Genomic DNA, 144,179 nt, shown 5'->3' with positions numbered 1-144,179 from the left:
TCCAGTGATGACACAAAGACCAAACCTGATGAGCAAAGGCACAGATAAAGAAGAGGTGATCCTGAGTTTCCACACTCTCATGACAAAAGACACATGTGAGACTCTCCCCGTTTGGAATGATGCCCCTTTTATGCAAATTTTCTTTAGTTTGTAGTCTACCCCAAAGCATTCTCCATCCAAAAGCCAACACATTAGATGGAGCTGTTACTTTCCACAGCAGCGTAAAAACATGGCTAGGCTCCTCCAACTCATAATCTTGTAAAACTGAAAAAGCTGACTTTACTGTGTAAGAGCCTTCATCACTCGCGGTCCACACCCATTTGTCCATTCGACCTTCTGTTAAGCTTACTTGGTTAATGAAGGACTGAAGTTCCTCCATTGCTCCTTCCTTTCTTGGTAGAATTTCCCTACGCCATGGGAATGACCATCTCCACATCCCATTCTCCCAATACCCCGAATCTGAGACAGATGCTTGTGGCTGCAAAGTTAGGTAAAATAGCCTCACAAACTTGACTTTGAGTTGCTCTTGCACCACCCAAGGATCATGCCAAAAACTCACCCTTCTTTCATCCCCTAATTTCAAAGAAAGGTTCAGATCATACCACGCACCTTCATCTCATCCAAAGCATGTTCTAATAATGTCCCTCCACCACAATGACATCTTACCCTCTAATCCCACTTGGTTATGAGGCACGGGGATGGTGTATTTTGCTCTCAATATACGAACCCACATACTTCCCATCTCATTTAATATTCTCCATCTCCATTTCCCTAGGAGGGCTTTGTTAAAAGCCTCCCAATCCCTCAATCCCAATCCTCCATGCTCCTTTGGTTTACAAACTGTCTTCCATTGAATCCAAGCCACTTTGCTTCCTCCCTCCGTTCCGCCCCACAAGAAACTCCTCATAATCTTATTACAAGTATGAATGAATCCTTGTGGCATCTTGTAGAAGGATAAGTAGAAGAGAGGGAGGGAAGATAAGACGCTCAAAATCAGGGTTACCCGGCCACCAAAAGATAATGATTTCTGCCTCCACTGTGATAACCGTCCTCTAAGCTTCGCTATCACCAGTTCCTAAAAGCTAATCCTTCTAGGATTACCTCCTACAGGAAATCCAAGATAAATAAAAGGTATCTTCATAATCCTACAGTTAAGAAAATCAGCTAGCCTCCTAGTCTCCCTCTCCGCCATCTCAATGTCTACTAGTTTGCTTTTGTGGAAGTTAATCTTTAGTCCCGACGCCAATTCAAAGCACCTGAGAGAACTCTTGATCGTCATCGCGTTCTGAATTGTGGCCTCTCCAAAGAATAGTGTGTCATCCGCGAATTGTACAATAGAGACCTCCACTTCATCTTCTGATCCAAACTTGTATCCCACATACTGTTCCCGGCGGATTGCTTGTTGAAAGAGGCCATTTAAGCCTTCTACCACTATGAGGAAGAGAAAAAGTGCCAACAGATCTCCTTGCCTCAAATCCCTCTCCATTTTAAACTCGTCGCTCGGGCTACCATTCACTAGAATTGAGATACTAGCCGAACTCACGCAGCTCTCAATCCACCTTATCCACTTGTTGCTAAAGTTCATGCGCCTCATCATGTAGGAAAGGTAGTCCCACCACACATAATCATAAGCTTTCTCAAAGTCTACCTTGAATATCATCAACTTCTTCTTTTTACATTTTGCCTCATGGATCAACTCATTTGCCACCACTATGCTGTCCATCATGTTTCTTCCTTCCAAGAAAGTTGATTGTTCTTCACCAATCACCTTAGGTAGAACCACTCTAAGTCTATTAGACAGGATCTTAGCTACTATTTTATACATGCACCCAACTAAGGAGATTGGTCTATAATCATTGAGGCCTTGTGGAGAGTCACCCTTCGAAACAAGGGTTATAAAAGAGGAGTTGCTTCCTCTTGGCCAAGCACAACGGCAAAATAACTCTTCAACAAATCGCAGGATATCATCTCTCAGTAAATGCCAAAAAGTCTTAAACAACTGAAAGTTGAACCCATATGGACCTGGGCTTTTATCCCCATCACAATCCCAAACTGCCATTCTGACTTCTTCTGAATCCATTGGCGCACATAACCACACATTGTCATCATCAGAGATAGACTTCAAAGGAACACCCTCAAATTTAACCCTTGGGCCTTCTACTTCCTTGAAGCGATTCTCGAAGAACTCCTTAACCACTCGCTTTACTACAAAAGGTCTTTCCTCCCAGCTCCCATTGATAGTAAGGCCCACCAAGTTATTTGTGCGTCTACGCAAATTTAGACAAGAATGAAAGAACTTTGTATTGTGGTCACCATCCTTTAGCCATTTGAAGCGTGACTTTTGGCGAAGAATGGATTCATTAACCCTAGAAACCTTCCAGAGGTCGCCAAGTAGCTCCTTTCTTTTCACACACTCCTCTTCAGTCAAACCCCTCTCCTCATTCCTTTTGTCAAGGTTAGCCATCTCTACCACTAGTGCCTCCTTTTTCTTTTTTGCATCTCCAAATACCTCCTTGTTCCACACCTTCAATTTAGCTTTCAATGTTTTCAGCTTCTCCTTCAGGACATAAGCACCCCACCCTTGAGCATCTAACTCCCCCCATTATCTTTCAATGAACCCTTTGAAGCTAGCTTCCATCAACCAACAGTTTAGAGTCTGAACCGGTTTAGGCCCCCAACCTTTAACCGAGCATCTCAAAAGAAGCGAACAATGATCAGAAAATTTCTTGTCTAACATATGTTGAGCACTTTCAGACCAACAATCAAGCCACTCATGTGAAATCAAGAATCGATCAAGGCGACTCATCGACTTTCCATTATGCCGAAACCAAGTAAAACGCTTCCCAAGGATGGGGATATCAATCAATTCCATTTGAGAAATGAATGAGTTAAACTCCTCAATATCCCTACGACCATAGTTCTGATTTGTCCCCACTCCCATCCTCTCTTCCTATGTTCTAACAGCATTAAAATCACCTCCAATGCACCAAGACATCACCGCACAGTTTTGTTTCAAATCAATAAGCTCCCTCCAAAGTACCCTCTTTGCTTCAATCTCACACGGTGCATAAATATTTACTATAGCACAACTATGTTGTCTCCCCCCCCCCCCACACACCCTCCATAAAAATGAAATTCGGGCCCACCACACAGTCTGAAGCAAGAAGGCATCTTTTCTCCAAATACAAAGAAGACCTCCAGCGTTATTTATTGTCGGGCTGAATCTCTACTCGCAATTGGAATCCCCCCAGAGGATGTTACAATGTCTTTGGTTTAGATCCTGGAGTTTTGTTTCATGCAGCAGCACCATCTCCACCCTCTCCCTTACTATCAATTCTCTAACAACCCTCCACTTCACCCTACTCCCCATACCGCGCACATTATGGCTCAATATCATCATTAAGCACCATTTACACTCCCTGCTGCAGCTGGCTTCTAATTTTCCAGAGCAAAATCTCTATTTTCCATGTCAACTAATCTTGTTACAACTTCCTCCTCATCCCCTTCACAAACCACTCCCAACTTCTTCCTTAATTCCCACATTGTTCTTGCTTCATTCTCAGAATTTTTAATCAAAAAACGACGGTTGCAAACATCTATTCCATTATCATATAGGGAATTAGAAAGATAGTGAGTCAAAGCTCTAACCTTATTCCTTTTGATCACAACTTCTCGTCTTTGTTCCTTTCGGCTTGGGTTAATTGATTTTCGCAGCCCTCCCCTTTTCCTCATCTTCTTCCTTCGCTGCTATGTAGTCCGCATTTGCGTTCCTCCTAGGTCCTCAACATCGTCGTTGCCACTATCTTCACTTGAGTAATCAGATGTTGCGTTTTTTCCAACACCGCTTGCTTCTGCGTTTTGAGTTTGTGCTTGGGAACATGGGACAACATTGAGGACTGGTAATTGATAAGGTGGTGGTGCCAGATTAGCCACTTGATTCACAAAAGAATTCTTCAAATTTGATTCTAAATTTTCACTTCCTACCCCCATTTCAACATCCCCTTGCTTATTATGGGCTCGCAGCTTAGGACAAATCAAAAGCGGGCCAGGAGATGGTTGAGGCACAATAGCATCGGCCACTACTTCAACTGAATTACCACCCACTTCACAAGCTAGGTTAGGATTAGCATCTCCTACCCCTTGGTTGACTCTCTCGTCTTTTCCTCCTGCAGCCTTCTGACTCAATCCCCCATCATGCCGACAACTTGTCTCAATCGAGGTCATCTCTCCTACCACCCCCAAGGTGTCCTTCTTTATCCCTTTCCAAACCACACAAACTGGTGATTTTGTGGCTCCCACATCTGAACCTGGTTTGTGACGGCAGCCTGCATCATCTGATGCGTGCCTCTCACCACCACACTCCACTATGCCTTTGGATTCCGACGGCGCCACCGTCAATCCACCGTAGGACCAAGCGGAGGAAGCATCCTCCTCCTCCCCCCAAGCGCTGGAACCTTCACCGTACCCTCTTCCCTCGTATCCCATCTCCTCCATCAACCTTATCCCAAGCCACACAACATTAATCTTCATCCTCTTGAACAAATTAATAAGTGTTGGGGTAGAGGTACGAATTCTTGCATGAGCGAATTTCAGATGGCTGAGATGCTCAATATCTTCATCGAATTCCAAGAGGCTACCTACCTCCTCCACGACTTTAGCAAGGAAACTCTTCGTCCAGAGATGGAGCGGTAGTCCCATGCACCGGAGCCACACCACCCTGCAAAGTGGCACTACCTCCGGGCTCCAAGGTTTGAGGGAAAAAAATATTTATATAAAGCCACTCACAACTGTGGATTGCCTCTGTTAGGTTCATGCCTTTTTCACTAGAGAAAAGCACAAGATCATCCCCTAAGGCCTTCACTTTTATGGCTTTCAACCCTTCGAGGAAGCAAGCATCCTGCAACTAATATGCAGCCTCTGGTTCTCGAGGTCTTCCGATCAGGCTACTCCTCAACCAATCCCCTAACTTCTCCTCTACAAAGAGGCCTTTATCCTGCCTCAGCTCCTTTCTATGGCTCTTCACCCATTGAGTGTTAGTAGTTTGGGTGCCATGACCTCCTTGCGTAGTGCTTCGCTGAGGGTTTAAAACAGCTTGGGCATAAGACATGCCCGTGGTGAGACCTTCTCTACGCTTCTTGCCTGTAGGGGGGCCATCCACCTTTTTCTCTGCCCAATGTCTCCTTTGGTCCGATTGCATCCTTTGCTCAGCTGTATACCTTGGAAGGTTCACGTTCAGTTTCATTCCTTCCAGTCGTAACTGATCCCGGTTCCCCACTAGAGCTTCCACGTCTGTGACATTTAGGAATCGGACGGAGCCAAATCTTCTCCCCCTTATGTCTCTCTTCTCCAGTAAGTAAATGTCCCATACCTTGCCCTGCTTTTGAAAAACCTCCCGCAACTGCAACTTCCTCCATCCCTCCGGAAAATGAGAGAAGAAAAGCGAAGTGATTTGCTCTCTCTCAGTTCTCAAGTCCCTGCTCCGAGGTCCTCTCCATGGCATCGCCTAAGTTCCACCCATGAAACCACCTCCTCTAGCAGTTTTGTCACTCCCTCTCTCTCTACTTTTCTCTCTCATCATATTAGTAATAAAATATTTGGCAAGCTCTTGAAATTTTAAGTGTCATGGTTGTTACTTGATGATGAACAATTACTCTATTCCTTAAATTATGGAAGAACAAGATTAGTGGCTTGGGCTGTGCTCTGCAGATGTTATCTTTGGCAAATAGGATTCCATATTAAGGTAAATATTAGCACATTGTTTGTTGATAGCAATTCCGCAAGTGTACGGATTGATCGAAATAATACAAAAGATATCGAACCACATAGATAGTTGTTTATCAAATTGTTCAAGGATTTTAGTGTTCAGAATTGTAAAGGGGAAAAACAATATATGTTTGAAGTTTGATTGTGTGAAAAACACTTGTGAGTAAAAGCTTAGAATTATAATTCAGAAAAGAAGTACCCTGGGCAAAGCTCCCCTTAGTCCAATCATGGTTCTCAAATCAAATTCTTATATGAAGTTCAGAATCCTTATCCATGATGTTATAGCCTCTACCTCTACTTGTTAATTCCTTAATCAAGTAAAACATTCAATTTCATTTGCCAAACCTAATTCCTTAGTGCCTAGTCATTTCAATTGAAGAATGAAGTTTTATAAGTTCAGGCCAACACAATAAGTTTCTACCCTTATTCCTAAGTGATAGCAAACAAATCAATCTAATCCCAAGTCCCTTAATCCTCACCAACTTCCGTTGTGCAAGAAGAAAGCAAAACACTTGTGTGCACTCAAGAGAATATTGATTCAGAGAAAAGATACATGGAAAAGAAACTTTATTCATATAAGAAAATAAGAAGTTTAAACCATAATCAGAACTAAGGTTCACTTCACCCAAAATACAAAGAGAAACTAGCCAAGCATGGCTATGAAATTCATAATGCAAATTAAAAGAGAAAAAAAAAACTAAATCAAGAGTGCCAAGAAGCCTCCCACAAGCTCCAAGAAACTAGAACTTAAGTTTTGCTCAGAAAATACAAAGATCCCTAAAAGAAATCACAAAATCCTAATTTATAGACTTTTGGGCGGCCCGCCACGCATGTGCGTGGCCTCCTCCACGCACATGCGTGGATCATCTGTTAAAAAAAATCTTCCAGGTCTGCTTACCACGCATGTGCGTGGCCAAAACGGCGCACATGCGTGGCCTTCACGTTCCTTTACTTTTTCCAGCAGAACCACCACGCATGTGCGTGGCATAAGCGGCGCACATGTGTGGTTCATCAGATTCTTCTCCGAATTTTGTAACTCCTTCTTCAACTATCATCATGGCTCATTACTTTGCCTTCAACCATCATCATTGGCCATCAAAATCACCTGAAACCTTCAAAGAATCTCAAAAACCATCATTTCCCCAATGTTACTCATGGAAACACTCATTTAATCACAATAATTCAGAAATCTTTCATTCAATTCATCAAATAAAACTTCTACTATGCAATCAACTCTCATATTCTCTCAAGACTCTAAATCAAACCTGACCTTAGGACTTAAACCTCAATAAAAACTAATTAAAAGATCATCTAAACAAATTAAAAACACCTAAACTACTCAGATGCAAATATGAACTAAAAATGGACTTAACTTGACTTAAAACTCAATAAAAGACTCAAAAAAGGAAGAAGAAAGAAACAAGAAGGACTCGACAAACATAGAATGAACGTCGGGTCATCATTTGTTACTCCATTAAGCCTTTTCACTTTTAAGTATTTGATCCTTCATAATTTTAGTGTCTTTATTTTATTGATCATAAGTTTATTCATATCTTCATGTTTAGAAGAGTGAAACACTGAAATGATATGGCAGTGATAGTGTAGATGTGCTTAGGGGATTGCATTGACAAGAAGTTTTATGATTCTGAATTCCATAGATATGCGACCATCGATCTTTGATCCAAGGCGTTTTACCTCAGATCTGCGATCCTTGACTTCAGATCTGTGACCCTTGGCCTCTTCACCACCACTAGGAATCACCCCCGCGCGATCGTGGGTCACCGCCTCCTTCCCCCGAGCCTGTGTTGTTGTGCTCTCCAGTGTTTTTTTACCCGCGCATTGCACGGGGAATATGTCTATTGTATTTGATACGTCAACTAATACCTTGATTATTAAAAATGTATTAAAGAACAAATGAAATACAAGAGTCAGAAAGACTTCAACATCAAGATGTCAATGGAGTTTTCATCACCCAAACTGGACCCATAAAATTTATTAAGAGAGAAAGCCCGTTTTAGAAGCTCATTAAGTCCCTTAACAATAACAAAATAAATAAAAAGGGACTGGAAGCAATTGGGCCCTCTTGACAAAGCTCCTTCCCCACACAAAACTCCTCACAAGAGCTACTATTAACTAGTAGAGACTCTTACTAATTCTCGGCTTCCTTTCACCCAGCTAATTAACCCATCTTTCATTATGACGTAACATATTAATTAGGAATTCCCACCACCTCACGAAATCATAAGCCTCCAACCTTGTTTTCATTTTCTTCTTCTTTGGACATCATGGACTAATTCATTTGTGATGACTATGCTCTCCATTTTGGACTAATCTTCTTAAGCCTATTTGCTAAGATCTTTGCAACAATAATTTTATACGTGCAACTATTTAATGCAATAGACATGTAGTCATTCAAGCTCTTAGGAGAATCTTTTTTAGGGTGGAAAACAATAAACGAAAAATTTCTCCCTCTAGGCTAGGCACCATGAGCATGGAGCTCATTAAGAACTCTTTGGACGTTTCATCAGCCGTTAATTTTAGGCCTTAATTTTATGGCACTCACTTTGAATTTGTTGTAGCAGCGGAAGTATCGTAGTGAAAAATATAGGAGAAGACTTTAACTTTTTATTTTTCTGATTTTCTTAATGAAGAACTTACAATGCTTCTCTATTAATACTAGTGAATAGAGAAGACAAAAGGATGTAACTTATGCAACTACATAAAAGACATTAACCTCTAACATTATTATGTTTGTAACAACTAAGCATTAATATGCTTGTAACCCCTAAGAAATGCATAAAGACACTTAAACAAAATGTAACCAACAATTACAAATTAACTTATCATTTAACACTCCCTCTTAATTTGTAATCATCATAGCATCCTTGAATTCTGAAGCTTCTCAAAAGACACTTGTTTGGTAAGAACATCTGCAAGTTGTTCTCCGGTATTGATAGAATCCAGGTAAATTTCCTTCTTTAGCACCATGTCACGAATGTAATTGTGACGCAACTCAATATGCTTTGACCTTCCATGAAAAACTGGGTTCTTTGACATTGTTATTGCATATTGGTTGTCACAAAAGATAGGAGTAGGATCTTCAACCATTTGCTGCAAGTCACACCAAATTCTTCTTAGCCAAATAGCCTCTCGAGTGGCTTCATTTTCTGAAATAAATTCAGCTTCAGCTGATGATAAAGCAATTGAGTTTTGCTTTTTAGAACTCCATGAGATAGGCTTAGAGCCAAGACAAAAAACATAGGATGATGCGCTCTTTCGGTCATCAAGACTTCCAGCCCAATCACTATCTGTATATCCAACAAGCTTTTTGTCTTCGTCTTTCACATATTTGATCCCAAGCTTCTTAGTTCCTCAAAGATAGCGAAGAATCCTCTTGGCTGCTGCAAAATGAAGCTTATTTGGTTCATTCATAAATCTAGAAACCAAACTAACTGAATGCACTATATCTGGCATTTTATTATGAGATAAATTAAGGAACCAACAAGACTTCTATAGATTTTGGGATCTGATTTTTCTGCACCATCATCCAGCTGAAGTTTCTCATTCAAGGCCATGGGAGTTGGAGCTGGATTAGAATTCTCCATTCTAAATGTTTTAAGCATGTCTGAAACATACTTCTCTTGAGTGATAACGATCTCCCCTTTTGATTGCTTCACTTGGATTCCAAGGAAATACTTCATCAATCCAAGATCTGTCATTTCATATTCTTTCATCATTGTCTCCTTAAAAGAGTCCACCATGTTAGCATTGGTCCCTACATAAATCAAGTCATCAACATAAAGACAAACCATTATAAAATCTTCTCCATTTTTCTTCACATAGAGAGATGGTTCAGATGGACTTCTCATGAATCCACTTCGCAAGAAATAAGCATCAATCTTGCTATTCCATGCTCTTGGCGCTTGTTTGAGGCCATAAAGTGCTTTCTTCAGTTTGTAAACCTTTTCTTCTTCCCCCTTGCTTCAAAACCTTGAGGTTGTTGAACATAGACTTCTTCTTCCAATTCTCCATTAAGGAAGGTTGATTTAACATCAAGCTGGAAAACTTGCAACTCCAATTGAGCTGCAATGGCAAGCACAGTTCTGATTGTTTCCATACGCGCCACAGGAGAAAACGTCTCATTAAAATCAACGTCGGGCAATTGAGAATAACCCTTTGCTACCAATCTTGCTTTGTATTTTTGCACACTGCCATCTTCATTGTATTTGGTCTTATAAACCCATTTCAAACCAATTGAATCTTTTCCTTTTGGAAGATCAACAGTTCTGATTGTTTGGTTCTTTTCAATGCTCCTCATTTCTTCATTCATAGCTTTCCTCCAAGCATCTTCTTTTACAGCTTCCTCAAAGAACTGTGGTTCACTTGCAAAAAAAGACATTTTGCAAGATTCATAAATTTCAGATAAAGAACGAAACTTTCTTGGAGGAGTTTCAGGATCTGAATCATCTTCATCAGTATCACTCCTTGATGGGCCAGCAACATCTTGAGGGGATTGTTCAAGAGGAGCAAGAGGCGCAAGTTCAACGAACCCATGATGAGCATCTTCATCTTCCCATTTCCATGCTGCACTTTCATCAAAAAATACATCTCTTGAAAGCATCAATTGATTAGTCATTGGATTATAAAGACGATAACCTTTTGGTTCATCACTATATCCAATGAAAATAAGTTTCTAACTTTTCTCATCAAATTTTTCTCTCTTTTGAGAAGGAATGAGAGAATAAGCAATACAACCAAAGACTTTAAGTTGACTTACAATTGGCTTTCTTCCATGCCATGCTTCAAAAGGTGTTTTGTTTTGGACCGCCTTTGTAGGAGATCTATTTAGGATATATGCAGCACTGCTAACAACTTCAACCCATAATTTGTTTGGAAGCTCCTTTCCTTTTAACATGCTCCTTGCCATTTCTACAATTGTGCGATTTTTTTCTTTCTGCCACGTCGTTTTGTTGTGGTGTGTACCTGATTGTAAGCTGCCTTTCAATGCCTTGTTCATTACAATAGTTAAGAAATGACTTATGAACAAATTCTTCTCCACGATCTGTTCGAAGAGTTTTTATCTCATAGCCACTTTGTTTCTCAGCAAAAGCTTTAAAGTGCAGGAACATAGTGAAAGCCTCAGATTTATGCTGAAGAAAATAAAGCCATATCATTCTGGTATAATCATCAACAAAGAGCAGAAAATACCTTTTGTTACCTCGTGAAATAGTTCTTACTGGACCACAAATATCTTTATGCACTAACTCAAGAGGAGCTTGTGCTCTCCAAGCTGTTTTTGGAAAAAGAAGACGATGCATTTTTCCAAAAGCACAGCCTTCACAAACTTTATCATTCTTCTGAATTTCTGGAAGACCAACAACCATATTCTTCTGTTTCAATAGTTGCAGACCTTTGACATTCAAATGACCATTTCTCAAGTGCCAAAGATAAGAGTCATTTGGACTTTCACTTTCGAAGGCAGCATATTGAAGGGAATTCATATTGAGAGGAAAAAGATTATTAAGAGTCTGCATCACAAGCAACTTGTTTTCCAGATATTTTATCAAAAATCTCACATTTATCATCATCAAAAATCAGCTTGTAACATTTTCTCATGATTTGTCCAACACTCAAAAGATTTTGAGAAATATTAGGAGAGTAATGAACATCATCAATAACTTTTTTGTTACCTTCACTTGTGTGGATTGCTATGGCACCTTTTCCTTCAATCTTCACTTCCTTCCCATCACCAAGTTTAACCACAGATGAGAAATGTTTATCCAAAATTTTAAATGCATTCTGGTTTCTAGTTACATGATTGCTGCAACCACTATCTAAATACCATTTCTCACCAGATTTTATATTATAAGTCACAGACAAGAACAACTTATATGTTTCATCTTCTGCAGAATAATTAATAGCATTTTTTTGCCATCATTTTCCCTTTTATGCCAACAATCCTGATAAGCGCATAATTGATACACTTTACGTGTGTCTTTCTAAGCTTCATTATATACATTTTTGTTCTTAATTGTTATGACTTAGCCATGTTTTGACAATTAGTGTTTATTTTGATTATTCATGGAAAAGAGCTTAATTCTACACTTTTAGTTTCTATGACTGTTTTGCTAGAACAGATTAAATATGGAGCTAGCAATATCGAAATAAGTCCCATAATATGTCGTTGGAAAGCTAACTCGAAGCCCTACAACTTTCATGTTCAGCAAAATTGAAGAACAAGCCTCTAACATGGTCAAAATGGCCTTGCAAAGTTGCTGTCGCTAATCCTGCGAGTCTGGAACAGTCTGCACTAAAATGATCATATCTTGGGCTACAGAACTCCGAATTAGGATCCGATTGAAGGCCCGCGAAGCTGACTTAAAGAGCTACAACTCTCATGTTTACCTCAATTGAAGATTCAGACTTATTATGGGACCCGCGAATGCCTGATTGTTCAGCAGTTTACTCCTTTATGTGGGCCCGATTTTGTGAAGATTTAGAAAAGATTTAGATAACAAAGATTGTTACTTGATGAACAAGTTTATTTATTAGTATAAATAAGTGAGTTTAGGCTTTTGTTAGACCTCACCACCTCACCACATCTCACCATCATCTCCTCCACCTTCTCCTAATATCTCTCTCCATCTTTTCTAGTATGAGTTGCTAAACTTTAGTCTTAGGATTTTTAATATTCTTGTGTTTGCAAACTTGAGGTTCTGTTCTTAATGCAAATTCCTTCTTTATTAATTCTCTTCATCTCTATTTCTGATCTAGGGTTTGTTTAATTCCGTAGTTTTAGAAATAAGAGTTGATGCATGTTCGCTTAGTTCATGTTAGTTCGTAACTGTTTCTTAATCGCTTAGTTTAGGAAACTGAGAATTGATTTTCGCTTAGTTAATCAACTCTCACGAATTAGGGAAACAATGAGGAAGAAATAATCTTTTGTAACCGATGAAGGTTTGTTGCACTTGAATGTTATAATCCGAGGACTAACACTTTCTTTTATCTGAATTAAATCTCTTTTAATTTCTGTTTGTGACCTTCTATCAAATCAATCAAAAAATCCCCTTTTTAATTGCTTTATTTTACTCTAATATCAATTAATAATTTATCAAGTCCTTGTGAGATCGATCTGGTGTTTATCACCTTGTACTGCATTCAAAGCAGAATACTTTGGCACGCATCGCGACAGTGCGTTCGTCAAATTAGCGTCGTTGCCGGGGACTTCGGTGATTATTGATTGTTTTAGAGTATTTTTTTTATTATATTAATTTTTGTTTCTATTGAAAAAAAAAACAAAAAAAAATACCGTATATACTATTAGATTAGATTTGATTTGATTTGATTTATTAGATTGTAGCTTGTGTTTTTATTTTGTATCTATATCTTATATATCTATCTCATATCTTTTATCTGTATCTCATATCTTCTAATTCTCTTTCCTATCTTCTAGTTTTATATCACTATCTTCTATTCTTATTTCTCTATCTTTTCCCTCTTTTATTTTATTTTGCTATCTTCTCTATTTTCTTTCCCTTCTTTATTATTCTTCTTCTTATTATTACTAGATTTTTTTTTGTTTTATTGTTTCAGGTTTCGTTCAATATTTTTTTTACCGACTCTTTTTTTTTTTTACTAACGTGTTTTTCTTTTTTCTTTCCACTAACATTTTTTTTTTGTTTTGTTTTTGTGGTGAAAAAAAAAACTAAACCAAGTGTTAATCTGTGGAGTTTTTACAGTGATGGAAGCTAAACTTGATAAGGTAGAAGCCAGACTGGACGAGCTAATATTTTTTGTTACACAAATGTTGCTAAAGAGCCATCAACAACAGTTTGAGTCACATCAATGTTATCCACAAGAGAATTTTGAAAATATTTGGTGTGACCCACCTTGCTATTATTCACAAGGGCAATTCCAGCAGTCTATTTATGCACCACCATGCTACTATCCGCAAGAGGATTTTCAATATCCTTTTTATGATCCACAATGCTACTATACACAAGAGGAATTCCATCAACAAGCAAACCCTGCACCATCATCTAAAGAGTCGTCGTTTGAAGAATTGGTGAAGCAGTTCGCGATCCAGAACATGCAATTCCAGCAAGAAACTAGATCGTCCATTCAAGAAACTAGGTCTTTCATTGAAAGAGAAGAGGTCTCCATTGAGAATTTAACCAACCAATTAGGACAGATGACTACCTCATTGAACACACTGCTAGTCGCACGCGCTCACAAATTGTAGCATGAAGTTGATGCGGAGATTGATGATGAAGTTAATCCTTGTGTTGATACTCATCTTGATGCTAGCATTGATGGTTCTTGTGATGTTAATGAGTTTGAAGTCAATGTTTCTTCTGATGCTAATTCTAATTTTGAAGACAACAAACAAGAAATACATCTCCCTCTTCCACATAGAACTTATGAGAGTGAGAAGATGTATCCTAGTGAAGAAGAAAATAAGTCGTTGGATGATTTCAAAAAGTGTTTTGCAGGGGATGAAGTTAAGAAGATGGATGTAGAATATGGATCTAAATTAGCAATTTTTCCACATAAGCCACTTTTAATTGATCTAGATATTTTTTAAAAAGTCGTGCTTATTCGAGAGTCCATTGATTAAAAGGAGCCAACCTCAATGGAGGAATACTTTTTGAAACCTCTACCGAAGCCTCCAGACAAAGAGTTGATTGTTGAATGCACTGATTTTTCATTTACTCTTATTTCAGGTGGTACACATGCTCAAACAAAGTTCTTACTCATACTGAACATTGTCATGAGTCATGCTGAAGGTGCTAGAAAACAGTTTGGGTTTGTTAAGATTGTTGCAGATGAGATCCCTCTAAAGCCACCTGACTTGTGGATTGTTGCTGTTGTGCCTCAAGACTATGAGTTTCCTCTTAATGCAAGGCCTCCACCGGACCCAGGTGATAGCAGATTCAGAGCATTACCAGGTTTCATGCCTCGCCAGCTCCCTTGATCCCTGGTTTTTCCTAACCTTTCTCTTTTATTACACTTGTCTAATTTATTTGATGATTTGTGCCTCACATTGAGGACAATGTGTGATTTAAGTGTGGGGGTGGGAATCTTATTTAGGAGTAGTAGAACCTCAGTTAGGATAGTTTGCAATTTCAATTTATTTTCTTTGTTTTTATTGTTTTCAATAAAAGAGTTCACACTTTTTCAATGAGTTTTAGAGATGCTGAGTTTGTGAGCAATGTAACCACTTTTCTGTTAAGTTTCATGTCTCTTTTGGATGAAGTTGCTTGCATTTTGAGTTCATCATGATTTGCATTGAGAACTGATTTGTTGGATTCATTGTGTTATATGCTTGTCATGTGAGACTATCTTGTGAGATTTTCGACCAAACACTTGAATGGTAATATCTTTGTCATGATTCTCTTCTTTCTTGTGTGATTTCCTCATGTTTATATGCACTGCAGAACTTGACTTGATTCTGACTCAAATTGTTGTTCATTTTCATACTTTGATGTGATAAGGCATTCTTTTTCAATAAGCTATTGGCCTAAAAATCTTACCTTGCATGTTTTAACCTTTGTTTTAACCCCTTTGAGCCTAATATCTCTATTCTTTTGTAGCTCATTACAATCCTAAGTGAAAAACAATGATGATACCTTACCTTAGGAAATGTAAGAGCTTTGCAATTGACTTGGGAATGAGTATTCAACAAGTGCGGGGGTGATTTATTTGAATGCATGGTCTAAGTTGCTCAAAAGAGGTGCCTTCCTTGAGGATAAATTGTAAGCAAGCTGAAAAGATGTTGAAAGAAAAAAAAAAGAAAAATATGCAAATGTCAAAAAAGAAAAAGAAAGAAAAAAAGAGAAGTTACAAAGTGAAGGAAGGTACTAAAGAAAGAAAAGGAAGTGGAAGTTGAAAAAATGAAGTTGTAAAAGGAAGAATGTGTTAATTCTTGGGGTTGTGAGTAAGTTTAATTTGAATTTTTCCCCATTGCTCTTATTTTTCCTAAGATTTTAACTCTGAATATCTTTCATAAATCCTTCCTTGACCTTAGCCTCATTACAACCTTCAAAAGTCCTTTGATCTTTGTATGCATTTGTTCAATTTAATTGGTGTGTTAGAATCTTGTCAAGCCTATGATAGATGCATGTTTTCATGAGATGATGAGAATTGTTTAAGCATGATTAAACACAAGCCCAAACACTTGAGAGTAGAGAGTATAACACTTGCATCCAACTTTGATGTTCAAATTGATTTCTTGTTGGCTTGGAATGTAGGTGATGGAATCTAATTTGTCTAATCTTTATGGAAAATGAAGTGGTTGTTTTCTTGCTCATAAATCTGAATTTCTACCTCTCAAAGATAAGTGTGAGCTGAGTTTTTATGTTTTAGGAAGTACTTGTTATCATAATTGATTTTCTGAATCTTCTTTGAAGTTAAGTTTTGCCCAGGAGTGCAAAAGGTTAAGTGTGGGGGTATTTGATAAGCGCATAATTGATACACTTTACGTGTGTCTTTTTAAGCTTCATTATATACATTTTTGCGCTTAATTGTTATGACTTAGCCATGTTTTGACCATTAGTGTTTATTTGGATTATTCATGGAAAAAGAGCTTAATTCTACACTTTTAGTTTCTATGACTGTTTTGCTAGAACAGATTGAATATGGAGCTAGAAATATCTAAATAAGGCTCATAATATGTCGTTGGAAAGCTAACTCGAAGCCCTACAACTTTCATGTTCAGCACAATTGAAGAACAAGCCTCTAACATGGTCAAAATGGTCTTGCAAAGTTGCTGTCGCTAATCCTGCGAGTCTGGAACAGTTTGCACTAAAATGATCATATCTTGGGTTACAGAACTCCGAATTAGGATCCGATTGAAGGCCCGCGAAGCTGACTTAAAGAGCTACAACTCTCATGTTTACCTCAATTGAAGATTCAGACTTCTTGTGGGACCCGCGAATGCCTGATTGTTCAGCAGCTTACTCCTTTATGTGGGCCCGATTTTGTGAAGATTTAGAAAAGATTTAGATAACAAAGATTGTTACTTGATGAACATGTTTATTTATTAGTATAAATAAGTGAGTTTAGGCTTTTGTTAGACCTCACCACCTCACCACATCTCACCATCACCTCCTCCACCTTCTCCTAATATCTCTCTCCATCTTTTCTAGTATGAGTTGCTAAACTCCATAGTTAGTCTTAGGATTTTTAATATTCTTGTGTTTGCAAACTTGAGTTTCTGTTCTTAAGGCAAATTCCTTCTTTATTAATTCTCTTCATCTCTATTTCTGATCTAGGGTTTGCTTAATTCCATAGTTTTAGAAATAAGAGTTGATGCATGTTCGCTTAGTTCATGTTAGATTGTAACTGTTTCTTAATCGCTTAGTTTAGGAAACTGAGAATTGATTTTCGCTTAGTTAATCAACTCTCACGAATTAGGGAAACAATGAGGAAGAATTAATCTTTTGTAACCGATGAAGGTTTGTTGTACTTGAATGTTATAATCCGAGGACTAACACTTTCTTTTATCTGAATTAAATCTCTTTTAATTTCTGTTTGTTACCTTCTATCAAATCAATCAAAAAATCCCCTTTTAATTGCTTTATTATACTCTAATATCAATTAATAATTTATCAAGTTCTTGTGAGATCGATCCTGGTGTTTATCACCTTGTACTGCATTCAAAGCAGAATACTTTGGCATGCATCGCAACAGTGTAGAATGATTAGGAATTTTGCACCCAGTGCATTTATAACGACAATTCTCAGATTCATGACCAGATTTCTTACAAACATAGCAGTAAGAATCATAGTTACCAGAAGGTCTTTGCTGCCATGAGGAATCTCTTTTTCCTCTTCCTCTGTTACTGCTTTCAGATTGTCTGCCACCACGACCTCTACTGGAAGGTTGTCCACTGTATGGACCTCCTTGCTGTGATTTGGAATTTTTGAAGTTCTGCTTTGCTTGAAAGACTTGCTCTGATGGCTGGTTGTTGTATTTGTTCACTCTTTGTTCATGAGCTTCTAAAGACCCCATGAGCTCATATTGAGTGAGCTTTGAGAGATCTTTTGTTTCTTCAATAACAGCAACAATGTGTTCAAATTTTTGAGGAAGACTCCGAAGAATCTTCTCAACCAGTTTCTTTTCAGATACATCATCTCCACAACTTTGTATTTGATTGGTTTTTTCAGCCAACTTTGAGAAATATTCATTGACTTTCTCACCTTCTTTCATTGTGAGATTTTCAAATTCACTCCACAAGTACTGCAACTTGATAGCAATCACCTTTGTTGATCCTTGAAATTCAGTCTTCAGTGTTTCCCATGCCACTTTGGCTTTTTTAATACCAAAGATCTTGGGATAAATGGCTTTGATTACTCCTTGTTGGATAATCCCCAATGCTGTAGCATTATTCTTCACATTCTCCTTGTATTCTTTCTCTTTGACATCAGTCCAGTCTGCTATTTTTTGGTCTGGGCGCTCTTCATACTTTTCTTCAACCACATCCCATAGATCTTGAGAAAGGAAGATGGTCTCCATTTGTGAACTCCAGTAACCATATTGTTCACCATTGAAAACTGGAATTTGACTTGTTGTATATGAGAAAACTGAATTTGTTGATGATGCCATAGTACTGAACCTGGAGCTCTGGTACCAAATTTGTTGGAGCAGCGGAAGTATAGTAGTGAAAAATATAGGAGAAGACTTGAAATTTTTATTTTTCTGATTTTCTTAATGAAAAACTTACAATGCTTTTCTATTAATACTAGTGTATAGAGAAGACAAAAGGATGTAACTTATGCAACTACATAAAAAACATTAACCTCTAACATTATTATGTTTGTAAGCACTAAGCATTAATATGCTTGTAACCCCTAAGAAATGCATAAAGACACTTAAACAAAATGTAACCAACAATTACAAATTAACTTATCATTTAACAGAATTGCTTATGTTTTAAATATTTTCAGTTTTTTTTTATGTTTACTATTTTTATTATCATCCTACTCGGGAATTCTTTTCGGAAAAAAAAAAGAATTGAAGGGAAGCTCGTTGGTGCTGGGTTTTGAAATGAGAATATAGGTAGCGTTTGGTAGACAGGTGGGAAGGGAACGGAACATGACACATGAGTTCCGTTCTATGTTTGTTCTGTTTTTAAGATGGAACAGAACGGGACATAAGGTTCCAGGAACGGAACACTTTGGTTCCCTGGAAAAGGGTGGAACGGAAGGGAACGGAACGGAACACTCTCTTAAAACTTTTGCAAATTCAAAAATACCCCTAATTTATGTTTGAAATTTTATGTATCTAAACAGTTTAAAATCACTTATAAAATCGAAAGCACTTATTATATTTGTAGACAAAGTTAAATAAAAATCTACTTTTCCAAAAAAATCACTTAAAATAAAATCAATTATTTTTTTCAAAAGTAAAATCACTTTTTATAAGCAATGATAAACGAGCCAATTAGAGTGCGTTTGATTCAACTTATTTTGGAAAAATCACTTTTTTAATCAAAAAATCACTTTTAAAATACTTATTTAATCAAAAAATCACTTTTAAAATAAAAAAAAAAATCACTTTTTTAATTAAATATCACTTTTTGTGTTTGTTTCAGCTGAAGCTGAAAACGGATTATTTGAAACAGTTACTTTAGCTTATCATGAAAACCTATGATGATAGATGAGAGGAGATAAAAAAAAGTGATTTTAATTAGAGTAATCAAACACGAATCAACTTAATTAAAATAAAATCAATTATTTTTTCAAAAGTAAAATCAGTTTTTGTTAGCAATGATAAACGAGCCAATTAGAATGCGTTTAATTCAACTTATTTTGGAAAAATCACTTTTTAATCAAAAAACTACTTTTTGTGTTTGTTTCGGCTGAAGCTGAAAACAAATTATTTGAAACAGTTACTTTAGCTTATAATGAAAATCTATGATGATAGATGAGGGGAGATAAAAAAAGTGATTTTAATTAGAGTAGTCGAACACGAATCAACTTATGTTTTTCTCAAAATCTCTTAAAAAAATTATAGTTAAAAATCAATATTTTTAATCTAAATAAACGCACTTAAAATAGCTTAAATAGATAATTAGATTTCTGCTTTTTTCAATAGCATATTGAAACAACTTAAACAATATATAAGTGATTATTTTAAAGAAATAAGTGATTATTTCATGAAGTAAGCAATAACAAACGGTTTCTATGCAAAATGTTCAATTGAGTTCAATTTGTTTTCCTCAATCAAATATTAAACATGTAGGGTTATATATGTAATTAAAATCATGGTTCTGTTCTATTGACTTGAAGTTACCAAATACAACACATAGAACATTATTGTCCTGTTCCATCCTATTCTGTCCTGTTCCGTTCTGTTCTGTCCTGTCCTGTTCCGTCACCAAACGCTACCATAATGACAAAATGAAACGGCTTTACCAATACATTCTCCAATTTTCCAGTAAACAGTTGCTTTCACACAACCAAGACACATCAGTCTCCACCATGAGAACCCAATCCATCTCCCATCTTTGCTCAGCACCAAACGAAAGGGCAGTGTTTGTGTTCGAAAGATTAGGAACTTATTTTATTACGTGTGAAGAGCTGGGCCGTATGACTTCGAAAAAAGAAAGAGAAAATGTTAGTTAGGAAGTAGTCTGGGTTAGCCTAGCTCGATGTACAGTTTATTATCATCCCTATTTCTTTTTTATATTTTAGTTTCAGATTTTTTTTAAATAAAAAATATATATAAATAATGTTGGAAAACAACCCTCAACATCGTTAAAAACTCAACCAACAAAAGCTAGTGCCAAATGAACAAAATAAACCAACAAAAACTAGTCACTAACTACAGCAAAATCCTTCCAAAACCTGTCAAAACCAACAATGATATATTCAGACCTCATTTTTCTTACACTTCATTTTCACCTATTTTTATTTCTATCTCTCTTTTCTTATCTTCTATCACATCTTATACTTTCTCTCTTACTTTTTCTTTTTTTCCTATCTCTCTTCTTCCACCTATTTCCACCTCATTTTTGAGGTGTGAACAAACTTGTTCTTGTAAAAACCTAACAAACAATGCAAAACCAAACCCCAGGAAGGTGATCAGGAAGGTAAGAAGTTGCTCCACCTGAATCGGAGATCAAATGAGAAGAAGGAGAAAGGCTTCTCCTTTCTACGAGACCAAGCCCCAGCCTCCTCACCAACCAAAAAGACACTATGAGCACGAATCTGAGCAGATCTGGCCTCAACATGAAAGCACTATGGCCTCAACACGAAAGCACTAAGTTTTTTTTTTTGTGAGTTAGTCAAAATGATGTATATGGTTCAGCCCGTTCATTCTTTGAATTTTGTATTTTTGTTTTTGTTTTGAAAACTTATAAAAGCAACTGCTTCTCACGTTGAACACCTATCAAATGCAAAGGGCCTCACATTTAAATTATTTTTAATTAGTACTTTTCTTGCTTCTCACCCGGGGGACTCACTCAATTGATGCTCTTGCAAGGTAAGTTTCTCTTCTATATTATTAACTAGATTTTTCACCCGTGTAACGCACGGGGGAGCATATATCAATTAATTCATACTTTATAAACAAATAAATAAGTATAAATCAGCACAATAATATGACGACGGCTTTTAAAAAGACATAAATTTACACCAATTGACCAAAATATTTAAACGGTTGCCATAAATAGAAGAACATACACCTGTATAGATTAAATCATGCACTGAATGATATAAAAATTGATAATAAACCATCAAATAAGAACAACTCCATTATGAAAAGAATTTGAGGTTCTACACAGTTTCGCAATGAATGATATAAAAAATTGATAATAAATCAGCAAAATGATGTCTAGTTGATCCAAGCTATTCTCAAGGAAAACTCCTCTATTTTTTCTTGGACCTGGGCATTGTAAATGGAAAGGAATTAATTACTCCAACTTACAATTAAAAATCAAACACATAAATCCCATTATATATTGTATAATAACATGAAATTCGATTTAAAAAAAGCATTTACTGAAGACGAAGATAGATGGACGTATTCAATCTACTACAGCAATTTAACAATTAAGTTTAAACCTGCAACTATAAATATTAAAATAATGATAAATTAGTTGCCTTCTAGATTTAAAATCAACAATAGGATAAAGAGGAGGAAAAAACTGACTTACCAATCAAATGTTATTGATGACCTCTTCATATACAACGTTCCGTGTACAGTTTGAAATTACGTTTAAATGACAGTTTATAGGTCCAACAATAAAATTCATTTCACCATTCCATGTTAAAATTATCATCAATATTATCTGGGGGATTATCAATCTTATAAACAACAATTATCAACTTAGAGTATCAATTCATTATGGGGGAGTTTCAATCTTACAAACTATATAAAATTGTAATTTATTTTTGGAGATCATGAACCGATAAAGAGTTGAACAGTAGATAAGATCAAAAGGGAAAAATATAACGAAAAAACTGTTATGGGCATAGTAAGCAACAAAACTTAGATATTAACAAAAAAAATAGGCGTCTAGAAGGTATTTAATTAAAAAAATAGAATTTAAAAAGATATAGATATAAAATTTCAGTTAAGTTCATCATTCTATTTTTTTTAGTTAAACATGCGTATTCTGTTCAATGGATAAGGGTTATGAATAACAATTTTTTGCAAAAAACAATTAATAATAATACAAACAGGGGAAAATGGAATTTGAGACTCAAAATAACTTCTTTCATTCAATTCATTTTTGTTCGGACCAAAAGACAACAAAACAGAGACCTGAATAAACTAATTTGTCATCCCAAAACATACTAATAATAGGCAGATTAAACATTAAGATTGAAATGAAACTGAAAAAATGGAAAACACCACACTGACGAACTAACTAACATCCAGGACTACAAAACAACACACTTAACAGCTTGAAAAGACAACCACAATAACAAAACATCAAAACAGCCAACACAACAAAAAACAGTCTTCAGATCTTCTCCTTTTTCATTGCTTTCAGGGGTTTCTTGCCAGCAACTGAGACTCCAACAACTTCGGCATCAGGGGGATGGACGCTTGGAAGGAGGGGAAATCTGGCTTTCAAAAGATACATCCACTTCAGACTCTTTAGCAGTTTCAGCAACTTGGATAGCTTTAGCAGATTCAACACCAACACTCTTCATCTATAATAAAAAGAGACATGATAACAATGCCATTATTTTGCTGTATATAAAGCCAGGAAAAAATTAAATAGAAAACAGAAATATCTTGTATAAACCTTTTCCTTAGACTTCAAATATGTTTTAGTAGATTTTTTAGTTGAACTAATGCAAGCAAGAGGAACAGCAGTAGCTCGAGGAGATTGCTCGCCACTGGAACCATCAGAATCAGCAGACTTATTGATGTCCAATTCACCAGCAGGTTCAATCTCTTTTAAGGTTATACCAAGTTTTGCAGACTTATCTCCAACAATCTAATATAGAATACATAAATATCAATTCACAAAAGAGAACTTAATAATAAACATAAATTTAAGAAGCATATTTATAACTTGGAAAAAATTTACTTTAACTTTTGGAGTTGGATCAGAAGGGACATGAGAGATTCGCTGAGTATCCGAACTCAAGTCAACAGCAGGAGAAATAGACGTAATATTTGAATTAGAAGAGCCTAACACCTTTCCAGTAGGTACAATAGAATTAATTAGGGGTGTATAGACCTGAGTGTCTTTGCGAAGATCAACAACTACTCGACAATAAATTCTTCATTCAGGTCCTACAAAGCAAAAGATATTATATTAACTAATCAAGGGATAAAAGAATTATAATGGGCTGTAAAAAGATGAACCATCAGACTGGGGGTTTCGCAGATAGACTTAAACTGGGCAATAATATTAGGATCTTTTAGTACCTTATAGGATGACTTGAACCTAGAATTGGAATCGTTGTCAACTTAAATCTCGAATAAGAACGTTTTGTCAATCAAATCTAGAATTTCAGGAGGCACCATTGGATCATATGGGTCCTGAAATAAAAAGAATAATCACGTTAATAACCATTAAAGAATAGTTGAATAATGCAAAATCAAGAAATACCTTGTGAGATTTGTCAACCAATTCAAAACAACCTGTAAAGAACAAACTCAAAGTCAGGTCTATTTCTAGTTAAAACAATAATAGTATATAGGAAACAATTAACCTTTTTCGCAGAGGGGAGGGGGAGAAGACGGGGACTGGGGCTCGGAGAGTGAAACGACATCGTTGTCGGCGGGGAGAAGAAGCCATGTGATAGGTTTTGGGAAGTAAAACCGTGATGAGGATAATGATGAGGAGCGTCGAATGGAGGGGGAGAGGATGAAAAATCCAGATATGGAGATGAGGAAGATTTATGATATGAGTGGAAGAGATAATTGGGGAAACATCTAGAGAAGAAATTTGATTGGTGCAGTGAAAGGTGGAAGGTTAATTAGAAACAAAATTAATAAATGCTCAAAATTTAAATTCAAAATGGCACTAAAGGAAGACAGAAGACGGATTGGGGTGCTAGTGGGAATGAACATTAGTTATTGGACAATGAGGGGGTTAACCAAATTGAAAAAAAAAGGGATACAAACCATCTGGAAAAAATTTGATGAGGTTGGGGGAGGAGAAAGAGAAAAAACATTAATGAGATAGTGGGACTGAGAGGATATGAGAGGATAGGAAGATGAAGGGAATAAAATATAATAAAATATTAGGGAGGGGGAATAAAATCTAATAAAATAATGGGTGGGAAATAAAATATTGTAGTTTATTCAGGGTGGGGGAATAAAATATTCTCAAATATTTGAGGAGCTGACACATCAGCTAATCACTTCTTGGAGTGATTCTGTTTTAATATAAGTGATGAAAGGATATTTAATGAAGAGGTTTTCCTCCACTAACTACTATCAAATCCCTTTCAAGACTCAATCGTAGTACAGTATCGGGTTTTGTCGTCTCCACAGGAATTGTGTTGCTACGTATTAATCTCACTAGCTAGATGTTGGATGATCGATTTAACAAGTGAAATGTGATTTTATGTAAATAAAAGAGAAAATATATTTAAAGCGATAAAAGAAGTTTCACGGAGGTAAACAAAGAAGAAAGTGTATTTGGAAAATGAGTTCACTTGATTTACTACTTATTATCAACCAATATACTCTTATAAGATGAAATTAACATTTAAGATGCCGATAAGAGCTATTCACCCACTAATTTCTTAGCTAAGTGAATCTACTAATTAAGAACCTAGCCTTAATTCCTTAAGCCCTAGTGATCATAAAAGGAGCATTATAGCTAGCACATACCTACTCGATAAGACATTCTCAAGCTCTGTTCCTAACCTAAGAAGTTCATGTCCTAGCGGATAGAATCTCTTACTGTCACTCAAGAAATTCCAATAGTTCCTACTAGATAATCATATCATAGAGAGGTGAGTATCCCGACTAGTCACTCGGTTTAGACCTCTTTTCAAACTCATGATATTCATACCTAAGAGTTAATGTCTCCTATTGTCACCTAGAAAACCTCAACCCTACCTAAGACATGTCTTTCTTAAGATGACTGATGCAAGAGTGGTTTCTCTCATTAACTAAACTCACACCAACTTTTCAATTGTCATGCAAATCTTAAAAATCATCATATTGGCAAAAGATACATGAACGCGCAAAGAGAATTAATAACCTAAGACATAGGAATTTTTCCCCTTTTATGAACTAAGCCTACATTAACCCATATCAATTTCCCAATCTATTTATGAATTAATATAAACTCTTTAGAACACCAATTAACCAATTGAAGCATTAATCATAAAGAGAAACACCAAATAATGAAAACTCATAATTATAATTGCATAAAAGTATATTGAACAAGAAAGAAAATCAAATAAGTCGTTCCAAATACCAAAAGAGAGTCAAAACAATAAAATAGGTAAAGAGAAAAACAAAACCCAAAATAGAACGGAGCCATGGATATCCGGAGAAGTTGTCACCTTCTCCATGGCCCTGACACCGGCCCTCAAGGGCCTAGCCTTCCTCTCCACCAAGAAATTGCCTCTAAGTCTCCCAAAGGTTTTTTATTTGGTTTAGGAGAAAAGAAAGATGAAAAAGATCCCAAAAAAATAGGTTTAAAACTGATTTTATAGTGATTTTCGTAATCTGGGCCTAGTTTGTCTTTTCTGGCGCAGAAAATGATTCAGTGCGAACGCGCCCATTGTAAAGCTGTGCACTCGCGCGATCCTGGGCTTTCATTTCCAGAGTCCGCCACGTGTCGCGATCTGAGGCGCAGGTTCATGGTAAGCTTGTGCACTTGCGCTGCGCATGATTCCAGCCTCCAGAATTCTTTTTTTAATTCCAAATTTTCAATGATTTCTTCTTTTTTCTCCAAATCTTCTCCTAAAATAAAGTAAATAAAAATAGATAAGATATAAAAATAAGATAGTATCTTAAAATAAACTTATCTAATCCTAAATTAAAGTAAATAAATCCTAATAATATATAGAAAATAATATAAAACATAGAAAAATACTAAAACCAAACAAAAATAATAAAATTCATGAAATAAGCCTAAAGTGACCTAAAATGACTAAAATATCTTAGATAATATATTAAAATGCATGTCAATAACCTAGGAAAATAGCCTTAAATCCCGGGTCATCAATAAGTATTGATTATAATTAAGGTACAAATTTATACCAAGAAAAAAAGGTACAGATAAAATTTGATTGATAAAAAAAATGCCATGAAAGGTTTTATCGAGAATGGGGGAGTAATTTTATGTTTTTTTGGAAACAAACAAAATAGTGGGAGAGAGAATGAGTTCTTAATAATGAAGGAAGATAGTGGGAGAGAGAATGGTGAGTGGAGCATGATAAAAAAACAGAAAAAAGAAGGAAATGTCACGTGTACAGTAAAAAGGAGATAAGAGCTTGTAGAATGCCATGTGGAATTCCACTAAGTCTAAGATTGCATGAGAGAGCATAATGCTTATGGTTGCGACACATCAGCATTTGGTCCTTTGAACCTTTGCTCTTTTAATAGTATTATTGATTTTCTGTTGTTTAACTCTCTGCTTCCTTTGCTGGAAATTTGTGTATTTCAAAAGTTTAAAACACACTTTACATGTGTTCACCGCGTCCAAAATAAAAGCTACCATCCAACCTAGATTATATCATCCTTATTTAGTGTGTTGCCGCCCTTTAATTAATGGCTTGCCGCCCATTATTTAATTGTCGTTGCCGCCCACATTTATGTTATCCACTATTTTGTTATTCATAAAGTCTTTGCCTATAAATGCCAAGTCTATTTCTCATATGGAGATACACATATCAGCTTTATTTCCTCACCATTCCTCTCCCCTCTACTTCCTCTACTTCTTGGGCATATTGAGAAATTGATCTCGCTAGTTCTGTGACCCGGTTTATTACCGGAAGGGGTTGTTTAATTCTGGGGGAGTGTTTGGGATAATACCCGAATAAAACTCTCAAGGACAGCGAGTTGATTTTCGTGACTCAACTTATTTTATTGCAGGTTCTGCTTCGTTCGTGCTATTGCTGTTTCTGTTCCACTAGGGTTACGTTTGTTTCGGTGTTCGTGTTGTTCATCCCAATTTTCCAACAATCTTCAGAGTTTTAATTGATGGACAACGCTGATGTCAATTCCGCAACCCCTTCCTTGTGTCACTGTTGTCTTACAACATCAGTCAAGGATTGTGGAATATCACCGGGTACCTTAGACAAGACGTGATGCCCAAATTATCACGGGATTCTAACGATATCATTCTATTGTTCTTTGATTATGAAATTGGCCTAGTTAGTTCAGGTATGATCTTCTCTTTCCATCTTATTTACTAGCTCAGCATGGATTGAAACCACAATGATCATGGCTCTATAATTTGTTTTTCTGAGTCATATAACTTTTGAGTATCATGGTATGTTCCCATCAACTAAGTCACTAAAGTTTACATAAACAACTATCGAATTAGTCCTTCAAGTATGAAAATTGTGTTCAAATTCACACTGTACATGCATATAATTAATTAATTGACTAAATCATTCATGAGTGTGTACTTTGTTAGTCAGACGATTATGGACTCATGATGCAATGATGCTAATTTTGTCATATTAGTTTTTACCCCACATAGTTTGCCCTGGATAAGTTTGCCCTGGATAAGAGGATTTTCAACCATCTGGAAACTGATTTCTAATTTATTACTTCATCCGTCCCTTATTATAAGTCACTCTTTTTGAGTTTTTCTAATCTCATAATATAAGTCACTTTACATTATCTATGGAGCATTAATTTTATTTTTCCATGTTTACCCTCATATTTAATACTCCACATTCAAAGAATTTTTATGTTCCCAAAATTTTGCTTGATTTCCAAGACCCTTATAGTTTAAAGGTAGTTGAATGTTAATATGGAGAGGGAATTTCATATGAGGGTGATTTTGGAAAATGTCTTTAAAAAACTACAAATTTATTGCTCTTAACAATTTTTCTTAATCCTAGAGAATTGGATAAAAGTGACTTTTAATAGGGGACGGAGGGAGTATATATATTATCTATTGATTCTTTATATAGGAATCAGAGACATATAAAGAATATTTGAAAAGAGTCCTTAACTTCTACATGCTATACTAATGAACATTTTGTGGGTGACTTTTATGACAGTTTAAAACAACAATAAATTCATGTGGCATGTTAACAGCAGTTGGGTAAAAACCGTCACAAATACGGTTGTGGCAAAAAATGGCTTTGTATATATATATTTGTATCTTTGTGGAAATATTTATAGTTTAGATCATTAAAAATACGTCCATTTTCGTGTTTATAAAAGGTGAATATATTGTAAAATATATTTCTTTTTTATAAAAACAATGGAAACTTTTCTTGAAATTCTATGTTTCACATATTTATAAAAGAAATTTTTACATTCTTTTAAATTTTCCATGTGCTGGCAGTATTTCTCATCTCAAATCATAAAAAAGTGATATTTAATTTGTTTGTTATTTTTTATGCTTAATTTTACTAATTATATCGGAAGCCCAAAATCAATTTTTTATTATTAAATGGAGAATTCGAGTTGATTCGACTATTAATAAATCATTAGTGTGTCCCAAGTATTTAATAGAAAAATATCTTTTAAAAAAAAGGCCATTCTGGAGGGGGAGTAGACGCTCCCAACTTAATATGTTACAAATTAGATTATATATCTTCTGCCTTCCGTTTTCACTAAGGATCCGTTTTTTATATTTTTATATTTGTACAACAAAATTTCATGATTCATTCCAGATAGAGTTACTTCGGTCATATTATTGGGTTTAAACTTGATTCTTGACCCCATCAATGGGCCATCTTCTTATTCTTATAATGTGTTTCAGATTCAAGCAAAGAGAGAATGAACTAGATTAGTATATACATCAAACATTTTGTATCCCTTTTACATTTGCACAATGGCTTCCTCAAAGTCTCAATGCCTTGGTCTGGGGGTTTTTGTTATTCTCTTTTCTCAAGTTTTCTCTCATACACTGGCTCAGGCTGAGGCAACTAATCCCGGTGAGCCATCCCCATTTATATCATTTAATTAGCACTATTTCTTTTTATAAGCCATTTAATTAGCACTATTAACTATTAGTACTAAATTCATTCATGATCTCTTGGTGTTTAATGTAATGCACACTCTTTTTAACTGATATATAATTTGACTAAAATACTACAGGTTAAAACGTGAGTTATGTTACCAGAAGTGAGTAAAGTTTAAGTCTTTAAAAGATAAAATAATTGTAATTAATGAATAATGGTGTTAATTAACTACAAATTAAAGGTATATGCACTGTTAGTGTAAATTTTATTAACTTTGTCTACATATATAAACATCTAATTGAATTTCATCATTTCATAAAACATTTTTTTATACATCGGAACATATAAAACATATTTTTATTTCAATTAAAATATAGGTTGAATATATTTTTAGTCCCTAAAAAATAATTAAAGGTTAATTGAATCGGGTCACTTTTAAAAAAATTCATAGCATTTAGTTTCTAACATTATTGTGCCAAATTTTGTCTATTAGCTAGCAATGATTTTTAACAGCTGCAAAATATTTATTTTGCGTTTTAGTTGATTTTTAACGGCTGCAAATTATTTATTTTGCGTTTTAGTCGGGTTTAAAACCACCACCAAATAAACTGAAAAACTAATTTCACTCGTTTTTAATATTGGGATGATAAAAAATGAATTATCTTTAAATGGATCAAATTCAATTTACTCATGTTATATAGGGACTAAATATATTTTAACCCTAAAATTTAAAACAAATGTTACTCAGTTACGGTTCCTCTTTATATGATATATTGTGATTTTTTGTACAAGAGGAAAACATGCATGACATATTGTGATCGGTTAAACTTGTTAATTACTTGATGTTTAGGGCCTGTTTGGTGACCAGGACAGGATAGGATAAGACAGGATAATAATCATATCCTGTTGTTATCTGTTGTTTGTTGCGCAGCAGGATATGATAACACTATCCTGTCTCCTATCCTATCCTGTCAGTCATGTGTAAAAGTTATCCTGAGGGGTGAGCTAGGATAGAGCAGGATAGGATACCAGTTATATATTTTCTTTCAGTATCCTAACTCCAAATTAATTTATTTTATTATTATATAATTTATAATTTATAATAATATTAATTAATAAATATAAAAATATTAATTTAACTAAAATAAAAAATAAATAAAATTATTATTCATAAATAGTAAAATAGACTACTCACTTACAAATATTGATTTATTAATAATAATAGACTAATTTAATATTTTCATCTCCTATTATTTAAAAATTATTTATCTACTTATATAAAAATTTAAATATAAAGTATTTTTAAAATAATAATATTTTTAATTTAGTTAATTTTTATTGTTTATCACGTGTCACAACTAAGTGAAAAACATTGATTATAAATATTGATTTTTTTAATAGTAAAAGATTAATTTTTTATTTTCATCTCCTATTATTTAAAACTACTTATCTACTTATATAATAATTTATAATTCAAATATAAAGTACTTTTGAAATAATAATATTCTTAATTAAGTTAACTTTTATTGTTAATTATCACGTCTCACAACTAAGTGAAAACCAATCGGTTAAATGCATAATTTTATTTGAAATATAGGGTATCTTCAAAACAATAAAATAGGCTAATTATTAAAATTTAAATTAATTTAATTTATAATAAAATATACTCATTCATGAAAATGTAAAGAAATTAAATTTAATAGAATGATCAATTTTAAATGTATTTTTTATTCAAATATAAATCTGATACATTTTTCCGTATCATATCCTGTCCTTATCATGTGCACCTCAAACACAGGATATGATAAGAGTCTATCCTGCTCTTATCATATCCTGTTGATATCATGTTCACATATCATATCCTATCATATCCTATCCTGACCACCAAACAGACCCTTAGTTAATTACCATAAATTGCCTCACTTCCTTATTCATGAAACTATATTTGATTATTGCAGCGGAAGTGGAATATTCTGACAAACTCATACTGAGGGGATTTACATTTTATGGTTTTCACGGATATGCTGAGGAAGAAAGGAAGCTGGGCCAGAAGTTCTTGGTAGATATAGATGCTTGGGTGGATCTCAAGCCAGCTGGCAAATCTGGCAACACATCTGATGCAGTTGATTATTTGAAAATATACAAGTCAGTAAGACGATCGGAAGTCATCAGATCAATTTCCTTAAGAATTTGAAATCACATTAATTAAGTAATTAAACATTTTTTGACAAATCATTCACTATACAAACCGTCTAGAATTAACCCTCAACTATAAATTTGAACTCATGAATATTATATTGTTTAATTAACATATGTATGTATGATGATATACGCAGGGTAGCTAAGGAAGTTCTTGAAGGGCCAGCATTCAACATTCTGGAGCATGTGGTCGAAAAAATTGCAACGACTGTTCTGACAAATCATAAAAAGATATCTGCTGTTCGTGTAAAGGTTGTAGAGCCTAATGTTGCGATTCAAGATCCAATTAAGTATATAGGCGTTGAGATTCTTAGACGCAGAAGTGATTTACTTGAATAAGTTGTGAGAATATGATCCTAAAAGATATCTGCTGTTCGTGTAAAGGTTGTAGAGCTTAATGTTGTAATTCTTGTTAGTTACGAAAATCCACCATATGCATTATGCAATAAAAGTCATTATGGGGTATAATAATTGTTTTTTTAACACAACATCATAATTATTTGAATTAAACAGGGTGTCGTACTTAATGATCAATTATATTTTTTTTGAGATATTTGACTTTCACTAAACTAAAATAGAAATTTTGAAAACCATTAGTACTGTAAAAGGGTTTACTACTTAGCAGGACAACTATGAAATATGGTAAAAAAAAACTTTTCACTCAATAAAACTAGGCCCCGTTTGGAATTGCTTATTGGAGCTTATCTGATAGCATAAACTCTTATGTCATTGTCAGTGTTTGGGAGAGCTTATGCAAACAACTTATGACCTACTCAAGATAACTTATGAAAAAGAGCTTATTTTTATAAGCTTATGCTTATATATAACTTATTTTTGATTTATTTTAATAAAATATTTAAAATTAGCGCTTATGATCATAAACGCTTAATTAAGCTGTTTTTCCAACACCCTTCTAAATCTTACACTCATACACTAATTTTAAACCGTTGATTTGATTTTAATCTAATGGATGTGATATGTTTTAATTAGTAGTCACGTGACTTGGCCTTACTCTCACCCAACAACGGCTCTTGCGTGAGCCTCGTTGTGAGTGGCGCCAAAGGTGTTGCGGGTGGAGACAACGTCCTTTTTATGCTCCTTGCAATGCAACGTCACTTTCTCGTTCACGATCTTGACTATTAGCATTTAGCAGGCTTGAGTACCAAAAGCAGTTCCACCATACGACATGAGGTTTCCATTTTGCAGATTTAGGGTTTCAACTGCATTGGGACTCTGGGATTTGAGTTTGGCTGGTTTGAGTGTTGGATTTTGATAGGCTTTCATTCTCCTTGCCCAATTCAGAAATGTCTGAAATGAACTTGTTACAGAAAAAAAAAGAATGATTTTGGATGTTTTTTCCCTTATAAAATTGAAATGTTTGAAATTCATATGAAATAGACATACTTTGATAGGCGTGGGATTTTCCCTTAGTATGTCTATATGGCCAATGTAGCTAGATAGGAAATAAAACAGCCATGGAAGACATCAACTTTTTTTGGTTACATGAGGAACAAAGAAGGGTATAAGTTGAGTACTCCTCAACTTTGTACTTACATATTTTAAATATTTTTTTCTCAAAATATCAATGTTTTTAAACCAAACCGATACTTAAATAGTTAAACTACCGATTTGAATGATTTAACCATGTTTGATTGAACCGACAATAATTAAAATTATTTAATACTATTTAAAAATCTATAAAGTTTATAAAAGAGAATCATTATGAGCCTTAATTAGTTGATGTGGCGCTCCATGGATACATAAAAGAAAAGACCACAGTTGCAGGCAAAAACATGGCACAAACATGTGCAAGCCAGAACTGGATCAAAGGGGAAGGAAAAAAGCGTTTTTGCTTGTTACTTGTATTCTTTCAATGAGTTGAAGTACCCCTTGTACTTCTTCAATACAATTTGCCTTACCTAAAAAAATGTGGCGCTCCATGGTTAATCTCGTTCCCCATCGCTCTCTCATACCCAAATATGCTCATTATCTAAGTAACCATTTTTTGCTCAAAAATATGTCGCACTATCATAAGAACGCTCGTAAGCAAAGGAACTCATAACACATGTGCTTACGGTGAAATTTGGTAAACAAACATTCTCCAATCTCGACTGGAAAAAGTTTAAAGTAAAGGGTTCTTTTGAGAAAACGTCTTGACAAAGTGTTGTGCACAAAGGAAGTTTTTCGACAATCCAAACAATTGAGTGAACTTGCAAAGAACTTAAAACTCAAATTTCATTAACTTGAAGAAAATTTGCAAAATACAGAAAAGGAAACTTAAAAGCGAAAATTACACCAAATAACAGAAATCGACAGGAATTCAAATACAAAGGCTTGCAAAGCATTAAACGCAGGAATCATAAACTGTTGGTTCTGCGACGTACTCCTTCATCATCACGTTAGGCTCTTGAGCTTTTTAGTGAGTTTTTTAGAGTCAAGTTGGGAACCCCTTTTCTGAATGATCTTCTCTTATTTATAGTACTCCATTGCTTCACATGTCCTTGGCGGCTTTTTCCTCTGCTGAGTAGGTTAGTGGGCTTGAGACCGAGTGCAATGCTTCATGATCTTTCACTTGTTCTGGAAGCTTCTCGCATCGTGGGGAAAGACATGCATTTTTAACCGCTTGCATACATCGTGGGTGACCTGCATCGTGGGTAGTGGTATGCACCCTTAATTGTTTTCTTTACATCGTGGATGAGGGTACGTGCTTTTAACTGCCCACTTCTTTAGTAACCGCTTCACACGCTTAGTTGCACTTCCTACTTGCGGTCGAGATCCTTGACTATGCCTTGCTGCCATCTAACTTAGCGTTTTTCATGGTTGCTTCTTTTGGCCACTTTCGACTTGTGTCGAGAAATTTGCCTTTAGCGAGGCAGTATCGATAACTTCCTCTTGGTGAAATTTTGAGCTAACAACATGAAATCATTATCCATACTTAGGGATGATAGGCCCTCTACATTGGCCAAGTGTTGACGAGGCTTTTCGCACTATAAGAAAGGTAATATTAGTTTCAAAAAAAAAAGGTAATATTAGTGGTTGCCGAACTATACCTATTATATGAACGAGGTAGATCTCATGAACACACTATGTATCCATCTTCAATATATTTATTTCTCATTCAACTTCAGCTAATTGGAGCGTTAAAGTGTTTAATTTGAAAGAACCCACCTGACCACAGGATACGAGAAAAATGAAACTTTTCACGTGGAGCATCCCAAAATACAAGTCACTACTCACTAACATTTATCTATGTCACATAAACAAGGTTCAGTAATATTTATACCTGAACACACTACAAAAAAAAAGCCATTTTGCGGCGCTTTTGGAAGCATTTTGCGGCGGTTTTAACCGCCGCAGAATGTATAATGGGGCATTTCCTCAAGCGCCGCAGTTACGAGCGTCGGGGGCCATTCTGCGGCGCTTATATCCAAGCGTTGGAATAACCGCCGCAGTATATAGCGGCGGTTAAAAGCGCCGCAGAACCTGTAATTCATTCCGCCTCTGTTTTGCGGCGGTTGCAGAACCTGTAATTCATTCCGCCTCTGTTTTGCGGCGGTTTATAACCGCCGCAAAGTTCTACATTGAGTTTTTTTTTGCTACAGGGAGTTTTAAAATAGTTTTTCAAATTTTTTTAATAGTCAAATTATATATTTAAAGGATTCATAAAAAGTAACTTACAAAATAGAAGTAAATATCACATACAACAATCTTGGAAATAAACAATACTCAATCACTTCAACTCTTTCTTAGTACAAGTTCAATTTATAGTCTGAATCAATCTGAAGTAAACATCACATACAACAATCTTGGAAATTTTTACTTATAAATTGGACTTGTACTTAACTCTACAAAATAGAAGTAAGGTCACATTAGCATTATCACCATAAATTGATCAACTTTTCCAGTGTCCAGTCACAAAGATAAGAGTGAAAGAGAAATAGAAAACAGTGAAGAGCTAGGGAAACATTGAAACAAGATGAACACACTTGAAATCTAAAGCTTCAATACCTGGTTAGGTGGCCCTTGACCTCCAAACTGTTGCATGAAAGAATTCATTCGTTCCTCTAAAGCTTGAAATTTCGCATTGCTCTCCTGCAATTCTGATTTCATGGCATTCCATTCAGCCAATGTGATGCCAGCAAATTGCGAGCTCATGCCTCTTCCTTGCAATGGTCTTTGTGCCAAGCGTGTGCGGTATAGTTTGTTTTTGTCTATTTAAGGCATTCGTTTCAGACATTTTCTACATTGTGAAGGAATAAAAAAATAACAAAATCAGTAGCTGATAACTATTATTAGAGAATTATCACACAAAAATATCTCATCTCTCTGCTTGAAAAGACCTTCAAGAAATGGGCTTTAGACATGACCTTTGGCCAGATGAAAATGGAACTTATCAGTGGAACACGAATAAAGTTAGTGGAGTCCTACCATTAGAATGCAATGTAGAAATAACAGAGCTATACAAAAGAACTATCCATATCACTTGATAAACTACCCGCACAAAATAAAGAAAAGCTCCATAAGAAGATGCTCGGTAGTGAAGCCTCAGCTACTTTTGATAAAGAAGAATTTAAAAGAGTTGATCATGGAAGCAAAACAAATTGCTCAAAATAAACAAAAAATAAGCAAAACTTTACTTGTAAATTTTATATTAAAATGAATCCTCTGCTACATTTCAATATATTCATGTTATACACATACGGGTCATGTGTACAAATACATATATTGCCTGAAAAGAACAACAAGTGCACAACATACTCTGCTTAAAACATCCATGGCCATGCCATGAAATTTTGAATTTGTATTTTTCATAGTCAATGTTGTTATGCTTTCTGCATAATATATTGTTTACACTAAAATGAAAGCCAATCACAGCACTAGCACCAGATGCTATTCACACTACATATTTTTTATTGCAATTGATCAGATTAACATAGTGGATAATTGAATTAATGACCCCCAATTCATGCATTATAAGCACTCAATAGTTTGAACATATCTTCTTAAAGGTTCTTGCTTTTCTCTCATTCTTACCCTCAACTCTTGTATTATAAGTTCATGCTTTGGTCCTTAATCTATCTCTGAAACGCTTTAGAGGAACACAGTGAGATGGGAAACAACATGGTTACCTATCACAAGTACAAAAGTTTCTTGTTCTTTATCAGAAAGTACAAGGTCACCGAGCTGGTTCCAACTGATCATAAAAGTTACTATGAATGTTAATACTTTCATGCACATCAAGTGAAAGAACAAGTTTGGAGGACTTTTCAAGTAAATCATCATCACATTATCATGTCTAAACACACTGGATTCTCAACAAGTTCACGTTGGATTTGTGATATGTATCACCCACAAGTCATAGCAGAAAACTACACTTTGAGCTGTGTATTAAGGTTTCTTATTAGCATTAGAAACACTATTTTGACAATTGAAGGCATATATATACTTGATTACACAAATATAAGCCATCCTAAATCCTTTCTACTCTTCTACAAAACACCTCTAGCTACTCTTTTATATCCCTTATCCAAATCCACAAGTCTGTATCACCCACAAGTCTCATTGACAATGTCATTCCATTGCTATAATCCCACTTTTGAAAAAAAAAATATCCAAACATAAATTACATTGCTATAATCCCACTTTTGACCAAAATCATGTTCAAAAATTAAGTTTCCAAACTCTAATTGGGTTCACTCAAAATCTGTTCAGTTTGTCTTCACACATTTTTGTTATCATTTTCTCCTACATACAAATAAAGCATTAATAAAAGATTCTAACACTCCATAATAGCATATCTTCAACAAACAGGGCAAAGGCAAACACTTTAAGGAGTCCAGCAGTATAAGACACTGGCACACGGCTACACAAGTAATGAGAAAATGGACTAATTGATAGCATTCCCTTATCTTCTGAGTGCAGTGTGCCACAAATATGAAGACGAACAACTTATATCTTTTAAAAATTATAGCAGAAAATAGCATTCACCTTCCAACAACTAGTTGAGATCTAATGGGTTTTCAGAAGCAAACACATTCTTTTACAAACATGCTTAACTGAAAGGGAAAAGAAAAACAGATAAGAAAGAATGGAAACAGCAAGAGAAAAGAGGTGACAAGTCTTGCTGGTTTCATCTATAGATTGCAAACTATCAGTTGGGGCCTGCAAAATTTCTACAGCTGAAATGGATTTATTGGCATCCACACAGTAAAATTTGACTCGGAAATATGCAGTCAACCAAAAGGTCTCATAAGCTGACAAAAACATGTAATAATATCGATTCTTGTCTCATCTCAGAAATGGAATACATAACTTTCACCTAATTAAACAGTTACTCCAATGAAAAGTAATTGATGTTTGTTAGAAGCACACACCTGTACACAGTACACACAACAAGGAATTGTAAAATGTGAATTTAGCTCCAAGTGCCTGAGCCCTGAAATGTAAAATGACCAAAAACTATCATAAACTGAAACCTCAATTTGTACATCAACAATACATGTCAGAAACCACATGAAGCATCAACTAAGGCAATTATTCTCAGAACTTGAAAGCTGAACAAGATTTCACAAAAAAATACCTTAAAATACGAAGTTTTGAGCTATAAATCTTTCAAAACAGGAACAAACAAGATTCAATGACCATTCCATCACGGAGATATCTACTTATATCAAAAATTGAAACCGAAATTGAAACCGAGAACTAGGTGCTTACCTTCAATCAAAGCTACCAGGAGAAGAAACTGAAACCCAATACGAGAATCTGAGTGAGAACCGAGGGCACAGCAGGTTCAAGAGAGAGAGAGATGAGAATGTGAATCTGAAATCTAAAAGCCCTAATTCCTAACCAAAACAAACAAATCCAAATCAGAAACCTGAAATCTAAAACCTAAAATCCCTAATTCCTGATCAAATCGCGAGATAAAACGAAGTGCTTACCTTCAATCCATGACTGAGCTTCAATCTGGAACGCGATTTGCGTGAGCTTTGCTTCTGAGAATGGAGTTCGCCATCGCTGAGAGAGGTTTCAATCCATCAAATCGCGATCTGAGAGAGGCTGAGAAGCAGTGAAGCAAAATCGAGATCTGAGAGAGGTTCAACGTGAAGTGAGGTAGAGGAGAGGAGAAAACTGAAAAACGCGATCTGAAAAACGCGAGATGAGGTGACGTGGGTTTAATTTCCGGTTTAATCATTCTGCGGCGCCTGGTTCAACCGCCTCTGGTTTAACCGCCGCAAGTGTTTAAAATACCGCCACTAGTTGACACAAACCGCCGCAATTTTTACGAAAACCGCGACGGCTGGCATAACCGCCTCAAAAAGCGCCTCAATATTACATTTTGCGGCGGTTTATGTGAACCGCCGCAAAATGACCGCCGCTAACTGTCTGTTTTCTTGTAGTGACAAGTCACTACTCACTAACATTCTTCCGTTTTCACTAATGATTTTTATGTTTCTATACTCATTACAGTGTTGCTTCAGCCACATTAATTATTGGATTTAAACTTGATTCTTGACCCCATCCACAGGCCATATATATCTTCTTGCTCTTATTTTTTTTTATAGGCAAATGTTAGTTGTTAGTAATGTTAGTAAATTAGTCCTCCTCAGGGTTCGAACCCTGTACCCTTCACCCTTTATCTCACCCAATCCTTATGTCCCTAACTCTTACCACCTGAGCTATCATTCGAGGACTCTTCCTCTTATAATGTGTGTCTCAAGACTCAAAGTCAAGACAAGAGAAAAAAGTAGATTACTATATATTTGTATCCATTTTGGCTTTGCATTAATTGTCATTGACAGAAGCAGTTGACATGGCTTCCTCACAGTCATATAATCTGTACCTTGGTCTGGAGCTTTTTGTCATTCTCTTTTCTCAAGTTTTTGCTCATGTACCGCCTGAGGCTGAGGCTACTATTCCAGGTGAGTCATCCTCATTTAGAAAGTAAATTGTAACAAATTCAATTCATTATTTGTTATGTGTCCTCCTAATTTAAAAAGTGAGTTCTAACAAATTGCATGAGACAATTTCCAGAAATTAAACATCAACTCTTAAAACTTTTATTTATTCCTTTGGAGCAGCAAAATCGATTTGTTTTCCCTTATTTACATATGTTGCTAATGCAGGGAGAAAGATGGTATTGGACGGGCGTATCAGTTTGGAAAAATTCGTGAGAGCCGTACATTTTCTAGAGAGTAGGATGAAGGGTACCATGATGATTCCCCCTCGTCTATATGGTGAGACAGACACCATGCCCATCATAACTTAAAATATATGAAAATGTTATTTGTACATACATTTTTCATGAACATAGACATACGACTTAGCCGTGGTTGTTAACCGTATGACTGCCAACTGTATGTACATATATAATCATCCTAGAATTAATGAGTACTTGATGTTTAATTAATTTCTGGAAATTGTCTCATGCAATTTGATTGTTGCAGCAGAAATGCCATCTGACAAACTGTTACTGAGTGGATTGTTATTTTTTGGTTTTCACGGAGCATTGGTCGAAGAAAGGAAGCAGGGCCAGAAGTTTTTGGTAGATATAGAGGCTTGGACTGATCTCAAGCCACCTGGCAAATCTGACAATTTGTCTGATTCAGTTGATTATACAAAAATATATGGGTTAGTGATTGAAGTCACCATCAAATTCATTTCATATTAGTTGCATTATGTGCATATTTGGATATATAGTTGTGAAGATAAAATTATGGACAAAAAAAACTAAGATAAGTACAGATGTTCATCGTGTTTTGACTCATTATGGTTTTCCACAATGTATATATAATAGACTAAGTGACGGTAATTTAATTAACATATGAAGAATTGGTGATATGCAGGATAGCCAAGGAAGTTCTTGAAGGGCCACCTTACTACCTTATGGAGTCTGTAGCCCAAAAAATTGCAATCACTGTTCTTACAAATTATCCACAGATATCTGATGTTCGTCTGAAGGTTGCAAAGCCTCATGTTGCAGTTCATGGTCAACTTGATTACATAGGCGTTGAGATCATTAGACACAGAAGTGATTTGCCTGTGTAGAACTTCCATATTTTACTACTGCTGGCTGCTGCAGCTTTTCTAAAAAGGGAAGGATGAAATGAATAGCATATTACCTATTAAGTGGGTGATTGGTTTCATTGGTAAAAACTAAGTCCAGCTAGAAAATGATGTTAAATCATAAAATACAATGTGTAGTGTTTGGAATAAAGTGTTTTGAAGTGTGTATCATTTGCACATTCAAACACATTGTTTTTCTGAGAACTCAAACTCACATTGTTGTTACAAGATGGTTGAGTTTGCTATACTTGTAATTTGCAATAGTTCACCATTTGAAAAAAAAGTCATCATTGGTTATAATAAAAAATATCAGATGAAAGTTTCATTATGGCACAAAGGAGCCCAGCCAAACATCACTTATAAAGTCAGGGTAGTCAAATTCTTATAAGGGAAATACAACATAGTATCACAAATTCACACTATAGCACAAGCTTGCTTGCTCTCACTATAAGAATAGATTGTTTGAAAATCCTAAGGTAGCGTCGATCCTAACGTCGAAGCTAATTTGGCTCGATAACGATACCTCAACCGGTACAAAGCGTACAAAAAAGAATCTAACTTAATTTTAACGTTGTTGTGACCCACACACCAATTAGCATCGACATTCTAACATTTAGTGTTATTAGTTTAGACGGGCGGTAAAATCACTGATCAACATGGTCCACCTATAATTAGCGACGGTTTAGGCTGACTTTACATTCACCGGTCAACATAGTGTATGATGAGACCAACACTAATATGACAGGGTACAATCCATTTTGTGGGGCTCGAGGGTTAGCCTTAGCTCAACCTACACTAATTTTCATTGATTTATATGCCCCATCTTCCTTAAAATCCCCTTCATTCCCTAATTTCTCAAACCCTTACACTCGCTCTCTCCCTCTGCCACCCTCACCATCACCGTCAGCCTCTTCCTCGTCCCTCTAGCGACCACACTCACTCTCACCCCTCCCTCCTCCTATGCCGCCCTCAATCTCATGCTTTCTATTCTTACACGGTCGCGAGCCCCCAAATCGGAGGGTTTATGGTTTAGGGTTCCGATCCGTAAACACAACAAATATTGATAGAAATGAGAACATGTATATTCAATGAAGTCTTTTGCCTTTTATAGTGAGGCTGTTACATTAACCCTAGTCTATTACATATGGGCCTCAACTATGTTTTTATGGGCCTGACTACTAGCCCAATACCTAACTGGGTCCATTTCCCACAATCGAGCACGTAAAGGTACACTCGCCATCCCGTGACCCTATGACAAAAGGACTCGCCCAAGACCTCTTTGACGAGTCCAGTCCACATGCCCACAAGATGTCGAGACCTTCCTCTGAAGGGTGAAGCGCATCTTTGACTAATTTTATCTTGCCCACAAACGTGTATGTCAACTCCTCTTAGGATCTTATCGCATGCCCACATGCCTCAGAGTCAAACCTACTCGCCACCTTTGTGTGGTAGTTGAGGACAGCTGTCTCCTTTTCTCTTTTTTCGAAAATCAAACATGTCCTTTCACCTTCGTCCCATCACATCTTCTGACAACCGTGCACTCCTTTACATTGTGGTAGTCTCACTGTTCCACACGCGCTCCCTTCCTCGAGGGAACGGAAAGTTTTCCCAAAAGATTAAAAAGTAAATTAATCAACGTAATGATTGTGTCCCTTGAATGTGCAGCCATCAATCAATGCACCGCCTCGTGAGCCAATCAGAAGCCGCGCGTGCAACCTGCGCGTCGATTCCCAACCGTTACCTTTTTTCCCTATAAATAGGCATCTTGATACAAAGTTTCAAACTTTCTTCCATTCTTCCAACTTTCTTCAAAAACTCCTCCGTCTTTCTCCATCACCCTTCTATGGCTTCCGAAGACCTCAACGCCGCCACTGCCGCAGCGCAAAGCTCTTCCATCAGCGCCTCTATTCCTCCCGGCGCCGCTCCGACATCCGGTAGTCGTGGCTCTGTGCCTCCCCCTTCTCACGGTAAGTCGTTAAAACCTCTGCTCTTCAAAATTTTTTATTTTCCATCCTTGGTGTTTTCAATCTTTCCATCTTTCCTCCTCCTTCATCGGTTCTCAGACCGGTTACTGAGGGTCTCTTCTCTTTCTTTTTATTTTTCTTTAATTTTCAACGACTCCCAATCTTTCTTTCTCCGGCCAACACTCTTGACTCAAACAACCCGTTTTTCCAGATTCCGGCGAGTCTCTAATCGTGACGCCTGAATGTGTCGATATTGGGTCTGACTCTGATCTTGAAGACTCGTCACCTCCTCTAAGACCCCCTTCTCCCCTCGAGAGGTCTCAACTCCTTGACATGTCACTTCCGGAACCACTCGATCCACTTTGGCGCATGAACAAAGACTTCATGACTCCCTCCATTTACACTTTCGTCAAAGATCTCGAGACGATTGTAAGCGCTTGCGGTGGTCTGTGTCGAGACGGATATGACCCTCTGCTGCTATTGGGCGTGTCGGGGCCCAAAGAAGTCGTGACCTCCCACAAACCTAAAGGTGTGACCACCTCTCATTACTTCTACTTGTATGACACCCTGTTCGTGGACCTTGGCTTCAAGCTTCCCTTCTCTAATTTTGTGTACAAGGCCCTTAGCGTCGTGAACGTCGCCCCAACTCAACTGCATCCCAACAGCTGGGGCTTTCTTCGATGCTTTGAAATTTTATGCGATCGCCTGGGGATCACGCCATCATACGAGTTGTTCTTTTGTTTTTATTGGGTGAAAGGCGTGGCCTCCGTCGCTGCGACCCTCATGTCATTCAGCTCTTATAACAACTTGGCACGTTTTCACGCCTTCAAAACAATTACCACAAACACTTTCATGGGCGTTGGTTCAAAGTTTTTGATAATCCTGACTTTGCACAACTGACAACCTACGCCGATTGTTCCTATAAATTCCCCTTTTATTGGACCGAAAAACCCCAAACCGCCATCAAAATTGTGGACGGGATGCTCACACCTGACCAAGTCCATGCCGTCGAGTTTTTGGAAACTTTACCAGTCTTCCACTGTTCTCACATGATCAAGGCTGCCGCCAAGGATGAACTGGATGAGTACTTATTCAGTGGCGAGTGCTTTACTTTCTGCCCTATATTCTGCTATTTTGTTTTGTATCTTCATATTTCTAAAATGATCTTGTGTCTTTGCAGTGGGCGGGCCCTCACTTTCACTTGATGCGATGGACGCCTTTCGAAAACAGCAGCGCGCCCGTGAGAAAGAGCAGAAACTTCGAAAACAAGCTGAATCAGGTACCCGCCGGAAGCCAAAAACTGAGGATAAAAAGAAAGAGCCTAAGACTAGGGAAAATGTTTCCCCCCCTGAAGCCGCCCCCGCAAAGCGCAAAAGGGGGGCGTCTGCTAACCCTCATGCTCCCCCTCTTAAGAAGTTTTTGGATGGAGCCCAGAAGAAGACCGTGGAGACCCCAAAGGTGGCACCCGGTGTCTCCACTCAACCATCAATCAAGTCGCTGGCGAGCAACACCTGGCGCGACCTTCTAAAAGATTTTGAAGACTTAACCATTGAGAAGGCCTCTTCCCCCTAGGATTGCCGCTTGGAGACCCAACAGTTTGTTGCCGCCAATCTTTCCTTGGACCAACTTACCCATTCGATTCGGCGTCTGGGAATGAGCGAGACCAGCAAAGCTTTAGCCAATTATGGCTTGAAAGTCGCATCTCTCGCCATTTCTTTGGCTAAAGTCTATAAGTCCCAAGATGCGGGGCGGGAACGGCTGGAATCTGATGTCGCCCGGTTGAAGGCTTCTGTTGAGAAAGCAAAGTCCGAGGCTGCCGCCTCGAAGAAAGCTCAAATAGATGTTGAGGAGAGAAATCTCCTTCTTGAGAAGCGTGCTTCCGACTTGCAGCGCGAGGATGAAAGCACCCGGGCTGGCTTGGAAGAGACACCGAAGAAGAAAGAAGAAGAGGTCTCTGACTTGAGGTCCCGCCACCAGATGGAGATCGAGGGCGCCCAAAATGAACTCGCTAAGCTCAAGGCGGACAATGAGCTTCTGACTGGGCAAGCCATCGAGAAGTATGAGGAAGGCTTCAAATATGCTAAGTGCCAACTTCGGTTTTTGGCCCCGGAATCCAATTTGAAGGCCCTGGGAGCTTATAAGAGATTTGTTGATGGTGAGTGGGTTGGGTCCGATGATTCGGATTCTGACGAGTCTGAGAGCGAGACATATGATGAAGAGCCCGCTGCTTCAGATCCCATCGATAACCCGCCCACCAACAATTCCGCGGAGATGACTGAAGAAGGGGCTGTTGAAGAACCCGCCTCTCCTATTGCCGAGCCCCGGGTCGGTGTCGACTCGACTCCTCATGATGAGCAGTCTCCTGTGGTTCAAGATGCGAACGGGGATGAACCCGCCGATTAATTTCCTTTCTTTGTCTTGTTGTTATGTAACCTTGACAATTTATATGCTCTTCGTTTACTTTTTTTGCATCCCTTGTATGTTTACAATTTCTAAGACAATTATTCAACCGTGTTTGCATGCCTTAGTTGATTTTAGTATAAATCCTTTGTTCTTTTCTGAAGACATAAGTTTTCAATTCTTAACAAAATATATAATTAAAATTAACCCTTTACGATAAACAACAAAAAGAATTAAAATTGAAAACATTTTGGGATGCGACGGACTGGCCTTACTCTTGGCACATGCTTTGCCTTCCGTTAAGATTCTTTTATTAGCATCTTGTTTTGTCCCGCGGCTCTTTTATGCGCGAACCGGGTGAACACTATCCGACAATGTAGCCGACGTGTTCAACCCAGGCTTGGAGATGTGATCATCCAAGTCACATGAAGTGGCTCCTAGCGCGCTGAACCGGGCGGCCACTATCCAACATATAGCTGGCGGGAACAACCCAGGTTAACCGTGTGGCCACTATCCAACATGTAGCTGGCGGGACCAGCCCAGGTTTGGCGATGCAACGTACGCTGCACAAAATCGTCCTTAATGACAAAATCACATAAACTCAGCCTTGTTAGCCATGGAGTATTATACTTGCATTTTAAGTACCAATTTGTAAAATCATCCAACTAGACTTGCCATTTAAGCTATTCTTTTGACATTAAATTCGTTACAACCTCATTCAAAAAATAGCAAAAAAAAAAAAACTATGGGGCGATTACTTCTTGTGGTTTGGACGCCTCGTTAAAAACTCCCTTGACAAGAAGGAAAAAGAGTACGTCGCTTATTAACACCCCTCATTGCTTGTGATCAGCTATAGTAAAACCGGAGATTGGCGGCATTCCATGAACGCGGAATGCGTCGCCCCTCCAAAGTTTCCAAATGATAGGCTCCCTTGCCGACCTTCCTCAGCACTCTGAAAGGTCCTTCCCAATTCGGGGAAAGCTTGTTGTCTTCAGGCGATTTCGTCTTTCGTCGCAACACCAGGTCCCCCTCTTCAATCTGTTGCGGAACGACCTTTGCATTGTACCTCCTGGCTGCTCGCTGCTTCACAACCGCCTCTCTTAAGTGGGCTTCTTCACGGACTTCAGGGAAAAGGTACAGACTCGCCTTCAAATTAGTTTCATTTTCCTCTTCATTGAAGATTGCGACGCGCCATGTATTTTTGCTTAGCTCTACTGGAATCATGGCATCCTCTCCATAGACCAATCTGTAAGGCGTCTCGCCAGTAGCTGACTGGGTTGTAGTGTTGTAGGACAATAGAACGGCTGGTAACTCGTCTATCCACGTCCCCTTAGACTCGCCGCACCTCTTGCGAAGGCCTTTCAGTATTACTTTGTTCGCGGACTCCACCTGGCCATTCGTCTGGGGGTGCTCCACTGACGAGAACCTTTGTTGTATTCCCAGTCCTTCGCAGAACTCTTTGACGACTCGACTGGAAAATTGTGTTTCGTTATCAGATACAATAATTGAGGGGATTCCAAACCTGCACACCAACTTTCTCCAATAGAAAGATTTGATCTTGGCGGCTCCAGTACTGGTGAGGACTTCCGCCTCGATCCACTTCGTGAAGTAGTCAACCGCTACCAAAATGAACCTCGTCTGGCTTCTCGCTTCAGGGAAGGGCCCGACTAAATCAACTCCCCACATGGAAAAAGGCCAAGGAGCCACCATTGTGGTTAATTCCGCTGGGGGGGCTTTGTGAAAATCAGCAAAGAGCTGACATTTCTCACACTTCTTTGCATCCCTCTTGCAATCAGTTCTCAAAGTAGGCCAATAGAATCCCGCCCTCAGGAATTTAACCGCCCCAATGTGAGTCGCACACACTCCTTCATGAATCTCGCTGATTATCCTTTCGACTTGATCCTCAGGCACACACGCCAACATAGGATGGGTGTGGGTCCGCCTATAAAGCTGCCCCGCCACCAAAGTGTAGTGGCTTGCCTCGCGCCTCAGTTTTCAGCTGATGGTGCTTGCATCAAGTTCATCGTTCAAAACTTTCAGGATTGGATCCATCCACAAATCCGGCGGCTCATCTATATGCATGATTAACGTGCCATCCACGCTGGGTCCCAACAAAGTTTCTTGAATGACTGATTTGTTGTTTCCCGACCTTCTTGTACTCGTCAACTTAGCCAATACATCCGCCCTGGTGTTTTGCTCCCGTGGGACGTGTTCTATGTCCACTTTGTCAAAATGAGTCATCAATTGTTTAACGGTTACCAAGTACCTTGCCAGCTGCTCATCTCGCACCTGGTAAGTTCCCAAAACCTGCTTCACAACCACCTGGGAGTCACTTCTTATTGCCAAAGCCTTTACCCCCACATCTAAAGCCAACTTCAAACCTGCAATGAGAGCCTCATATTCCGCCTGGTTGTTCGTCGCCTTGAATTCGAACCTCAGAGATTGCTCAAGTTGAATATCTCATGCCCCATCTAGAACTACACCCGCCTCGCTGCCAGCAGTGTTTAAGGATCCATCGACAGACAATACCCAAGTCGCATCCTCTTTTGGAGCTGCAGTGGGTGTAAGTTTCGCTACAAAATCGGCTAGCACCTGGCCCTTTACCGCTCCCCTAGGTTCGTAGGTCACAGAATATTCTGTCAATTCAACTGACCAAGATACCAGGCGTCCCGCTAAATCAGGCTTTCGCAAAACTTGCTTTAAGGGCAAGTTAGTGCGCACCACCACTTGACATGATTGGAAGTATGCTCGGAGTCGCCTTGCCGTCGTGATCAAGGCGAAAGCTGCTTTCTCGATTTTTTGATACCTCACTTCAGCTCCCTGCAAGGCCCTGCTAACAAAGTAGATTATGTTTTGCCGCCCCTCAACTTCCTGAACTTACACTGAGCTCACCGCAGTATCCATTACCGCCAAGTAGAGTATTAGGGGTATCTAGATATTCGGTTTTGACAAAATGGGTGGTGTTGACAAAAGACACTTCAAACGCGTAAAGACCTCCTCACATTCAGCTGTCCATTGGAAAGTTGCGCTCTTTCTGAGGCATTTGAAGAAAGGAGCCGACCTCTCGCCTGAATGGGGAAGGAAACACGATAGAGCTGCTATTCGCCCCGCCAGTTTTTGGACCTCTTTGACATTCGCCGGACTTCGCATCTCCTTGATGGCCTTGCATTTATCCGGATTCGCCTCAATTCCCCTTTGAGAGATCATGAATCCTAAGAACTTGCCACTTTGAATGCCAAAGGTACATTTTTCTGGGTTTAGACGAACATTGTGCTTCCGCAGCTCCCCAAATGCCTCGGCAAGATCTATCTCATGTGCTCCCCCCGCTAGTGTTTTCACAACCATATCGTCCACATATACTTCCATGTTTCTCCCCATTTGTTTGCTAAAAATCATATCCATCAGCCTTTGGTAGGTCGCGCCCGCATTTTTCAGACCAAAAGGCATAGTTTTATAACAATAATTGACATTTTCACCATAAAAAGCTGTCTTGGATTCATCCTCAGTGTGCATCCTTATCTGATTGTAACCTGAGTGTACGTCCATCAAACTCAGCAAAGCGTGACCTGACGCCCCATCAACGAGCTTGTCAATACTAGGAAGCGGGTAGGGATCCTTGGGGCAATTCTTGTTTAAGTCTGTATAATCTGTGCACATTCTCCATTTTCCATTCGCCTTTTTCACCATCACGACATTCACCAACCATGTTGGATACTTAATTTCTCTTATGAATCCCGCCTCCAGTAGCTTGATCGTTTCCTGGCGGATTCCGTTTATCTTCTCCTCACCCATTTTCCTCTTCTTTTGTGTTACCGCCTTCGCGCCCTGGTTTACAGCGAGTTGGTGACAAATGAAACTTGGGTCAATTCCTGGTACATCTTTAATTGACCAAGCAAATAAATCCAAGTTTTCACTGAGGAGTTTCCCAACTCGGGCCTCCTGGGACTTGCTAAGGGAGGTTCTGACTTTAAGTACGCGCCCCGCCACGTGTAGATCTTTGAGTGACTCTACCGGCTGCGCGACCTCTTCTCTCAAGTCATCTCTGGGGTCTATGAATGGGTCAGCATCAGTACCAACTTCAAATACACGATGGCCCTCATTGGCCCTTTTCTCTCCGAAAATGCTATAAAGATCCAGACTTTTTTCATATCACCTCCTTGCAGCCGCTTGATCTACTTTGAGCACTCCCACCTTTCTGGTGCTAAGTGGGTATTTAATCGTCAAATGTGTCGTTGAGATGCAAGCTGCTACTTTGTTCAAGGTTCTTCGTCCCATAATTACATTGTAGGACGTGACACATGAAAGGACTAGGTACTTGACTTGAACCCTCTTTACGTTCTCGCCCCGCCCGAAAATGGTTTCAAGCTCCAGCCATCCCCTTTCTCACCCGCGAAACCAACTAAACTTCCACTATAGAGCTTCAGACTGGCGGGGTCCAACTTCAACTTTTCAAAGGCGTCTCCATAGATGACGTCTGCGGGGCTTCCTTGATCAAGCAACACTCGCTCCGTGTCATAACCTCCTATCCTCAACAAAACCATTATCAGATCGTCCTCATGTGGAGCTATTCCTTCGAAATATTTTTTTGTGAACGTGATGGGTGGGTGATCAAAACCGTGTTGTCCTATGTGTACTGAGTTGACCATACGCGTGTATCTCTTTCGCGCGGATATAGTCTCACCTCCACCACTGAATCCCCCTGCGATGCTACATACCCGCCCCAATGGAACGTCAAGGTCAGAATCTGCCTCTTCCACCGGAGCGACTTCGTTGTTTACTTTTGTATCCGCCACAAATTCCAGCAAGTAACCCTTCTTGATCAAGCGTTCAAGCTCATGTCTCAAAGTCCAGCATTGATCAGTCACATGCTCATTTATCCTGTGATACTCGCACCACTTGTCCGGGTCATCATTTACCGGTGGCCTAGTCCGTTCCTTAGGGAAAGATATTACTTTCAAACGCGTTGCATCCTTTAGGATATCAGAAACCGGCACATTCAACGTTATCCCGCCACGTGCCGTACCTGAGCTGTTAACTCTTGCCTCCTTGGGATTTTCCGCCGCGTTCACTGCTTTCAAAGGCTTTGGCGTGTTTGGTCCTCTCGAGGGTCGCGCCTGATATGGGGCTGGGCGATTAGGTTTAGGTTGATTGGATTTGGAGGCGGGTCCTGGGTGTGTCGCCCCCTTTAGGGATGTATAACCATCCCTCTTCTGCTTCTGACGGTTATCCTCTTCCTCCAGGATGTAACTTCGGGCACGCGCCCTAATCTCTACCATGGAAGTCGCTGGGTGCCTCGTCAGATTTCCGTTCAAAGGTCCTTCCCTAAGTCCATTCTTGAAAGCCGCAACACAAACCGATGGTACCGAGTCCTCCAAGTGCACTAATAAGTCATTGAATCGTGTCATGTAACTCTTGATCGATTCATTCTCTCGCTGAATCACCGCTAGCAAAGCTGCTATGGTGGCCTGTTCTGATCTAGTCGCCGAGAACTGAGATAAAAAACGCGTCGAGAATTCAGTGAAATCCGCGATTGAACCCGGGGGAAGGGTGGTGAACCATGTCATGGCAGATTTCCTGAAAGTGGACGGGAGAAGTTTGCACTTGACCGCATCGTTCACCCCAGCGATTACCATTCGTGTGTTGAAGTAAACCAAATGCTCCTTCGGATCTGTAGCTCCAGAGTAAGGATCAAAAACGAGTGTCTTGACATGCTCAGGGATCTCCTCCGCCGCGATCTCATCAGGAAAGGGTTGGAAGTTGATGACCACCGCCGTCGTGTGGCGGTCAAATCCTTGATGATCTGATTTGCCACGAGTTAACTCTGCCACCTGAGTTTCCAGAGCCTCATTAGCTCGTTGCATAGTGTCCAGCCTCTCTAAAATCTCCGTTAAACCTGGGTTTCCACCTCCATCCGCCGCCATTCTTGGCTCTCCAGCAAGGGGAGGTTCTTCGTTCTGATCTATCGTCAATCTCACCGCAACCGCTCTTCTGGTAAATCCAGCCAGCTCTCAAACTAGTGGGACTGATGGTGTTGTCGTCGGCCCCACGGTGGGCGCCAAAAAGTGTTCTTACACGGCCGCGAGCCCCCAAATCGGAGGGTTTATGGTTTCGGGTTCCGAGCCGTAAACACAACAAATATTGATAGAAATGAGAACCTATATATTCAATGAAGTCTTTTGCCTTTTATAGTGGGGCTGCTACATTAACCCTAGTCTATTACATATGGGCCTCAACTATGTTTTTATGGGCCTGGCTACTAGCCCAATACCTAACTGGGTCCATTTCCCACAATCGAGCACGTAAAGGTACACTCGCCATCCCGTGACCCTATGGCAAAAGGACTCGCCCAAGACCTCTTTGACGAGTCCTGTCCATTTTCCCTCCCTAACTCCCTTCTCCTCTGCTACCATCACCCTCCTCTTCTTCCTTCCTTTAGTGGTGCCTCCTTCACCTTCTTCCTCAACCATTCCTTTATCTTCCACCACCTTCACCCTCTTGGCCTCTTCCCTCCATCAGACTATGCCACCAGATTCGCCTCTGTCCATCTGTTTACACTGATTTTTGGTAAACAAATATCCTCTTAGTTTGACTAAAGGAAGTTTAGATTCAGGGCCCTTTTGAGAAAACGTTTTGCCAAAGTGTTGTGTGTGGTTAGGTGTTTTTCGACAACAACAAGCAAATCAGGAAACACTGGATTTCATTAAACACGGATCAATTACAGGAAAGTCAAAATGAAATGAAAGTGACGAGAAACGTAGATTTCGACAGGAAACTACACAAAAGAACTGGAAATTGACAAGCTTAATGCAAGAAAACTAAAAATCTGGTTCTGCAACGTAATCCTCCATCATCACGTCTTGCTCCTTGAGTCTCATTGATGCGGACATTAGAGCTTCTTGGTGAGTTTTTCAGAGTTGAGTTGGGAACCCCTTTTCTGATGCTGCTTCTTCTATTTATAGCGTTGTTTCCTCCTCCACGTTCTTGGCGGTTTTTCTTCAACGCATGATGGCTTCGTGGGTTTGAATTTTGGCGCCTTGCCCCACGTTTAGCCGGTAGCTTTGAGCACGTGACTTTAATTTGTTTGTTTGCGACGTGGGTGGCCTTGAGTCGTGGGTAATCGCCGCCATTTGTGGCATCGTGGGTATGCACACGTGCTGATAATTGCCCACTACTTGGTAACTGCCTCCTCCGTTGGGCTTGTCGAGGCTCCTTCACCTGCTGAGTTCGTCGAGATGTGGCCTTCACTAACTTGCCTTTGTGGGACGCTACGTGCTGAGCCACAAGTCTTGCCATAGTCCTTTTTTGTCGGGCAACCGCTTTTCCGACATTGATGTCGAGAATCGTGGTGTTAAGGATTTTAGCTCAACAGTTGCCCCCCAAAAATGTTGGTTGTCGACTGCCTTAGCTGGAAGACACCAAGCGTTTTTTATCGCGTCCGTTCAAACTCATCAATTCAAATGTTTTGCACCCTCGACCGTCCGATCCTTAAGTCCAATCAGTGGCCATAACGTATGATGACTTTCCACTAGCTGACAGTTATAGCTTTTTTAGGGCCATGATTTCGTCTATGTCAAAAAGTTGGGCAATGACATGATTTAATTAATAAAATATCACTTGGACTCCAAATTTTATAAATTGGGGCATAATGCGGCTTGGGTTCCGTTTGCATTTCTGCTTATAAATACTCCATTGATATTCCTTTTCAAGCTTTACTTGCTTCTCAACGCAAAGCTTTCAATTTTCTTCACAACGCAAAGCTCTCAGCTTTTTCTCCAGAATTCTCACTTCATCTTCCTCAATTTTCTTCAGAACACCCATCATTTTCTTCCATGGCTTCTGACCCTGAGCAGACCATTCCGTTGGCCACCGAGCTCAAGTTGGATGAATCCAAACGTGTGGCAATCCCAGAACCTCCCAACGAAGCAGAGAAGAGAGCTATCTGGAAATCCCAGGTACTCATTCCTTTCTCTGTTAATGGTACTTTACGCGCCATTTTGGGTCCTTTGAAAGTAGTGAAGCATGATAGGCCCAATAGTCTTCCTGAGGAACATGAGTCATTTCACCCTAGTGTTAGGGGAGAGGAGCTTATTTTGGCATTCCAACCTTCTTACCGCATGCCATTTCTTAACGACCCAAAACGGGCTTTTCGTTCAGCTCCTCCTAATCCTTCCGCTAATGACAAAGCCTATCTCAAATGGCTAGATAGGGTTGAGGGGCACAAGAGGCAACATTGGAAAAATGTTGGGATTCTCGATTTGATTCAGCTGTCGAGATCCCAAATCTCGTATAACCCTGCCATGCTGTTGAGTGCACTTTACTTTTGGGAGAGGTCTACTAATTGCCTTCTTGTCCCCTTTGGCATGATTACCCCAACCCTCCTGGATGTTGCTGCTATCACTGGATTATGGCCTATTGGCGATGATTATCACTCCGTGGCTGGGGCTGCTAAACCCATCTCGATTCCTACTGATAATATCTCGTTTGGCCGGTTTATTAAGGACCATTATGTCGAGAATGGCGAAGTGTCTGATGCTGAACATGTTGCTTTCCTGTTGTATTGGCTTTCGGCTTATGTTTTCTGTACTATGTCCTTGCGCATACCCGCTAAGCTTTTGCCTTTGGCCAACCTGCTTCACGAGGGTCGACAACTCGCTATGGCTAGGCTTGTTCTTGGCAACCTCTATCAAATGCTGAACGAAGCTGTCGAGGACGTCCGGAGCACCAAGACCATTTCTTTGAATGCGGCTGGACCTTTGTGGTTGTTTCAACTTTGGTTGAATGCGGTTTTCGAATCTCTCTTGCCGGTGCGAGACAATCCTCTAACTGGTTTTAGCACTAGGATTGATGCTCATAGGCTTGAAACCTTGACCCCGGCCTATGACTCGTCGAGTTTTGAAGCTGACTTTAGGAGATATTTTACCATGTTTCTTGAGCTGAAGCATTATCGATCTAGTTTTTCTCCTTATAGCAAAGCTAGCCGTGGCCCTTTCTGGTTGAGGAACTCTTACCCTAACGCGTGTGATCCCACATCACCCAAGGAACACCACGTTACTCTCTAGAGGACAATCCTTTCGCCTAGGGTTTTGACTGTAGGCTTTGCTAGTAATGACTATACTATGTGTGGCTATAACCCTCAATTGGTATCTCGACAATTCGGGCTTAGTCAGGCTTTGCCCAACACCCTGTTCGACAAGAGCCTTGTCCTATACCCTAGGACCGTCAAAAAGGCTTCTGCTTTCGACACGACAGTTCATTTCTACAATAAGAAGCTTCTCAACTTGAGCCCTTTCAACTATGTTCCTTCGCATTATGCCACTAACGCTTTCAAAACCTGGTGGTCCGAGTATTGGACCCAAATTTCGAAGCCCCTCGTCGATTGTCTTCAATGCATGACAGATGCTTTTCTTTTGCAGAAGCAGGATATCAAGAAGACCAAAGGTATGCACCTGGCAGAAATCCGATCCTTTCAAGAGTTCTTTGGTGTTGTATATTATCCAACTCTTCGCCTTCGAGATACAGTTGCGAAAGCAGCTCAAGTATTAAGGCAAAAATGGGAATCCAAAGCCAAAAAATCCAAGTTAGTTATTCCTCCTGGTGAGGAAGGTCTATCTTTTGTTATTCGAAAAACTGGCTTTAGGTTCCCATCTTTGCCTACGAGTAGGTTTGCATTGGCCTTTCCACCGGTCTTGCCCAAATGGGTTGACCATGTAAATATAAATGTGTTGGCCAATCAAGCTCTTCCTCCTCGAAAGCGAGTGACTTGGACTAAGTACCACTTATGGAACTTTCCGTATCATGTGCCCGTCGAAATCTTCAACCACATATCGCTGAACATGCGTATTGGTCAAGGTAATATTTCGACTTGGCCTTGTCTTTGCTGTTTTACTTCTTAACTTTCCTTTCTATTTGCAGCTGAAGTCATTACTAAGCCAGCTCCTCAAGTTATTTCTCTGGTGGCCCATTCCTCTAAAGACAAGCCAGTTGTGATTGAGGATGATGATGATGATGATGAGGACGATAATGTCAGCCTTGCTGACAAACTCAAAGTATTTTCCTTTTAGCTTTTCCTTTTCTTCTTAGTTTTTGGAATATTGACTAATATTTTCTTCGACAGGGCCGAAAAAGGAAAGCTAAGCCTGCTGCTTCGGTTAGCCGAAATAAGGCCAAAGGGGCTGGTGCTTCTACAACTAGCAAGGCTTCTACATTGGTGTCTGATGCTCAGCCTGAAGGCGAGGGCAAAGAAGGTGGTGGCGACGCTACTATTCAGGTATGTTTCTTATTTTCAAGAGTACCTTGTGACATTTTAATTTGTGATTTCTCAGTCACATCGAGTTTTACTTTTTTCCTCAGGCTGATGTCCATGAACATTCCACTTCCAATCCTCCATCCCGTGAAAATTCCCCAACTCCCAACCCTGCAAAATCCAAAGTTGGGGGCATCGAAAAGCCTCCTAAGGCTGCGGTTAAAAAGACCTCGACATCTGAGGGAAGGAGGAAGATTAGGAGCAAATCTGGTCACAAATCTCCTCACCGTTCCAAGAGCTCTACCAACTCAAGCCCTTCCAAAGGGTCTACCCGCCAGGTAATCATCCATCCTTATAACTTTTCCATGTTCTGGTGGTTTCTTGGATGTGCATCCTATTTTACCAAAGGGGCCACTGAAGAGACCTGAGCTGACTTTTCTGGTTTTCTCCTGTAGGAAACTCAAGGTGCAACCTCTCCCATTCGTGAAACCGAAACTCTTCCTGACAAGGATGCTGGCCCCATGCCTCCTCCAAAGTCGACTGCTATTGTGCAACTTTCGCCTCAAGCCAAGGGTGGATCTTCATCTCATGTGTCTAGTGAGAAGCTTGATACCTTATTTGAGGAAGACCCACTGGCGGCTTTGGATGGCTTTCTCGATGACACTTTGGAATGGGATTCTCCACCCCATCAAGCTGATGTTACTGCTGAGACTGCTCAGTCTAGTGGAGTTGCCAACCTTCAGCAAATTGAAGAGAGCATGGGTCGGCTGAAGGCTATCGTTTTCGACAGTGGATTCCTCGACCAGATTCGAGCTGACTCTCAAACGAGTCACACTGCTAAAGAATTGCTTGTCTTCCTGCTTGGTCAAAAGCTTGATTCTCATCAGGCTGCTGCTTTGGCCAACCTTCAATCCTTTTTGATGGATGCTTTAGCCACTTTTCATCAAGCCAAGGACGTGGGCCAAGCTGTTAGCCTCAAGGAAGCTAAAGTCTCTTCTGGCAAAGCTCAGGTTGCAGCGATGAAAGAAGACTTCAAAAAATTCACTGCTAGGAAGGTTTTAATTGCAGATGAAGTCTCTGATGTCGACACCAAACTTGAGGAGCTGCGTCGAGAGATTGCCAAGTTGGAGAAGAAACGAGCTGATTTGGTCGAGGAAGGCCCTGCTGTGAAGACTCAATTAGATGCGCTAACTAAGGAATCCAAGGCTCTGATCATCTCGACAAAGGAGATTATCAAGGATTTGGAAGTTGATCAGGCTGTCAAGAGGGATCTCGAAGCCAAGATTGCCACCTTTGCTGACCGCTTGAGTTCTTTCAAGTCTCAACTCTAGGATTTTTTCTTTTCACTTGTTAGTTTGTAATGGTGACATTATTTTGACCATGGCTTTCGATGCCAAATTTCATGTACTTATTCGACAATGTTTTTGGCACTTGGGCCATATAATTTGACATTTAATTCGCAAAGTCTTTTCAGTTTCCAATATGCATTTATGTTTCATTTTCTGACGGCTACTCACTCTCGTTGTGCCGTTCAAACTCCCTCGCACCCTTTATGTAGTCGTCGCTTGGTTTCTGGGAAATAGGCCAATTTATTGCAGTTTTGTACCACGTTCTCTTGATTCAATGAAAGTCTTTGTCCATTAAAGGCCAAAGCCATTTACGATGGTAGTGGTAATCTACGTGGCCTGTAACCATAAGATGAAGAGTTGGCAACTGATCGCCATTAATTAATGTAATCCTTTGTTGTTATACTATAAATAGAGCATTCTTTATTACTTCTCTTCAGTAACTTCTTCAAACTCCTTCTTCCTTTCTTTCAATAACTTCTCCAGAATTTCCAGAAACTCCTCCTTCCTAACTCCTTTACCTATGGCCAGTCGTCGTCTTCTCAACCAAATCCGGAGCTTGGCCTTTGACCAAGATTTGTTTTGGGAGCTACATTCTTCTCTTTCTTTGGCTGAAGAGCTTACTGGGCTCGTCAACCAACTTCTGGAACGGAATATCATTGCCTCCGTGAAAACTCCTCTCCTGGAGTTCCTGGGACTCATGAATGAAGCGGTGCCTATGTATGAAGAACACCGAGAATTCACTGCTCGAGTGTTCTTCGCTGAACACCAAATTAAAGAGAAGATGGAGGAGTTCGACGAGTTGAGGGCTGCTTTGAATCAAGTGGGCCCTGAGGGGAGTGTGGGAGCTCTGAAAGCCTTGGTTGACAAGCTTTCCACTACCGCCCGCGAGGAACTGGATCTTCGACAGGAGAAATCGTGACTGGAAGCCCAACAAGAAGATGTACTGAGGCGCATGGAGCCTCTAAGGGCTAGATATAATAGTTATAGGGCCAACCCTCCCTTTTAGAGTTTTTACCATATTTGTAATGTTTCACTTCAATTAATAAAACATTCGCTTTTGGCAAATTATTTCTTATTCCTTATTCGATGTTTATTTCATGCAACATTGGCTTATACGCTTTTAAGTATTTGCCATTTATTGTCATTTGTCGATGTCGACCTCCTAATTCCTTGATCGAATAAGCGTTACTTAAAAGCACTTTCTCGACTGTGAAAGGGCCTTCCTAGTTTGGAGCCCACTTTCCGTAACGTTTATCTTTTTTGTCGACTGGTAAGACAACCTTCCATACGTAATCACCAGGCATAAAAGATTTAACTCTAACCTTCTTATTGTAAGCTCTAGCAATGCGATCCTTTTGCCTGGTTAGGGTATCTAATGCCAATAACCTTTCTTCGTCGAGATTGACTAACTCATCGAGCATCATATTCCAATAGTCTTCACTTGGAAGTTCTTCTTGCCTTTGGATTCTACATGACTGCAAATACACTTCTGCTGGAAGCACCGCTTCTTGGCCATACGCTAGTCGAAATGGTGTTGCCCCGGTAGCTTCCTTAAGAGAATTCCTGTAAGCCCAAAGCACTTGGCCCAAAGTTTGATGCCAGCTTTTAGGTTTTCGACCAACGTGTTTCTTAATCAAGGAGATTAATGTTTTGTTGGCCGCTTCTACCTGGCCATTCGCTTGAGCATAATAAGGAGTCGAAGTTAGGAGTTTTATACCCCAAGATTCTGCGAATGATGCCACTTTTTGACCTACAAATACTGTGCCTTGGTCTGTAGTGAGTGATTCAGGTAACCCAAAGCGGTACACTATGTGATTCTGAATGAAATCGATCACCGTGTCTTGGGTAACGTTTTGTAAGGGAATTGCCTCTACCCACTTGGTAAAGTAGTCTATGGCCACTATTATATACTTATGCTGCTTAGAAGAGGATGGGTTAATCTCACCGATTAGGTCTAAAGCCCAACCCCTGAATGGCCATGGTTTGATGATTGAATGCAATTCACTTGCTGGCACATGTTGTATCCCTGCATGCCTCTGGCAATCTTGGCATCCTTTAGCATACTCCATGCCATCCTTCATGATAGTAGGCCAATACATCCCTTGTCGAAATAAGATCCATTTCATCTTGATTCCTGCCTGGTGGGAACCGCATAATCCATCATGGACAGCTGAGGTTGCTATGAATGCCTCATCTTCGCTTAAACACTTTAGTAGTGTTCCGTCGACATTTTTCTTGAATAGTTCGTTGCCCATGATGACATAATTCATAGCCCTCCTATACTTGACTTTTCTATCAGTGGTACCCACAGGGTTTTGCAAATACTCGACGATTGGCTTTCTCCAATCATTAGGTGCCATATTGTTGATGACTAAGATGTCGAGATCAGATTGATTTAATTTTTCTTTGACTTCAATGAGTTCTTTCAGCCTAAATTTATCAACCATGTACCCTGATGAAATCTGCACCAATTCATTGGCTTCTTGGTTGTCTATCCTAGGAACATGACCTATTCCAACATCGTCGAATTTAGCCAACAAATTATTCGCTTTTACATAATATCTGGCTAGATTTTCGCTAACACACTTGTATTCCTTGGTGAGTTGCTTTATCACCAACTCAGAATCCCCTTTTACGACCACGTTCTTTGCCCCAAGGGCTATCAAGATCTCGAGGCCTGATATTAACGCCTCATACTCAGCCTCATTGTTCGAGCAATTACTATTAATTCTAAATTTGAATTTTGTGGGGATGCCCCCTGGGGACACTATGAACATCCCGATTCCGGTTCCATTTTTATGGCTGAAACCGTCGAAGAATAGCTTCCACGGTGGGATGCCCACATAAGTTACGATTTCTTTAGGCAAAGTGTGATCTGCCAAGAAATCAGCAACTGCCTGCCCCTTAATTGCTTTTAATGGGGCATAAGTTAGTGAATATTCGGTTAGGGCTTCGACTGTGCAAGATAGGTTTGGATAACATGTGCTTTATTATATCATAATGAGACAAAACCATTACATCGATTGGCTTTATATAATATTTCAACTTTACACAAGAGAAGTACAAGCATAAGCACAGTTTCTCGATCATGGTGTATCGAGTTTCTGCATCATTCAACACCCTACTTAAGTAAAATATGGCTCTTTCTTTGCCACCTTCATCTTCTTGAGATAACATACTTCCAATGGTTTCATCTGTGGCAGAGATATACAGCTTCATTGGCCTTCCTCCTATGGGTGGTGTCATCACAGGTGGGTTGGACAAGTACTTTTTGATTTCATCAAATGCTTTTTGATGTTCTGCCTCCCAGCGGAACACATCTTCTTTCTTAAGTCGAAGAAGTGGGGAAAATGATTTGGTCTTCTCGCTGAGGTTGGCAATGAATCTCCTTAGGAAGTTAATCTTTCCCAATAACGACTGCAGTTGTTTCTTGCTAGTTGGTGGACTTGTGTCAAGAATGGCTTTGGCTTTATTTTTGTTGACCTCGATGCCCTTTTTATGTACCACAAACCCCAAAAAGTCACCTGCAATAACACCAAAGGCACATTTAAGGGGATTCATCTTTAAGCCATATTTTCTTATCCTCTCAAAGGATTTCCTTAGATGCAATAAATGGTCATCCCTTGATGGGGATTTCACCACAATATCGTCAATGTAAACCTGCATGAAAGTTTCAATAAAATCATGAAAGATGGTATTCATTACCCTTTGGTAGGTCGCGCCAGCGTTTTTCAACCCAAATGGCATGACCACCCACTCATATGTCCCCAAGGCACCAGGACATCGAAAAGCTGTCTTCAACACATCCTCTTCTGCTATGAAGATCTGGTTGTAGCCTGAATAAATATCCAGCAAGCTTAAATATTCGTGACCCGCAGCTGAATCCACCATCATCTCAGCAATGGGCATGTGATACTCGTCTTTTGGAGTTGCAGCGTTAAGATCTCGAAAGTCAATGCAAACCCTCATCTTTCCATTCTTCTTGATCACTGGGACCACGTTGGCTAACCAATCCACATATCGAGCTGTTCTGATAAATTTGCACCTGAGGAGCCTTTCGATTTCTTCCTTGATTTTTACCAACACATCTGGATGGAACCTCCTGGGTAATTGCTTGACTGGTTTCTTGTCTTCTTTGATGGGTAACTGCAATTCCACCAGTTCTCGACTAAGTCCTGGCATCTCATCATAATCCCAAGCGAAACAGTCTTTGAATTCTTTGAGTAGTTTCACCATCCTATCCTTTAACTCTGGGTCAATAAGAGCACTGATGTATGTTGGCTTCTTCTCTGAGCCATCACCCAAGTCCACTTCTTCCAACGGGTCCTGTGCTTCCATTTTCTTGGAAATGTCGACCGCTGGCTTCTCGAAACCCAATGGGCTATCGTCATAGATGCAATCCAGCCTCAAATTGCGGAGATCGTCGAATTCTTCGACACTCTGCTCGTCTTCTTCTAAGCACGTGTTATCCTTATTTGTTGTTGCCTCCTCCTGAGGTGTCATTTCGACAGGCAGAATTGAGACATTAGCTTCATCAATAGCCATTTCTTTGGCCATTCTTTCGGCCTCTAAGGCCGTTCTTATTTTGTTTTCGGCTGCGTAAGCCGAAATTCGAGCTATGCTCGCATTAATCATCTTTACCGTTATTTTGCCACTCAATAGCGGCATCCTTTTCTTCATCGCTGTGCCATCCACTCATGGCATCAGGTTTACATGCTTCATTGAGGTTTAGCCCCCGAATGGGATCCAATGTCACTGAATACTCTGAGTATGGATTGAAATATTGATTGGCCACTGTGTCCAAAGAAGCAATTGTGGCTAAGCTTTTCTCGAAATTCTTCTTGCCAACGTAACCTGTCTCCGCCAAGTAGTAGCTTTGGTCTGCTTGCACATTTTCGACAACCCCATCTGATTTCCAAATGGATATACGTTGGTGCAAAGTCGAGGGCACTGCTCCCACGCCATGAATCCATTCTCTCCCTAGCAGCAAATTGTAATTGGCCTTTGAAGGGACCACGATGAACAATGTGGAGCGGGCCACCGTACCTACAGTTATGTTCAGCATAATTGCCCCCAAGGAAGAGCCTGTCTTTCCTTCATAATCGGAAAGTACCATATCATGGGGAATTAGGTCTGCTTCATTTTTGCCCAACTTTTTAAGCATAAACCTAGGCATCAGATTGATTGAAGCTCCTCCATCGACAAGGACTTTGTTAACTCCTTTCTCTTCGACTTTAGCCCAAACGAAAAGTGGCTTCAAGTGGCTCTTCATCTGTTCTGTGGGCCTTTGGAAAATAGCTCTCTCATCTTCGACAGACCCTTTTTGCATTACGTAGTAACACAAAGGGTTATCATCTGGCTCTTCTTCGACGTAGTAGTCTTCCTCGCTTTCTGTAACCTCTGAGATCCTATCGAATTCAGCAGGTAAGATAGACACTATGCAGATGATGTTGAGGTCTTCTCCATCACTGCCATCGAAATCTTCGAGCATGTCTTCATCTTCGTCTTCAACAACATCCTTCCCCTTCTCCTTGGCCGGGTTTGGTGGCACAGTTGTTCCCTGTTTGATAGCATGGTCCAGCTGATTGATAATCGACGCCACGCTAGGTTCATTGCTAGGGTTGTCTTCTGGCTTTATGTCCCATAGTGAACGGAACTTGCCACCTCTTTCCCTTTCAGCTTTCCTTTTCCTCAAGAAACGTCTAAACTGAGTTCTAGTCATTTGCTCAGGAGCATAGTAGTTCCCAGAGCCATAGGAGTAGCTTCGCGACACGCGAGAGTTATTGATGTAAGAAGATCCCTGGCCCAAGTCGATTCTCTGCCACTTGTGGTGCTGTTTTGGCCTTGGAGGTGCTGGCCTGAACCATTGGTTTTTTGGTAATCCAGCATCAGGGACGTAAGTCTTGTCTTTACTTCTCGACTTCTGGCCTTTATGGCCATCGAGTTCCTGGCCTCTCTCAACCCACTCCTCATGGGGATATTTCAGCCTTCTAGACGCAGGCACTTTGTTTTGATAATGTCTTTTCATTTCAGAATCTTGGTAGGCTTTGGCTGCAGACTTGTCGAAGACTCCGCTGCATCGAGGGCACAGCATGACTTCTTTCTCGCCATCTTTGCTCCGGGATAAAAACTCAACAAGAGTTTCTCCGGCCTTGGGGTAAACTTCTTCTAAGCTCACTTCTTTCTCGACCTCTAGTTCTTCGTCAGCAATGTTTTCCTCCTTTGCCTCCCCGAGTGTCAGGCCCAGATCTAACTTTTCAGAAATGTCGACCATGTCAATGTAGAAAGGTTCCACATAGTTGGCCTCAGCTACCTGCAACGGATCAGAGTCGATCTTCATTTGGCCTTTGGCTTTTTCATCATACTTCAGTCTTCCTGAATCCAATGCCCCCTGCACAAGATCCCTGAAACGAACACACTGTGAGGTCCAATGACCAAAAAAGTTGTGATATTTGCAATATTTCTTCCCTTTCCTTTGTTCAGGAGAAGGAAGCTTTTGGTCTTTAGGGACCACAAGTAAACCATCAGACACAAGTATATCATAAATTGCATCACATTTGGTCACATCAAAAGTATAAGTTTTCACAGCAGGAATCGTGTTTTTGGGGTTTTCTTCCCCAAGTTTGTTTTCATGTGGTCTCAATGCTTTACAAATGTAAGGGTCGCCTGGCTGGAGCTCAGCCAAGTTGACGTCATTTAAATCGACGTCCGCAGGGACTTCTCGATAAACACATGGACTTTGACACACTGGATCAGCGTCTATGTACGCTACTTTTTCCTTCTTTGGCCACTTAGTAGTTTTGGCCCTTTCTTCAGACTTTTCAGCCTTTAGTAATTCGATGTGCCTTACTCTGTCTGCGAGCAGAGACATATCTCGAATATATTGAGTATCGATTTTCTTTCTAATAGAATACTCTAGACCACCAGCAGCTAAGACAACTAGCTCGTGTTCAGGGACATGAGTGAAACATCGAGATTTAAGCATCCTAAACCTGTTTAGATAATCATCAATGGACTCTGCTGGATTTCTTTTAACACTAGCCAAATATTTCAAACTCACCTTGCACTCTCCCCTAAAGAATTGTTCATGGAAAATTCTTTCCGATTGGGCCCATGTATGGACTGACCTCGGGGCGAGGGTGGTAAACCAGGTAAATGCATTCTTAGTTAAAGAACTTGGGAAGTATTTCATTTTCAAGTTTTCGTTGATGGCTAAATCCCCTGCTTCGATTTGGTACCTGGCTATGTGTTCCACAGTAGATTCTCCTGAATCCCCAGAGAACTTAGTGAATTTGGGGACCTTCCAGCCTCGAGGAAGTTCGGATTCGAGAACCTCTTCTGTAAAGGCCGACACAAAATGGGGTCTATTCGCGAAACCCACGTTGAAGCCATGTTGGTTCAACAATTGTTCCACTACAACAGCAACATTTTGTTGCCCCCCAACGTTTTGGTGTCGAATTCTTTCTAGCACACCATCAGCATGTTCTTCCCTGTTCACCATATACACATTTTGCAATGGTGGTTGCGCTGCCTCGTTCCCCCTAAACAAAAGGGTTTGCCCCCATATCTTGGTGTTGTGGCGCTTGATAGCGCACAGGAACAGGGACATGGTTAGGCAATGGGATTTGGTTAACCTCTGGTGCCGGTTGAATCTCGACTGGTGCCCCCAGGGCCGTAGCCAAGCGATCCATCTGACGTGCCAAATGCTGATTATGCCTTGCATCACAGATATAGGCATACCATAAGGCATGTCTCCTCTTGTAACCGTTGGAACAAGTTGTGCCTGCACTGATGTAGATACAGGCATTTCTGCAACAGCAGAAATTGCCACGTTCTGGGTTGGCATGGTGGTGGCAGGCCCCATCCCAGTAGACACTTCTTCATTATTGTTACCGCTACTTCCCCTGGGACTGCCCTGATTTCCCACGTTAGACCCTTGGGGGGAGGTTCTTCCTCGATTGCTTGCCATACTTACAGTCTTACCACTTCTCAGGTGCAAATAAAACGTAAATCACAATCAAGGCAAGTAACAAATACCAAATAGCATGCAATAAACCAAACACACAAAACGCTTCTGTAAAACTTAGTTTTCACAAAAACGGTCCCACCAGGTGTGCCAATTTGTTTACACTGATTTTTGGTAAACAAATATCCTCTTAGTTCGACTAAAGGAAGTTTAGATTCAGGGCCCTTTTGAGAAAACGCTTTGCCAAAGTGTTGTGTGTGGTTAGGTGTTTTTCGACAACAACAAGCAAATCAGGAAACACTGGATTTCATTAAACACGGATCAATTACAGGAAAGTCAAAATGAAATGAAAGTGACGAGAAACGTAGATTTCGACAGGAAACTACACAAAAGAACTGGAAATTGACAAGCTTAATGCAAGAAAACTAAAAATCTGGTTCTGCAACGTACTCCTCCATCATCACGTCTTGCTCCTTGAGTCTCATTGATGCGGACATTAGAGCTTCTTGGTGAGTTTTTCAGAGTTGAGTTGGGAACCCCTTTTCTGATGCTGCTTCTTCTATTTATAGCGTTGTTTCCTCCTCCACGTTCTTGGCGGTTTTTCTTCAACGCATGATGGCTTCGTGGGTTTGAATTTTGGCGCCTTGCCCCACGTTTAGCCGGTAGCTTTGAGCACGTGACTTTAATTTGTTTGTTTGCGACGTGGGTGGCCTTGAGTCGTGGGTAATCGCCGCCATTTGTGGCATCGTGGGTATGCACACGTGCTGATAATTGCCCACTACTTGGTAACTGCCTCCTCCGTTGGGCTTGTCGAGGCTCCTTCACCTGCTGAGTTCGTCGAGATGTGGCCTTCACTAACTTGCCTTTGTGGGACGCTACGTGCTGAGCCACAAGTCTTGCCATAGTCCTTTTTTGTCGGGCAACCGCTTTTCCGACATTGATGTCGAGAATCGTGGTGTTAAGGATTTTAGCTCAACACCATCACACGATCTCGCTGCTGCGCCACCTCTCCACAACAGCGATGTCACAGTGCTACCCCATTGTCGGGTCGCCACATTTCTGCGCCACCCGTGTCGCCCCCTGTCGTTAGCCACTTTCGCCCCACATTTACCTAGCGACTCTTAAGAGATTGAATGGGTTTCATTTTATTATTTCACGACTACCAATAAAAAATGTAATAATAGTGTATGATCAATCTTTATTTTACTATTTTATTACTAGTCGCTTATATCTTGTGAAAACATTGCGAGAGAGTACCTTAGATTAGTTACATTTTTACTGAGTCATGGAAACCCCTAATAAAGAAAATGTTGTTGGGGAGGAGCAATAGAAAGCGAAGATCGAATGAAATGAGGGAAAGAAATTGCATCTGCTCCTGAAAAACAGATTTTGAAAATTGAAAGAGTTGGTCATAGGCTTAATAAAGATGAAAAGTGTTTGATTATTGTAATAAGGAAATTAAATCATTAATAAAATATTATAATTGTTTGTAGTTTTTTATTGCAAATATCTTTTAATTTTAGAATTATTTTTACCACTACAACACTAAATTCAAGTTGGGACGTTGATAATATCCAATTTCATCTCTTGCTTTCTTTTTAGTTGTTTTTCGACTTAAATAGTTTTGACATATATATAGTATTTGTCATCGAATACCATGCACCATCATTGTATGCTTTGAGTTCGGTAATATTGCTTTTTCAATTTATCACCGTGGTTTCCTCATTTTATGTTCTTATTTCCCTATATGAGAAATGGGAGATGAAGGTGAGAAAAGGAAAATCACATTAATCCTATATGGCCGATTTCAAAGCATTCAATGACGATGCATGATGCTCAATGACTAATGACTAATAAAAAATAGGCTTAAAGGGTCAAAAGGCCCCTGAAATTATAAAGGGAATCAGTTCCAGGACCTAGAAATTTTTTTCATCAAATTGGGTTTCTAAGAAATTTTTTTTAATTCAATTAAGGACAAAGTGTGCTTGTCGCTAATGTGTCTTAATTTTTTCACTGTCAGCTTTTCCACATGGCTTTTATCTTTTTTTTAAATAAAAAATAATATTCATTTATTTTTATTTCCATCTCATTTCATAAAAAAACCTATTCTAATAAAAACTAATCCTAACATAATCTGCAGAAAAGGCTGGGTTGATTGTGAAGAAAAAAAAATTCATAGAAGATGAAGATAAAACAAAATTTCAAAACAAGAAACAAAAGAAGGATACGCACGCTTGTATTTCCCCAAACCCATATTGTATTTCCCTTCATCCCAAAAGAAGAAGAAAAAACTCAACCCTTTCAACATCTCCATCACAAACCCAAACCCAAATCTCGGATTTTCCAGATCTGCAACCAGCAAGCCACAACTTCGAGATTCCCAGAAGCGGTTCCATGGACAATTTCTTCGACGAGCTCTTGAAGGATACGCACGCTTGTACCCACACCCACACGGCCACAGAGCACAAAAACGAAGAGAAGAGGAAGAGATTAAGAGATTCAGCCATGGCCTTTGGGCACCGCCACCACATGTTCAGAAACCAGCCATCGTTCCTCTTCTTGGTTTGGGACAGATCGAAATCCCATTCTTCGTGTTCCTCTTTTATGGCTATGGTGGGGGTTGAGGTTGGACACAAAGTTCGAATTTTGGGTTGAGATTGGGCACAAAGAGGAGTGTTTCCTTCTGGGTTTCTGATATTGGACACAAAGTTCAAATTTTGGAGTGTTTTGGTGAGGTGGTGTTGTACGATGGTGAAGGAAAAGTGGTTTTGGAGTTGAGGAGATGATAGAGGAAGGCAGGTCAGGAGAGGGTGCGGAGGATGAGGGAGTAAGCAGAGGAGGAAAGAGGGGAGGAATGATGGGAACGACACCAGTTGAAGAAATGGAGTTTGTGGGAAGGGTGAAGATCGAGATGGGTTGGATGGGATTTGGAGGATGACAGGTTCAGTGAGGAGGTGCTTCTGTTGAGGAGGGAGAAGATTCAGAACAGAAGTTGCAGCAAAATTAGGGTTCAAATTAGGTATTTGGGGCTTAATTGGAGAGATTGGTTAATTAGAGCTGAAATTAGTTAAATTGGTGATTTTATTAAGTTTTTTAATTTTTTTTTCTGCTTAAATAAATGAGTTGGAATTAAAAAAATAATTTTTTATAATTTTATAATTAAAAAATAAAATAAAAATGCAACGTGGAATTGCTGAGTAGGATAAAATTGAAGTCTAGCAGCATTTGTCCTTAATTGAATTAAAAAAAATTCTTAGGGACCCAAATTGATGAAAAAAATTTCTAAGTCCTGGAACTTATTCCCTTTACAATTTCAGGGGCCTATTGACCCTTTAAACCTAAAAAATATGAATCCAATGATCAATGTACTCCGTTTGATAAGTAACTGTAAAGCAAATAAGACCTGGACATGATAAATATTAAGCTAAGTTCACTTCAATCTAATATATAATATATAAAAAATATTAAGTTTTAGGGTTAATTGGATGTTTAATATTGTATTAGAACCTTAATAACCAAGAGGTTAATTAAGAATTCAATCTCTGCCGCCCCCAATTCTTCTAAAAAAAGAAGAAAGTTCATTTAAGCACATGTTGTCTACGCTTCAAGCCCAAGTAGGTTACGTTCTTACGTGAGGGAACGCATTAAAATATAATATAATATTATTGATGTGTCTCTTACCTAATATTTTAAGCTTTTGGATTAATTGGTTGTTTTACACTATATGTTTAATTGGTAACTAAAAAGCATGTTAAAGGTGAAGCCTGTAATTGAATTGGAGTTAATTAGAATCCCCGTGACGGACCTTTAGTTTGTACTCCAATCTTGAGACGATAATTTTCTTCCTTTTTAATGTTGGATCATCTTGAAGTTCAATGAACGTAGTTTAGTTGCTGAGAAATTTAAGTTCTTGCATTTGAATAAGAAAACTACGCGAAGATGAGACTTCTGCAGTGATATCAAAGTGGGTGCTGGAGGTGGTTGGAGAAGTTAATTAATTAGGTGGTGGGTGGTAGCTGTGGATGTTTAGTGGGAGGTGGGAGACGAAGAAGAAAAACAGAAAATGAGAGCAAATTGATCAAAAGTGATTACAGAAATTTTAAAGGCAACGGTAAAAAATAATGTGAAAATTCCACGTAGATTGTCATGTAATTAAGCACGATGACATCATTATTCATTACAGAGTTGCTTCAAGGATATCAATTATTGGATTTAAACTTGATTCTTTGACCCCATCCATAGGCCATCTTCTTGTTCTTATAACTAATGTGTTTCAAATTCAAGCCAAGAGAGAGAACTATATAAGCATATATTTGTATCCATTTTGGCTTGAGTTGTCATTTGCAGAAGAAGTGACATGGCTTGCTCAAAGTCATATGATTTGTACCATGGTCTGGGGCTATTTGTCATTATCATTTCTCCAGTTTTTGCTCATGTTCCGCCTGATGTTGAGGCTACTAACCCCGGTGAGTCATCCTCATTTAAAAAGTGAATTCTAACAAATTCATTAGTTACGTTGTTATATATGTATATATATGGGTAACACCAATAATTAAATTTCTTTATCAACTCTTACACTTTGTTTGTTAAGCAAGAGATACCGAAAAGAGAAGTCATGCTGAGAGAGATACATGAGAGATGTGTAATCTCCACTTGTTTGGTATGAAATACTGTAGTAGAGAGAGAATTTAAAAAGGTACTCAATGACACTTTTTTCAATCTCTCCAAATTGGGGAGAATTTGAACAGTAGAGACTCGTGGTTATCATATTCACTTTTTGTCCTTTTATTTTGTGTATGTAACAATAGTTTATTGCATATATTAATTTGGTTAAAATTGTCTTTTGACACAAAATATAACTTTTCACATCATTCATTCTCTTCTCTTTCTCTTTTATCTCTAGCATTCCAAACAACCTACTAAATTTACTCTATTTTTCACTTCTTTCTCTCTACTCAACTTCTCTCTTCTCTACTCTCTCTTCTCTATCTCTCTTCTCTGCCAAACAAAGCATTAATACTTTTTATTTATTCCTTTGGAGCAGTAAAATCAATTTGTTTTCACTTACTATAACATATGTTGTTAATGCAGGGAGAAAGATGATATTGGATGATCGTATCAGTTTGGAAGAATTCATGAGAGCCGTACATTTCTTAGGGAGTAGGATGAAGGGTAACATGGTGATTCCCCCTCGTCAAACTGGTGAGAGTGTGAGACAGACACCATGCCCATATAATATAGACATACAACCTAGTGATAATTTTTAACTGCGACTAACTGGAATGTTAATCGATTGTTGTCAAACCGTATGTACATATATAATCACCCTAAAATTTATGAATGGTGCTATATTTAATTTCTAGATATTGTCTCATGCAATTTGATTATTGCAGCGGAAATGGCATCTGACAAACTAATGCTGAGTGGATTGTTATTTTTTGGTTTTCACGGAGCATTGGCTGAAGAAAGGAAGCAGGGCCAGAAGTTCTTGGTCGATATAGAGGCTTGGATTGATCTCAAGCCACCTGGCAAATCTGACAACATGTCTGATTCGGTTGATGATGCAAAAATATATGGGTCAGTGAGTGAAATCACCAACAAATTCATTTGTTGAATTCAGTGCATTTGCATATTTGGATATACAGTGTAAAAATATTGCAAAGATAAAATTATGATGGACAATTAAAAAATCTAAAATAAGTTACATATATTCATCATTTTTTGACTCACTGTAGTTTTTCATAATATATATGTAATGGACTAAGTGTCATTAATTTAATTAACATTTGAAGAATGGGTGATGCAGGGTTGCCAAGGAAGTTCTTGAAGGGCCACCTCACTACCTTGTGGAGTCTGTGGTTGCAATCACTGTTCTCACAAATCATCCACAAATATCTGTTATTCGTGTGAAGGTTGCAAAGCCTCATGTTGCAATTCATGGTCAACTTGATTACTTAGGCATTGAGATCGTTAGACACAGAAGTGATTTGCCAGTGTAGAACTTTCAAATTTTACTGCTGCAGTTTTTTCTAAAAAGTGAAGAATGAAATGAATAAACATATTACCTATCAAGTGAGTGACTGGGTTCATTGTTAAAAACTAAGTCCAGCTAGAAAATCATCTTAAATCATAAAATGCAATGTGTAATGTTTGAAATAACGTGTTTGAAGTGTGTATCATATGCACATTCATACATATTGTTTTTCTTAGAACTCAAACACACACTGTTACTAGATAGTTTAGTTGCTATTCTTGTTTTTACAAAATTCCACCTTATGCAATAAAATTCATTATTGGTTATAATAAAAAAATTAAAATGAAAGTTGCATGAAGGCACAAAGGCGCCTAGCCAAACATCACTTAAAAAATCAGGGTAGTCAAATTTTTATTAAGGCAATGCAACATAGCACCAAAAAATCACGGTATAGCACAATCTCGTTGGCTCTCGATCACTACAAGAAAGACTGTTTGAGCATTTAAAGATAGTCTCGGCCCTAACGTCAATGCTAATTTTGGCTTGTAACAACAGCTCAACCAACATAAAGCGGAAAAAAAAATCTAACTCTTTTTATAGACAAATATTAGTTATTAATAATGTTAGTAAATTAGTTTTTTCTCATGGTTCAAACGCTGGACTCTTCATCTTTCATTCCCCCTTAATCTTTATGTCCCCTGCCTCTTACCACTTGAGCAAACCCTCTTGCGTGCCACCTCTCCACTAATTTTAGCGTCAGTGTGATTCACACGCCACCTGATCTCCACTACAGCAATGTCGCACTACCGCCCCACTGTCGCATCGCCACACTTTTGCGCCACCACTACCGCGCCTTGCTGTCAACCATTTTCGCCCCACTTTCAAGTACTTGCTTAGATTTTTTTATCAGCACATACTGGCTTAGATAGTATGCCGATTTTATTTGTGACTTTTATTTTGTTTAAGAAATTGTATGAGTTTTATTTTACTATTTTGTGGTTGCCAATAAAAAAATGTAATAACAGGTATGATAAAAAAAGATGAAAATGTTTGATCAAGTGATGAAACAAAATAATAATTGTAATAAGGAAATTATAAGATATGTCAGAATTATTTTTACCACTACAACACCAAATTCAAGTTGAGATTAATAATTATCTAATTCAATTTTTGTATGCTTTGAATTCGGTCATATCACTGTCATTTCCCTATTCTATGTTTCTCATTTCCCTATATAGGAAACGGGAGATGAAGGCTGATAATAGGAAAATTATATTAATCAGGAAAAACTATATGACCAATTTTAAAGCATTTAATGGCGATCCATGATGCACAATGACTAATAGAAAGCATGCATCTATATTTTAAGGCTTAAATGTGTTTTTGGTCCCTCTAAAATAAGCAGGGTTCTTTGGTTTAGGCCCCTCTACATTATGTTTATTTTTAAGAATACCCTTAAATGGAAAACAATACTGAGGTTTCAACCCCTGCCGTCATCTTCCATCGTTTTAAGAACCTAAACCAAAAAATCATGATCTTAGAAGGGTCTAAACCAAAGAATCATGATTTTAGAGAGACCTATAAGACTATGATATAAATTGGTTTCAGTTCCCTCTAAAATCATGCTACATCAGCTTCGGCTAAGTGATTCAACAACTCAATGGATGATAGGTGACGGCAATGACCAAAAGCTCAGTATTAGTTTCCAAATAGGGCTGTTTTCCAAAAAAAAAAATTGAGTGGCTTAAGCCAAAGACCCCTGATTGTTTAGGGACCGAAAACATATATATTGAAGCCATATTTTAATAATCAAATTACTTAAGCCATATTTCTCATCTTATTTCATAAATAAAATTATTTATTATTTCGCTCCTTTTTTATATTTTTCTATATTTTATTAAAATGGAATCCTAAAGTTAAACTTTATTATCAAGTGAAGCACTTAATTTTACTACTCAACTATTAAAAAAACCATTAGTATATATATTCCGAGTATTTAATGGTTTTTTTAAATGTCTTCTTAAAAAATAAAGCAAAAAGTCTATTCTGGAGTGGCAGTAGACGCTCCCAACATAATATGTTAAAATTTTGTGGAAACTTTGGTGATTTCACCTTTCATTTGAAAGAGCAATTTTATCTTCATTGGACCGAAAAGTTAATGAACTCTACATATATAAAGATTATATACATGAGCCTTCTGTTTTCACTAATGATTTAATTTTATATTGCTATACCCTCACTTCATGATTCATTTTAGAGTTGCTTTTCAGCCGCATATTGAGTTTAAACTTGATTCTTGGCCCCATAAAGAGGTCATTAATTTTCTTGCTATTTTATTGTGAGAGTAGATCAAAAAAATAAATAAATATTAAATCAAGAGCCAAGAGAGAGAACTAGATTAGTATTTAAATCACAAACCATTGTGCATTCATTTTGTGTTTGAATTGTCATTTGCCCAAGAAGTGACATGGCTTCCTCAAAATCATATGGTTTGTACCTTGGTCTAGGGCTTTTTGTCATTCTCTTTTCTCAAGTGTTTGCCCATACACTGACTGAGGCTGATAAGGCTGCTGATCCCGGTAAGTCTATGTAACGAAGATCAATAATTATATATTTGTCAATTAAGATTTTTGTTTTTCTTTTGGAGCATCAAATTAAAATTTATCTGTTTTCACTTATTTACATATGTTGTTAAAACAGAGAGAAAGATGGTATTGGATAGGCGTATCAATATGCAAAAGCTCATGAGGGCCATACATTACCTAGAGAGTAGGAGGGAGCAGGGAAGGAAGGTTACCTTGATGGTTCCCCCAGCTCGAACTGGTGAGACACCATTTCTTAAAAACTAGTCCCTTATACTAAATTTTTGTATATGTTATTTATAATGTATTTCTTATATACGTGTTAAAATTAATTTGAAGATGAGACTTGTTAACGCATAAACCAATTTTTTCTTGGTCAAAATCACATGTATGTCCTAAATGAATTATAGAAATGGTAAAGTTGAAGAAGAAGAAAGGCCCAGTCATATATATAGTTATTTAGTTATATGATATATATATATACTACTTAATTAGTTTTTTTTTTAAGTTTTGTTACCAGCGGGATTTGAACTCTGGACTTGAGAAGTGTTGTACCATCAAGTTCCTATTAGGCTATCTATCCCAACAAATCCTTTTGAATGCCTACTTAATTAGTTAATTAGGAGTTAGTGTGTTTTACAATTATTTAACTATATAATACACGTGTACTTTCTTATAATTACTTCTTCAAATAGTTGTTAATCAAACAATTTTATTAGTTTTCTTAACAACTTTAATCAATACTTAAATTTTTTTACCGAATAAGGTCTAGCACAGTTGGTAGATAGTTCCGTTTCTTAAATATATAGTCTAAGAGACGCATCTATAAAATGATTTGTTGGGAGATGTATCCCCACTTAGCGTGATCTAAGAATCTCGGGAGATTTGTCTCATGACTAGCTATCGGTTGTAAGAATACCTTCAAAAACTAAAATGAAAACTATTCTATAAAATGAATTTGAAAACTGTTTGTCCTGTTTCTTTTTTCCTCTAGTATGTTGCGGGCTTGAACTTTTTGCTCCTTGTTTTCTTCTCTCTTTGTGTCTGCGGCTCTGTTCTGTTTCTTTTGAATAAAAGTTTCTGTTTTCTAAAAAGAAACAACAAAAACACAAAACTGAACCAACATGCACACCCCACAACATGAAATCAGTCAGAGGAGTCACGACACGCTATGTACCTCTCACTCTAAGGATGAGAAGCTCTAACGTGTACATCCTCATTTGTTGCATCCACATATCAAACAAGTATTATGTTCTTTTTATATTAAGCAAAAATTCAAGCATCGTCCATGGGATTCTTGCTAGCTGAAATTAAAATTCAATATATACTGTCGGATTACATCTTAAACTTTTGGGATAATTACGTCTTTAACAAATATCTTGTGATTTCTACTATCCTGACTTCATTTTCTGACATATCAGTTCATCAGCAAGACTATGTGGAGGGAGAGGGTGAGGAATTTGATGTAATTCCTAATGTGAAGCCTTCAGGAGTTGATTGGAAGGCATTCCCTGCTGCTGCTTATCCTTGGTTGAAAAAAGATGGTGCTAAAACTAAGACTGTTCCTGGAAATGGAAACAGAAGATTACTAGAGAAATTTGGTGAGGAGGAGATCACAAAAGATGGTGCTTATCTTTGTTTCTTTGTATTCTTTTACTTCTTTGCAAACAGTAAAAAAAATATTCTAATTGACATAGAGAAAGGTACTATATACTTTTAAGGTGAACCTAATATGCACCAGTTTTAGGTGATACACCACCTACTTTAACTGGGTATAGCAGGTCAACACATTATTTTTTTTAAGAAAAAATATCATTAAAAATTTGTCATATATTAAATATCTTTAAAAAAAGATGTGTTGACCTGTTATAGCAGGTTAAAAAAAGTTGTCTAAAATTAGACCACTTTAAAAGTGGTCCACATTAGGGGTCACCATACTTTTAAAGTTTCAAAGGAGAATAATAAATGATTAGTTATAGGCCGGCCAAACAATATATGATTCTTCTAAAGTTTAAATTTTTTTATTTTAGGGTATTAAAGATTCTCGAGCAAGTAAATTACGCATGAGTTTTTAATTTGGGTTAAATGTGTTCTCCGTCTCTGAACTTTGAGCGATATCTGATTTTCGTCCCTCGCCGGAAAATCTTCCTAGCGCCATCCTCAAACTCAATTGTTTGTACGGAAACCGTCCTTGCCGCCGGTATAGCTCCGACAGCCGTGCACGTGGCCATACCACGTCATTTAATGAAATGATGTGGCATTTAAATAAAAAAAAATTAAATTTCTTTCCTTTTTTAAATTTTAATTAAGCCCTCTGATTTAACCCTAATTAAAATAAATAATCCTAAAACTAATTAACCTTGAAATCAAACCTAACCTTTACATTTACCCCTAACAATTCACAACCCACCCTTCAATCTCTCCCACTCGAAACCTAGCTCTGCAGAACTGACGGCGGCGACGAACTTGGACGGCGACGACGGCGAGGAAGGCGACTGCAACTGCAATCGACGGCGACAAAGGCAAGGTTAGTGTGTATCAACTGCAATCCACAGCTAGCTTTCGTATCTGAGCATAGTTTCTATTTCAAGCATGAATTGTTCTTAGGGTACCCTTGTTACTTAACCCTTTGTAATTAATCTGGATTATGTTGCTTAATGTAGGATGTCTTTCAAAGCCATTATTCATCACTCTGGACAATTTGTTGAGGAGCCAAGATTACACTACGTAGATGTCAAATCTAACGATGTGCATGCTGAAACTGATAGGTGGAGTTTTTTTGAGTGTCTTGATGTAGTTGCTGAGGTGGGGTATACAATGTAATATCAAGATTTGATCATGTAGTACAACTCTATGTTTTGATGATTACATGTTAACTATTGTGTATGAACAGTTATGGTACTCTAACGTTGTTTTCTGAGTGTTTATGTGACAGGCTCTGACTCTGGTCAATACTCACACTTATCAGAAGCATTATGCCCAAAGAGTAACCTATGCAACGCTTTCGCACTCACTATGTTCTTTTGAACAGTAGTATATGCTTCAGAAATTCTAAAGTTTACAAGCTCCGATATGGATTCAGATCACTTGAAGTTCTGAAGACCAAAAGTTCTGAAGGTCCTGAAGCTCTGAAGATCCAGAGGCTCTGAAGGATCAGAAGTTCTAAAGGTCCAGAAGCTGAGAAGTGAAGACTCTGAAGTCCAACAGTAAGCTGACTCTGAAGACCAAGTACTTTCTACTCTAAGGTCTAGAAGCAGAAGTTACGAAGGTCAGAGGATCCAAGCTTCCCTCTGACTCTGATCACCAAGCTTCACAAGTTCCAACATGAAGCACCGTCTTATCAGAAGTCAACTAGGATAAGGCTCACGTCGCTGTCCAAGTACAAAAGCAATTGTACTATCCTGACGACCTTACCTAAGATATCCAGCCACAGCAGAATTTGGAAGTTACAGATTTGCCCTCCAACGGTAGCAATCCATGCAACAGATACAACCCTAATCCTTGGAGTATATAAAGAGGCTGAAGATGAAAGATGCCGCCGAAGAAACCTTGTTCAAGCTCAACCAATATAAAATATTCTCTTAGCAATCTTTCTTCAAACCGATCTCATTGTGTCTACCTTAGCTTTCTGAGAAGCATTTCATTGTAAACTCAAACATTCCAACAGTTAGTTTGTTTTTCCTTAAGGGACCAAGGTTGGTCAGATCCTTGAGAAGACTAAGAGAGTGAATCTCAGTGTTTATTAGTTCATTGTATTGTTAGTCACTGAGCAGGTTTCTAGTGCAGTTGTAACAAACTCTGAATAGTGGATTGCCTTCATTCTAAGAAGGAAGAAATCACCTTAACGGGTGGACTGGATTAGCTTGAGGGATTTATCAAGTGAACCAGGATAAAATCCTTGTGTGCTTTCCTCAACTCATATCTTAGCACTTTGCATTCTTTGTTTGAGAGATTTGTTAAAATCTCAAGTGGGAAAAGTTTTATCTGAAAACGTTATTCAAACCCCCCCCCCCCCCTTTCTATCGTTTTTCATACCTTCATACAAAAGGAAAGTTCAAGGTGTTTTGGATGAAAGACGAGCATTTTGCAAATCACAATTTCATGCCTTTGTCGACTAATAAAGAGGCAATGGAATTAGGTCAATATGCTGAAGAGAGGGAGGAAGTACATCTGTTTATTAAGCATGATCCTGAAGAACTACCAGGTACTCCAATTGATCTCCCCAAGGTACTTGATGGGTCAAAGTAGAAACCCAAGAAAGTTCAATCAAATGAACCAAAGAACAATAACAAGGAGTTGGATGGTCCAAAGAAGAGAGGGAAGCAAGTGGTTGTGGAGGCTCCAAAGAAGAAAGGAGAAACAAAAGAACCAAAGAACAAGGGGAATTAAGTGGCTGTGGAGGCTCCAAAGAACAAGGGGAACCAATTGCAGTTGGATGCACCAAAGAAGAAAGGGAGACAAATGAACCAAAGAACAAGGGGAAGCAAGTGGATGTGGAGGCCCCAAAGAAGAAAAACCAGCCATTTAAACCTCCTTCCAAGAAGCAAGTGGATGCACCACTGAAGTTACCTGGTCTTGATAATTTTTCTATTGAAAAGTTTTCTCCAACAAAGAGGCCTGCAAAATTCAAACTGCCAGTGAGGAAGTCTGATAGGATAAGAAGCAATGTTGTCCAGTCAAAGTCCAATAAGAGGTTACCTGTATTATTGCTTCTAGATAGTGATGATGAAAGGGTGACTTTTTTTTTATAATGCTAATGTAGATGCTACTGCAAATGGAGATGCTAATGGAGATGCTACTGGTGACAATGATGCCATTGCAAATGCAGATGTTAATGGAGTTGCTGCCAATGATCCCATTGCTAATGAAGTTGCTGGCAATGATCCAATTATTAATGAAGATGCTGGCAATGTGCATGTGGTTGTTACTGGAAAGAAGAATGACAAACAACCTAGATTTGATGATGTATATGATGATGATGATGATTCTTTCATTCCATCAAGTGACACTGAGGATTCCACAACTTATGTACATGTCAGTGATAGTGAAGAGGAAAGAGCTGCAAAGATTAATGATGATGGATTTGAAGGCATACCAGTTGGTGTTGCTGAAGCTTTGTTAAATGAGCAGATAAGGCAAATGGAAGAAGGTACCTATGAAGTAGATGGTGGTGGTGCAGAAACTGTGCTTCCTCAATATGACGATGCTTTTGATGGTGACCATGAAATGGAGGCTACTTGGGAAGATGAAGAGTTACATAGTATGTTTGAAGGTGATGATGATGATGTTATTGTGAGGAACAGGAGTATGAGGTTTCATGCTGAGGATATGAGGGCAGAATTTAACTTCAAAGTAGGTATGAAATTTACTTCATTGGAAGAGTTTAAGGTTGCAGCTAAGGACCACTCTGTTCTGACTGGAAGGGAGATTTATTTCCCCAAAAATGACACAACCAGGGTTAGGGTTGCTTGCAAGAAGGATTGTAAATGGGTTATGCTATGCACCAAAGTGGGTGGGAAACAAACTTTTGCAATTAAGACATTGAGTGGCCCTCATACTTGTGCAAGAGTATTCAATAATAAGAATGCTACTTTCAAGTTGCTGAGAAATTGGTGGAGAAACTGAGGGGTTCAAGGACAATGAGGCTCAATGATGTTGTTGATGAGATGAGGTTGGGTTTTACCACTTGAATCACAAGGTATAGAGCTTGGAAGGGAAGACAGCTTGCTTTGCAGGTAGTTGAGGGAGATGCAAGCAAACAATACTCATTACTCTATAAATTCAGTGCTAAACTGAGGACGGTTTGTGCAGGCAATACATGCAAAATGCAATTGGAGAACCCTGCTGGAAGCATACAACCTAGGTTTGGCAGATTCTATATGTGTCTAGAAGGTTGTAAGAGGGGATTTCTTCAGGGTTGTAGACCCTTTGTTGGATTAGATGGATGTCATCTGAAGACAATGTATGGAGGTATTCTCTTATGTGCTGTAGCAAGGGATCCTAATGATCAAAACTTCCCATTGGTGTTTGCTGTAGTGGAGTCAGAGTGCAAGGAAAGCTGGCAGTGGTTCCTTGATCTGCTACTGCTTGATATTGATCCAGATAGAAGGTGGATCTTCATATCTGACCAACAGAAGGTAAAGTAATTTATTTTTGGTTATTTTTCTTTGTTATCATTTTCATTCTTATTTCATTATCATACATGATTCTGAATTTCTGCTTGTCTACATGCTAATAGGGTCTACTGAGTTGTTTGGAGGGGTTTGAACACAGGTTCTGTCTGAGGCATCTTTATGCAAATTTCAAGAAGAGGTTTGGAGGTGGGGTTGTAATTAGAAACCTTATGATGGCAGCAGCCAAGGCTACTTATCGCCAGCAGTAGGAAGAGAAAATGTTGGAGCTGAGGGTACAAAATAATGCAGCATGGGAGTGGATGATGGGAATACCTACCAGGTCTTGGTGTAAGCATGACTTCACCTTCTACCCCAAGTGTGATGTGCTCATGAACAACTTGTCAAAGTCATTCAACTCCACAATTCTATTGGCAAGGGACAAGCCAATTCTGACCATGATGGACTGGATCAGAACATACTTGATGAGAAGGTTTGCAACCTTGAGGGAGAAGTTTCACAAGTTTAGAGGGGAGGTAATGCCTAAGCCTTTGAGGAGGTTGGCATGGGAGACTGATAAGGCTTCTCACTGGTTTCCAACAATGTCCTCAGAATGGAGGTTTGAAGTGAAGCACATTGTATCAGGTATGGTTTTCAATAAGAATGTATACACATTGTTTACTTTCATGGATAATGGTTGTACTAATCCTGCAATATGTTGCAAACAGGTGAGGGATTTGTGGTGGACTTGAGCAAAAGTTCATGCACATGCAATCTGTTTGATTTGGTTGGCATACCATGCAGGCATGCAGTGGCTGCCATAGCATGTAAAAGGATGAAACCAGAAGATTTTGTGCATCCATACTATAAGAGAGCTGCATATGAAGCCACATATGGGCATGAGATCACTCCTATCAATGGCCAAAAATTATGGCAGCCTACAAATGACCCTGAGATACTTCCTCCCATAAAGAAGAGAGGGCCTGGAAAGCCTAAGAAGCTGAGAAGAAGGGACCCCTTTGAAGATTTAGGTAGCACAAGACTCAACAGGACTGTTGCTAAACACAAATGCAGCAAGTGTGGTCAGCATGGCCATAATTCAAGGAGATGCCCAAATCCAGTGGAGAGTCAAGAACCAGAAAGCAGGACAAGGGTCTGAACCAGGACAAGTTCCAGTTGCAGCAGGACAAGGATCTCAGCCAGTTCAAACACAAGAGGATGCATCTCAGGTCATCAATGCCACACAAGATGCAAATGTAAGTAAACTTATAACATGTTAACTTATTTTAAACATATCTACAAATTTAATTAACTTTCTCATAAAAAATAATGATTAATATTCATTTTATTTAACATCAGATCCAGTTTGATGAAATACCTGTCATGCTAAGGGAACAATGGGATCAAGACATGGCAAGATTGCACACTGTTCATGGTGTAGGGCCATCTAATGTTGGTGGTGGAAGTGGATCTGCTGGTGGATCTGCTGGTGTTCAAGAGGAGCCATCTCAAGTTGTTCAGGCACTCCAATCTCAAGTTGCTAAATGAGAGGGTTGAAGGTTGTTCTGGTTTGGTACGGCTCGGTTGTGGAGCAATAATGGAGGGCTGAAAGATATTTAATGTGAGCAGACCAAGTGGGAATATTTTGTGGTTTGTTGGCATTACTTTTGACACCACATGGGTGCACATTTTGATATAGTTTAGGCAGCACAGGGGTTGCAGTGTTTGATGTTGTTTTTTATGTAATTTGGACCACTTAAGCTTTGTTTAGGACCATTTTGTATTCTGAATGTGTGGATGTGTGGACCACTTGACATTGAATTATGAAGCTTGATGTTGTTGGCATTACATTAGTCAAAGATTCTCTCTTAACTTTACTTTATGTGTCTTGCAGTTCTTTTTACCTTTCAATTACAAGTGCTTACAAATGCTTCATTATATAGATGAAAACAATGTTGAAAAAAGATACAATTTCATTGCTATTACTTCTGAATTCAGGAACTTGTTACAATTATAACTTCATTACATGATCCTACATAAACCCAACCCAACCTACCCAAAACATCAACATGAAACCTTACACAACATGAAATATGAACATAACTTTCATTCCCTTATCAGATTACCCTACATTTTTCTTCCATAAAGGAAGCAAAAGCTAACAACCCAAGCTAACACAACAATCAGTATGGCTGCAAAGGCCATTTTCTTATTCAGCAGCTCATAGTCAAGCTTCCTTTGAAGCTTGCTAATTTTGTTCTTGCTTTCCTCCAATTTCATCTTTGTGTCCTCAAATTTCATCTTTGTATCCTCCAATTTCTTCTTCAATTCATCCAGTTTGTTCTTCGAATCTTCCAACTCTGTCCTCAACATATCAAGAACATGTTGTGTTCCTGAACTTTGGACTCCAACATCTTCATCCCACAAGAAGAAACCACGGTCCCTAGGGGTCTTTAATTACAATGAAAATGGGACAAATTAACATAGCAGTTCAAATTGACAGATTAGAGGTAACAAGAGAGGAGAGAAGAGGAGAGAATTTACCTTGAAATTCCTGCATCTCCAGAAATGCCTTCCTAGTTTTCAGAAGTGTGAGATGTCAGGTAAACAATTAGTTCCCCACAAGCACAGATTCCACCTGGAGGCATGGAGTAAGTGCCCGAGGATGCACAAGAGCCAGATGAACACGACCTTCTCATGGTTGAACTGTGAAGAACACGAACCAGAAAACCCAGGAGAAGAAGATTCGATGGAGAAGACAGGAAATCGCGTGAAAGGTTAGATTAGGTGAATCGATGGAGAAGGAATAGACAGAGAAGATGGAGACAATCGACAGAGAAGATGGAGAAGGGAAGAGATCGATGGTGAATCAATGGTGCAGCACGGATTCGATGGAGAAGGGAAGAAGGGAAAGGGAAAGAAGATGGTGAACCCTAATTTGGATTTGGGGGTTTTGAAGGAGTAAATGTAAAGGTTAGGTTAGATTTCAAGGTTAATTAGTTTTAGGATTATTTATTTTAATTATGGTTAAATCAGAGGGCTTAATTAAAATTTAAAAAAGGAAAAAAAATTAATTTTTTATTTAAATGTCACGTCATTTCATTAAATGACGTTGCACGGCTGCCGGAGCTATACCGGCGGCAAGGACGGTTTCCGTACAAACAATTGAGTTTGAGGATGGCGCTAGGAAGATTTTTCGGCGAGGGACTGAAACCAGATCTCGCTCAAAGTTCAGGGACGGAGAACACATTTAACCCTTTTAATTTTCATTCTCATCTCGAAGAAATAGGGATGACAACGGGTAGGATCGGGCACGGGTTTTACAATTACCAAACACAAACCTAAATCCAGAACCCAAACCCTTATGGGCGATAAAATGAAATCCGTGCCCAAACCCATTGGGTTTCGAATTTACCCGAAACCCAAACCCAAGCTCATTACTTACGTGAAATAACAACCCGTCTCAGAACCTACTTTCATAAAAAAAAAAAAGTGAAATTCATAGAAAGAAAAAAAAAAATATTATTCATCATCTCATCCATCACCAAAGTGAGACAATAATAGTTTAGAGTTTACTTTCTCAAACATACAAAAGTACAATTAATCATCAAACACTAAGAATAAAGTTTATAAATACATATATATGTGTGTAAGAGTTTTTTTTGTAATTTTATTTTTCGGGTACCTCTAGGTTTGGGTTCGGGCGGGTATGGGCACAGATTTAACTCATACCAAACCCAAACCCATAAACTGCTACAGTAATGGGCAAAATCCAAACTCAAATCCAGTCAACTCGGGTTTTGTCCGTCAAATCGGGTCGGGTTCAGGCGGGTACGCATGGGTTTGGGAAAAATTGTCATCCCAACAATGATAGGGAATTTTACATTCTCATGGGAATGAAAGTTATTTTCCATTAACTCTCTCTTCCACTTCTTATTTTCTATTTTTATATTTTTTCTATTAAATGATTTTGAAAAATATTCCCGGATATAACGTATACTAACCAAACAAATTTTTTATTTTACCCGAGAATAACTTTGCTGGTAATGAAATTCCTAACATTTCTAGAAATATTTTTGTAAAATTTGTAACAAATGCACATAACTATCAAAGAGAACTTAAATCCCAGCTGAGGAATACAACAATGCAACAACAGATAGACATATAATAATTTTGTGAAGAAAGTGTAGAAACACATATAATAAGAAATTCAAATAATTTTGTTAATTTTTTTTAAAAAACTATATTTATTTTCTTATTTTACTTTTTAAAATATATTTTATCTCTCATTATTTAATACTCTCTTAAATTCTAAGTTAATGAAAAAAATTCTTTTAATGCACAGTTAATTTACGAATGGAGGTAGTATTAATAATATATCATTTTGTTTTTTGTAATAAATTAAGGAAAATGCATTATTTTTTATAGATATAAGCTTTTCCTTTCTTCTTATTTTATAAACAAGTATATAAATAAGAAAACATAAATGTAAAGTATATTTCCTTTGTATAATATAATATGTGAAATCTAATTTTCCGATGTATCAAAAGTAATATGTTAAATCTGCCAAAATTCACCCATCCACTGCTGACCTCGAATAAATAACACAAAATATGGACTTTTGAATTACATCATTTTCCAAAAATAACATACCTATAACTTGGCCAGAATTTGAACAACTAATTTCTGCCAATCAAAACTGAACTTTATTGTAAGAGTTAGACAAAGGCAAGAGTAAGTTGACCTTGACAAAATCCACCATAACTGCATACTCTCCAATACCCTTCTCAACCACACCATTCCTCACCACCTGAGGAAAAAACAGCCAATTCCCGGTGACCGCCAGAAACACCACCGTAAGCAACCCCGACACAACACGGTGCAACCTCCACCCACGACGGAGCATCACCTTCTTAACCACCACCTCCGCTGCAGTGCACACGCCATGCAACACAAAGAAACACGTGACTTCCCACGTGGGAGTCGCACGTGCGAGGTAATAGTATATAAGCTCATGCATGAGGCCAGAAACAAGGAACGTGGCCAACATAGCAACGGAAACAGCACGCGCGTGGCCCATAAAGCGCGTGGAGACACGTCGAACAGGGTCGTATACGGTGGGGCGTAGAATACTCGTAACCATGAGGTTCCATCTACGGCCCCAAAAGTCTTGAAGCGAGGTAGATAAATACGGCTCATCGAACTGTGGCTCAATCTCCAAGCCGAATACGGCTCGAGCCGGAGCCGCGCTAACGGCTAACACGAGCTCAATGCCGAGGTACATGTGGCAGCAATAGAGAACCAGAATGAAACACGGGTGCATTTTATGTCGGTAACCATAGCAACACACGATCGCCGCCAAGGAAACAAGTTTGAGACACGTCAGCAATAGGTTGGATTTTTTTGTTGTGTTGGGTTTTGAATGTGGTTTGAGTTTGATGGGAAGGGAAGCTATGGTGATGAAGAGGAAGATGTTTGGGGGAGGGAAAAGTGGGCCTTGGTTGAAGGAGAAAAGAAGGAGTTTGAAAGTGGCGAGCCAAACAAGGAAGAAGGTGGTGGGGCCACCGAGGTGGAAGGAAGTGAGGGTCAAAGGGAGGGTGAGGAAGAGGTAGAGGACAGGGAGAAGAGAGAGGAGCCTCAAGGGGCCTTTTGGTAATTTGGCTGCTATGTAATAGCAATAGCATAGACATGTTATGGCTATGATCCATACCTTGATGAACCTCTCAATTTCACCTTCCATCTTCTTGATCTCTCTCTCGCTCTCCCTTGAATCAATGAGAGTGCAGTGAAACAATAAGAGATCCTTGGTCTCAAAAAAATGGAGTATATAGAAGGAAGTGAGTTTTTGCTGAGTCAAAAAAGTTATTTTGAATTGGATATGCAAATCAACAAAACTCTTGATATATTATATAATTCAAGTCATGCGGGGTCAGGGATGGGCTGGCTTTGAACAATTTGGGTGGATCTGAATGGAATAATTAATGTTACATATTTTTATAATATTATAATTAAATGTATTGCAAGTTTTGAAAAAGGTAATTAATTAGAAATATTTAAACATATTCTATTTTTTAATTAATTGGGCGGTCTTCGTCCATGAAATTTTTCGGTCAACATCCATGAAATATTTAAAAACTAATATTTTATTAATTTAAATTTTACACCTACATCAAATAAGATTTCTTTATTATTCCACATCTTAATTTAATGTTAATTAAAAGTTTCAAAAAAAAATGTTAATTAAAACAAGGAGAAAAAGAATATATAAATAAAGAGAACTGGCTAAATATATGTGTATTAAATCATCTACGTGACCAACGTATACTAACTAAATTCTTTATAAAATATTCAAAAGTTTTTAGTATTGAGCATAACACGATTTGTATTATTTATTAAGCAAATTCTATTGGAATTTTATTCGTAAATTTACTTCTATGAAACCATTGGTACAAAAAATATATATTATTTTATGAATTAAAATTTAGAAATCATCAATAAAACTTACGAAATTAGTTATTTACACAAAAAAATGACTTCCTATTCTAAAGGAATGAAACATAATTAAAAGGATCCTTTATCAGTTTGCGTTGCTATAAGAAATTGCCTGGACATGATGGAGTGGTCAGCTACACAACACATTTAGCTTTTATATCTAACTACTAAATATAATGAGGAATTTAGCAAATTATGGTCTCTGAAATTATACCACTTAAATCAGTCCTTCAAGATCCTGAATTTACAAAACTCGCATCAACGGTCTTTTTAATTTCATTTTGGTCCCTAAGAGTCAACTTGTCAAAGAGACTATGTTGATAGTATTTTATAAACTAAGACTAATCGTAGTACCGTACACGTAAATTCAAAGACAAAAGTACAAGTAGAGAACAATTTCAGAGACTACAAATATAGCTGATTTACTGGTTCCATTTCACTTCAACGATTCAGATTTTGGATTGAGTGAGATTTGGATTGAAAGAATCCAAATTCTTCATCTTCACTGTCCAGATCAACTAAAGCAGAAAAAAAAAACAATTTAGTTGGACACTAGATCTGTCAACTATAGGTACTACATCCACATGTGACTATGAGACTATCCAATTACACTGACCATATGGGACAAAGAAACCACCAGAAACATGGAAGAAAATGAAGGAAATAGGTTGAAGAGTAGCATTAAAGACCTACGATCCTCGAAGGATGTATAAGAGGGCCACAACCAAGGATTCTATGTACAACAGGTTCCATCCTAATATCATCTGTACAGCATAATATCATCTTCATCTAAAAGTAAAGGAGGAAAACTGAGATGTGGACATTCAAATTACCTATTGAACCGACCTGATGAATTCCGACGTGAATAAAATTGGTGAGAACCAGTTGCAAAACCCGGCAGTCCATTTCCATTTCCAGGTTGGGGCAATGTATGTTCAGAAGCGCCAATTCGACCAATTATAGGAGGTTCAGGCCTCAAAGGATCCACCCTGCTGACATGGTTTAACTCATCAAGGCGAGGTGCATAACGTTGCATAGCTGGTGCAGTCATCATGTACGGTGGCTCGGATACTGAACCAGGAGGCAAATAACTAGATCCTAAGTTATAAGCAGGATCATGTCCAGATAGATAATCATTCCTCATAGAATCAGGATTCTGCAGCCCGTAAAGCCCGCTCTGTTGCCTCATCTCTGATTCTCTCAGGTACTTTTGGGTCCCAACATAGGCTACCCCAAAAGAGCTCGGCTCTAAATGCCCATAACCACTATCACCAGCCTCAGAATACGGGGGTAGCAAATAAGATTTGGGCTGAAAACCTTCAACGGAGGGTCCTCTATCAATTGGATGAGATATGCTATGGTCCAGTTCTTCCTCATGCATTTGATTTATAGCCTGCCTTTTGGCTGGTGAGGTCACAGCTCTTCCATCATTTTCCTCAGTTCGTTTCCTCTTCCAGGAGGACTTGTCACTGTCAGCCTTGCTCACCCATTGACTCTGTCGATCGGTACTACCAAGAGCCGAGCTTCCTTTCTGCCCTCCATTCATAGATGATGTGTGATCTTCATCATCAGTTAACCTCAAGGAATCATGACCCAACATGACATCATTTCCATCCTTGTCATCCATAGTATGACTAGCAGGTGCTTCTTCATTATCAGGGCTTTCCATGTTTGATACTTCATGCTGGCTGAACAGGTGACCGTGCTCTTTGGCTATGCCCTTATGCTTAACAGTCCAGTCCGGGCGGCTCCAAAGGTAGAGTGGGGGTGTCGTTATATTCCATTGTTCCATTTGCTTGTCGTTAGCATCAATAGATCCAGGTAGATAAAATGACTGGGGAGAAAGCAAGGCAGGAACAGGGGGGGAAAGGCAGCAGTCAGAACACAACAGAGACTCCGTATCAATCAAAATATGCATTACCACAAAATATAATTTATTATTTACCTTGCCTGATAGAAACTTCTTATCCTCCCACACAAGATCGTACGGAGACCGTTTTCTATCTAGCCTATATAATGAGCAAAGAAATGTGAAAATGCAGGGGGGGGCTGCTTCCCAAACAAGGAAGCCACAATTTTAGAATAGTCTTAGCAGGCTTCTGTAGAGGGGAAAATTTATTTAACTCTTCATCCTTGACAAAAAGTGAATATAAAGGACATTACCTCTCTGTTTCTGGTGGTACGATAAGAATCATGAGCTTTGGTTCAAACTCAAGAGCCTTGTTAATAAACTTGTTAGCCAAAGCAGCTTTTAGCCCAAAGGGAGGATTGAGGCCCATGATCTGTACCAGAAGCAAACAAAAAAAATGAATCGGCCATGTGGATATGCATGCACATCTCAACCATCCAATTGACCAACTCTTACCAATTGCGACCCTTCAGGCAACTCCTTTCGCTGGACACTCATCCAATCTCTCATCTCAAAATTAAAATCATTCTGTAAATGTTGTGGTAAACAGGTAAACAAAAATAACAAGATAACCATGGGCAAAGCTATAAAAATTAGCTGAAACCATCACATAAATCATTTTGTTCATAAATTGACCACTCTGAAGAACAGTGTAATTCATCTTAATAGTTATATTGTATACCCACCCATACACAACAGAAGCTTTAAATTCAAATATCCATTTACCATTCAAAATGAATGGAAAAATCTGATAAAATGTGATCATCCAAAGAACTAGTTGCAGTTATAATGAGGCAAAAATTGAAATAAAGGAATTAGAAGCATATTCACCTTTGTTGGAAGTAAATCATAGTTTTTGTATGAGCATTTCTTCCCCGTCTCTTCAAGCTTTTTCTTCATAAGAGTGCTGAAGTCGTTAGCTCCACAACAAAAGTCCACAATCTGACCACAAATAACAATCTGTCAGGCAATCAGCAATGAAACTTAAAAGTAGTTAACAATGTCAAGAATGGCGATCAAGTATCAACCATATAGTAATAGTATATCTTGACTTCACAAGGAATAACTGATCTTTAGTTTTACAGATATGGCAGATAAAGAAAATTCAGGCAAATTTATAACAATTGAAGTTGTTGAAAACAGAAGAAAAGAAATGTAAGAACAAATACTTGGAGTATCTTCCGTAAAACTTTACATAGGCAGAAAACTGACATGTAAATTAAAATAGATCTTTCATGGCCTGGACTGGACTAGTAAAGCCATAAATAAATGTCAAGTCATAAAAACATAGAAATGTCAAAAACCTGCATCATTTAGTTCCCTCCAATTACTGACCAGAAAATTTAATAAACAAACACCAAATGACCATGGAAAGTAAATATTAAAAAAAAATTAAGCTATGTACAAACTTTTAAGGAATACTTTCACTTAGCCTCAGGTGAAAGTATAGTATAACTAATGAGAAAAAAGAATATGTTAATAAATACAATAAATTAACTAAGTGTAGATCAATAGCAGTACTTACTGTATCGCCATTTTGAACATACCACTGCAGTTTATCAACAATCTGCAAATGTAAAGAGCATTTCTTAAGCAATGCTTGATGGGTGTAATTATGGTGGGACGACCAAGAAAAAAATTCACTCCAACACAGCACAAGTTGGTGATATCAGCAAAATCCAAAAAGCCTTCCAACTTTTAAATAATAAACTCCAGGAAACTAATTGTGGATAAGTGTGTTTTTGCACCTAACTTTCATGCAATTCAGAACTTCGGTAACTGTTGGATGTTACATTAAAGGTTGAATGACAAGTGTGTAATAAGCATGTGCTTATATGAACGCTAAAAACTTGAGAAAGCTCTTACACTCTATAGTTTATCATACAAAAAATTTTAAAGAAATGTTTAATTGCTATAGCTTTGAGTATATATCAAGACCCTGACCTCACCCTATTGAGATTGGATAATATCTTAAGCTCTTTCAAGTTTGTCATGTGAAAAAATTATTTGGGTCATGTAAAGCTAAATTAACATCTATAGGAAAATCATAAGTTCATCCAAAACTGTCAATAATTATGGGTTTTTGATTGAGCTTTGGTTTTTGGCTCAAGTGATTCTTTGACATGGTACCATGGCTAGAGCTGGATACATACCAACACAAACTAAATTAAAATTTAACTGCCACATAGAATTAATTTTCACTGGAAAGCACCGCTAATACTTACTTTACTTCACCTGCACTTCAAATCAATAAATCCTAGACAAAGGCATGTCAAAATTATAGACATTTTTTGGCAATTGGTTGACAGTTAGGCTTTTCAGTGAAGTTTATTTTCTACAATAGTTTTTAGATGGTATCTGTTCTGAAGTCCTACAATGACTAGAGATACGGCCAACTAAGTCCTTATATAGAATAGAACAATCTTCACCTGAGCTAGTTTTTGGGGTAGAGCTTGGCGTAACCCAAAAATCTAATAGGGCACTTTACTTCACCTGAACTCCAAATCAATAAACCCTAGACAAAGGCATGTCAAAATTATATACATTTTTTCGCAATTAGTTATGATTTTAATTTTGTCCGCCTGTTGCCTACTTTTTGGTAGTTGTTCATTATATTGTCAACTCCGTCTATGTTGTGCATCGTCGGTCCTACACCCGGGTAAAGGAGGAAGGTTGTGTTAAACCTGCAACAACCAACATATAACAAGCTGTATCTTTAATATGCATCAAGTGATCCATATAGCCAACCTCACTTAGTGGATTAGGTTTTTGTTGTTGTTGTTGTTCTTGTAGTTGTTTGTTGTTGATGATCATATTGCCATCATTTAGACCATTTAATCCAACTAAAAATGACAGTCTGCGAGTGTTAGGTCTAAGTTGCAGTTAAACTAAAATTATAATTCCATTAGAGATGCTCCTTTGTTAAGCTGCATACCACATCTAAGCCACCAACAAATCATATAAGCAAAGCCAAAAGCATCATTATTACTGTTAATCGGTTTCCCTTTATACAGCATCAGCTTAACTATTTCTACTATTCACGATACTTGCCTAAACTAGAAAAGGCAGTACACATTCAATGGTTGTCCAAGATTAATAATAATACTCTCCAATGAAAAGGAGTTCACATTAAAGCTAGTTCTTGTATCTTCTCAACACAGCAAATGCCTAAAGACGTAGAAAGAAGTAAAAAGATCCAGGGAAGATAGAACACAATAGAATAGGAATATGATAAAATAACTAAAATAATAAGAGATAAGGTTCAGTGAGAATTAAATACCCCTTCCAGTTTTTCCACTTGTGTAAAATGGCGACCATATGATGTGTAGCGATTACCATTTAGAACTGGTGCCATGTATACTTTCAGCTTGTCCTACAGAGCCAAGTTTAGATAATAGATATTAGATATGTAACAAGAAATAGCATAAAATTTGTTAAGAAAAGCCTTCTCAATTAGCATCTCAGAGAAATTTTGCATCAGGCCTGCAATTGAGTCTATTTCACAGACATTCCCGGTTGCTTGCTTTCTGACCTTTTTCGGGAGATATGTTCACTATTTCCTCTTTTTTTTTAATCAGAATATCATATGGGGTTTGAAACCCTTGTTCAGCCATTCATTCATACAAACCCCGATTGACCCACTGTTATCTCCCATGTTTCACACAATTCCTCCTCATCCACTGCTCGCTGGCATTATTTACAGCCAAGCCCTGCATTTTCTGACACACACATTGCTATTTTTTTCCCTTGATGTTTCTTGAGATTTATTATTGACTTGAGGGTTCAGCTTACAACGATGAGTCGATGACTTAGATTATTAATTGTAAATGCCTTCAGTACAGGGTTATTTTTTATCTTACAGCATTTATGTATATATAGGAAAAAATTGGTTTTCTTGTATCCGTCCATATCTTCAGTATAGAGGCCGTCCGACCATAGAGATTTTGGGTCAACCGTTGAACACCACTTATGGGGTTTAATAACTATGATCGAGAAAAACAGCGATATAATATCATGCTCTAAGACATGCTAAAGAGGATAGAATATTAGACACTAAGAACCAGAATCCTGAGAAAAATTAAAAATAGCAGAGTACCTTCCACTTAAATATCTGATGTAGAACATCGGGGCCACAAACAGCTTCTGCATCCCGAATGTTTTGCCCGGCCTCCAGCATCCTCAGAGCTGTTCGGACAGCCTGTATACACACAACACAGAAAATACAAGCTTAAAACAAACCACAATATAAAACTCACCATGTTGTAAACATAAGCTTAAAACAAACTCCACAATATAACACCAGAGTATAAGTATAGATATTACATCAACTGAGCCTTCCAACTTCCCCACTGTAATGGTCTTCTCCACAACACTTTTCAATGAGTGAGTATGAGTAGAAGCAAATTTATGTGTTTTTATTACATTCTCCAAAGTAATTGATGACGTAGCTTCTTCAAACAAAGTCAGCAATCTACACCAGAAGAAAGCATCTTAACAATATCAACCATAACATAAGACAGCTTTTGAGTTTCAAACAAAAATCTTGAAAGAAATTTTTTATAAACATTAAAAACGAATAAAGCCTTATCCCATTTGGCATGGTCTACATCGACCAAATGACACCATACCGTAAATCAATAACAGCAACAGTAAAAGATGAGAAACTCAAGTCAGATAAGAAAATTCACCTCCTCTCTGAATCTGCATCTAATGGAGGCAATGCACTACTCAATTTCTTAGTAGGCTTAACAGACAGGGTTTTCTTAGCTACATTATCAACCTGACTGCCGGAATTAGTTTTCTTAAATCCCTTCTCCCAGATAGAATACAGTTCATCACCCATTGAGGGCTTGCTTTCCTCGTGGTCACACCTTTCAGTTTCCTTTGAGATTGACCTCTTACTTTCATTCAAGTGCCTTGATGCTTCAATTGCTTTCTTCCTTAATATATTTGATCCAAAACTCTTTTCAGACTTCTTGATACCAACGTTCTCAGATGAAAATTTACCAGAAAGTTTAGATGATTTAGCACTTCTTTTACCCAATTGACTGTCTGATTTAACATTGTTCTTGTTCAATTTAAGTCTGTCCTTGGTTGCAGGTTTTGTCTTCTCAGTATTAATTTCTCGAACAGCAGCTTTATCAGTTGGGAAATTTATATGATCTCTTATAGGAGTTCCGATGTCGTCATCAATCTCATGCTTTCTGGTCCAATGAATAGGAAAAGATGTTACATGAGGTTAACAAGGAAAAAATTGGAGTACAAAAACATACATATACTTATAAAACTTACAAGCAATAGATAAGAATGCGATTGTTCGGTAAAAGTCCTTCCCAAGCCCTTGTTATAATATCTTCATCCTCAATGTCATCAAAACCAATCTCTCTGATAAAACCAACTTGAGAATAAGCCCTCCAGAAACGGGTAATTAGAATCATTCAATGTATGGGATGGACACAGTCAAAAAAAAATGTATGCGATAAACACATTCAAAAAAAGAAAATAACCTTGGCAAACATTTACGATGAAATGACTTGGGACAACGCCTACAAACAGCAAATTGCAACTCATGCTCCTTCTTGTTTTCCATTTCTTTACAGACACAACAAAAATGAGTAGGGCAAGTAAAAGGTTCACCACCAGCAATATTTCTCTCAAGTTCTGTTGGAGCATCCACAACCAATCGGTGAAGTAACTTTGCAACACAGTGCGGATGATAAAAGAAGCCACAAGTTGCTGAAGCACATTTGAAGACCTGAGGGAGAAATTCCATAGAACTTTTAAATCCGTACAAAATAAAGAACCTCTGGGAAAACCTTCATGTTTTATTCGTAGTAGTTTAATCTAGCATATGCAATGTTAAGTAGGCATACTGCATAGTACTTATTATATCTATGGTACTCTTGCGTACCAGGGTTGTCAATACCGCACTATAGCAGTGCATAATGGCACCTGGCGACTCCTAATTTCTGTGTACTGTGTGGTATAGAAGTTTAGTATAGTGGCCGTTGCAACTGCTGAAGCAGTGGAAATAGCAGTTCTTGCAGCGCTATTTTGCTTCTATTTGACAGGATTGACGAAAACCCAAAAAATGCCCTTGAGAAGTTAATGAATGTTAGCGCACTTGGGGAGGCAGTTTAGTCAGAAACATAATGAAAAGGGTTTGATTAGAAGAGGATGAGGCGATCTACAGATGTGATAGCAGTAAAAGTGATAAAAAGGAAGACTTGGACCTAGGGAGGATAATTGATGATTCCTATTCATCAAACTTTTATTTAAATGGACATAATTTTAGGCGGTTTAAAAGGCTTAAACTCATAGGTTACCTTGACTTTGTTGGTATTTACTTGCATGTTCTGTTTAAGACACCTATGATTATTTATTGTTATTATGAAAGCTATGATATTGAGTTTTTTTTTTATCATTTTTAAACACTAAAATATGTATATACTACTATATGGTATAAGTTGCATACAAATTTCAGCATAGCAGTCATCCTACAATGCGCTATAACACCAGAACTTTTGGGGTCGACCGCTATGCGCTGCAATCCAGGATTGACAACACTTCAGTAATATATTTTATTACTAGCCCATTTACTGTATATACAAGACTTTACACCCACATTGGGTACAATTTTCTAATTTCTCTTACTTTACACAGTACCAAAGCTCAAAACTTCTCTCTTAAAAAACGCAAAACAAAAGAAGTGGCAACAGCATTGTGGCCCAGTCATGCCTTCAAGTTAGGGAAGTCATCATTGTTACTTCCATTTGAAGTTCTCCAGCAACTGGCAGTGGTTGCCAGAGTCAGCCATAACTGTTTGTAGCAGTCAGCCAGAAACAAGATAAGGGCCGACAATGAGGGTGGCACAGTCAGCAAGCAAGCTGGGTCACAGGTTTTGGTATCTGATTTGTAGTGTGCTTTGCTTCTTTCCACACACTTTAGGGCTGGAATTGTGCTTTTCTGATCCACCCAAGGTCATCTAGTAGCTTTTAGAATAGCTGGTTCATGACATAGTTTCAGAGCCTCTATGACCAAGTGGTCTAGAGCCAGCACAACGTTGGTTGGCGTGTGTGCTGTCCATGCTTCAAGCAAATGGGCTCTTGCGTGAGGGGGGTGTGTTAGAAATATAGTATAAAACAATTCAAGTGTCTTCACCCAACAGCTTAAGCTTTAAGGATAGTTGGTTCATAACAGAGGCATGCATAACCGCTCAAGAACTCACAAGACCCAAAGCATTGAGATGATTAATTACACAACATGGACATTCCACTAAACTTTCTTGACATTCATATTCCATGATTACAAAAAAGTACCACAATCATCACCAAATTCTTTCATGTAAGTGGGAGCCGAGTGAAATCTGTTAAAAGCTATTTCTCCTAGAAATAAAACTGATAAAAATATATTTATTAGCATCAGATAGACTACCGAGGATGGGGTGGCAGTGTGGCACTTCATACAGCTAGGAGAATCTTTCATATAAATGGGAGCAGAGTGAAATATGCTAAAAGCTATTTCTCCTCAAAACAAAACTTAAAAATAAAAAATATATGTGCATCGATAGACTACCAAGGATGGGGTGGCAGTGTGGCACTTCATACAGCTAGGAGAGAAGGTATCAATTAAGACAAAAACAAGAGCAGCCCATTCTTTTACATTTAATTATACCTCAGCACCAGAAAGTTTGTCAGAACAGCCTAGCTTGCCACATACAAAGCACTGGTGCCTATTATATTGACAATTCTTACAATAGAAGTTTTGGCTCTCCTGCAAATTTTATCGCAAGCAATCAAATTTCTACATAATAATCCAATGAAACTGGAAATAGAGAAAAATCAGTAAAATAAATACAAAGAAAATGAAATTAACATACAACAACTTCCTTTCGGGTAAAACCAAGAGATTCACAAGAAGATTCTTCACCATCCTCCTCATTTGCATGAAATGACCTCATGCACTTTCCATCACAACTGCATTTATCATTTAATAGAAGCAAGTAATTATTAGAATGAGTCTAGGCCTAACTCTACCTCAAAAGCTTAGCTTATGGATGAGGATTGTTCGACTCTTTACAAGGAGTTATAGTAATTTAGCCGTATCTCTAGTTAATATGGGACTTTAATACACTTTGTCAAGCTAAAGGCTTCAACATCTAGAGAGAGAACTTTGCAGGACTGAACATCTGCGGGTGCCCCATCATTTATGAATGGCCCAATAACAAAATCTAATACCATCTTAAATTTTGGGTCTAGGCCTACCTCTACCCCAAAAGCTAGCTTGGGGGTGACAGCAAAAGATTGCTCTACCCTTTATAAGGACTTATTTGGCCGTATCTCTAGTTAATGTGGGACCTTAATAACAATAATCTTAAGAAATTATGCACAAAAATATAAATACACATGACAGAGAAACATATTAAATCAAATTATCGCACATGAAGAAGAAAACAATCTTACCACAAAATGTTGCCCCCATTGTCACAAATCGCACAAACAGAATCAAACAATCCATCCTCTTCATCTGACTCCTCACCCATTTCATCAATCATATCATTGTCATTATCGTCGAATATAAATCCAGGTCTTGCTAAATCTTTAGCTTCCTGAAATCAATGAATTACACTAAAAAACCACGAACAATGCAATGAATGCATATGACAATAGCAAAAGTGAAGAATGAAATTATAACAGAAAAAATATCTTCAAGGTAGAAAAACCAACGATTTAAATATTTAACAAACCTCATCAGAAATTTTCTTGAACTTCAGCACCATGAGCAAAAGCTGTTTAAATCAAATAATTGACGATAAAGTGAGACGCCGGAGAAGAAAAGAAAGTAAATGTTTTTCCCTTAAAAAAATAAATTAAATGTTTGATTTGATTATTTAATTATGTTAGGTAGCAAAAGGGCTAGTCAAAGGATAACTACTATAACAAAACCAGATAGAGTAAACTAACATAACTGTTAGAAATATAATATAAAAGCATCTACGTGCCTTTAACCAATAACTTAAGCTTCTGGGGTAGTTAATTCATGACATGGTAAAAGAGAACCAATGACCAAGTGGTCTAGATTTTGATGCTTGCTGCCCCCTTCTAAATAAAAGGTATATTTAGCACAAGATAAGTAAGATTGTGCAGAGCTCACAGATCAACCCCAAATAGCTGCTGCAAGAGTAGGCGTGTTATAAATATAATGTAAAACCATTCATATTCTTCACCCAACAGTTTAAGCTTTTAGGATAGTTGGTTTATGTGAATAACTAAAACTAGAGCAAATTTTTAGGGCACAGAGTAGACACGCCATTCTTAAATATTTTTTTTTAAGAGGAAGCACATATTTAGCAGAAGACAACGAGTAAAGGAGACTGAAAACAGGGAGAGATTTAGAAGAAGTACTTCCCTAATACCATGGGACAATGTTATACAAATACAACAGTACTTTAGATCACACATTTCATCTAGCTTAATGTTGGATGCAAACCAACACATGAACTTCATAATCTTGACATAGAACTCTTAACATCCATCACTTAGTTCAAATATCAAAGAAGAATCATGTAACCCCCATTTAATTAGTCTTGCACCAATGAACAAGGAAAAACGTTTATTATAAAACATAATTTCTATAATCAATCAATTAATTTAACTCGATACAAAAATATACAAGTATAATTTCAAACCATATTTTGAATCAGTAATTCACAAAAGGATGTTCCAAATGAGAAAAGATAAAATGCTCATTTCGTAGTTCACCGCTACAACAGATTTATGAAGTAAATTGTACCTTGGATTTAGCTAAGTCAGCATCCCTTTTGGCAGCTTCACCCATCAAAGTAACATGGTTTGTCAAATCATTTTGCGAGGGCATAACCTCATAGGAGCTGCAAATGATTTATTCAAAAAAAATTATGATATTATTGGTATGTACTTTCACAACAATTAAGAGAGAAAGAAGACCAGAACTACGGAACTACCTAAACTCCTTATTCTTACTCAAGTTATCCCACATAGATTTAGCAGATATGTCAGGATTCCTCTTCACATGACTCAGGAAATGAATGGTGATGAAAATCGTCCTTATGGTATCCTCATAGCTCTTTCTCGGCTTCTGAAGTTTGACCCACTTCCCATCCTTCGATAGCACTGATATCTCAGGCCTCACGTAAGAAAGATCAAAGCTCCACGCTATGACTTGCATGAAAATCGTCTGCAGCCCATTGTCCGCAGCACCGTGGATGAACACCTTCTCGTTCTTCCCGTCCAGACTCTCGGACTTATTCCATTGAATTGGCAACACAGCAAAAGAAACAAGCGCATCTTTGTCATCAACAAAATAGTAATTCGACACAGATATCGGCTGAGTCTCATCCTCATCATCTGAAGATGCCATGTTCCTACTTTTCTCCGCAAATCCAAACTACTCGACACCTATACACCGAAAATACAAAAAGAATGTATGTATAATGAGTATAGTTAAATAACATTCGTTGGATAATAGATATGGGTTTTCTAATTTCTACCCTATGATTGATACATTTTAAGAAAAGAACATAACCAAGATAACACAGTGGTACATTTTGGTTCAATTTGAATTGGAAGATAAAATTTAGCGATTTGGGTTCTACGTGCAGATGATGGAACCCTAACTTGGTGCCATTTTGTGAGGAATTCGAAATTCTAGAAAAGGAAAGCTAAAGCTATTGACGATTGAAGAGAAATGAAATGCAGTGTGATCATGGAGGAGTTGTGTACCTTGAGCGACAGCGAACGCAGCGGAACGAGGGTTCTGGTTATGGCGTCAACTGCTCAGGTTCCAAGTACAAGTCGCAGAGTTCGTGCGATTCTCCATCTTTCCCTTGATATACTTTTTTTGAAAATCCCTTGATATGCATGCTTAAAAAGCCCTAAATCCATTTCTGCAGAAAACATTTTTTGTTTTTCTTTTTTATTTTTCTTTTTTGAAAATAACTTATTCGTTTTTTAAATTTAAAAATATTTTGTTTCACTTTTTTTTCATTTTTATTTGTCATTATTGCTGCTAGCATCATGTGGCTTCGTCGCACCACAAACGTTGTTACCATTGTCATCTCCACCACCACTGTGATAACCACCATTACCTTTATAATCGCCACCACATTCACAGTCATTGTCACCATCACTATTGCTACTGGCACCAATCTCATCATCATCATTGTTGTCGCCATCGTCATCACCTTCACTACCATTGTGGCCACCACCACCCCCTAACATCGTGGCCACTACAGCTAGGGGTGTTCATCGGATTGGATCGATCCGATGAAACCGACGAAGCGAACCGAACCAAAGTAATTGGAATGGTTTTTTTTTTTGTTATTAGGTTCAAAACCGATCCAAACCAATAAAAACCAATGATGATTGGTTCGGTTCACGGTTTGAAAAATTAAAAAGCAATGAACCGATGACATATATTTAATTATAAAATATTTATATATATATATATATATATATATATTGTTTATGTTAGAATTTTTATGTTTGTTAGACTTATTATGTTTTGGTTTTCTATTATCAATTTGTAATGGTACTAATATTAAACAATACTTTAATCATTTCGACATTGTTAAATACTTAAGTTGTTGCTTACGAATTATGGATTATGAAGTAAGCTATGATTGAGTTATTGATTTGACATTTTTATGCATTGTTAGGTTGTGAATCATATGTGATTGTTATATATTTAAAGTTGTGGAATTGATATTGACAAAAAAAAAGATGTTGTGAAATCGATGAACCGAACCGATCCAAACCATTCATCTTCGGTTTGGTTCGATTCGGTTTTAGTTTTTTTTTTTGCTAACATTCGATCGAAATCGAACCAATGAGTTTTGATTGGATTAGTTTTTTATTTCACCTAAAATCAGTCCAAACTGAACTGCGGACACCCCTAATTACGGCCACCACCAACCTCCACCACCATGTTTTTCATGTCACTCCAACGACTTTTTATTTGTTTTCTGTTTTGATCAGAATTTAGAAAAAAAAATTAGAAAGAATTTTAAAATCTATTTTTCAAAAATAAAAAATTGAATGAGATGTTTCACTATGTTAAAGAAAATAAAAATGGAAAAAAGAGATATATGCATAAAACATATGATATTTTAGTTTTTTTAGTTTTAAAAACTAAAAACATGCTTATGAAACAGAGAATAGAACTGCACTCAAACATCACCTCTTTGTTTTTCAGTTTTTCTTGTTAAAAGACAAAATGGAATCATCATCATCACAAACGATTAATATAGTGTATGGTAAACATACTTTTATTAAAAACACAACACAACATGTTCATTCAAGTCATAAGTAGTGCACACTAAAAATTGACACATATTGAATTTTGCTTAAGTAATTATTTTTTCGAAGGTATATAAAAAGCCGAGAGTCATGAGACTAATCAATTGATGCTCGGAGATCATATTAATTGAGCAGGTATTTCCCAACAAATCATTCTCCATACACACAACTCCATGATCGAATCATGGACGAAATGCTTAAGAAATTCAATTATCTGCCAATTGTGTTGGATCTTGTTGGTTGAAGTAATATTGCACACTGGATGATAGAATCTTGTGTATCTAATAAAGCATTTCACATTGGATGTTTCATATAAAGTATAGACTTGGTATAAGAAAAATCGGTTTTACAACAAAAGACATGTTTTTAAAGGTTTCAAACATGTGTGATAGTGATGGTTCAATTAACAATTTATCCTATGTTCTCTTGAGTGAGATACTCATTTTAAAGGGTAATGCAAGTCATTACAACCGTTAATTGAGTTAATTTATTGACTTTTCAAAGTAAATGGTCATTATTAATGATTGTAATGACTTACTTCACATTATAAAATGACTATCTCACTTTAAAGAGCGAAATCCTCATGACAAATTTCAACAATACATGTAAATTTTACCAAACTATATGTTTTTCATCCTTTCATGCTTGGGAATTGGTTAATACATCTTGTTTATCATGTTGCAATACTAGTATGGAAAGAACAACATGACCTTCATCGTGTGGGTGGTTGTGGACCGGCTCACAAAATGGGTGGTCGCGGAGTAAGAGATCGCGTACCACCTATTTCATATGTGTGCAGAGTGTGAGCATAGGTTGACTAGGTTCCACCCTAACCTAAACATGAGAAGCAGAAGGCCCTGCCACCATCACCACCACTCCGGCAGGTTGGGCCAACAACACCTCCAACACAACAAGAGTCATTGTTTCCTGGAGGGCCTAATAAGTTGTTTGTTTTAAGTGGTTACGCTGACTAAGTTGCGTTGTTTGTGTCGATGGCGCTGTTAGAGGATACCTAAGTTGTTTTGGCTATTTTCCAGATTAATGTAGTTTTTTTTTTTAGTTTTACTTATTCTTATTTGAATAACTTTGTAGAATTTTGCGGATCTTGGAGAATTGAGTTTGCGAGCAATGGAAAAAAGCTCGACCAATTTAATGTGTTGATCAACTATACATGCTTGAGGTGGTCACAGATTAAGTCTTTATCCTTTGTTGTTGTGCTCGCACCACGTGGTGGATAAGGGTTTGATCAAGATATTTGTTGAGAGGTGGCACAAAAAGACTTGTTCTTCAACTTGTTGTTCAGGGAGATGGTGATTTATCATGTCTGCTTCACATCCTATCAATGGGAGGTTTCCATGCTTCTAGAGGTCGAGCAACTCGAGGTAGTGCTTATTCTCGTCAAGTTTCTTGGTGTCTTTGGCGACAACTTAAACTGTTAGTAAAAATGGCGGTAGTTTTTTGGGGAAGGACTAGTTACTGCTATATTACATACAACTTTGTCCATCTGTAACGTGAAGTCCCGTAAAAAACTAGCAACACAAATTCACATTTACCAATAGCTTAAGCAATCAGTAATTAGGTGCCACATCTAAAACCTCTGATTTCAAGGTTTCTAATGTCACTGTTCATGCAGGAAAAAGGAACATAAAGAGGTACAACTTGGTACTGTTCATCCAATTGAAAAGCACATAATGAGGAAGTTTTGAGGCAACTGTTCATGCAAGTTTCTGATTATGGGCCGTTTTTTGGGGTCTAGATGTCTGGCTTGGCCCAAGAAAACACCTTCTGAAACCTCAACCTCCTTACAACCCTATACTCAGCCCCCAATTCGAGTTGTAGTAGACGGATCTCACCCAAATCCTACAATGGATTTCCGAAAGATTCACCAAATCCAAATATGTAGCTGCCGACCTACACCCAACTGGAGATATCAGAAGGTACATCCATCGATTTTCTTTCAATTTTGTTTAGATTTCCTATCTTCCACTCATCAATTATTTACCTGATCTGAAATTAATGGTTTCATCAAGCTTATAAATAGTGGTGTATGTGTGTGTGTTAGTCTGTTCATATCACATCCTTTGCACCATTGTTGTGTTAGGTATTGTGTGAATCAGTTGTAACTTCCTGTTCTGTGACATTCGATGGCTTCAATTAATTTTGTTGCTAGCATCTGCCATGAGAGATATGCGTGAAGGATTCGTGTTCGGGTGTTGAGGATGTGGGGGATGTGCCCAATTTCTGAGTCAGGCAAGGCATTTGCAGTGCTGTTGTTGCTTATTGATGTAGAGGTTTGTATATTGTATTCTATGTTGTCCCAATTTATTAGTAATTCATTTTCTACGAACAAAAATTCAGTTGTTTATTAAATGTGTTTTGATTTAGCTTATAGTAGTATTAATCTCATTATTATTTTTTTCATATTTTCCTGTTATTGCCAACCAATTGGTATGCTTTTGTTTTCTTTTTCAAATCTTGCGTTAACTGTAATATTTGATCTATTTTGACGATAATTTTTCTTTCTTTTCCTCATTGGAATTCAATCTGGACTAAGAGGCATGTAATTGTATTACAGTTTGTCAAAGTTAGCAGTTACAGAGGCAATGACTCTTCTCTTCTTTAATTATACTTGCTGAGCATTATATGAAGGCATTTAATCTATTTAATCTATCTATACTTAAATAAAAGTTGGTGTTATTTGTTCTTATTAACATTTGCTTCTTTAATTAATGTAGACAAGGTACTTATCCAAAGTATACCAGTTGCCTCTAAGCTCCTTATTGACCCAGATATGTAGGAAGTTGCTTCCTTAACAGAGAGGTCATCTTCTTTGACTTCTAACATTATGATCTTCCAATCACATTTGTCGCCACTTTACTGTTTGCTGTACTTGGAACTATGAATGATATTTAAAGTTGGTATATAATTAGCTCTTTCTTATTGTAAAATGCGGAGGTTTGGAATTAACCACCATGACCCTGTAGGGTATATTTAAACCAATGAACCTTCCAATATCAGGGATGACATGCTTGTCAACCATCCTAAGAAGACTATCACAGAAATCCTTGAAATAAAACAGGTTGTATTATACTAATTATAAATTGTTTAACGAAGTTATCTTCCCTATTATGAGAATAGATGATATCATATGACATGTATGATACATATTATATTATATTACCTGAGAAGAATTTGTAGAACAATCAAGTTAATGAGTATTTATTCACTTATTAGCAGGCTGGTGTTTTCATTGTGCATGTTGTTATTGTCGGAGTCCTCCGTGATGGATATTGGTCATATCCATCCTGCCGCTGTTACACTGAACTCATGTTAAATGGTGATAAATATGATTGCCTCAAGTGCGGACGTTCAATTGGCCAGATGGTTAATAGGTTTGATATGTTTTCTACATAGTTAAATAGTTAAATGCTAATTTTTTTCCAATATATCTATTGCTTTTATACACATATTCAGTATGCATACTGTTTCAGATTCAGCAGACTTTTAGTGATGATTATGTATTTTGTATGACCTTTTAGAAGTTAGTGTAATATAGTATAATAATATTAGTTAGTTTCTTTTCACTATAATTAGGTTCAGGCTCGGACTCGAGGTCTTTGACGGTGTTGACAGCGCTGTATTCGTTATTCGTGACCCTCATGCAGAGCAACTTACTGGGTTTACATGTGAAGAGCTTCTTAACTCCATTGCAATAAGATTATTTAATTAAGTTTTGTTCCATAGTATATTATTTAATTAAATTGGTGATTAAGCTAGACTTATTAGCTACATAAATTTTTTTCTGACATTACTATTACTATTTTATGTAATGATAGCTGGAGAGGAAAGTAATCCCTCATGGTGACATCCCAACTTAAATTGAAGAAATACTTTCTGGCAAAGAGCTACTATTCAAAGTTCGCAACAAGGCTGGTGTCATGATGGGAAGAGATGATTCTTTTGAAGTCATGAACATATGCACTGATCCAGAAATAATTGAAATGTTTCATGGAGATGGTGTTGTTGTCACACCAAACAAGGTAGAGTGCTTTCTTGAGGAATAATTTGAAGAAGTTATCAACTTCATTATTCATTATTTTTCTTATTTAACTATTTCGGTGTTACATATTAATTTGCTGTAGTAAGTTTCCAACAATAGTTTTAATGGAAACTCATACTCTTTACATTTTTTGCTGGTTGCACTACAGAACCTCTTCCTACCACCATTCACCAAGTTCGAAGATGCTGAAGAATCTAAGAAACATAGCCTGAATCAGAATGCTGAATCTTGTGGTTTAGGAACAATGGAATCACCCCTCAGAACAAGTCGTAACATACGAAGGAAGTTGTTGTTTGATTTCTCTTCAGATGAAGAAGAAGAAGTTACACATTCCCCAAAAGATAAGGCAGGTGATGTTAAGATGGATTATGATGATATTGCTACTGGAATGGAAGTAAATTATGGCCTCATTCAGTAGGAATCTGAAACTAGCATGAGTGAGATGACACACAAAACCTCTGTTGATGTTCTTGGAGGAAAGCCTACTAATTATACTAATGTTAGTGGTGTTACTGCTGGAGGGTTTGTTACCAATTCTGAATTGTTGGTTGCTGATGAAGATAACAATAGAATGAATTGTGAAGTTGTTGTCAAGTCTGAGAACATCAATCAATGTGAAATTGTTCAGGCTATTGCTTTTGTTCTTGATGTGAACAAACCTTTGAAGACTGAAGTTGAAGATGAAGACACTAATGAGCTTGATTCCCCTGGTGATGAGTTTGAAGCCAGTCATGACTCCGAGATAATTATTATCTCGGACGATGATGCTGCAGCATGAGCTTTGCAGCAATGAACAGAGGATGATGCAGGCGTTGTGAAGTCTGCTATGGATTGAAAGCTGAAGGTTGTCTTATATAGACAAGAGCCCCCACATTTTGTTGTTTCTATTATCTATATTTAGTTGGTATTTGGTATTTCTATTTCCATTATCTACTATCATTAGGACTTTTTGATGTATGAATTGGAAGTTGTCACTATGCTTATTGCATAGTTACACACTCCAATTTAATGTTGTTTCATATGTGTATCCCTTCCCCTATGCCTTAGGAGTATGCAGTTGGTGGTAATGTACTTTGAAGTTGTCATTTGTAACAATGTATTAACAAAACTTCTATATATATTATCGTTCTATGTAGTTACGTTCTTATATTTTTCTGCTCTTTATAAGCTTTAATTTTAAAGATTCATGAAGATGGATTAGTTGCAACAAGTTGGATCATTTTTCTGTTATTGTTTGAAGTCTTTTCTTTTGGTGCTTTCTTCTGCCTGTTGATGTAGACCTTTCTTATTTGTTGTGGTAGAGGAAATTAAGGACTGACACAGAAACTGAAGAAGAAGAGCATGCTAATGATGCAAAGTGGTTTCTTTTTGTATTGTTTTGGAAGGTGCCATATACCACCGTTTCAGTGAGTTTGAGGAGGATTTTCTACTGAATGATGTTGTTAGATTATTAAAACCTAAACTAGCTGCAGCAAACAAGTGTGTTTTCTAATCCTTAAGTCCATTTTATTAGTTAGAAGCATGTATATTGAGGTTATAGAAGTAAGTCAACACTTCTTGAGTACCAATATATTTTTTGTTAGAAAAGAGAAAAACATGAGACATTATAAAAGAGGCTTGGGAACAAAAGCTTTCCCAAGTAAGCTTAAAACAAGAGAGTCATAACAGCAAAGCAGAGAAAGAGACATAAAAGAAAAATAATGCAACAGACATAACAGTAAAATCCAAAAAGCTACAAGCAATAAAAAGTAAAAGCATATACCATTAAAATTTAAAGTGAATCAAATACAACAACAAAACCACTTACACGGCTACACAGATCAGGAAAAGAGCTGCATAATCAGACTACAAACACAGTCTCAATACGGCCAAAGAGTAGGAAATTGAACACAGCTCACCCTTCCACTAAACCAAGCTTAAATTGTACAATATAAAACACTTAATATAACAATAAGTATATTAGTATTTTATAAGTATAAGTATATATTTGAGAGTATCATAGATCATTATCTATCTATATATTTCAAAGTAACATTATATAATATATTCATAGCCAAACCTATTGCACCTACTTCCTACTTTTCATTGCTGGGTATTATATAAGCATATCATCATATACTTTTATCATCATTCACACGTATGTAGCTTAGGTGTTGTCGTTGACACATATACACTTGCATAGGCATATACATCATCTTAATTAGATATATAGCAGCCTCAGAATACATCATCAATATGCCCCTCCTTTATATTCAAGTGATTTCAATGTAAGTTAACTATCAGACCTTCACGCTTTGGTTCATTGTGCCCTTTTGCTTAAAAAATTTGTTATCTAAACTTCAGCTTCTGATTCATATGATCCTTCAACCCATATAAATTGTGATCTATCCATTGTTTTCACATATAAGTTACTACCAAATTCATAGACATGTACCTCCTCAACTCATCTTATTTCTCACACTACTCCAGCACCACTTATGTCATCTCCATTTTCAGGTTTCTATGTTTCATTCTGGTTTAACAGCTTCAAAGTTTGAAATTTCTCATTGTCTACTCTGTAAACATCAATTTTTTTTTCGGTCTGTTTACTTCTCACTATTTCCTGAATTCATTTTTGATTTCTTATGTTTATTTTATGTAGATATTATTAATCAACTTGACTACTCATGTGGCCAGTTATCAAACAATGGAACGAGTTAGTTGTTAAGCAATTACTTAGTATTCATTAGTTATTATCAGTGTGTATGTAGTCACCATTTTTTATTTTATCATTTCCCATTATCCATGCTAAGATTCTAAGATATTATACATTTAAAATAGGAAAACATACAAAGAGAGTTAGGAAAAGAGCTTCATCTTCAACATTGAATTCTAAAAGCTGAAGAAGGAGAGTTGATTTTAGTAAGTTGTGTGCATATGTGGAACACCTACTCCCTATTGTTGCAGAATAATTATTGTTCTAATTTGGCCAGTGGTACCATGGGAGATTCAAGTGGAAACATCAGAGCATTCCCTAAGTACTCAAGAAGCTTCATCAAACTTACTAGGTAGAGTTGTAATCCTCGATGAAAGTTTTAAACATTATATTTGAAATTCGTATGCACCTGGGACATATGTTGTACACGATGTTGCACCAACGTGTACGACAATAATACACAACAGTCAGAGTTAAATATTTCTCGTTAACAACTAAACAGAACCATAAATAAAAGAACACAAGGGATTGTTAACCCAGTTCGGTGAACATCACCTACGTCTGGAGGATACCAATCCAGGAGTCAATTCACTATCAAATAATAGCTCTCAGGTCTCATGAAAGTCCCTTCTATACCTAAGTACCCCCCTTAGTATAAAGCCTCTTTTATGTCTACCAGTATTACACAAGTGAATCTAGCTTAGCCCTTCTCCTCTAAGCTATGAGAAAACTTTCTCTAACCCCTAATGACCACTGCCACAGCGATCAAGAAATGTTTATCAATAAACAAGGTTGATGAGATTACAACTCAACTAAACAAATCAACTCAGTACTTTGATGAACACGAAAGCACTAAGTTGGTACAAAACTCACAAGAAGGACTCACACAATAAACCCTAGGAATGAAAACAACACCCTCAAAATCCTTGCGCAGCTAGGGTTACAAAACTTGAATAAATAGACATCCAGCGTAGAGACTTGGGCCTTGGATGGGCTTGATGTCTTGAGTCCATAACACAGCTTCTGGAAAACAAATCTTCAGGGAATCATATCTTTCCAGAATCAAATCTGAACCAATTTAAAAACAGAACATATCTCTTACTTCAAACTTGGTTCATACGCTAACAACTTGTAACAACCTCAAGGTTAGCACACGTGATCATAACTGAATCCTTAAGCTTCAACAAAACGCACAGCTTCACTTAAGTCTTCTTGAACGCACAAACAACAACCAAACGTAACACAGAACCTTCAGCGATTGATTGCACAATCTAGCAGAGACCACATGTTGCATCATCTGGTCACACAATAATGTGTTGAAACAAAATACAGCCAATTCACACATCACAAACATAGGAACAACAATCTCCCCCTTTGGAAAATTTTGGCTAAAACACATTCAAGGGGTCTTCAATAAATTAGCTTTTCAGAAACGGAGTTCTTCACCATAAGAGGCTTCAATGCACATACACATTTACAACATAGCACATCGGAAAAGAGATTATCACTTTGCAGCAAGAGCTTCTACATGGGGCTACCAGAAAATTAGCTAATTTAAACAATCAACATTGTAGATCTTCATACAGAATCTTCTTCAAGGTCTTCACAAAGCACAATTAACTAATTCTCCCCCTTATTAGCACAATTTGACAAAGAGTGCAAGTGAGAACATAAAGCAAAGTCTTGATAAGGGGACAACCATATTGAATTGACCAGAAGATAGAAAATTCTAAAAATCACTGGATGTTGAGACATCTGGTTCATCATCTGTATCAGAAACATCTCCTTCTTGTTCATCAGCAGCAGCAGTGCTGTCATCAACTTTGCCTTTGCCCATAGTCAATTCCTTGATGAAGCGATCAACATTCCTCTTCCTTATAGTGCAGCTTGTGATAGTCTCTTGAAGAGTTTTGGAGCCATTAACTCAGCAATAACTGTCTCATTTGGCTTGGAAGAACTTGCACCAGCATTATGAGACTTAGCAGTCATGCCAGCAACATCAGGAACATGAGTCCCAATCAACAACCTGTTGTCAATAGTCAAAGGACTAGCCTTCACACTAGGTGACTCATCAGCAGAGAGGATATCAGGATGTTGACTCAAAATAATCTCAGAGATCATACAAGGAAAACCAATAGGAAGCTTCAAGGCATAAGAATCAGCATGCCTCATGGTTTGATCAAAAACAAAAGTTCCAAAATCTATCTGGGCATGAGTGCCAATCAGATATATCAGCTTTGCAAGCACATAGGATACATTAGAAGCATGCTTGGTGGGTGGCCATTTTGCAGCTCCAATGCGATTCAAAATGTCATACTTCACACTTAGATAAGCAGATGATAACAAACCTTTAGAGGGCCAGTGCGTGACTTGGCCAGCAGTGATTTCAGCAGCAATCTCATCCAATGAGATCTCCTCACCAACAACATCAGCAGAGCTTCTGCCCAAATAACTATTGACAACCAAGGGAGAAAAATGAATGCATTTACCTCTGACAAAGACTTTGTGAAACTCTGGACTTCTGGAGACATTGCAATCCACATAGATGTTGACAATGAATTCCTTCACTAGTTTGTAAAAACATCTTCCTAAACCAACCACTGTCTGCATCAACCCAGCTTCTTCAAGCAACTCCATCACATCTTGGCAAGCAAGAACCTCAGTAGCCAACTCCCTTTCCTGAGCAATCCTACGCTTGTAAACATACTTCCACTTACCAACACTTTCTTCAGAGTGAAATGAGACATTATCCATAGGAGCAACAGGTACATTCTCTGGAATTCTTTTTCCAACTCTTCTTTTCTTTGCAGATGGAACAATGTCAGGAACATTTGGTTCCACTTCAGACTCTTCAACATCTACATCAGCAGACAACTTCCTCTTCACACTCTTCTTCACAGGGGAGTCATCAATAACAATGACAGTCTTCTTTTTGTGCTTCTTACTAGAACCAGAAGCAGCTTTCTTGTGAGAGGCAGAAGATCTCGTGATATATTTTCTTGCTACCTATTGAGTCTTCTTCCTTTCCAGCTTCTTGATAACATATGAACCCACAACATTTGCAAGTAATTCATCTGATTCGGTTTCTTCATGCACTTCTTCCACAATCACTGCCTCTTCAGCAACAGGAGGAGTGACCATAGGGTCAGCCATTCTTTCTGACGAACCCACAGGAGTTTCCCTGGGAGGAGACTCTGGAACCACAGTGGGTTCCTTCACAGAACTGATATGCGTTTCATCAACAGGAAGAGGAACTTCCTCAGGTTGAGAACCACTTACATGTTCCTCAGCATTCGTGGATTGAGGATCAGGAATAGCAGTTTCTGGTGATGCGACATGAGGTTCCTCATCTGCATGTTGAGTGAATTTGATAGGGGTTTCAAGTACCTCAGCGATGATGCTAGCCACGAATACTTCCTCATTGATTAGGGCTGTGGGATTCTCTTCTGCTTCAGGAGTCACAGCAACATTGGGGAAAGATTCTTCAACAACAGGAGTCTTCTTTCTCTTGGAATAGGTGATCTTGGTGCGCTTCTTCTTCTTCTTGCTTCCGGTTGCAAGATTTGCATGTTGCGATGATGCACCATCACCGCGGTTCTTGACAGAAACAAGGGTTTCGCAAGATTGCGTGACCCTAGGAGATTTGGGTTTCTCAGATTTCAACCCCATTACCTTCACGCCATGAGCGTTGGTCTCTGGTGTGATCATCTTAAAAAAAACTGTTGAGAGAACTTGAAATTTGCAAGAACTTGAGCAAGAAAACAGAGGTTTCTGAGAAAATCAAAAACAGTTAAGAGAATTATAGCAGTTGATACTCCACTAAGAAACAATAGCGTATTTATAGGGAAAGGTGGGAGAAGGAAGTTATTTTCCTTGATTGCGCGTGCCTCAATAATGACTAGATAGCCGTTGGCACACAAACATCCCTTTAATTGCTATGCTTCCTCAAATAGACAGATTCCAAGTAACCCTCTTAATTTCTCAAACTGAATTGCATCAAGAGCTTTTGTGAAAATATCTGCCAACTGCTTCTCTGTAGATATATGTTCTAACTTCACAATTTGATCTTCAACTAATTCTCTGATGAAGTGATGACGAATATCTATGTGTTTAGTTCTGCTGTGCTGTATAGGATTTTTTGAAATATTGATAGCACTCATATTGTCACAGAACAATGTCATGACATCTTGTTCGATATTGTACTCCTTAAGCATTTGCTTCATCCAAATTAGCTGAGTACAACTACTTCCAGCTGCTATATATTCTGCCTCAGCAGTGGAGAGAGATATGCAATTTTCCTTCTTACTAAACCAGGATATAAGATAGTTTCCAAGAAAGAAGCATCCTCCTGAAGTACTTTTTCTATCATCAGCACTTCCAGCCCAATCAGCATCACAATAACCAACTAGCATAGAGTCAGTGTGATGAGAGTATAGAATACCATAGTCACTAGTTCCATTGATGTACTTGATGATTCTTTTCACTTGAATCAAGTGACTTGTCTTAGGTTCTGATTGATACCTAGCACATACTCCAACAGCAAATGTGATATCAGGCCTGCTTGCAGTTAGATACAAAAGACTTCCAATCATGCTTCTATAGAGACTTTGATCTACACTAATTCCTTTCTCATCTTTAGTGAGCTTGATGTGAGTAGCAGCAGGTGTTCTCTTGTGTCCAGCCTTTTCAAGACCAAATTTCTTGACAATACTCTTTGCATACTTGCTTTGGGATATGAATAGAGTATTTTCCATCTGTTTAACTTGCAAACCAAGAAAGTAGGTCAGTTCTCCAACAAGACTCATTTCAAACTCATACTTCATCTGTTCAACAATTTGATCTACTATCTGGTTCGACATTCCACCAAAAACTATGTCATCTACATAAATTTGAGCCACCATTAGATCCTTTCCATTCTTCTTCACAAAGAGAGTCTTGTCAATTCCTCCTTTGTGATAACCATTGTTGATCAGGAACTCAGTCAATCTTTCATACCAAGCTCTTGGAGCTTGTTTCAACCCATAGAGAGCCTTCTTGAGTCTGTAGACATGATCAGGATAGCTAGGATCCACAAAGCCTTTGGGTTGTTCTACATATACTTCCTCATTTAAGTATCCATTTAAAAAGGCACTTTTCACATCCATCTGGAATAGTCTGAATTTCAACAAGCATGCTACTCTAAGTAGTAACCTGATGGATTCTAAACGCGCAACAGGAGCGAAGGTTTCATCAAAATCAATTCCTTCAATTTGAGAGTAACCTTGAGCTACTAGTCTTGATTTATTTCTAGTTACTGTGCCACTTTCATCAGACTTATTTCTGAAGATCCATTTGGTTCCTACTGCATTCACATTTTCAGGTCTAGGGACAAGTTCCCACACTTCATTCCTTCTGAATTGACCCAGTTCTTCTTGCATAGATTGAATCCATAATTCATCTGTGAGAGCTTCTTTGACATTCTTTGGTTCTAGTTTTGAAATGAAACAAGAATCAGAAATGAGTTCCCTTGATCTGGTTACTACACCTTCATCAAGTCTTCCTATAACATTTTCAATTGGGTGTAGCTTTTGAATTCTGATAGAAGGTCCTTTTGAAATAGTAGCAGGTTCTTCAGTATTGTTAATTGATTCCTTGGGCAATGCAATGTCTGGCACATCTGGAGTGACATCTGCACCGGTACTTGGAGTGTCTTCTGCGTCATCTTCAATTTCCTCTCTCTTGATAGGAGTGTCATCAACAATTACATTAGCAGATTCCATCATTACCTTTGTACGATTGTTGAAGACCCTGTAGGCTCTGTTGTTCAATGAGTACCCCAAGAAGATCCCTTCTTCACTTTTAGGGCTCTGCTGTTCAGTGAATGCAATACATATTTTGATGCAACTGAGTCATCAAGTTCCTTTTAATTTATATAGTATATTGATATTTTGTATAATATGTATATGTATAATATGTCACTCATTTTAGTTATTTAGTTTAAATTAAAGTTTAAAATAATTAGTTTGTTGTTTATATATTAATTTTTGAGTTTTTCTATTAGTTTTTTTATATGATTTATTATATAGATCATACCTAATTGTTACATTCATATTCATATGTGGCTAGATGTATTTCATTATAATTTTTTAAGGGTTAATATAATATTAAGTAGTTCTATACAGAGTACATTGATTTTGGTGAGATGGATCGTTGTTGCCATCACTGTGGTGCACTTTTCTGGGATGCTGAGAGACTTGCAAAGAGCAAAAAATCAACTAATCCGAAGTTCTCAAAGTGTTGCCTTCAAGGGAAGATAACTCTTCCACTCTTCCCATATCCTCCGATTTTACTTGCAAATTTACTGTTTGGAATTGACCCACGTAGCCGTCATTTTTTTGAGCACATTCGTACATACAACAACATGTTTGCATTTACGTCGCTTGGTGGTAAAGTTGACGCTAACATGAATGATGGTGGTGGGCCTCCGCAGTTTGTTATTAGTGGATAGAACTATCATCGGATTGGAAGTTTATTACCGACTGAAGGGCAGAAGCTGAAGTTTGCGCAACTCTATATATATGATACAAAAAATGAAGTTGCGAATAGGATGAGACATTTTAGTTGACATTACAGGATTTTACATTATTTATTAACTGGTCTCCATTAGTCGTTTTAATATTTAAACTTAAATTTTCATTTTTTAACTAAAAACATTTTTCAACTAATAAACATATCCATCGTTGTATTAGTGAAAGGTCTTCCAGAAGTAGCCTTGACCAAAGTTTAGTTAACGATCTCATGAAGATGATCGATGAATCTAATGTGTTAGCTAAAACCTTTGGAAGGGTTCGAGATCACATTGAAGATGGTGTTGAAAATGTGGCTTTGAGGTTATTTCAGAATCGTCACCAAAATCCAAACACATATAATCTCCCAAATGTAGATGAGGTTGCTGCGTTGATAGTTTGATAGCTCTGATTGTGGTTGTGACATTATTATTCGCACCCAAAATGGCTACCTGGAGAGAATTCCGGGGTATCATGTTTCATTTTTGCCACTGCAATACCCCATTATTTTCCCTTATGGTAATGGCAGATATGCTAAAGGTATTGGCTTTTCTGAATAGTCGACTAATGATAGCGATTGGAAACGTGAAGGGGTCTCTTTTAGAGAATGAGTTGCATTTAGATTGCAAGAAAGAGGTAATGAGTGCAATATGCTGATACGGAGTAGAAGACTGCTTCAACAATTTGTTGTTGATTGTTATTCAATGATTGAGTCTGGTCGTTTGTTCTTTTATAGAAATAGGCAACATATTATCCGTAGAGAGGTTTTGTTTGGAATACAAGAGGCGATAGATCGGGGAGACACTAATGCAGCAACTATTGGATCAAGAATTGTGCCGCCCTCATAATTTACAGGTGGTAGGAGTTACATGTTCAACAATTGTCAAGATGCGATGACAATTTGCAAAGCATTTGGATACCCATATTTGTGTCATTACTATGACATGCAACCCTAAATGGCCTGAAATTGAGCGTCAAATTGCGAAGCATGGGTTATCTACATACGAGAGACCAGACATTGCATGTCGAGTGTTTCGTGCCAAACTTGACCAACTAATGGCTGACTTTAGTAAGGGCGAATTGTTTGGTAAAACTATGGCAGGTACATTAACTTTTGTTAGTTATTAAATCTAATATTGGGTCTAATATACCATGCAGTGCAATACGTGTATTACTTATAATGTTTTTTCTTCAAATGTAGCGACTTACACTATTGAGTTTCAAAAGAGGGGTTTGTCGCATGCCCACATTCTACTATGGCTTCATCCCGCATATAAATTAAATTCTATTGCCATGATAGATTCAGTCATATGCACGGAACTTCCAAATCCAGAGATGTATCCCAATCTTTTTAATGTTGTGTCTAACTTTATGGTACATGGACCATGTGGATCAAGCAACAACCAATCACCATGTATGAAAAATGACAAATGCTCGATATTTTTCCCTAAGAAATTTACAAACTCAACATCATTTGATAGGGACGGATTTCCTATAAATAGAAGAAGGAACACTGGAGTAACAACAACCAGAAGAGATATCCCGTTGCACAATGGCTTTGTTGTTCCGTACAATCCTAAATTTCTAATGAAATATCAAGATCATATCAACATTGAATATTGCAACAAGGAAAATTCAATTAAGTACTTATTTAAGTACATAAATAAGGGTGTCGATCGTGTCACTATGGCGATGTCTCTGCCAAAAGATGGTATTGAAGTTGATGAAATTAAACAGTACTATGATTGTAGATATTTATCTCCATGTGAAGCAGTTTGGAGGATATTTAATTTTTTCATCCATGACCAATGGTCGTCTGTTAACAATTTGACATTTCACTTACCCAAAAAGCAATCGGTCATATTCTACAATGATCAGAATATTAATGATGTTTATGACCGATCCAAAGAGAAGATAACTATGTCCATGGCTTGGATGGAGGCTAATGCAAAGTATCCTACCGCAAAGGATTTGACGTATGCTGACTTCCCTTCGTTGTTTGTTTTTGATGAGATTAAGTGCGAATGGAGACCTCGAAAGAAAGGTTTTTCAATTGGAAGAATGAATTTTGTGCCACCCGGAACTAGAGAGCTTTTTTACATGAGAATGTTGTTGAATGTTCAACAAGGGTGCAACAATTTTGATGAATTGAGGACAATGAAGAATGAGTTGTATGATACCTTTAGAGATGCATGTGCTGCTGCGGGATTGCTTAATGACGACAATGGATTTATTGAAAGCATAAAGGAGACATCTCTATTGGGTTCTGGTCACTACCTTAGGGGGCTATTTTTTAGATTATTGTTATCTAACACCATGTCAAATCCAGTGGAGGTTTGGAACAAAACCTGGCTTCTCATAGCCGACGAGATACAATATGATTTAAGAAGATCTTAGAACCCAGGTACATGTTATTTTTTTAAGTTCAAATGCAAACATACACACACACATAGACACATGTATATATATATATAGGGATATATATATATATATATATTAATCTTCACAGTGTATATTATTTCATTATACACATGTATGATGATTTCTAATCAATTATTACACATGTATTTACTTTGAATAGGTAATTACCATTACTATTACTAATTACAGATTTAAGGATTGATGATCAAAGACTTCGCGAACTTTGCTTAATGGAGATTGAAAAGATACTTTTGATCAATGGTAAATCACTGAAGGATTTTGATGGAATGTCTGTTGTTAATGCTGATCTCTTAGCTTAATATGGAAACGTCATTCTCTTTAATGAATTAAACTTTGATGTTAGTGAGATGAGTCAACTCCATTCTGATTGCGTCAACAGACTAAATTCAGGACAATTTAACATCTATGAAAAAATTATGGCAGCTGTAAATGGGCCTGATGTTGGTTTTTTCTTTGTCTAAGGTTATGGAGGTACATGGAAGACATTTCTTTGGAAAACTTTGGCCTATAGACTTAGATCCGAGAGGAAAATTGTCTTAAATGTTGCTTCCAGTGGCATTGCATCTTTGCTTCTTCCAGGTGGTCGTACTGCTCATTCACTCTTCTCTATTCCGCTGAACCTGAACGAGGATTCATGTTGTTGTATACCACATGGTAGTCCTAGGCACCTATGGTTAACAAATATGCATTTGAGGCACTTGATAGGACCCTCAGAGATATAATGTCCGCCAAGGTTCCTACCAGCATGAATAAGCCATTCGGTGGAAAAACTATTGTTTTGGGCGGTGACTTTAGACAGATACTGCCTGTAATTCCAAAGGGTTCTCGTGCAGAGATTGTCATGTCAACAATAAACTCGTCCAGGTTATGGAGTTGTTGTAAGGTACTAACCTTATCAGAAAACATGAGGATGTTGTGCAATTCTTCTGAACAGGTGGCTAATGAAGTTTTCATGTTTGTAAACTGGTCCTTGATCTTGGAGATGGGAAATTAGGTGAATATAATGATGGTGACTCAGATATTACTATTCCTGATGAGTCTTTGATCCCGCATTCAAACAGTCCCATTAATGATATTGTGTACCCTGGCATTCTTCAAGATGTTGATTATGTGTACCCTGACATTCTTCAAGATGTTACTGATGCTGAATATTACAGTAATAAAGCGATACTTGCTCCAACATTAGAGGTTGTTGATTCAATAAATCAACCCGAGTTGTCTATGTTCCCAAGTGAAGAAAGAACTTACTTAAGCAGTAATAGTATTTGGAAGGTGGATGGACAAGTTGGAATATTAGCTGATTGGATTACCACTGAATTCTTGGATGATATCACACTAAGAGAATTATGTCTTTTAGTGATAAAACATGTGTGACGATTGTTAATTTCGTCACTACAACCGTTCGCAAAAGTGACCAAATTAAAAATCATCACTAATACTATTCATAATAGTGACCAAGCTATAAATCGTCACTAATACTACTCTTAATAGTGACCAAATTAAAAATCGTCACTAATACTATTTGTAATAGTGACCAAACTAATAATTGTCACTAATACTATTCGTAATAGTGACCAAATTATAAATCGTCACTAATACTATTCACAGTAGTGACCAAATTATAAATCGTCATTAACACTATTTGTAGTAATGACCAAATTATAAATCATCATTAATACTATTTATAGTAGTGACCAAGTTATATATCGTCACCAATAATATTCGTAATAGTGGCCAAATCTATATTGTCACTAATATTATTCGTAATAGTGATCAAATGACAATTTGTCACCATTGCTATGTGTTTGTGAGATTAAATTATTAGTACATCATATTAGATATGCCCCCTTCAACTTACGAAGAAGCTCACCAAGTTCCCTACGCTCATACGAATGATGATGCCACCACGTAGGTGGTGGATTGACACTAAACCTGCAAAACAAAATAATAGACTAACTCAACTCAAAATCTAGTTCAAGAATTGAGGATTGTCCTTCTATATATAAGGTTTATTTTGGACATATCTCTAGTTAATGCGAGACTTCTCAACATACCCCGTCACGCCCAGGACTGGAAATCTAGAACGTAGGATATGCATAAATGAACATCTATGGATATTTAATGTTATAGACCCTCGACGAACAAGAACCGCATTCTACACTCCTTCCCATCCCCGAGAGTAAGGAGCTTCCCTTTGGCTGAAATGACATAGGTGGTTGTAGAAAATCGATCGATCTGAGCTGGTGCACGTTGGCCCAACTTGCTCCTTGGAAAGTCTTGATTGCGTGAGGTCGATTCCTCCAAGAATTGAAGATGAGTACATGGACAAGAAATGCCCTTCATTTGCTTAAGAAGAGTACATATGACACGAGTTATACTTTTATCTAGAAGGAGAATTGCTTATCTAAAATAACCCATACGTAAACGAAAGTAGCAAGCGGAACAGTACGATTGTTAGTAGTATAAAGGCGGGCCCCTTAACTTAAAGGGATAAATTATGTTTTCGTATGGCTTGGACACGTAGGCTATGGATCCCACTAATGGAATGAGACTATAACCATACTTCCATGGTCTAGGTTCAATGAAAAATAGGTCTCCACAATTTCATTTTTTTTATACATGTTTTTTAAGAGCTTTTAATTGTGAACATAATTTATATATTATTTAAGTACTTTAATTTGTTTAATTTATTTAAGTCGAAACAATTGTATTAATGTTTGAAGTATAATTTGTTTCTAGATGCAGTTAAAGTAAAAAATAAAAGCATTAAATATGTTTTTCATCCCTGAACTAAAACAAATTATTGATCTTAGTTCATAAATTAATTTTTCACTGATTTGAGTATCTTAACTTGTTGGCACATGAACCTTTAGTCCTTCAAGCCATTTTAGTGATTATGTGGCATGATGACATGTTGGTTTTAGTGACGTGTATTTTTTTAAATGCTTACTTCGAATAATCAAGGGACCTAAATAAAAAAAAATAGTAAAATACACTCACCCCCTTCAAGGTTTGCAAGAATGACACTCCACCCCATTCTTTTTTAAAATCTACAATCCACCCAATTTTTTATAAAGGCAAAATTTAGTAACGAAAACAAATTCGTCACTAATAAAAAATAATTACTAATTAGTTAAAATTTAAATAAATTTAATGCATATACACTATCATACATTAATTTATGAAAATAATTTTACTGAATTAAATTTAAAAAACCATCAACTTTGTATGTTAAGTCCACGTCTCATCTATCTCCAAATCATATTTCTCATCACAAACGGTCACCACCAAGCCTTTGCTCCCTTTAACACGGCGACCACCGTCCCAGAATGTGAAACCCCATGGCACCACCATGCCTAAAAGTTTTGTTGCGACCTGAACCCCAGAACGTGAATCGCACATCCCCAAAGCCACTTGTTCAACTACTTCTTGTGAACTTCACCCCTTTAAGTTGTGAGCGAACGCTCTGTTGGTTTAAGATGTTGTTGGATTTTGTTAAAAAGGGTGCTCCACTGCATCGTTGGATTCTAATAACCTCTGATCCACTTCATATTTCTTAATTTTGTTTCTCTATTTTCTTCTTCAATTTGTGTTGTTTTTTGGGTCTACAATCCAATTTTGAAAATTGGAGGTATAAAGATATTATTTTGATTAAAACTGAATTATTACCAGATATGAAAACACAAGCATGTTTCACTATGTTCGAGATATGGTTTGTCAATCGGTCAGGTGTGCTATTGCAGAATTTGCATTGTGAATTTACGGAAGAAGAACGCGATTGAGAGAATGAGGAGGACTGTGATGTTTTCATTTTTAAATTTATTGGATTATATTGAAAATATTTTTTGAAATTATTGATTAACAATTTAAATAATAACTAATTATTAATGAAGAATATTTTTCGTCACTAAATTTGCCTCTATATAAAATGGGGTGGAGTGTAGATTTTAGATAAGAATGGGGTGGAGTGTAATTCTTCAAATGATAGTTAAAGTGGTAAGAGTTATCAGACATATGAGTTAGGGTGGGGAGATCGACAGATCAACTCTTATACCCCAAAGTTTCTCAAACCAATTTTTTAAGACCGAAAGATAATTCAAACTGGAAAAATACCAAATCATTGGAATTTCATATATACTAACTAACCCCTAAAAAAAATAAAAAGAAAGAAAAAAAATCATTAACCAATATTTCCGTATATACAATTTCAACGGACTAGGGAATTTCAAAAAAAAAAAATCAAAGAACAACTTTTTTTTGTTCTCTAAAATCTGTTTTAAAAACAGAAAAATAGAAACTGTTTTCAAAAACATCTATAGCCAAACAAGTTTTATTGTTTTTTAATTTTTAAAAACAGTTATCAAACAGGCCCTAAAATTCCCCTTTGTGTTTTAGAGAAAGCACCCCCCACCTTATACAATTTAACCCATCCCATCTGTTCTTTTGTTTGTTTTTGAATAGCCTCATCCCACGACTATGTCTCAACCCTCAATATCCAGATCAACAAAATAGAAACCACTCCACCACTCCCTCTCATAACTCCTCCACCTCTTCCTCTTATTTAACCATCAACTTCACACAGTAGACCCCATCAGATTCCAACTTCTCTCCCCATCTTTCTCAAAGTTGCTTCATCGTAACAGGGTTATGGGTTGGGGTTTCTGGGTTTGAGGTGTTGGTTGAGAAGAGGTGGGAGAGGACGATGGAGGGTTCAGAAGTTTGAATGGGGAAGGAAAATCTGAGTCAGTTACACAGAGAGAATGGGGGAGGAGGACATCCAAAAATCAAGCACCTGCTAGTTGAAGATTTCTTGTGCTTGTGTTGGTTTGGTTCTATCACGTGATGCAAGTTACTTCCTGCCACGGCCCGCCATTGAATCTTTCTCATATCAGCTATTTAGGGATTCAAAATCCATTTTCTGTTTCTTTGTTCACGTTTGTTAGGTTCTGGGCTCTTTGATGATTCATGGTTATGTTTATGTTCTTGGGCTATGTATCTTTCTCAAACAGAATCTTGTCCCTTTTGTGGAATTGTGGAAATTTGGGTAAATTTAAGGTTTTTAATTTAGTTTGGTGTTTATGTTTTGGGTTAGGTAAGGTTAATTTTTTAGGAAACCAAGATCATATCCTAACAAATTTCTGGGTTTTTTTCAGTTTAGTGGTTGAAGATGGAAGAACATGATGGAGGATGAAGATGATTGAGGGACTAAAACCTCATGTGCCAACTAGTTAATGGACTCAAATAAGTGAAAATTTAATTTAGGGACTAATAACAATAATTTGTTATAATTTAGGGACCAAAAATATATTTGACCCAAAATAAAAAGCCTAAAAAGTGCAGGAAAAAAGTAGTCACTATTAATGCTTGTTTTTGTGACAACTTAAATTTGTCATAAATGCTAATAATAATTAGTGACGATTATGTGGTCGCTATTAATTTTGGCATTCGTGGCGACTTTTATTGTCACTATTACCTACCAATATTAGTGGCGATAATTTTGTCACAATTAAACTCAACATTAGTGACATTTAAAAATATTGTCACTAATGTATTAGTGACTTGAGTACTTGTGGCGACTAGTGACGAATGTAAATTTTGTCAGAAGATACTCATAGTGACGATTTTTTAAGCTTTTAATGACGAGATTAAAAGCATTATTTCTTGTAGTGTCAAATGCTCTGGCCTCCCTGATCATAAATTGTTGGTGAAAGTAGGAGCTCCGGTTATGTTAATGCGAAATCTTGATATATCTGCAGGATTATACAATAGTACTAGGCTCATTGTGAAACATGTTTGTCCAAACGTTATCGATGCTATTGTCATCACTGGGACACACATTGGAACAAAGGTTTTTATCCCGAGGATGAATTTAATTCCTACAAATCCAACCATGCCTATCAAGTTCATGCGAAGACAATTTCCTCTTTGTCTATCCTATGCTATGACGATAAATAAAAGTCAGGGTCAAAGCTTATCTCAAGTGGGTGTATATTTACCTAAGCCTGTGTTTTCACATGGACAGTTGTATGTTGTTGTGTCCAGAGTTACTTCAAGAGGTGGATTGAAAATCCTCATATGCAACGAGCATGATGAAAAACCGAATGTTACGAAGAATATTGTCTTTGCTGAAGTCTTTCAGAAGATATAGTGTAATTTATCTATTTGGGTGTGCGACTAATCATTAATTTATCATCTTTCAAGAATTCTCTATACATTATTTGCATTTTTTTATTTTTTTAATACATTAATACATTAATATAAATTATTAATACTCAATAGGTGAAGGATATCTCATTTGATTTTCGGAGTAACGTACCATGCATAATATTGGATTATACTATCTTTACCCTGCAATTAATCTTATTTTGTTCATATCTTTCACAAATCTTCTACCAAATGCATAATAAATCTTATAAGAAAAAATGTCAAGTTTATCTTTGACCGTATAAAGTTGTCAATTTATTTTAATTATTTTTTAATTTAATAGCAGAAATTTTAATAAAAAATCTTTACCAATGTTTTGTTTGAATAGTTAGCAGAGATAGTAATTCCAAAGATTTTTTTTGTACATAGGAAAAAATTCCAAAGATATTTAGTTTGTAGTTCTTATTTTCCATTTGTATATTGAAATATAAATTCATAAGTAAATAACATCAATGTGTATCTTTTATTATATAGTCTCCAATTTTGAGGTGAATAAAAAATGAATAAATCTATATTGCTTCATTTGAACATGATTAAATAAAATCAAGGTCAATATAATCAGTCTTCACCATTATGTTTTTTTTTTGTGTCTATATCATTTAAATTAAATTAGAATAAATAAAGAGATAAAGCTATATTGAAACATATCTTATATTTAATAATTTGTAAAAAAAAATTTGAAAAAAAACAAGACATGTGACATAAAACGACTTCGTTTTGTGGGGAAAGGGCTTTTTTTTTAGATAACCATAAGCATTGGGGAAGGGGGTAAATTAGGTTTCTTCAACTATTCTTCTCATCATAGCAACGTGTTTACTGTCTTTCTCCATTTTCCTTCCTCTTCTAAACTTCTGAGTTCTATCCCGCGGCTGCATTCTGGCGGTGTCTATACTCGCAGCGTCCATACTCCGGCCACTTGCAATTCCTTCGTAGTCTCCTTGCAAGGTAAGTCCTGTACTTTGTCAACCTCCTATTTTAATTTTCATTCTGGGTATGTATCAATTTGCATTTGGGTTCTTCATGAGATTTTGTAACATTACTCTTTGTCTATCAACGGGTAACAATACTATTTCCCCAATTTCTAATCTATGTTATGGGTCTTTATCACTTGGGTTTGGTTGTATAAGAGATTAGGTTTTTGGCAGTATGTGGCCACTTAGGTAGGTTTGTTCTCATTAAGTTATAGATTGATAGAATGGATACATTCCATATGAAAACATTGAATTTAAAAGTTAAATTAGTGTGGATTTTGTTCACATTGAAAGATTGTTCACTGAAGTTGTTTAGAAGTTTACCATATATAATTTTTTTTGGTTTCATGTCAGTTCGCTCCTTTCACGTGTGTTTCAAACTGTTGGCCCTTGATAGTGATTATGTTTTCCTGTTTTCTGTCTTATGTATAATTATACAGGGGTTGAATTTAGCCCCTTATAGTGTCTATGTTTTCATGTTTCCTGCCTTATGTCTAATTATTATACACTTTATTTGCCTTTCAAAAAAAATTGAAGTGTGTATATTCCTCCTTCTACCATTTATTGATTATACTCTGTTCTGATTTGTATATATATAGCTAATCCAGTTGAAATCTTCATGTTTTATCCAAATTATTTACTACTTATTACCTATTTTGTGTTCAATGAAGTTTTAGGAGCTACATCTGTTTTGGATATCTATCATGACACAAGTCAGATTGTCAAGCCTCTCAGAAGGAGCGAATAACTTTATCCTTATCCACCACCCTGACCCGGTAAGCATTTAGCTCTCATAAGGCCATCAAGTTTAAGTTTTGTAAACTCTCATATAGAAGTGCAATATCTATGAAATAAATATCTGTTGTACAATTTATTTTTCTTTGTTTGTGGTCTTGATTATTGCATACAAGTTTTGTAGGATTTTGCATTGCTTCCTAGGTGGTTTGTTAGAGATAATCCTGTTATCAGGCCGTATCAGAATGCTCTTGTCACTGATCCGGCGAACAACACATTTTCAGTGAGTCTTAGAACAATGGACGGAGACAAGGGAATAGAAGGTTTTCAGGAAATCTGTCAAGCGCACCATATTAATGGAACTGTTAGGGTGCATTACACGTACATTAATGGGAGTCAGTTCAACATTCAGATTTTCCATGACGAGTACACAGAGGTAGCTTACATAGTCCAAGAGGATGACGATTCTGATGATGAAGAGGAGTTTGCTTGGTTGAGTGATATCACTGAGCCAAGGTCATTCGGAAAGCAATGTCTGGTATTACTCATCTCACTATCCTTTTCATATTATCAAGTATAATTGTCCAGTAAGTGGTTTTTTTTGCTACATTTTTCCAGCATGTCCCTGCTAGTGTCGTGCTTGAGCTTATTCCACACAAACCTCCTCACTAAACATCATATTACCAGATGACACTTTAGATGTGTGGACACTGAAATGGGCAGATGGTATGCCCATTTCAGTTGAGTTTGGTCACGGCTGGTATGAGTTCGGTAAGGAGAAACGAATCCGTGCTAGGGATCAATGCGGTTCTATAAGACGCATCATCCAGACACCTACCGGCTTGAAGTTCGCCGCCACTAAATTATTAGATGATGAAGGGTTATTTATTTTTAATTGTGATGTTTATTTCATACGATGTTAATTACCTAATGTTCGTTCTTCAATTTTATTTTGTATTGTGTGTTAAGTTTGTAAGATTGTGTTGTTAACTTTCATTACTCATAAGCCCAAGGGCATGCCACATATGTTCAAAACAATGGTTGTATTTTCAGATTTGGACTATGGCATGTACCAAGGCTGCTTTCGTATCACTCTATTATGAATTATGTGCTATGTTTTATGTTTTATTAATTATGGCATGAACCTTAAGGTTACGCTCTTAATCGCAATGCAAGTCTATTATTTTTGTTTTTATCAGCAATATGTTTTGCTTGGACATTTTGCCTTAGCATTTGGGTTGTGCTAGCTAAACAATGTAGTTATAATATGCTTGCCTTACAAAAGGATTAGTTAAGAAAATATGTGCATTTGATAAAAGAGATAGTTTCAAGACATTTGTTTACAAACTGAAAAAATTATGAATAAAGACCTCGTGCATAGCACGGGTCAAAATCCTAGTGTTATTATACGTCAGTGAGCCATGGTAAATAATATTGTAATTATAAAAGCCTGAAGAATATCTTTGACTTCCGCTTCAAAGGCACATAGCTCTCCCACTGCCATCAAGAAAAACACCAAGATTTTCTTCCTCGCGTCCCGCATTGCCACCATTATATTTTAGTTTAAAGTTTATTGGGTAAATTATTAATAAAATTAGTAACCTTGCATTAAAATGTATATAGAGTATAGATATCGTAGAAGTTGGCGATCTTATTAAAATAAAATAGAAAATAGTATATTGATTGTTTGTAAGTGGAAATAAAAATAACTCTGAGCTACATGGAATATGTTACTAGAATATGTTATTATGAGGTTAATTTGTTGGATGATTTGTGAGTGAAGTGTAGATTTTAAGTAAGAATTGATCTCAGTGTTATTTTACCCTAATGTACATTAGTGTCTTTCAACCATAACATTTAACATTTGGATAGATTTATTTTGTTCTAGAATATTGGAAAGACTCACTCAATTTATAACTAAACTATTGGCAGGATTATATCACAATCAAAAATCCCAATATGTGACTTTTCTTAATTACAAAAAAATTCACATCTAATTTACTTCATCACATTGGGCGTTGTTTTAGATGGATATTGTGTTGTTGTGGAATATATTTGAAGTGTAATTAAGATTAGTAATGCTGATTTTATGTTTTAGAAAAACTTAGTTACCATCCTCCACTCATGCCTTATCACTTTCACTTTAGCTGGTTGGTAATATGAAATCTGGCAAGTACAGTGCGTGTGAGATTTCATATCACCATGACAATGCCTCCAATGCTTTACTTTTGTTCCGACAGTCTTCTTCCTTTTGCTACTTCTCATCCAACTTCTTATCCCATGATCACCTCCCTGACCAACTCAACAGTGTCAATTTATGCTTTTCCCCACCCTTATTGATTTCGTTCCATAACTAGAAGAGTGGTTCGGTTCGGTTCCCTTTTTTTTTTATGAAATCAAATATGGGTCCTAGATTTTGTGAAGTGAAATCTAAACATAAAAAATGAATTTCCCTTCCTAAATAGACCTCAGTATTGTTATATTAAATCATAGGCACACACTTAAGTTTTCAATTGTTGGATGTTAAACTCTCTCCACTATGGCCCAATTCGTTAATGCCTGTGGCTTGGTTAGAGAGGTTTGTGTTCAGGATCTTCCATGGAGAATCATGGCTCGAATTGTGAGATTATGGCAACCTCAAATGGAACTTATGTCTCCGTTCTCCATGGAGATGATTCTGCATGACATCAATGCAAGATTTTGTATTACCTTAATCAATTTACTCTTATGCCAGTAGTGCTCATCTCAGCATTTGATTTCAAGATCTATTAAGAGGTTACTATAATTTCCAAAGTTATTGTGTTTTATACATGATTTCTTACATTCAAAGAAGAGCATTTGCAGTGGAACAATGATGTAAGACAAGTCTTCAATAAATTATTTATGGTAGAATGAATTTAAGAAAATTAACTGTCTGATAACTCTATGTGTTTGTTAGACTGCATATGATTTGCTTCACCTACATTTTTAGTTGTTACATACAGTTACATCCTATTTTAGTACAAACTTAAAATGCACCATAAATTATAAGTAAAGAGATAGACAATATAAACAGTGGTACGATATTCAGAGAGAGACAAAACATCCAATTTTTCCTTATCTTTGTCAAATGTTGAAGTTAAAGGATAACTAAGGAGTCTATTTTGAATTTTTGTGAAGCAAAATAATCTTCCTCAAGAAACATTGGATGTTTTGTCTATCATCTTCAATGCCAAGGAAACATTGGATGTTTTGCTGTACAACGTAAGGAGTAATTTTTTATGAGAAGAGTGCATATTATATTCCACATGGACTTTTACATACTTTGATTTATTTCATATCATGTCTGTTTCTCCTTTGTATGTGGGTCTATTACTTTTGTTTTAATAGTTGTAGATTGAACATGTGTTTATGGTACCGCAAGTTATTGAAAAATTTAGTTACATAGAAACTTATTATGTGGTTGTTTATTCATTGTAGGTAGATAAAGTGTATGTTGTTGTGTGCAAAAACCATCCTTTAAGGCAGGTAGTGACTGAGAGACGTGTGTACAAGATTTCATCCTTTAGGGTCATATGGAATGATGAAAATTCTCGCTTGATGGATCAAAAGTAGTTTTTTTTTTCATACTTGCACAAACTTCACTCCTGCTAAGGATGCATGTATATGTCTAGAAGGTCTGACCTTTGTTGATACCGAGAAAGTTTTAAGTATTAGGAGTAATGAGCATCCTATAATAAGTATTCTCTTGTACTCAAATAACAATTGTGTATTTAATAAATCTGAATACAACACCCACAATATTCACACTCAATAAATGCTCAAAGCAATATTTCAACATTAAATAAGGTTCCTTTTTCAACATCTGAAATCTATTGTCAACCAATTTTGCAGACTTTATAGGCTTGCTCACTGCTGCTTCAGCTGAGAGGATTTGGATTAAGGATGTTGTTATGCAAAAGATGATGTCGGTTGAGCTACATGACACTAGGTTTGGATACCATTTTCAGACATGAATTATGATTTTATAATGACTATTAACCCATGCTAAATCGTAATATTTTTCTGTGAAGGGGATCAATAAGAGTTGTTATCATAGGAGAACATGTTGAGGTTTTGAGCAATTTTCTTTGCTCGAACGGGACCGAAAGACCTGTGCTAGCACTTTAGCTTGTGAGAGTCAAGATCCACCAAGGTGAGCATGTAGTCTCTATTTTTTGATGGCTCATACTCATTTGTTTCAATGCATTAATTGATGCTATTCATTTATGGCCTATCTTATATATTCATGCAGAGAATCTGTTGATTTATGGAATTGCTCATGTTTCTAAGATGTTTCTCAATCCCACATTTGATGGTGCATTAGACTTTGTTGATAGGTACCGACGCACTACCCAATATTGTTTTCCTTCATGGGTAAAGCTTAATTGGTTGTGTTTGATTACATGCGAATGACTATTGCAGTTTGGCGGCAATGGGTTTTAGGCAAAGTGAACCAGTTGAGTACATTGGTGCAAATGATCATGAGAACAATATTAGAGATGACATATGTTGAATTTTTTCCAAAGATAAATATGATTCAACTATAGACACAAGGAAGGTAGGTTCACATATTATTTAGCTCATATCTACGTTAAGTATATTTAGCCTGATTTTATGCTTAGAAAGTTTTTATGTTATACAGATAGGCATTTTTATTGTACATGCTGCAATAATTGTCGTGATTAGGGATGGCCACTGGTCCTACCCTTCCTACATATGCTATGCTGAAGTTGTTGATTTGGATGGTATATACGACTGTTTGAGATGCGGTAGGATCGTTGGAAATATGCTAAGAATGTAAGGTTTTGAGAACTAAAACCCATTGCTACTTGATGCGAGTTTTAACATATACCATGAACTAAAACCTATTGCTATATCTATTTGGTGATTGAATTGTCATTAATATTTAGTGTGAATGTATTCCCTCACATTGATTCGCCCATATGGATGGTGAATAAGTATCAAGTTTAATGACAGAGCCTAAAACTATTAAAAATATTTAACATATGCGGTGCAGATATCGACTCAAGCTCGAGGTCTTTGATGGATATACGAGTTCCATATTAGTGCTGAATGATGCCGAGGCTAGGCGATTCATGAGAATCTCTTGTGAGGACTTTATTCAGAAATTGGAGGTAGATCAAAAGGATTAAGCAGAAATTTATATTAATACATTACATGTTTGATTTTATTGAAGCAGTTGTTGTTTGGATGCGTTTCCATCAATTTTCCTGCAACAGTTTTATTTTAGAATGATTAAAACTTTCCATTACTATGAAATTGAGTATATAGTCTCCCAAATTGCATACATTTAGTGCTGCAATTTTTTTACCAAAGATCATTAAAAGATCATGTAGAGGATAACCTTAACTAGACATTCTACTCGAATCTAATATCTTATTTGCAAACTCTACCAAAAGCCAAACTAGCTCCATGACATATAATAGAAGTACTACACTAATTATTGATATTTGTACTGGAGGTATATTAAATAGCTTAAGAATAAATGGATGCAACACATTACATGATTGACTACCTCAAAGTTATTGTAGATTTTCCCCCCAATCTGATACTAAATGGCTAATTTTATCCCTTTTCGCAGGCATCTATGGAGAACCCATTTGATGATGATTATCCGGTAGACTTTGAGGCTAACATGGATGGAAAGGAAATATTGTTCAAAATTCGGAATGATGCTGGATACACCTTTAATGGCGGTGAGTTCTTTGATGTGCTTAGGATTTGTGAGGATTTACAAATCGTTAATGATTTCCATAGAACGAAGTTGGTTGCTACTCCAAAAATGGTATGCAACATCAAATTCTGTTTTTTATTTATAGATCCATACTTGTGTAAAATATCAACATATAAGTAATGTTTTCATCCATTTCAGGTATTTCTCAAACCAACATTTGTTATGGCTGATGATACCGCACATTGTGAAGCCATTTATCCCATTCCTAAAGCACTCATAAAAAGAAGGCTGCTTCTTGAACTTGATGACAAAATTTAAGAATATATTGGGGATGAGTATGGAGTAACCTCTGATGGTCCACATGTGGCCCATGAACTCAACAATGCATATGAATGTGCTCTAAACCTTATGGAGGACATGGAGACTGATGCTGATGTACAATTGATTGTTGATCTGCTACCTTTATTGATGGGAAGAAATGTTGTGGAAGGAGGAAATAGTCCTAAAATTTAGTCAGGAGTTGGTGAATCATATGCTATGGAAACACACCTTACTCAATCTGTCGATATTGATTATTCTATTGCAATGCTGGGTGGGGCCAGTTCAAAATCGGATGATTCTTATTACCAAGTTGGTATAAACGATGACTTTGACAGGGAGTTCAAATCTACAGTGGTAGAGGAAATTAAAAAGATGAGCGTAGGTGGGCTGGTGAACTATGACAACACTGATGAGGATAATTACATTGATGATGATGAAGCTGATTTTGTTTGTGTTGAATGGGATAAGTAGCAAGAGATTAGTATGGAGTAAGACATTCTCAATGCATAATGCACTATCTCTCATATTTATTGTGTATTCTATGGTGGTATGTATTAGTAGTAGTGAATGTTTTACGAAGGGGACATTGTGTCTTTGTGCCTGTTGTTTTTCCTATTTCCTATAAAGCACCCTTTTGAACATGTTATATTTTGTTATCACCTACTTGCTCTCCACTTATGTGATGCATTGGTGATACATATGTATCACATGTGTTTTGGTGTTATTGTATTGTAATTCAATCAGTTATGTAACCTGTGGGCAGATTGATTATATTTACAGGTTTAATGATTTTTCTATTATGTTTTGTAGTCACATAACTGTAGGTGGACATTTCCCTTTTTATATTCAATTTTTTTATTTCTACAATTTCATTTCCTAAATGCAGCTGAAGTAACCCAGCACCCAAATACAGTTGTAGAGGGGTGAATGATAACTCCTGTCCACACCCTCTTACTAAGGATCAACCTTCCCACGTACCTTTTGTAAAAATATGGAAATCTCATTGAATGAATGTGTAATTGTCCTGTTAATGTACATTAATTTGTAAGCTATTTTACTTTTTCCATTCCATGATTGAGTCACACCAATTTAAATCTCACCAAAATTCCATCATTGTAAATAACCGAATATTACCATAAAAAAATTTATTCCCTATATTTTCAGTCATACATGTCTCCAATTCGAAGCACAATTATCTCTTTGTTCAATTGTTCATCTTCAGTATAGATCCCATTGAATCATGGAGGTAGGTTTATTCTATTTTACTCTTTGGAAAGCAAATTTAAATTCAAAACTGACTGTTATTGAGGAAATCATAATAAATTATGATTGTTATGTGACTTAAATGGTATATTGTTAATTAATCAAAATAATATTGATCATGGATTTCTCATTAATTAATCAAAATTTAAATGATATATTCTTATTTAATCAAATTTAAAATGGTATATTGTTATAACAATCATAAATTATATAATTAGTGGACTGGGCGAGCCCCTAGAGAGGCAACGCCCAGTGTGTAGCACGCCCCAAGGCGAGGGCCTGGCCTTAAGTTGGGCCTCAGCTTCGGAGACCCAATTGGCCCAATAGGTAGTACCCAAACTCTATAAATAGGAGGTAGTTACCAATTGTAAGGGACTTTTGGCTCATTTGATGAATTAACACATGAAATTCAGCATTCTCTCTCTCATTCTCATTCTCTCTCTAGCACAATTTTCCACTCTCTAGGTACTATCCCTATCCTCAATGTTCATTCCCAGAACATTTGGCGCCGTCTGTAGGGACTGTAAACTTTCTACTCCCATTCACGTGGATTGATTGTGCAAGAAGCTATCTCTGATTACGATTAGGAAGTTCTCGAGTTTTCCTATTCTGATTCTGTGACCGGCGTTCGTTTTTCGATCGAGTTTGCGCCATTCCTGGTTTAGATGGAGACGCGACGCAGGAGGCAGCATCATTCACCCGTGTGACAGCGAATTTCACCGCCTCGGCGGCCTCATCGAGTTGTCCTGGATTCTCCGATACGAACGGCGGGAGTACAGCCGCCTTCTCCTCCTCCATCACCACCACCACCTCCTCCATCGCCTTCGCAGGTCGGATCTCTGGAGCGCTCACCAGAAAATTCACCTACTCCAGAGCAACAACCGGCGGTGACACAGGAGCAATGGCGCCATATGATGCGCAGCATTGGCAACATTCAGTAGCGGAATGAACATCTGCAAGCTCAGTTGGATTTCTACCGCCGCGAGCAACAAGATGATGGAAGCAGGGAAGCGGATTCCGTAGCTGAGTTCCGTCCGTTCTCGGAGGACGTTGAGAGTGTGGCAATTCCATATAATATGAAAACGTTAGTCCTGGATTCTTACAGTGGAGATTCTGATCCGAAGGATCATCATCTGTATTTCAACACGAAGATGGTGATAATTGCGGCATCAGATGCGGTGAAGTGTAGGATGTTTCCATCAACGTTCAAATCGACGGCGATGGCATGGTTCACGACTTTGCCGCGCGGATCGATTTCGAATTTCAGAGACTTCTCATCCAAGTTTCTAGTGCAATTCTCGGCGAATAAGAATCAGCCGGTGACGATCAATGACCTATACAACATTCGCCAACAAGAAGGAGAGTCACTGAAGGAATACATGGCAAGGTACAGCGCTGCATCGGTCAAGGTAGAGGACGAGGAACCTCGAGCCTGTGCTCTAGCATTCAAAAATGGTTTGTTACCGGGAGGGTTGAACAGCAAGTTGACACGCAAGCCAGCACGTTCGATGGAAGAGATGCGTGCTCGCGCCAGCACTTATATTCTTGACGAGGAGGACGATGCTTTCAAAAGAAAGCGCGCGAAGCTGGAAAAGGGCGACACGTCACCCAAGCGCACGAAAAAAGATAAGAACGGCGAAGACAAGGGGGATGGCAAACAGCAAAGACAGGATAAAGGGAAGGCAGTATTGAGGCCGACCAAGGAACAGTTGTATCCACGGCGTGACGATTATGAACAGCGCCGGCCATGGCAATCTAAGTCTCATCGCCAGCGGGAAGAAGCTGACATGGTGATGAACACAGATTTAACGGATATACTCCGCGAGGCGAGGGGCGCAAATCTAGTGGATGAGCCAGAAGCCCCAAAATATCAACCACGGGACGCCAATCCCAAGAAGTGGTGTGAATACCATCGGTCCGCCGGGCACGACACGGATGACTGCTGGACTTTGCAACGGGAAATTGATAAGTTGATAAAGGCGGGATATCAGGGAAATCGCCAAGGCCAGTGGCGCAACAACGGCGATCACAACAAAACGCATAAGCGAGAGGAGGAGCGAACGGACACTAAGGGCAAGAAAAAACAAGAATCAGCGGCTATCGCCACAAAGGCGGCTGATGACACGTTCGCTCAACACTCAGGACCGCCCGTAGGGACCATAAACACCATCGCCGGAGGATTCGGCGGTGGTGGTGACACCCATGCGGCACGGAAACGCCATGTTCGTGCAGTTAATTCAGTTCATGAGGTTGCTTTCGGATTCGTGCACCCTGACATAACAATCTCGATGGCAGATTTTGAGGGGATAAAGCCTCACAAGGATGACCCGATAGTAGTGCAATTAAGGATGAATAGTTTCAATGTTAGAAGGGTACTCCTGGATCAGGGTAGTTCGGCTGATATTATCTATGGAGACGCATTTGACAAGTTGGGCCTGACTGACAATGATCTGACCCCATATGCGGGAACCTTGGTAGGTTTTGCGGGTGAGCAAGTAATGGTGCGAGGATTCATTGATCTAGACACAATATTTGGGGAAGATGAGTGTGCCAGGGTTTTGAAGGTAAGGTATCTGGTTCTCCAGGTGGTGGCATCTTACAATGTCATCATTGGGCGAAATACATTGAATCGCCTCTGTGCTGTGATATCAACAGCCCACTTGGCGGTCAAGTACCCACTAAGCAATGGAAAGGTTGGCAAGCTGAAGGTGGACCAGAAATTGGCGAGGGAAAGTTATAATAATTGCCTCAACCTGTATGGCAAGAAGAGTGCGTTGGTTGGGCACAGATGTTATGAAATTGAAACTTCGGATGAAAATCTTGACCCACGTGGCGAAGGGCGAGTGAACAGGCCCACGCCAATTGAGGAAACAAAGGCGCTAATGTTTGGCGATCGCACTTTGAAGATTGGGACTAGATTGACGGACGAGCAGGAGACGCGCCTGACAAAGTTGCTAGGCGAAAACTTAGATTTGTTTGCTTGGAGCTGCAAGGACATGCCCGGAATTGATCCAAACTTCATCTGCCATCGATTAGCATTGAATCCAAGTGTCAAGCCAGTTTCACAACTCAGGCGGCGCTTGGGCGGAGACAAGGGAAAAGCGGTTCAACAAGAGGTTGACAAGTTGCTGGCGGCAGAGTTCATCAGAGAGGTGAAATATCCGACGTGGTTGGCGAACGTCGTGATGGTGAAAAAGGCGAATGGAAAATGGCGAATGTGCGTGGATTACACAGACTTAAACAAAGCATGCCCAAAGGATTCGTATCCCCTTCCCAGCATTGATAGTCTCGTTGATGGTGCCTCGGGCAACGAACTGCTTAGCTTGATGGATGCTTATTCTGGTTATCATTAAATCCGCATGCACCCGGCAGACGAGGACAAAACGGCTTTCATGACCGCCAGAGTCAACTATTGCTATCGCACCATGCCGTTTGGACTAAAGAATGCTGGGGCGACCTACCAAAGATTGATGGATAGGGTTTTTGCTGGGCAGGTGGGAAGAAACATGGAGGTTTACGTTGATGACATGATTGTTAAATCAGTACGTGGTTTGGACCATCATCAAGATCTGGAAGAAGCATTTGGCGAGATAAGGAAGCACAATATGCGCCTCAACCCGGAGAAATGCTCTTTTGGTGTTCAAGGGGGCAAGTTTTTAGGATTCATGATCACATCCAGAGGAATAGAGATAAACCCAGATAAGTGCAAGACGATTCAGCAGATGAAAAGCCCCTCTAATGTGAAAGAGGTCCAACGTTTAACAGGGCGAATAGCAGCTTTATCTCGGTTTCTTCCTAAGTCTGGTGACAGATCTTTCCCTTTTTTCAAGTGTCTTCACAAAAATGTTGCATTTGAGTGGACGGTGGAGTGTGAAGAAGCTTTTGTTCGCCTCAAGGAACTCCTGTCATCACCGCCAATCTTGTCAAAACCAATACAGGGACACCCGCTGCATTTGTATTTTGCTGTGAGTGATAGTGCTCTGAGTTCTGTGATACTGCAGGAGATAGATGGCGAGCATCGAATTGTTTATTTTGTTAGTCACACACTCCAGGGCGCAGAGGTCAGATACCAGAAAATTGAGAAGGCGGCACTGGCGGTCCTTGTCACCGCCCGGCGGTTGAGACCTTATTTTCAGAGTTTTCCAGTGAAGGTGCGGACGGATTTGCCCTTGAGACAAGTGTTACAAAAACCGGATTTGTCAGGTAGATTGGTCGCCTGGTCGGTTGAATTATCTGAGTATGGGTTGCAATATGATAAGCGGGGCACGGTTGGCGCACAGTCACTGGCTGATTTTGTGGTCAAGTTGACCCCAGACCGGTTTGAAAGAGTGGACACTCAGTGGACTCTCTTTGTAGATGGATCCTCCAATAGTAGCGGCAGTGGCGCGGGAGTAACGTTAGAAGGACCGGGGGATCTAGTATTGGAGCAATCGCTGAAATTCGAGTTCAAAGCAACAAACAACCAGGCAGAATATGAAGCTCTCATCGCCGGATTGAAGTTGGCACGGGAAGTAAAGATTGGAAGTTTGTTGATAAGAACAGACTCACAGTTGGTAGAGAATCAAGTAAAGGGAACTTTCCAGGTCAAGGATCCCAATCTGATCAAGTACCTCGAGCGAGTGCGGTATTTGATGACGCTTTTTCAAGAAGTTGTGGTAGAGTATGTTCCTCGGGCAGAAAACCAGCGGGCGGACGCGTTGGCCAAATTGGCGAGCACACGGAAGCCCGGCAACAACAAGAGTGTAATTCAGGAAACGCTGGCGTACCCCAGCATTGAAGGCGAGCTCATGGCATGTGTGAACAGAGGGGCGACATGTATGGGGCCCATATTTTCTATCTTGGCAGGGGACCCGGCGGAAGTGGAGCAATGCACGAAGGAGCAACGGCGAGAGGCGAGCCACTATACTCTCATTGACGGACACTTGTATCGCCGTGGTTTTTCGACGCCATTGTTAAAATGCGTGCCGCCAGAGAAATACGAAGCGATAATGTCTGAGGTGCATGAAGGAGTATGTGCAAGCCACATCGGGGGAAGGTCTCTGGCCTGCAAGGTGTTAAGGGCGGGCTTCTACTGGCCCACCCTCAGGAAGGATTGTATGGACTTTGTGAAGCGGTGCAAAAAGTGTCAAGTGTTTGCGGATTTGTCTAAGGCACCGCCAAAAGAGCTGGTGACGATGAGCGCCCCATGGCCTTTCGCCATGTGGGGAGCGGATTTAGTAGGGCCTTTCCCGGTCGCCAGGTCGCAAATGAAGTTTATACTGGTAGCGGTGGACTACTTTACTAAATGGATTAAAGCTGAGCCCCTGGCCAAGATAACTTCAGCAAAAATAGTCAACTTTTACTGGAGGCGTATTGTTTGCAGGTTTGGAATCCCAAGGGCGATCGTATCTGACAACGGGACCCAGTTTTCAAGCAGTCAGACAAGGGAATTTTGCAAGGAAATGGGCATACAGATGAGGTTCGCCTCTGTGGAGCACCCGCAAACGAACGGGCAAGTAGAATCTGCAAACAGGGTAATTCTGCGCGGATTAAGGCGACGGCTTGAGGAGGCTAAGGGAGCCTGGTTGGATGAACTCCCAGTGGTATTATGGTCGTACAACACCACTGTGCAATCCACTACAAGAGAAACCCCCTTTAGGATGACCTACGGGGTAGATGCTATGTTGCCGGTGGAGATCGACAATTTCACATGGCGGACTCAGCCGAATTTTGAAGGGGAGAATCAGGCCAATATGGCGATGGAGCTGGACCTTTTGTTTGAAACGCGTGGCCGCAAAGTACAATAGCAGGGTTCGCGTCCGAGATATGCAGGTCGGCGACCTGGTCCTCAAGTGGCGATCAGGAGCCCCGGGAAACAAGTTAACTCCGAACTGGGAAGGGCCCTACCGCATTGTCAAAGTTCTTGGTACCGGTGCCTATCACTTGGAAGAGCTTGATGGAAGGCGGCTACCCAGGTCATTCAATGGCTTAAATGATAAGCGCATAATTGATACACTTTACGTGTGTCTTTCTAAGCTTCATTATATACATTTTTGTGCTTAATTGTTATGACTTAGCCATGTTTTGACCATTAGTGCTTATTTGGATTATTCATGGAAAAGTGCTTAATTCTACACTTTTAGTTTCTCTGACTGTTTTGCTAGAACAGGTTGAACCTGGAGCTACAAATATCCAAATTGGGCGAATAATATGTCGTTGGAAAGCTAACTCGAAGCCCTACAACTTTCATGTTCAGCATAATTCAAGAATCAGCCTCAAACTTGCTTAGAATGTCCTTGTAAAGTTGCTGTCGCTAATCCTGCGAGTCTGGAACAGTCTGCACTAAAATGATCATATCTTGGGCTACAGAACTCCGAATTAGGATCCGATTGAAGGACCGCGAAGCTGACTTAAAGAGATACAACTCTCATGTTTACCTCAATTGAAGATTCAGACTTCTTGTGGGACCCGAGAATGCCTGATTGTTCAGCAGCTTACTCCTTTATGTGAGCTCGATTTTGTGAAGATTTAGAAAAAATTTAGATAACAAAGATTGTTACTTGATGAACAAGTTTATTTATTAGTATAAATAAGTGAGTTTAGACTTTTGTTAGACCTGACCACCAGACCACCTCACCACATCTCACCATCACCTCCTCCACCTTCTCCTAATATCTCTCTCCATCTTTTCTAGTATGAGTTGTTAAACTCCATAGTTAGTCTTAGGATTTTTAATATTCTCGTGTTTGCAAACTTGAGGTTCTGTTCTTAATGCAAATTCCTTCTTTATTAATTCTCTTCATCTTTATTTCTGATCTAGGGTTTGCTTAATTCCGTAGTTTTAGAAATAAGAGTTGATGCATGTTCGCTTAGTTCATGTTAGTTCGTAACTGTTTCTTAATCGCTTAGTTTAGGAAACTGAGAATTGATTTTCGCTTAGTTAATCAACTCTCACGAATTAGGGAAACAATGAGGAAGATTTAATCTTTTGTAACCGATGAAGGTTTGTTGCACTTGAATGTTATAATCCGATGACTAACGCTTTCTCTCTTCTGTCTAGTCTATTTAGTTATTGCTTTGTTACTTTTCAATCCAATCAATCAACCCCCTTTTAGGTTTTTTTGTTTTACTCTAATATCAATTGATAATTTATCAAGTCCTTGTGAGAACGATCCTGGTGTTAACACCTTGTACTGCATTCAAAGCAAAAATACTTTGACACGCACCCGCGACAGTGCGTTCGTCAAATTGGCGCCGTTGCCGGGGACTTCGGTGATTATTAATTGTTTTTAGAGTTTTTTTTTCTATTTATTTTTCGTTTCTATTGAAAACAAAGAAAAAAACAAAAACAAAAATCAAAAAAATCAAAAAAAAGACCAACGTATACACTATTAGAATAGATTTGATTTGATTTATTTATTAGATTGTAGTTTTATTTTTATTTTGTATCTATATCTTACATATCTATCTTATATCTTCTATCTCAATCTCTTATCTTTTAATTCTCTTTCATATCTTCTATTTTTATATCATCTCTCTTATTTCTCTATCTTTCCTCTCTTTTATTTTAGTTTGCTATCTTTTCTATCTACTTTCCCTTCATTATTATTCTTATTATTATTATTACTAGATTTTTTTTTGTTACTAACATTTTTTTTCCCTGTCAGATCTCGTTTAATTGTTTTTTTTTTACTAACATTTTTTTTTCTTCGTTACTTCGTTACTTTCTTATTTTATTTTTTTTTCTTTGGTATTATGAGGTTCCTTTTATTCACGTTTTTGTTTTCTTAGTTAGGTTTTTGTTTTTTTTACTATCCTTTTGTTTTTTTAGTAACTGAACACAAGTGTTAGTTGTGGAGCTTTTTTTGCAGTGATGGAAGCTAAACTTGATAAGCTTGAAGCCAAACTCGACGAGCTCCAATTTTCTGTTATACAAATGTTGCTCAAGAGCTATCAACAACAGTTTGAGTCACCTCAATGTTATCCACAAGAGAATTTTGAAAATATTTGGTGTGACCCACCTTGCTATCATCCACAAGGGCAATTCCAGCAGCCTATTTATTCACCACCATGCTACTATCCGCAAGAGGAATTTCAATATCCATTTCATGATCCACATCATTCACAAGAGGAATTTCATAAACCTTGGAATGATCCACCCCAATTTTTGGAAGACCTTTCAAAGCAATATGAAGCAAACCAAGCCCAGTTTCAACAACCTCGACACGAGGAACCTTCCATATTGCAAGAAATTCAAGACATGTTGAACCAAATGTCTGCAAATCTCAATGCAAATGCTAATCAACACCTGCAAGATACTGCGAATTTACAAGCTCCAGTTAACGAGCTAGTTGCACACGCTCCTACATTGCAACATGAAGTTGATGCAGAGATTGATGATGAAGTTAATCCTTGTGTTGATACTCATCTTGATGCTAGCACTGATGGTTCTTGTGAAGTTAATGAGTTTGAAGTCAATGTTGCTTCTGATGCTAATTCTAATGATGAAGACAACCAACAAGCAATACATCTCCCTCTTCCACAGAGAACTTATGAGAGTGAGAAGATGTATCATGGTGAAGAAGAAAATAAGTTGTTGGATGATTTCAAGAAATGTTTTGCAAGGGATGAAGTTAAGAAGATGGATGTAGAACGTGAATCTAAATTAGCAATTTTTCCACATAAGCCGCTTTTAATTAATCTAGACATTTTTGAAAAAGTTGTGCTTATTGGAGACTCTTTTGATTGCAAGGAGCCCACCTCAATGGAGGAATACTTTTTGAAACCTCTACCAAAGCCTCCAGACAAAGAATTGATTGTTGAATGTACTAATTTTTCATTTACTCTTATTTCAGGTGATGCACGTGCTTGGAAAAAGTTTTCACTCAAACTGAACATTGTCATGAGTCATGCTGAAGGTGCTAGAAAACAGTTTGGGTTTGTTAAGATTGTTGCAGATGAGATCCCTCCAAAGCCATTGTGGATTGTTGCTGTTGTGCCTCAAGACTATGAGCTTCCTCTTAATGCAAGGCCTCCACCGGACCCAGGTGATAGCAGATTCAGAGCATTACCAGGTTTCATGCCTCGCCAGCTCCCTTGATCCCTGGTTTTTCCTAACCTTTCTCTTTTATTACACTTGTCTAATTTATTTGATGATTTGTGCCTCACATTGAGGACAATGTGTGATTTAAGTGTGGGGGTGGGAATATTATTTAGGAGTAGTAGAACCTCAGTTAGGATAGTTTGCAATTTTATTTTAATTTATTTGCTTTGTTTTTATTCTTTTCAATAAAATAGTTCACACTTTTTCATTGAGTTTTAGTGATGTTGAGTTTGTGAGCAATATAACCATATTTTTTTGTTAAATTTCATGTCTCTCTTGGATGAAGTTGCTTGCATTTTGAGTTCATCATGATTTGCATTGAGAACTGATTTGTTGGATTCATTGTGTTATATGCTTGCCATGTGAGACTACCTTGTGAGATTTGGACCAAACACTTGAATGGTAATGTCTTTGCCATGATTCTCTTCTTTCTTGTGTGATTTCATCATGTGTATATGCACTGCAGAACTTGACTTGATTCTGACTCAAATTGTTGTTCATTTTCATACTTTGATGTGATAAGGCATTCTTTTTCAATAAGCTATTGGCCTAAAAAACTTACCTTGCATGTTTTAACCTTTGTTTTAACCCCTTTGATCCTAATATCTCCATTCTTTTGCAGCTCATTACAAGCCTAAGTGAAAAACAATGATGATACCTTACCTTAGGAAATGTAAGAGCTTTGAAATTGTCTTGGGAATGAGTGTTCAATAAGTGTGGGGGTGAATTATTTGAATGCATGGTCTAAGTTTCTCTAAAGAGGTACATTCCTTGTGGATAAATTGTAAGCAAGCAAAAAAAAAAGTTGAAAGAATAAAAAAGAAAAATATGCAAATGTCAAAAAAAGACAAAGAAAGAAAAATAAGAGAAGTTAAAGAGTGAAGGAAGATACTCATAAAGAAAAAGAAAAGGAAGTGGAAGTTGAAAAAATGAAGTTGTAAAAGGAAGAATGTGTTAATTCTTGGGGTTGTGAGTAAGTTTAATTTGAATTTTTTCTCATTGCTCTTATTTTTCCTAAGGTTTTAACTCTGAATATCTTTCATAAATCCTTCCTTGACCTTAGCCTCATTACAACCTTCAAAAGTCCTTTGATCTTTGTATGCATTTGTTCAATTTAATTAGTGTGTTAGAATCTTGTCAAGCCTATGATAGATGCATGTTTTCATGAGATGATGAGAGTTGCTTAAGCATGATTAAACACAAGCCTAAACACTTGAGAGTAGAGAGCATAACACTTGCATCCAACTTTGATGTTCAATTTGCAATTCTTGTTGGCTTGGAATGTAGGTGATGGAGTTCTTGTTTGTCTAATCTCTGTGGAAAATGAAGTGGTTGTTTTCTTGCTCATAAATCTGAATTTCTACCTCTCAAAGATAAGTGTGAGCTGAGTTTTTATGTTTTAGGAAGTACTTGTTATCAGTGATTTTCTGATTCTTCTTTGAAGTTAAGTTTTGTAGGATCACGCGCTTACCACTACGCCAAAACCAATTGGTGTTAGTGAGGGCGCAACGTTATTTCTTATAGCGTAGCAGACAGCGCCCCGTTTCGAATGCTACCTGCAGGCAGGATGCTGGCCCACCTGGACCCAACAATCCCCCCCCCCAGCACCTGCCAGCCAAACTAGCTGCACAGCATGCCTTCCGTGGGATTCGAACACGGGACCTGGCTCTGATACCAATTGAAGGTATGAAAAACGGTAGAAAGGGGGGGTTTGAATAACGTTTTCAGTACAAAACTACCACCTTAAAGATTTTAACAAATCTTTTCGAGAACTAAGTGCAAAAGATAGAGATAGAAAAGCACACAAGGATTTTATCCTGGTTCACTTGATAAATCACTCAAGCTACTCCAGTCCACCCGTTAAGGTGATTTCTTCCTTCTTAGAATGAAGGCAATCCACTAATCAGGTAAGAGTTACAACTGCACTTGAAACCTACAAGTGACTAACAATTACACTGACTTAGCTCACACTAAGATTCACTCTCTTAGTCTTCTCTAGGATCCGATCAACCTTGATCTCCTAAAGGAAAATCAAACAACTGTTTGAGGTTGGTGTTTACAAGGGTTTGCTTCTGAATAAGCTGAGTGTAAACTAAAATAAATTACAAGATGAAAGAAAGCTTAGAATATGTCTTGCGCGTGTGTATTGCTTCTTGTATATTTTTTTTCTTCTTCTTGTGTTCTCGTAATTGTAGCCGCTTCTTTCAATCTTCAGCCTCTATATATACTCCAAGGATTAGGGTTGAGCGTTGCATGGAAATGCTACCGTTGGAGGGCAGTTATGGAAAATCCAGCTTCTGCTGTGGCTGAGAACGTTAGGTAGGTCGTCAGGAAGGTACACTTGCTTTTGTACTTGGATAGCGACTTGACCTTTTAACCTAGGAGACTTCTGATCAGAGGAATGCTTCGTATTGGAACTTGTGAAGCAGGTTGATCAGAGTCAGAGGGAAAGCACAGATCCTCTGACCATTGTATCTTCTGATTCTGAACTCAGAGGGAAGAACATGGCCTTCAGAGTTTCTTGCTTCTGGACTTCAGAGTTTCCACTATTCAGCTTCTGGATCTTCAGAGTCTTCTACACCATCGGAACATCTGAACCTTCAGTGTTTCTTGGTTGTCAGAACTTCTGGATCATCAGAGCTTCTAGCGACTGAGTCCTCATCAGAGTTTGTATAGCTTCAGATCTTCTGAAGCTTTTCCACTGTTCATACTGAACATGGTGAATGCGAAAGCGTTGCTTGGGTTACCCTTTATACACAGTGCTTCTGATTTGTGTGAAATTGAGTTGAGGTCAGAGCCTGTAAATAGCACACTCAGAAAACACGTTAGAGTACCACAATTGTTCATATCAAAAGGTTAACTTGTAATCATCAAAACATAGAGTTGTACTACTAGATCAAAACTTGATCTTACAATCTCCCCCTTTTTGATGATGACAAAACTAAGATTTTTGATGAACAATTCTTAAACATTAAACTGAATTCACTCAGAGTTTAGAGATATAAAATAAGACTTATCCTGATGTGAATAGTTTATCTTGCTCATTCTGAATTCAAGTCACTGCTTGATTCTGAGCTTAGCTCCCCCTGAATCTAATACTTGATGAAAACGTTAGTAAAGTCTAGATTCTGAGCTAAATCATATAAGAGTTCAGAGTGAAAAGCTTATGACATAGATGAAAAACGAATAATCAGAGCGCATAAGTGATCAGAGTCATGGACAAGGTATCAGAGTCTTGGGTATCAGAGTCAACTTAGAATCACTTCAGAAGAAGTGAAATGTATTCCTTGTATTTGCCCAGTGACACATCTATGGTCATGAAGGTGGAACTCTTAAAATCTCCAAAAGAAAAATAAGTCACACTAACACATCTTACACATCAAAAACTGGGTTTACTCCCCCTTTTTGTCATAAGCAAAAAGCTTGGGGTGTGAAAAACTTAGCTTGAAGTACAAGGTACGTCCCCCTTAGAGAAGGTCTAAGTTGAAAGAAAATGAAGACGATGTAAGAATCAGAGTGAGGCGATAATAAATAGAAGAGTTAATGCAAGGGATGAACGTTTACCACCGGTCAAGTGAGGAAATAGAAGGGTCAGTTACCAAGTACTTAACCTCGAGAAACTGTAAGAGCATTAACTTTCAGAGAGAAAGTGAAGCCTATAAAAACGTTGGAGAGAAAGGGAAGCTTCACACCTCGAATAATATTCAGAAAAAAAATGGCATCATACAGAATGGCATTAGAAGAGCTCAGAAGGAAGGCGTTTGAGGAAGATATGTTCCTCAATATTAGGCATCCCGATGGTACAAAGACCATACAAGAGCTGACGAAGACACTGCTTGAAGAAGATCTTGGTCCAGAGATGGAGAAAGATCTGAAGGAGTTCCTCTGCTTCGTGGAAGAGATTCAGGAGCTTTGCCAGCGGGAGCTGAATCTGCTGGAAGAGAAGGAGACTGTGGAAAAGAGACTCAAGACGACAGAAGATAGTCTAGAAAAGGATGATCTGAGCATCAAACTTGGCAACATAGAGTATGCATTGGATCGTCTGGAGAAGGAAAGAGTGGAGCAGCGCCAAGAATGCAGAAGAATGAGGAAGGATCCTCCATTCTAGATATAGGGAATAATGTATGATGGAAAGAATTATGATGTAAACATAGAACAATTATGAATAAAACAGGTTTTGCAAGCATATGTGCCACAAATATATATAGATATAT

General features: G+C 37.9%; 10 protein-coding genes and 1 long non-coding RNA gene across 14 annotated transcripts; 7 read left to right on the top strand and 4 right to left on the bottom strand.

Moving 5' to 3' along the window:
* The first annotated feature begins 27,088 nt into the window (after positions 1-27,088).
* Positions 27,089-32,024, top strand: LOC130726950 (dihydroneopterin aldolase 2-like). Of its 2 annotated transcripts, XM_057578268.1 has the most exons (4): positions 27,089-27,582; positions 29,144-29,318; positions 31,304-31,490; positions 31,682-32,024. In XM_057578268.1, the coding sequence occupies exons 2-4, from the start codon at positions 29,216-29,218 to the stop codon at positions 31,881-31,883; spliced, it is 492 nt and encodes a 163-aa protein (XP_057434251.1). In that variant the 5' UTR covers positions 27,089-27,582; positions 29,144-29,215; the 3' UTR covers positions 31,884-32,024. The 2 variants fall into 2 exon arrangements, with proteins under 2 accessions (XP_057434251.1, XP_057434250.1); XM_057578267.1 differs by having other exon boundaries at positions 27,089-29,318.
* Positions 32,025-35,324: 3,300 nt separating this feature from the next.
* On the bottom strand, positions 35,325-38,699 carry LOC130726935 (uncharacterized). The gene is made up of 4 exons (XR_009015059.1): positions 38,483-38,699; positions 38,259-38,386; positions 37,919-37,980; positions 35,325-35,784 (listed from the first exon to the last, which is right to left on the bottom strand). It is a non-coding gene; the product is annotated as an uncharacterized LOC130726935 (long non-coding RNA).
* Positions 38,700-39,337: 638 nt separating this feature from the next.
* On the top strand, positions 39,338-40,926 carry LOC130724439 (dihydroneopterin aldolase 2-like). Of its 2 annotated transcripts, none has more exons than XM_057575665.1 (4): positions 39,338-39,463; positions 39,668-39,778; positions 39,992-40,172; positions 40,388-40,926. In XM_057575665.1, exons 1-4 carry the CDS (start codon positions 39,355-39,357, stop codon positions 40,587-40,589), a joined length of 603 nt encoding a protein of 200 aa, XP_057431648.1. In that variant the 5' UTR covers positions 39,338-39,354; the 3' UTR covers positions 40,590-40,926. The 2 variants fall into 2 exon arrangements, with proteins under 2 accessions (XP_057431648.1, XP_057431647.1); XM_057575664.1 differs by having other exon boundaries at positions 39,989-40,172.
* A 3,298-nt stretch (positions 40,927-44,224) lies between these two features.
* LOC130725354 (actin cytoskeleton-regulatory complex protein pan1-like) lies at positions 44,225-44,974 on the top strand. The gene has a single exon (XM_057576591.1). It carries the CDS (start codon positions 44,225-44,227, stop codon positions 44,972-44,974), a length of 750 nt encoding a protein of 249 aa, XP_057432574.1.
* A 23,832-nt stretch (positions 44,975-68,806) lies between these two features.
* LOC130724423 (dihydroneopterin aldolase 2-like) lies at positions 68,807-70,810 on the top strand. The gene is made up of 4 exons (XM_057575646.1): positions 68,807-68,995; positions 69,621-69,731; positions 69,923-70,106; positions 70,336-70,810. The coding sequence occupies exons 1-4, from the start codon at positions 68,887-68,889 to the stop codon at positions 70,526-70,528; spliced, it is 597 nt and encodes a 198-aa protein (XP_057431629.1). The 5' UTR covers positions 68,807-68,886; the 3' UTR covers positions 70,529-70,810.
* Positions 70,811-72,931: 2,121 nt separating this feature from the next.
* On the top strand, positions 72,932-74,914 carry LOC130724136 (uncharacterized). Its single transcript, XM_057575309.1, has 3 exons — positions 72,932-73,082; positions 73,204-73,326; positions 74,507-74,914. The coding sequence occupies exons 1-3, from the start codon at positions 72,971-72,973 to the stop codon at positions 74,803-74,805; spliced, it is 534 nt and encodes a 177-aa protein (XP_057431292.1). The 5' UTR covers positions 72,932-72,970; the 3' UTR covers positions 74,806-74,914.
* An 8,822-nt stretch (positions 74,915-83,736) lies between these two features.
* LOC130723441 (probable long-chain-alcohol O-fatty-acyltransferase 1) lies at positions 83,737-85,091 on the bottom strand. Its single transcript, XM_057574495.1, has one exon. It carries the CDS (start codon positions 84,933-84,935, stop codon positions 83,889-83,891), a length of 1,047 nt encoding a protein of 348 aa, XP_057430478.1. The 5' UTR covers positions 84,936-85,091; the 3' UTR covers positions 83,737-83,888.
* Positions 85,092-86,090: 999 nt separating this feature from the next.
* LOC130722230 (protein ENHANCED DOWNY MILDEW 2-like) lies at positions 86,091-98,481 on the bottom strand. The gene is made up of 19 exons (XM_057572898.1): positions 98,357-98,481; positions 97,579-98,032; positions 97,389-97,485; positions 96,343-96,384; positions 96,059-96,204; positions 95,476-95,572; positions 95,271-95,369; positions 93,104-93,351; positions 92,889-92,981; positions 92,285-92,800; positions 91,920-92,067; positions 91,693-91,794; positions 90,877-90,969; positions 89,122-89,163; positions 88,428-88,538; positions 88,053-88,124; positions 87,851-87,969; positions 87,633-87,696; positions 86,091-87,521 (listed from the first exon to the last, which is right to left on the bottom strand). Exons 2-19 carry the CDS (start codon positions 97,992-97,994, stop codon positions 86,517-86,519), a joined length of 3,510 nt encoding a protein of 1,169 aa, XP_057428881.1. The 5' UTR covers positions 97,995-98,032; positions 98,357-98,481; the 3' UTR covers positions 86,091-86,516.
* A 10,080-nt stretch (positions 98,482-108,561) lies between these two features.
* Positions 108,562-110,355, bottom strand: LOC130725353 (uncharacterized). Its single transcript, XM_057576590.1, has 2 exons — positions 109,741-110,355; positions 108,562-109,650 (listed from the first exon to the last, which is right to left on the bottom strand). Exons 1-2 carry the CDS (start codon positions 110,353-110,355, stop codon positions 108,562-108,564), a joined length of 1,704 nt encoding a protein of 567 aa, XP_057432573.1.
* Positions 110,356-113,753: 3,398 nt separating this feature from the next.
* On the top strand, positions 113,754-115,972 carry LOC130725351 (uncharacterized). Its single transcript, XM_057576589.1, has 4 exons — positions 113,754-113,867; positions 114,141-114,333; positions 114,433-115,500; positions 115,842-115,972. The coding sequence occupies exons 1-4, from the start codon at positions 113,754-113,756 to the stop codon at positions 115,970-115,972; spliced, it is 1,506 nt and encodes a 501-aa protein (XP_057432572.1).
* A 6,659-nt stretch (positions 115,973-122,631) lies between these two features.
* LOC130723681 (uncharacterized) lies at positions 122,632-124,711 on the top strand. Of its 2 annotated transcripts, XM_057574793.1 has the most exons (4): positions 122,632-122,822; positions 123,520-123,624; positions 123,768-124,121; positions 124,202-124,711. In XM_057574793.1, exons 2-4 carry the CDS (start codon positions 123,553-123,555, stop codon positions 124,253-124,255), a joined length of 480 nt encoding a protein of 159 aa, XP_057430776.1. In that variant the 5' UTR covers positions 122,632-122,822; positions 123,520-123,552; the 3' UTR covers positions 124,256-124,711. The 2 variants fall into 2 exon arrangements, 1 of the variants encoding a protein (XP_057430776.1); XR_009014328.1 differs by having other exon boundaries at positions 122,634-122,822; positions 123,868-124,711.
* Positions 124,712-144,179: the final 19,468 nt, after the last annotated feature.

This window comes from Lotus japonicus, chromosome 6 (assembly GCF_012489685.1).
Source record: "Lotus japonicus ecotype B-129 chromosome 6, LjGifu_v1.2".
Lineage (NCBI taxonomy): Eukaryota > Viridiplantae > Streptophyta > Magnoliopsida > Fabales > Fabaceae > Lotus > Lotus japonicus.
This window is presented reverse-complemented; position numbering and strand designations above follow the sequence as displayed.

Excerpts from the sequence above, each read along its gene's own strand:
- LOC130723681 (XM_057574793.1), top strand. The coding sequence starts at position 123,553 with ATGACACAAGTCAGATTGTCAAGCCTCTCAGAAGGAGCGAATAACTTT. Across the intron at positions 123,625-123,767 it reads TTATCCACCACCCTGACCCG|GATTTTGCATTGCTTCCTAG; the intron begins GTAAGCATTTAG and ends CAAGTTTTGTAG. Across the intron at positions 124,122-124,201 it reads CATTCGGAAAGCAATGTCTG|CATGTCCCTGCTAGTGTCGT; the intron begins GTATTACTCATC and ends ACATTTTTCCAG.
- LOC130726950 (XM_057578268.1), top strand. The coding sequence starts at position 29,216 with ATGGCTTCCTCAAAGTCTCAATGCCTTGGTCTGGGGGTTTTTGTTATT. Across the intron at positions 29,319-31,303 it reads GGCTGAGGCAACTAATCCCG|CGGAAGTGGAATATTCTGAC; the intron begins GTGAGCCATCCC and ends TGATTATTGCAG. Across the intron at positions 31,491-31,681 it reads GATTATTTGAAAATATACAA|GGTAGCTAAGGAAGTTCTTG; the intron begins GTCAGTAAGACG and ends TGATATACGCAG.
- LOC130725354 (XM_057576591.1), top strand. The coding sequence starts at position 44,225 with ATGAGCGAGACCAGCAAAGCTTTAGCCAATTATGGCTTGAAAGTCGCA.
- LOC130724439 (XM_057575664.1), top strand. The coding sequence starts at position 39,355 with ATGGCTTCCTCACAGTCATATAATCTGTACCTTGGTCTGGAGCTTTTT. Across the intron at positions 39,464-39,667 it reads GGCTGAGGCTACTATTCCAG|GGAGAAAGATGGTATTGGAC; the intron begins GTGAGTCATCCT and ends TTGCTAATGCAG. Across the intron at positions 39,779-39,988 it reads GATTCCCCCTCGTCTATATG|CAGAAATGCCATCTGACAAA; the intron begins GTGAGACAGACA and ends TGATTGTTGCAG.
- LOC130725351 (XM_057576589.1), top strand. The coding sequence starts at position 113,754 with ATGGCAGATATGCTAAAGGTATTGGCTTTTCTGAATAGTCGACTAATG. Across the intron at positions 113,868-114,140 it reads ATTTAGATTGCAAGAAAGAG|CATTTGGATACCCATATTTG; the intron begins GTAATGAGTGCA and ends CAATTTGCAAAG. Across the intron at positions 115,501-115,841 it reads GACATCTCTATTGGGTTCTG|ATTTAAGGATTGATGATCAA; the intron begins GTCACTACCTTA and ends TACTAATTACAG.
- LOC130724136 (XM_057575309.1), top strand. The coding sequence starts at position 72,971 with ATGGCTTCCTCAAAATCATATGGTTTGTACCTTGGTCTAGGGCTTTTT. Across the intron at positions 73,083-73,203 it reads TGATAAGGCTGCTGATCCCG|AGAGAAAGATGGTATTGGAT; the intron begins GTAAGTCTATGT and ends TTGTTAAAACAG. Across the intron at positions 73,327-74,506 it reads GGTTCCCCCAGCTCGAACTG|TTCATCAGCAAGACTATGTG; the intron begins GTGAGACACCAT and ends CTGACATATCAG.
- LOC130723441 (XM_057574495.1), bottom strand. The coding sequence starts at position 84,935 with ATGGAAGGTGAAATTGAGAGGTTCATCAAGGTATGGATCATAGCCATA.
- LOC130724423 (XM_057575646.1), top strand. The coding sequence starts at position 68,887 with ATGGCTTGCTCAAAGTCATATGATTTGTACCATGGTCTGGGGCTATTT. Across the intron at positions 68,996-69,620 it reads TGTTGAGGCTACTAACCCCG|GGAGAAAGATGATATTGGAT; the intron begins GTGAGTCATCCT and ends TTGTTAATGCAG. Across the intron at positions 69,732-69,922 it reads GATTCCCCCTCGTCAAACTG|CGGAAATGGCATCTGACAAA; the intron begins GTGAGAGTGTGA and ends TGATTATTGCAG.
- LOC130722230 (XM_057572898.1), bottom strand. The coding sequence starts at position 97,994 with ATGGCATCTTCAGATGATGAGGATGAGACTCAGCCGATATCTGTGTCG. Across the intron at positions 93,352-95,270 it reads ACAAACTTTCTGGTGCTGAG|GTCTTCAAATGTGCTTCAGC; the intron begins GTATAATTAAAT and ends TTTCTCCCTCAG. Across the intron at positions 87,970-88,052 it reads TGCCTGAAGGGTCGCAATTG|ATCATGGGCCTCAATCCTCC; the intron begins GTAAGAGTTGGT and ends CTTCTGGTACAG.
- LOC130725353 (XM_057576590.1), bottom strand. The coding sequence starts at position 110,355 with ATGGGGTTGAAATCTGAGAAACCCAAATCTCCTAGGGTCACGCAATCT. Across the intron at positions 109,651-109,740 it reads ATGAATTACTTGCAAATGTT|AAAGCTGCTTCTGGTTCTAG; the intron begins GTGGGTTCATAT and ends GCCTCTCACAAG.